This window comes from Portunus trituberculatus, chromosome 30 (assembly GCF_017591435.1).
Source record: "Portunus trituberculatus isolate SZX2019 chromosome 30, ASM1759143v1, whole genome shotgun sequence".
Classification (NCBI taxonomy): Eukaryota; Metazoa; Arthropoda; class Malacostraca; order Decapoda; family Portunidae; genus Portunus; species Portunus trituberculatus.
Window position 1 is genome coordinate 559,980 of NC_059284.1, and position 128,488 is coordinate 688,467.

General features: G+C 39.9%; 2 protein-coding genes across 3 annotated transcripts in view; both read left to right on the plus strand.

Moving 5' to 3' along the window:
* The first annotated feature begins 29,749 nt into the window (after positions 1-29,749).
* On the plus strand, positions 29,750-118,102 carry LOC123510707 (cap-specific mRNA (nucleoside-2'-O-)-methyltransferase 1-like). Its single transcript, XM_045266040.1, has 15 exons — positions 29,750-29,922; positions 37,952-38,181; positions 41,239-41,466; positions 51,944-52,123; positions 53,333-53,540; positions 53,731-53,946; positions 61,501-61,633; positions 61,923-62,102; positions 65,094-65,290; positions 65,449-65,580; positions 86,121-86,343; positions 101,741-101,863; positions 102,273-102,400; positions 115,368-115,476; positions 115,709-118,102. Exons 1-15 carry the CDS (start codon positions 29,883-29,885, stop codon positions 115,833-115,835), a joined length of 2,454 nt encoding a protein of 817 aa, XP_045121975.1. The 5' UTR covers positions 29,750-29,882; the 3' UTR covers positions 115,836-118,102.
* Positions 118,103-124,432: 6,330 nt separating this feature from the next.
* The window catches only part of LOC123510752 (moesin/ezrin/radixin homolog 1-like), a 23,153-nt gene continuing 19,097 nt past the window's right edge, over positions 124,433-128,488 (plus strand). The window contains exon 1 of one of the 2 annotated variants that reach the window (XM_045266103.1): positions 124,433-124,742. The gene's annotated coding sequence lies outside the window, so the exon portion shown is untranslated. The remainder of the gene's footprint in view (positions 124,743-128,488) is intronic. The other variant, XM_045266105.1, reaches the window with a different exon arrangement.

Below are 128,488 nucleotides of genomic sequence, written 5' to 3' on the forward strand. Positions count from 1 at the left end.
ACCCGAGTCTAGTCAAGAGCAAGGTGATATGTGCGTTGCTTACCTGCCTCACCTCACCTCACCTATGCTCAATGAAGAAGAATATTTCTTAGGACCATATTCTGTAGCATTTCTGGCCGCACCTCCACTTCTTTCAAAAAGGTTGCATATAGATGAAGTTACACGGGTTTTCAAACATGTTTTTACAGTCCTTGTGACAGATTAATAAGACTTCTACTTTTATTGACAGAAGAAACATTATTGAAAACCCACCTAATCATCTAAATGGCCTTTGAAGACAGTCGTGAGAGAGAGAGAGAGAGAGAGAGAGAGAGAGAGAGAGAGAGAGAGAGAGAGAGAGAGAGAGAGAGAGAGAGAATGCAGGCCTTATAGTCACTCATTACTTTTCTTTGTAGTTTTGCTTTTCCATTCCCGTCACTTAACACTCCCTAATCCCAAGCCAGTCCCGCTGTTCTAGTTAATTCTCACACACTCTCATCGCAGCGTATGTTTCGTAATGTTTGGCGTACTACGTCTGAGTTCGCTGAGGTTGCCTCTCTTTGACTGTTGGTGGCGGAGTGTGAGTGAAGGCTGTGAGAGGCGAGAAGCGAGGCCCGCGGAGGCGCGCATGCTTACTAACACGCTTGACTCCCTAATACTTCTGTTACGTCCCCCTTGGTCTCTGTGCTGAAGGAATCTAGTGGTTAGGACACTGATAACGTGTAGATAGATTGAACGAAACACTTCTCCACGATCAGTTTAAATCAACCTAAGCTGTTTTATGGAAATAAGTAACCTACACTGCACGATATAATGAAATTATGAATATCTACAATGAGAAGGATACTTATATATACGTGGTTATAATAAACATAAAACTTCTGTAGGCAGGCTAGTTTTTCTACGACCGATCTACCCTAATTTGCTTAAGAAAAGGAAGATTTATTGAAACTGCGTGTGTCTGCAGCGGAGAGAAAACTCATACACTGATCAATCATCAACCTAATATAAGCGACGTGGATTTTTTACCGAGACATTGTCAGCGTACAGTTTACCATTCAAAAGAAAGCCTACTCCTATATGATTATAACTGTATGAACGTTATCACCACCACCATAAGTAGGACACCAAATAACATTCTTTATCAGTCTATTCTTATGGTTATTACTGTATGAACAATAACATCCTCTTATTTCACTGCCCACCACCACTACCACCACCATCACAGTAGGTCACCACATAGCATCCTTCACCACAGAGCAAAGCGGTACAAATGGAGTCCTGCAGGGTGCTACCAATATGCTTACACCTTATATCTTCCTTCTCATCCTCCTTTTCCTCCCTTCCTTAGATAACATTGCATTATGGTTATATCTCAACAAGTACAAATGTTCATTATACTTTCACTGCGTTAGCCTCGCCCACGACCCCTGCCACGCCCGCTCGCCCGCACCCAAAGGCCAATGCCACCCACGTCCACCAGCGTCACGCCCCCGCCCCTCACAGCCGCCGCCACGTCCCTTCCCATTACTTACTGGTGTGTACATGAGCATATATTATTTTTCTAATGTTGACACTTTTTCAGCATTTTTACACATTTCGTTAAGTCATCGTACTATACTATGGCCACTGCACTGTATAACTATCACATAAAACAAGTCTTTTGGAACATACATAATTCTAGAGAGTAGCTACGTAACTATGAAACTACCACGTACATACATACATACGTACATCTTCCTTTTTAATCTTTTATTTTCTTTTTTATGGTATCATATCTTTCTAATAGAACTAATGATATTATCAATAACGATGATATTATAAATAATACTACAAACATTAATATTTACAATGATACTATGTGGTAATCTCAACTTCGGGAGGGTTCTAGTTAAGTGCAATCAGTCTTCTCATCACGTCAATTAATGAAGCAGCAATAAACACGGGCACCTGTGATCGCTGAGATTAGGACACTCACTCACGCTGAAAACTTATTCGCATTAGTTCGTTTCTTTTCTAAGACGAGGATGAAACAGACAACAAAACTTTCTTTCCTGATCTTTTCCACTGGACGAGATTGAGATAAACAAAACTATTCTTCCTATCCTTTTTTTTTTACATGTATTCCCCTTCTCCTTGACCTAGAATGAGATAGATAGCAAAACTTCCTTTTCCACCTCTTTTCCACGCATATTCCTTTTTTTTTATTATTATCTTTTTTTTTTTATCTGGAGTCGAATGATATAGGTAACAAAAATATTTACTTTCCTTCTCAACCTTTCCCCATTACCGAAAATCCGACACATGCTCACACTGTAATTTAACTAATTTGAACCCATATCCCTCCTACTTTTTAACAGACAAAATAGACATACAGAACCTTCTCGTCCATTCCTTTCTCCCATTACTCTTCATTTTCCTCCTTCACCTCTGGTCTACAACACTGTAGGAATTCGTTTATTCTCCAACCAGGAAATACAATAAATCAATCCAAGCAACAAGTGTTCAACAATATAGACACAAAAATGTACCTCTTTATTACCTATTCTTTTACTCCCTGTATTGTAATGACGTGTGAGTGAAATACATAAAAGTATGCCCGACATTTATGACACCATTGTAAATTCACAAAATAAATAAATTATATATATATATATATATATATATATATATATATATATATATATATATATATATATATATATATATATATATATATATATATATATATATATATATATATATATATATATATATATATATATATATATATATATATATATATATATATATATATATATATATATATATATATATATATATATATATATATATATATATATATATATATATATATATATATATATATATATATATATATATATATATATATATATATATATATATATATATATATATATATATATATATATATATATATATATATATATATATATATATATATATATATATATATATATATATATATATATATATATATATATATATATATATATATATATATATATATATATATATATATATATATATATATATATATATATATATATATATATATATATATATATATATATATATATATATATATATATATATATATATATATATATATATATGGTTTAAATAATAACTTCAATAAAACTAATAACTGCATCATGCTTAAAAAAAAGCAACGTTAATTATTATTTACTTTTTTCGCGTATGCATATGTCTGAGTATGAGAGCGTGCGTATCAGATATCGTTTCGCTATATACACATTCCTCATTTTCCACACACGGCACATCCAGTCTGAAATTGTCAGTCTACGCTCGAGTAAGGAAGCAGGAACACTCACCCAACACTAGCCTGGCGTTTAACCTATTGAGAAATAAGAAAGAGTGAGTATTAGGTGAATGTTTATGTTCTATCCTTTGCTGAGCGTTGAGTTTAGATTGGCATCAAGACCGCAATACTGAAGACTGAGTGCTGTAGTGTGCGTGCTGTGCTGTGTGTCTCTGAGCGCAGCGGGAGCAATAGGGAATAGTCAGTTTGTCATGTTCCTTCAATAAACTGGAATTAAAAAAGTGATCGTATATTTTTTTCCTTCCGTTATCTCATCTGTGTTTGTCAAAGTATAGCAGTAAAGTAAAGAAGTAAAGACAAGTACCTGGTTAAAAGTGTAGGAGAAAACCAATTAAGGGAGGATGATCGATGGAAACGTTGGAAAGACTGACAGTGAAATGGAGGGATAAGTATTGGAAATGACAGATTGACGCTGGCTGAGAAGGGAAGCGTTCTGTAAGTGACCGAAGGTGACAAAGACAGGACGGAAACATTCCCACTTTACCACGCAAATCACTCGTTACTTCCCCATATAGTTGTCAAAAATTAGTTGTCAAAAGTGTAAACAAGAGAAAAACCAAAGCTCTTTAGTCAGCTTCTACCTTTCCTTCTTGCTGGAATTTTGCCTACATTTAGCCTGTTCCTAAAAAGGGTGACCGTTCTAAGCACTCAAACTAGCGCCCTACAGCTTTAATCTCTTGCTTATCTAAAGTTTTTTTTCGTAATCTATCCTCAATAGGAACATTTTTTAACATCTATCACTTGACAATCTCCTATTTGATCACCAGTATGGCTTCCGCCAAGGCCGCTCTACTGGTGATTTTCTGGCTTTCCTTACTGAGTCTTGGTCATCCTCTTTTAGAGATTTTGATGAAACTTTTGCTCTTGCTTTAAGCATCAAAAGCTTTGACCTCAAAACTACCTTCCTACCGTTTCTATCCTTCCTTCTACAACTTCATCTCGAGTTTCCTCTCCGACCGTTCTATTGCTGCTGTGGTAGACGGCCACTGTTCTTCTAAATCTATTAACATGTAGTGGTGTCCCTCAGGGTTCTGTCCTGTCATCTACTCTCTTCATATGTTATTCATCAATGATCTTCTATTTGCAGGGTTTTCAACCTTTTCCCCGTTAAGTATCCCCTTAGTTATAAGACCATCTTCCCAAACCCCCAATAATCTGACGTTGAACAGAATGGTAATTTGCTGACTAACTCATTATAGTACAATAGTTCTGCAAAGGATATTATAAAACTATTCAAATTTAGGAACCAGCGTAGAACAGAGAGATTGAAGAAACACACACTGCTAGCACTAAATATCATAATCCACAACTACTACTAATCAAAATACTTTTTTTCGTCAGCCATCTAAGTACCCCAAGAAATCTTGTTGTGAACCCCTAGAGGTTCGCGAACACCAGGTTGAGAACCCCTGTTCTAAACCAAACTACTTGCCTTATCTACTCCTACGCTGATGATACCACCTTACACTTTTCCACGTCTTTTCAGAGACGGCCAACCCTTCAGGAAGTTAACAGATCCCACAAGGACGCCACAGAATGCCTGACTTCCGATCTCTCTAAGTTTTCTCATTAGGACAGAAAAAAACTTTGTAGTGTTCAATGCCTCAAAAACTCCTCCATCCTCCAAAAAAATCCCTCCATCTATCAAATCGACACAAGTTTCCCGACAACTATGCCCTCTTCTTCAATGACACTCAACCGTCCACCTCTTTTACATTGAACATCTTCGGTCTTTCTTTTACTTATAATCTAAACCAAGGTTTCTCAACCGGGGTTCCCCGGAACTCTAGGGTTACACAAAAGGTCCCTAAGGTTTCCACAAGAATAAGTGAGATAAGCTAATGCACTTTTTGACTTTTTATTTAATTTGATATACGTAACATAACTAAGCACGCACAATAAATTATTGAATATTGTAATATTATAATATATTATTTTCCTTAAACCAGTTATTCAAAAATTTATATTGTGATATTTGTCATGATGAAAACAAAATGAGAAATATATGGTATATAATTTTTGTATTTTTTGCTCAGGGGTCCCTTGAGACATGCAATTTATTTTAAGGGTTACGCAAGGGTAAAAAAGTTGAGAAACGCTGATCTAAATTGAAAGCTCTACATCTCATCTCTTGCTAAGATCCTTTGCACAAAGACTTTATCCAGCCATGTATGGAGTAGCTACCCTTCGCATGTGTGTCGGGATTTCACTAACAGTTTCATTAGATAGGGCAGAATCAAAAGCTTCCTCTTCTCTAACTGACTATCTTTAGCCTCTTTCTCTCCGCTTCGATGTTGTATCTCTAGCTATATTGTACCGCCTTTTTTATGCCAACTGCTCTTCTTGTTAACTGCATGCCTCCCCTCCCTGAACTCGACTTTCTTCTTCCTCTCATCCCTATTCTGTCAACCTCTTTAATGCAAAAGTTAGCCAGTACTGTCAACCATTCATATCTTTCTCTGGTAAACTTGAACTCTCTACCTGCTTCTATATTTCCACTTTCCTATGACTTAACCTCATTTATGGGGAAGGTTTCAAAACATTTATCTCTTTCCTTTGCCTAACTCTCTTGGATCTGCACGGAGACACGCATTCTAGGTGGGCCTTTTTTTTTCATATGCTCTTTTTGTTGCCCTTGCCCAGATTTCCCCGCTTGCATAAAAACAACAATCCAACCAAACAAGGAAGCAAGAACACTCAACACAGTATCTTGCCGAAACGAATAGCATAAGGGCCGGCGGCTATCGACAGGACGATGTGGAGGAAGAAAACATCTTTCTACGTTCATTGGCATTTCAGGTGAATAGTGCTGGCCTTGCCACAACGACTCAACGAGTAGATTGACAAGCTGAAGACATATGGTTGGGGTCTAACTGGAGGCAACAGACACAAGTAATCCTCTCGTGCAGCTGTCATCAATAAGCTGAGGTCGGCATTGAACGGGCAAGTCTGAGAGTAGTTTGCCGCCACATTCGCGTTAGTACTTAGTAGTCGATATAGCGCTCAGTGCGAACCCTCGTAGCTTCAGCTTGAACCCTTGATCTTTAAAAGGAAGAAGAAAGCAGGAATGGACGCGGTGTCACTGTGGTGAAACGTGGTGGATCAAACACTCCTCACATAGATAGAGAATACTGAGGCGCGCTTAAAAAAGACTGATTCCTGATTATAAGAACAGATGAATAAACTCCTCAAAATAACTTGATAAGCAAGAGATGAGAACATTGAAAACATTTAGCAGGCAGAATCAATAATATCTACCTATGTGATCAGCGCCAACATTGCATTTACCTGCAAATTCAGCAACCTTAAACCTTAAAGACAAAGCGCCCAACTGAGGAGTCAGTTGTTACCTCCTTGAAGTGTGTCAAGTACACTAGAGACTTACTCTCTGCCTCTAGAACAAACTCTTTACCACGTAGATAATAATCTAAGTGTTTGATCCCCAAAACAACAAGTAAGCACTCCTTTTTAATAGTTGAATACATGCGTTCCCCGTCTAGGAGCGTCCTGCCACTGCAAGTTACAAGATGAGGACAATCCTTGATGTAATGGAGTTATAGTTCCAAAACCTTGATTTGAAGCATTAGTCCGAAGCACGAAGGAGACTTGATCGGTAATCTCAGTTATGAATGAGAGTGCAGAGCAGTCTTCAAATGTTCGAAGTAGTTTTATACAAATGGTTCGGGGATGCCTTACAACAGGGGTTCTCAACCTTTTTAATCTTACTTAGGGGAAGGTGGGGGTAAGACGGACACATGGGGTAAGACGGAAGCGCCCTTCTAAATCAAAGCATAAAGGGCGAGTTTCAAAATGTTACTCTTAGATGTCCTTTACGTCTCCCAACAGTGACATCATCATTACCAGTAGGCACGATAAGTTTCCCTTGCGCTTCACAGGGAAATATTTGTCATTTTATGTAGTGCTGATGTTATACGCACAAGGTAAGACACTGCCTTTTTATATTGAAATAATTATCATAATGATTTAGTACTTATGTTATACATGTCTATGAGTGTATGCATGATATAAAGATGCCATAAATTGGCATAATAAACATAGATACTTTTGTGAACATTTCGACATTTGAATATTTACTAATGGGGTAAGATGGACCCCATGAGAGAGGGAAAGGAGGGTTTGTTGTGCTAATTGCAAAAGCTGGGGTCATGAGCAATGTGCAGGGATAGATGGTGATGATGATGCTGAGGAAGAGGTTTTTGTGTGTAATTTGTCATTAAGTTGTGTAGGGATAGATGATAATTAGGGAAAATTTTTTATTTATTTATTTATAATTTTTTTGTTAGTTTGTTCGTTTGATTTGTAGCAATAAATTTGGCTCATAAGCAATGTGAAGGGTTATGATGATGACGAGGAAGAGTTTTTTTTATTTGTGCTTTATGCCAATAAGGATTTGTTTCTTCATGTTCAGTTTGCGGGGTAATATCCGTCTTACCTCATCATTTTATTTTTGGCCCAAGAAAAAAATATTATTTTGTAAATTCTTGTGCTTCATTGTTTTCCTTCAAAAACCGTGACCCGGGTGAGGACTTCTAAGGTAACATCCCAAAGCACCACCACAAACCCACAAACTCCCAATAATCATATAAATGCGGTTTCTAGACTCAATACTTTGTTAAGTGGTTCGTCTTACCCCACCTTCCCCTACCCCTTGAAGTCTTTCCGTATTGGTCACGTACCCCTTACCCACACTGCACCGTGAGGAAGGATGAAAATAAATGCATGGTTTATTGATTTAGTTTATTATATTTAAATTATTTATATATGTGGAGCAGATAAAATTTTCAATTGATAAGAGTATGTCACTATGAGGTAGTGTCGATTGGAATTAGTACTTCACAGGGAAACATTGTGACTAGCATGCAATATATTTACAAAAATGAAATTATATCAGACAATTTTCGATCATTGTGGCAATGAAGTAGGTACTGCTGCTGCAGCTAGTTGCAACTTGTAACTAGTAACAGTGATACGGAAGTCACTGTGTGTATGAATAGCATATAAAATAATAAATCGGAACTAAATATTACAGGTTTGCAAGTTTGTGTGGCAACTGCGATCCAAGAGAGCTTTCTCTCAAGTGACGTAACTCCAAGAGTTTCCTTGTTAACGTTGTTAGCGTGCCCTGGTTCTAGTGGAGAACACATCTAGCCTAGCACATGTAGGCTACATTGAATACTACAAACAGGTTTGCAGTTATTCAAAACTGAAGCATTTTGAGAAACCTGCCACATACCTCCCAAATTCTTCTCTCGTACACCAGGTTGAGAACCCCTGCCTTACGCAGAATGTAAGACAGATTGCTGGTGTATGATGCACTATCTGGTATGAAAATCCTATAAGATTATATCAGACATAGAAAGGAGCGTAATAATTTCTTAATAGAGGGAGGAGGTACTGATGATATTGACAATACTTTGTGTTCTTGAGAACTCAATGTTTCCATCTATGATGAATCCTAAGTACTAGATGGACCCGAATCCAAACGGACAATAAGTCCATGCTGTCTGAGACGAGTAAAAGCAGCGTGGAGAGCATCAAAATGTTCTTTCAAAATAAAATAAAAACAGATAGGTTGTCACAGTAGAAGGTAACGCCCTCCAAACCACAAAAGACGAGTCGCATCAGTCTGATGTACGATGGACAAGCTGTAACAAGTTCGAACGGGAGGCGACAGGACTCACATCATTAATAACACTCGGCGACACTCGGCCTGAACAACTAAATACTTTTTTCCATGTACACTCTGGCAGTCTGAAGAAAGGCAAACCCTGTACAGTAGTCCATCAGAGACTTCGTAGCATATGGTGGATTCAATACAGATTACTTCTGGTTCATCTTTAGAGGCTTTGTTTCACAGAGACAAGGGAAGGGCATGCCTTCTATATAAATCAGAGAAATCTTTAGGCGTTACCCAGACTCGGCCTAGACATCGTGCTCATAACACGTGTCCTGCGCTCTGTCCTGCAGCCACCTCTGTGTGGAGTTTTTGTACGCCCATCAGGCTTAGGCATTAGCTAATAAAGTTAGGATTCCCACTGCCCCGTGTTTTTAGATTTGCCTCTTCACTGTCCTCTCCTTAGCGGCAACAGAAGGTGTCTGTTGCCAGATTGTCAGATTGTCTTTCCTCTCTCACCTACGGAGGATCCTCCTCAGTGAGCGTGCTTTTGGGGTGAAGTAACACCGTCCGGCCCACCTAGAGTGGTTTGGCAGGACATTCTGACATTAGGTAACTCCTCCCTGACTTCCTCCCACTTGTGTCCCGCTCCCCTCCTGTAGGAGGGGGGTGTACCCCCCTCCATGTCTGACGGACCTTCCAGCCCTCCCCCCGTAAGGGGAAGGGAGGACACTGATAGACGACCCCTGACTGCCAGACTGTCTATTGACCCCGCTAAAGCGACAGATGTGACTCTCCACTCAAAGACGAACACCCGCCTATCTACTGTTAATTCTTTTATCATAAAGAAAGTAATTGACTGTAATATTGGAAATGTTGCTAATGTGAAAAAACTCGCCAGTGGTGATTTACTTGTTCAGACAGTTAACGTAAGTCAAGTCAAATAATTGTTGAAGCTCCGGTTCATTCATGACATCGAGATCGAGGCTTCGATTCCAGTGTCCATAAACTCGTGTCGGGGAGTCGCTTCCCACTGCGATTTTGTGGATATGGAACCGACCGAGATCGTCGATTGCATGACTGATGTTACGGCCCGCCCGTAACATACTCCACTACCATCCCCTCCTCCGCTTGTTACCTCGTTCGCCACCTCTCCACGTCACCGTCTCGTGAACCTTCCACGCCACCGTCTCATGAACCCTCCACGTCACAGTTTCATGAAGCCCCGCTACTGTCCCGAAGTTGGATTCACGCGGCCCCATTCGACTCCAGCGGAAGTGTTAAAGCAAGCTCGGCTTTCTGGAAAGTCAAGTCGAGGTCCAGGCCTCAACCAGTGAACACAACGCCTCTTGGGTCTACCGTGGGATCAACCATCACCCAGCACTTCACCACTGCGACACCTCATAAGTATCACTTCCCCTCGTCCGTGTTTTCCACATTGCCTCCATATAGGATTAGGATTATTGTTAGGTATTAAGTTGGGATTTATTGTTGTATTTATTTCTGTGTTATATGTATATGTGTATGTCATTTTCCTGTGTTTCATGTTATATATGTGTTTCATGTTTCATGTTATATCTGTGTGTCAGTTTCATTATGGGTTATTAAAATAGCTTTTTAAAGTGCCCTCTTAGCATTTCCTCATCAGTTGAACCTGCAGTGGTTTTTTTTTATTGTTATTGTTCACCGGCTCCCCGATGCCAATCTTACCCGTTTAACCGGTGAACGTAACAATTGGCGACCGTGACAGGACAATTATAACCCATGTTCAGTGTTCCATTTTTCCAGTGACTTTTTTTCTGTGATTACATTATTTTTCTTGTGTTTCTGTGGTGTTGTGACTTTGATGTGGTTTTTTTCTGTGACTTACTCTGCGTGTGGTTTAAATTTACCTTTGTGCGATCAAGTGGCTCCTTTTGGGTTAAAAGTGCTTCGTGACTTTCATTGGTATCGCATAGCAGTGGTAGAGCAGGAAACCAGGTAGAAAGGCGTGTTCACCGATAGCACTTATCTCTATTTTTTGCACATAGGCAGGTGTGTAATAAGTGTTATCCAAGTGTTGGGATCATCATATGTTCATGCGAACCCTCAATCCCCTCACTTCGCGGATCATTTTTCTCGCTAGTTAGAATCGGCCATTTTAACTAGTCTCTCAGACTAATCCGCCTCCTTATCAATAACAAGTCTCAGTACAATTCGCTCCTCACTCTCAAGTCTCGTAACTAGAGTAATCCGGATCCTTCTTATTGCCGTAATTCTCTAGTTTACCCCCCTCATTAGTGATTGTACTCATAAGTGTTTACTTAAGTATAATCTAGGTAATTTCCAAGGTTGCCTTTATTATCACTCTGCCAAGTTCCTCACTTAAGTAATTCGCTTTTTTTTTTTTTTTTTAACATCTATTTAATATGGCTTCCGCTCAGTTTAACGTTGAAGATTTTTGTGCTGACCCTTCTCTGGAACAACTTAAAGATGCTAATATAAAGAAGGTCCAATGGAAGCCATCGCTAAACATTTTGATGTTCCCATCACGTCTCAGATGACTAAAGAGGTCATTAAGAATGTAGTTGTTGAACATCTAGTGCAAGAAGGTCAGTTGCTAGGAAATGCCATAGAAGAGTTAACTCCCATGTCAGCCTCTACGAGGACTATAATACACAGTCCCCAGGAAGAACAGGATAAGAGTAGGATAAGTCAGTGGGAAATTGAGAAGCTTAGACTAGAATACCGGATGCATGAAAAACAAATGCAACTACAGGCAGAAAAAGAAGCGAAAGAAATGCAATTACAGGCAGAAAAAGAAGCGAAAGAAATGCAACTACAGGCAGAAAGAGAAGCGAGAGAACTACAGGAAAAGAAAGAAGAGAGAGAATTTCAGTTACAACTTAAAAGGCAGGAGAAAGAGTTAGAAATTCAGGAGTTAGCCCTACGAAATGACGCTAAGTTTAGAGGGGAAGAAATAGATATAAAGAAAAAGTTAGCAAGCTTTAATCCTGCTACAGCTGCTCCGCTAGTTCCCCCTTTTGATGAATCTGATGTTGACGGGTCATTTCGCGCTTTTGAGAGCATTGCTAATAGGAATAAATGGCCCAAGGATCAGTGGGTGTCTCTCCTTGTCCCTAAGCTAGTAGGAAAAGCTTATAGGGTATACAACGGCCTTAGTGATGAGGTAGAATATGAAGAGATCAAAGGTAACATTCTAGACGCCTACTCTATCACTTCTGATGGATACAGACAACAGTTCCGAAAGTATGTAAAACCAGAGTCTCACACCTATGTTGAATTTGCTAGTGAGAAACTAAGACAATTTAAGAAATGGTTAGCCGCCCTTAACATTACCACCTTTTCGGAGTTGCTCAATCTAATGGTCCTGGAAGAATGGAAGAACAAGTTACCCTTTAATATTCTGAGGCATGTGGAAGAACGGGAGAGAGTGATCTTATGTCTGCCGCTAAAGTGGCTGATGCATTTGCTTTGTTGATGGGATCCCTGGGTAGTAGAGGTCGTGGTTCACTATCTAATGTTAGGTCCTCCTTTGGGGAAGGTTTTGGGGCGCGGGTGGTAAGCCGACCGGATTCTCGCCAAATGCATATAATTCCCCCTGGTGTACATACTGTAAGAAGCCAGGTCACACGATCCAGAAATGTAGACACCCAAATTGCAAGGCCTCTCAACGTCAATTTTCTTTTGTGGCCCCTAAACCTAACACATTTGAGAACAAGAAACCAGTGGCCCTAGCTAACCCTGTCAACTCTCCTCTAGAACTTTATGACTCGTACATGTATCAAGGTAAAGTGTCCCTGACTGATGGTAAAGACAAGGCAATAAATGTCAAGGTTCTGCGTGATACAGGTGCTGCCCAATCCATCTTAAGGGAAGATGTCATCCCTAACATCAAACAGGCTTTCACTGGGAGAAGGTGATCCTTACAGGTCTCGAATCACAGCTCTCCTATCCCTTGGCTAACATTAGCTTACAGTGCCCTTTCATTTCAGGAGAGGTTGTGGTAGCCATTAAACCTGGTGAACTGCCAGTACCGGGGGTACATCTTGTACTGGGTAATGATCTTGCGGGTAACTTGGCTGTTCCAAACTTAATTGTTCTTGATTCTCCCTTAACAGAAAGTCCCACTAAGACCCTGGACGAAACATCCCCTCACTTCTTCCCAGTGTGTGCAGTCACCAGGTCTCAGTCCAAGTCCCCTGCCCTTTCACCACCTCCTCCACCAATGATTGCCTCTACTGACAACTTGTACAATAACATCATTTCAAAGGAGAATTTGATTAATGCTCAGGAACAGGATCTCACTTTGGCTAAGATCAGACATGTTGCCAGTGAGACAAAGGATATGTCTAAATTGCCTTGTTTTTATTATCAGGAAGGAGTCCTGATGCGTGCCTACAGACCTGAACTGAAACAACTAGACACCTGGTCAGAAACACATCAAGTTGTCATCCCCTTGTCTGTAAGACCAGCCATTATAGAACTAGCTCATGATGGATTGTCAGGTCATCTAGGCATCCAAAAAACCTACAAGAAGGCTCTTCAACATTTTTTTGGCCAGGAATGAAAAGGATGTGTCACACTATGTAAAACATGTCACATATGTCAAATTGTGGGTAAGCCTAACGAACGCCTTGTGCCAGCTCCTCTGACGCCTATTCCAGTTCAGACGGAGCCCTTCGAAAAGATCGTTCTAGACTGCGTAGGGCCCTTACCCAAAACCAAACGAGGGAATCAGTATTTGTTAACCCTCATGGATCCCACTACCAGGTACCCTGAAGCATTCCCTCTTAAGAACATCACATCAAAGACCATTGTAAAACATCTAATACATTTTTTCACCTCGGTAGGAATTCCAAAACAAATTCAGTCTGACAAGGGTAGCAATTTCACTAGCAATTTTTCCAACAGATAGTGAATGAGCTAAACATCGACCATGTAACCTCCTCGGCTTACCACCCCAATCCCAAGGCTGTCTGGAGCGGTTTCACCAAACATTAAAATCCATGATGAAGAAGTATTGCTTGGAGCATCAAGGAGACTGGGATGAAAGTATCTCTTTCCTTCTCTTCGCTTTAAGAGAATCTCCTCAAGATTCTTTAGGTTACTCCCTTTGAATTACTCTATGGTAGACAGATCAGGGGCCTCTCAAAATATTAAAGGATCAATGGTTTACTCAAAATACTCCTTCAAGCCCCAGTGTGTCTGACTACATCAGTAACCTTAAGAATAAAATCAGTGAAGTCAGATCTTTTGCTAAATCAAACTTCCTCAAATCTCAAACTAAAATGCAACAGAATTCTCTTCCCAAATCTGTCATGAGAAGTTTCAAACCAGGAGACAAGGTTTTACTTTTCTCCCCACTCCAGGCAATGCTCTTCACAGTAAGTTCATGGGACCTTATGTTGTGGCTCAAAAACTAAGTCCATTAAATTATGTGGTCCACACTCCTGACCGTCGTAAGGATTCCCAACTAGTTCATATTAATCTAATGAAACCTTACCACTCCAGAGAACCAGAGGACGACTTGTCTCGCACTGTACCTGTATGTCTGGTAGGGAAGGAGTCTGGTCCTGTGCCCCCCGAGGAAGAGTCCGACATCGAATTCCTCTTCTCGTCACCTAAAGGACGCCCCTCAAACAGCCAAATCATGTCCAACCTTGATGAGGTGTTTCTTTCCTTAACATCTTCACAACAGTCTGATCTTAAAAAGTTATTGCTAGACTTTTCAGAAATCACAGGTGACCTTCCAGGACTTTGTACGACTATCCAACATGATATAACTTTAATATCTAATGACATCAAGCCTATAAGACAACCAGCCTATCGCATTTCACCCATTAAAAGAGACTTGATGAAAAAAGAGGTAGACTATCTGCTCTGTCATCACCTTGCAGAACCTAGTATATCCCCTGGGCTTCTCCTGCCTGTTAACATCTAAGCCAGATGGTAGTAGTCGATTTTGCACCGACTACAGGAAATTAAATAAAGTGACGGTGCCAGACTCCTACCCATTGCCCTTGATAGAGGACCTTATAGATAGCATAGGAGTAGCCAAATTTGTAACCACCATAGACTTACTTAAGGGTTACTACCAGATTCCCCTCTCGGACGAGGCCCAAATAATATCTGCCTTCATCACCCCCTTCGGACTATACCAATACACAGTGATGCCCTTCGGCTTGTCTAATGCTCTCGCCACCTTCCAGAGGGCTATAAATTACATCACCCAGGACTTGGAGGGAACATCCGCCTATCTGGACGACCTGGTGGTTGCTTCGGACGACTGGGTGACACATCTGACCCGTCTTCAGAGGCTGATGGGTCGGTTGCAGGAAGCCGGGCTTACAATCAACCTGGCTAAGTCCACCTTCGGGAAGTCTACTGTGGTCTACCTGGGACATGTGGTGGGGAACGGCAAGGTGCGCCCAAGAGAGCCAACGTGGAGGCCATCCTTGGCTTCCCTGTCCCTACCACCAGGAAAGCTCTCATGAGGTTCTTGGGGATGGCTGGTTTCTACAAACGCTTTTGTAGGAACTTCTCCACCCTGGCCGCCCCCCTGACGGACCTTATCAGCACTTCCGTCCCCTTCCACTGGACCCTGACCTGTGACCAAGCCTTCCAACATCTCAAGGCGTTCCTCTCCTCGGAGCCAGTGGTCTGGACGCCAGATCACTCCCGCCCCTTCCATCTACAAGTGGACGCGAGTGGAGTTGGAGTGGGTGCTGTCCTACTACAAACGGACCCCATAAGTGGCATCCTCCATCCCATCGCCTATCACTCCGCCAAGCTGAAGAAACCTCAACTCAACTACTCCACCATCGAGAAGGAGGCTCTGGCACTCGTCCTGGCGCTCCAACGTTTTGAGTGCTACCTTCATCCTGGTCCTCAAACTATGAAGGTCTTCACCGATCACAATCCTCTGGCCTTCCTTCACGCCATGAAGAACCGAAACCAACGCATTCTTAGGTGGGCCTTGTTAACTCAACCCTTCAACTTGGAAGTCCACCATATCAAGGGGGTGGACAACATCATCGCCGACGCCTTATCAAGATCTCCCGTCTCACCTCCTTCATGAGCCCATTACGGAGGTCTTAGGGGGGAGGAAATGTTACGGCCCGCCCGTAACATACTCCACTACCATCCCCTCCTCCGCTTGTTACCTCGTTCGCCACCTCTCCGCCTCCCCTTCCACGTCACCGTCTCGTGAACCTTCCACGCCACCGTCTCATGAACCCTCCACGTCACCGTTTCATGAAGCCCCGCTACTGTCCCGAAGTTGGATTCACGCGGCCCAATTCGACTCCAGCGGAAGTGTTAAAGCAAGCTCGGCTTTCTGGAAAGTCAAGTCGAGGTCCAGGCCTCAATCAGTGAACCCAACGCCTCTTGGGTCTACCGTGGGATCAACCATCACCCAGCACTTCACCACTGTGACACCTCATAACTATCACTTCCCCTCGTCCCGTGTTTTCCACATTGCCTCCATATAGGATTAGGATTATTGTTAGGTATTAAGTTGGGATTTATTGTTGTATTTATTTCTGTGTTATATGTATATGTGTATGTCATTTTCCTGTGTTTCATGTTATATATGTGTTTCATGTTTTATTTTATATCTATGTGTGTCAGTTTCATTATGGGTTATTAAAATAGCTTTTTAAAGTGCCCCCTTTGCATTTCCTCACCAGTTGAACCTGCAGTGTTTTTTTTTATTGTTATTGTTCACCGGCTCCCTGATGCCAATCTTATCCGTTTAACCGGTGAACGTAACACTGATCAGGATGTCATTGAGGCTAGAAAAATTACTAAAATGGTTGACGGTACCAGAAGGAGCACAGCATCAGTCATTCTCATCTTCAGTGCTGCTAAGTTGCCAGAGAGGATTCATGTAGGGTACGAGTCGGTTCCCGTTCGTCCCTACATTTCGAATCCTCTCCCTTGTTTCAAGTGCCAGCTTTATGGTCACCATGGCAACGCTTGTCGGTCTTCTCATACTTACTGCGGTAGATGCGCAGGAGAGGGCCACTCTGTGGACCAGTGCACATCCTTGGTAGAGAAGTGCCGTAATTGTAAAGGTGCTCACTCCACTTTTTCACGCGATTGTCCCGCATGGAAAGTGGAGAAAAAGGTCTGCACTGTTAAGGCTACTGAAGGGATCTCGTACTATGAAGCAAGGATGCGAGTGAAGCAGACGCAGGCCGCGCCTGTTTCAAACGTCTCCTACGCTTCAACAGTAAGGGCTCCACCTAAGATGTGTACTGTTGCTATACAGACTGACCCAAGCGACCTGCTACCTGAGGACGCATCTGCCACCACAGCTTCCATTTCCACCACTTCCTCATCATCTGCCAAAACTACTACTACTACTACTACTAAGACCTCTACTCCTATAACTTCCTCTGCTCCATACTTGTCTGCTATTTCTCGTACTCCCAGTAAGGGTGAGAAGACAGACAAGTCTAACAAATTAAATTTAACAAAACTTGAACGTCAACGCCCTTCTCATGTGGTCGCCGCTCCCGCGCCGTCGAGAAGGGGTTCTCACGCTCGCTCCCTCTCGACGAGCTCCGGGGAGTTAACAACTGATGAATCGATGGATGTCACCTCTAGAAAGGGCCGGGAGAGGTCCCCCGGCAGCGCCTCTGAGCGCAAAAGGACTAAGAAAAACGGCCGTCACCACAACTCTTAAGCCATAATGTTCAAGGTGTTACAGTGGAATTGCAGAAGTATTCGGAATAAAGATCCATACTTGTCACTTTTAGTGAATATACACAGGCCGTCCGTTATTTGTCTACAGGAGACGAGACTGCAGGATCAGCCTGATCCTGGAGTGCTAAAACACTACCACCCGTATAGAAGATATGAGGGACACGGCGTTGCCATATACATACACAAAACACTGACACAAACAGAAGTGACGTTGAATACACCTCTGGAAGCGGTCGCGTGCCGGGTGAGATTCAACGACACTAATCTGGCTATCTGTTCCCTTTACTTGCCTCCCAATACCTCCATTGTTGATATTACATCTCTTATTAGCCAGCTTCCGGGCAACAGGCTAGTTGTTGGCGACTTTAACGCCCATCATCAACAATGGGGAAGTGAGAGGTCAAGTGTACGTGGAGAGTAGATAGTAAACATTGACATTGACATTGACACGATGGTCAGCAACGCAACACAATCCATATTACACGCCGCTGAGGCTTGTATTCCGAAGACTTCTGCAGTTTACACTAAGCATGGAGTCTCATGGTGGACAACGGATTGCCGACAAGCACTTCGTGAGCGCAATAGACGATACAGGTATTTTAGCCAGCAGCCCAGTCAAGCAAATTTCATAGCCTATAAAAAGGCAAGGGCTCAGGCAAGGAAAGTCATCCGTAATGCAAAGAAAGATTCATTCCAACAATTTATTATACCAGTGAACCGTACAACCCCCCTCACACAAGTGTGGAAAACAATAAACGTATTAAATAACAAAAAAAACATATATGCCTTAAAATAAACAATATTGTAATAGATAATAAGATAGATATAGCAAACGCATTAGCCAATCAATTCCATCAGGCCAGCAGCACAACTTATTATGACCCTGCCTTCCTTCCAAGGAAGGAGGCTGCAGAATACACTGTCCCAAACTTTGCCACAGGAGGCGTAAACTCGGACTACAACACAGAGTTTACGTTGGATGAACTCCTCTTTGCCCTGAAATCCTGTAAAGACTCCAGTCCCGGTCCAGACAACATTTCATATACTATGTTACATCTTGAACACTATTCCCTTTCAAAATTACTAACACTTTATAATACAATCTGGACCTCTCACACCTTCCACCAGTCTTGGCGTTTCGCTCACACCATTCCAATTTCTAAAAAGACTGGACGCCTTACGGACCCCAGTGCGTTTCGTCCAATTGCGCTCACGAGCTGTCTATGTAAGGTCATGGAACGTATGGTAAAGCGAAGGCTACTTTTTGTTTTAGAAGCGAAGGGTCTGTTAGGTGATCAGCAGTCGGGTTTTCGGAAGTACCGAGGCACGATGGATCATCTAACACACCTGGAGCATTGCATTTCAGAGGCTTTTGCCAAAAAAGAATTCATGATAGGGGTGTTTTTAGACATCCACAAAGCCTTCGACATGACATGGCGACACGGTATCCTCATGAAACTCTACGCTCATGGCTTCAGAGGTAACTTGCTCATTTTTGTTCATAATTTTCTTCAGGACAGAATATTCTCCGTCAAGCTTCCTGGTAACGTAATCTCGGACGTTTTCGTCCAAGAGAACGGGATGCCGCAAGGAAGTGTTCTTAGTCCTATTTTATTTTGTATAATGATTAATGATATTCTGTCAACAACTCCCGTCCCCAGGAATCTTAAATACTCATTGTACGCCGACGATTGTGCGTTATGGCACTCCTCGCCTAACGCACAATTTTCGGCGGGGCGGATTCAGGATGCTCTTGATTCCGTCCAGCATTGGGCCTCGCTATGGGGATTTAAGTTTTCAGTTGCTAAGTGTATCGGTGTTGTTTTCGCTAGACGTAACGTACCTGATTTGCAATTAACTCTTCAAGGCCAACCGATACCGTTTCAAAATTCAGTCAAGTTCTTGGGTCTGCATTTTGATAGCAGACTCAATTGGAAGACTCATGTTAAATAATTGCTCATTCGTTGCCGTAAAAAAATCAATGTCCTCATATACCTTTCTGGTACTTCATGGGGAGCAGACAGAAAATCTTTATTAATGATGTACAAGTCCTTAATTCGTTCTCATTTAGCCTATGGCTCACCGGTGTAAGGGTCTGCGTCGGAACCAACACTGAGGAGGCTGGATGTGTTTCAGAATGAATGTGTGCGAATGTGTCTTGGAGCCCTGCGCTGCACTCGTGTGGCGCGGATGGAGGTTGAGGCCAACACACCACCACTGCAAATCCGTCGCGACGCCCTTCTTTTATCCTATGGGATAAAAACTGCCCGGAAGGCTCCCCTCGGTAACACAGTAAGCAAGATCGTCTGGCAGCACCACCACCTACACAACGCGGTCCGCCGTCCAGTCTCAGTCAGACTACATACGCTCTGCCAGCAAACGGGCGTGAGACTGGACGATGCGGACCTACTCGTGCTGCCCACCCTTCCCCCATGGAAAGATCGCCCCACCACCTTTAAAACAAACTGGCTACAGGGGAAGAAGGCTGTGGTTACCGAGGTGGAGCTTCAACACCACTTCCGGGCCCTCGTCGCTGGCCTCCCTCCATCCCTACATCTCTACACAGACGGCTCAAAGACAGGTGAATGTGTGGGTGCAAGTGTCTACTCGAATGAATGTGGCCACAGGTTCCGACTGCCTACTCATACATCGGTGTTCTCTGCTGAAATTTTTGCTATTGACAAAGCCATAGATTATGCTTTAAATTAACTTCATAATTCAATTGTCATTTTTCGAACTCTATGTCAGCCCTTCAGGCAATAGAGTCCGGCCGCACGGATACAAGTGAAATCCAGGGCAACATCATTAATAAGCTGAATTCATGTCATAAATCCTTCTTGCTGGTTTGGGTGCCTGGACATTCCAGTATACGCGGTAATGAACAGGCTGACATGCTAGCTCGGTCTGCTGCAGAGCTCGAGGGAGCGTGGAACCTCCGTCGGGATCTGCAGTCATGTCTCTCAGTTGTTAAATCATCAGCAAAACTCCTGTGGCAGAGTCACTGGGACAACCTCCACCTCCACACCACCAAACCCATCCTGGGCGAGTGGGCCTCTTCCAATCGCCCCACAAGGCGGGAGGAGGTGGTCCTCGCACGCCTCAGGATGGGCTGCACTCTCCCCACCCACATGCTTCCATACATAGCCCACGCCTTCCCACCACAGTGTTCCACCTGTAATGTTACCCTCTCTGTCGAGCACATCCTGCTTCACTGTGTGCGTTATCGTGAGGAGAGGCGGCCCTTGGCGGCGTATTGTCAGAGTCGCGGCCTCCCGCTAACGCAGACCATCCTCCTGGGTGACGAACACCCGGATGTGGTCGATAGACTGATGATTTACCTGACTGAGGCCAATTTAATCAGAGTTGTGATTTATGTGTATATATTATGTTATTTATTCTATGTATTTATTCTATATATTTATGTAAATAAAAGTATGAAAGTGTGTATGTTTCCAATTTTGCGTGATCTAATATGAATGTTTTCCCTTCATGTATATATGCAATACGTAGTGATATTACGTAGCCCCCTGTGTAATTGTGATTTATCTCCCCTCCCCCATGCCCTGACAAAGGACAATAGTTTTGAGGTAGGTATAGGATCCCTGTGTGAATGAAGCGTGCATGAGAATGTGCGAAGATACTTAATATTAAGATATTAAAACAAAACAAAAAAAATTATATAAATAGAAATAAATATATAAATAAAACCAATAAAGAACTGTATATATGTTAAAACAAAATAAAAGGCTTTATTTTAAAAGAAATGTAAAAGTTTAAAAAAAGTAAGAAAAAAATAAATGGCCTAATACCCAAGACAGGGTGATGGCAAAAAAAAAAAAAAAAATCATAATAAATAGATAAATAAATAAATAAAATAGGCGTTACAGACAAACGTTCCAACTGTGGAAGTGCAGGGGTGAATTTTCCGAACTGCTGTAGCACGGGTCTGGATGGCTTGCAGATCAACAGGACCAGAGCAGATGAAGGTGAATTCGTGCACGCCATGATGATAGCCAGGTCGCCTAGTGATCGCACTCCATCAACATTACCTACTAACATGCTGCAAAAATTAGAGCGGGACGCGAACAACGTCGACCCAACCCTCGAAGTATGGACAGCGAAATAAGCATCTCCAAACAGGGAAGACATCAGCTCTTCTATGATACACGATGTAACAAAATTCTGACATTTTTTGTCTTTGGTCAATTAATGTTATTTTTTATTTCCCTTCATCTAAAAAACGAAGAATATAATGCTTATTCTCTTTAAACTTTGATTTTTATAAACTGGCCAGCGATGTTTTGAAATCCAGACAGATTCTACACTAATTTGGTGAAAAAAAATAAAGAACTTTCTAGATGACTCCAGAACCTTCATAACTATTCTTTCCAAACGTTTCACGAACTTCTAGAACATTCTTGCAACGTATATGGCAGTATAAGGCCAGGCGCACATTGAGACAGGGAGGAGCAGAGCAGGTTAGAAACAGGGTAGGGCAGGGCAGGACAGCACAGGGCAGCATTGGTGTGGTGCGCACATTGAGAAGCAGTCTGTCGTCCTGTGCGGTAGTGTTCATCATGGCAACAGAAAACCTAATTTCCAAGTCGTATTTGCAGTTTTCATACAACAATAGCCTATCAACAGAAAACCTAATCTCCAAGTCGTATTTGCAATTTTCACACAGCAATATCCCATACTCACCATCTTTTAATTGTAGACTTAATGCAATGTGAGCCCATAACTCGTCCTTATAAGTTCCTCTCATATAATCAGGATGACTAGTGTCATACAGCACTCTTTGATGGCGAGCAGCCTCTATGAGTTGCTCCGTGGAGGACATTGTTGAGTACTAAAGAATGAGTTGCTATCAAGCTGCGCCGCACGTGGCACAGGAAACTGCGTTCTATTCGAACGACTGCCTCGCGCAGGCCGACACAGTTATCTATACTCGTTGGACACAGGTCTGTACCTGTGCTGTGCTGTCCTGCGTGTCAATATGCGTGCTTAGGTTTAAACCAGTGAGATGCAGTTTTCTGCCCTGCTCTGTGCTGTGTCGCCTGTGTTGCCTGCGTCTCAATGTGCGACAGTGCGCCCGGCCTAACTGCAGCAGGGAACTTATGCTCAACAGGTCAGTTAATGTGTAAACAAGTCGATCGTCATCAGTCATTACTATCTGCATTCATCAATCATGGCATCCAGAGGTAATAAGCATCTGGCAGACGCATTTTGCTACGTCTGTGGCGAGTTTATTAAAACTAGAGCTAAAAAGTACTCTCTGGAAAGATCACTGAAAATGCGCGAGGCCTACAATGCATATTTCGGCATGCCTGTCGGGGATCAGTACAAACCTTGGGCACCTCATTTCCCCTGCGAACTCTGCAAAAGAACTCTGGAAGGTAAGAAAAACACTAATATATATATATATATATATATATATATATATATATATATATATATATATATATATATATATATATATATATATATACACACACACACACACACACACACACACACACACACACACACACACACACACACACATATATATATATATATATATATATATATATATATATATATATATATATATATATATATATATATATATATATATATATATATATATATATATATATATATATATATATATATATATATATATATATATATATATATATATATATATATATATATATATATATATATATATATATATATATATATACACACACACACACACACACACACACACACACACACACACACACACACACACATATATATATATATATATATATATATATATATATATATATATATATATATATATATATATATATATATATATATATATATATATATATATATATATATATATATATATATATATATATATATATATATATATATATATATATATATATATATATATATATATATATATATATATATATATATATATATATATATATATATATATATATATATATATATATATATATATATACTTTTTATTTTAACATTTCCTATTACACTGAGTTGAATGTATCTGTATTTTTATACTTATGTTTTCATTGTGTTTTTTACAGGTTGGTACAGAGGGAAAACAGAGCTATGAGATTTGCAATCCCCCGAATTTGGAGGGAACCAACTAATCACTCAAGCAATTGCTTTTCTGCATGGTAATCCCTTCCAAAAGTCGAGCAGGCAAAAATGCGCCTGCTACCATATATCCTGACCTTCTGTCATCCATTGCGCCAGTGACACACTGTTCTGAGCTCCCCGTACCCACTCCTCCTAAGAGAGAGCAGCAGTGTTTACAAAAGGAAAGTAGTTCAGAAGAACATGAAGACACTGATCCAGAGTTCAGAGACGCAATTGATGAGAGAAATCCATACTACCCCATCCAAGAAGACATCAATGACCTGATCAGAGATCTTGCCCTCACGAAGTCAAATGGTGAGCTTTTAACGTCGAGACTCAAGCAGTGGAATTTGCTAGATGAGAGTGTGCACATACCAGGTCAGAGAAAGCGTCACCAGCATTTTTCAAGCTTTTTCACTCGTCAAGATGAGCTTTGCTTTTGCCACAATGTGACCGATCTGTTTGAGGCAATTGGAATTACCCTTAACCCCAAAGAGTGGCTGCTCTTTATCGACAGCTCGTGCAGAAGCCTCAAAGCAGTGCTGCTTCATAACGGAAACATGTACCCATCTCTCCCCCTCGCCCACTGTCCAGCTCAAAGAGGAATACAAGAGTGTCAAGATGTTGTTAGATGCCTTGAAATATGAAGAATACCGTTGGGAGGTTATAGGAGACTTCAAAATGGTGGCTTTCCTGATGGGTCTCCAAAGCGGCTTTACCAAGTATCCTTGTTATCTTTGCCTTTGGGACAGAACTACTCATTTCTAATGTGTCTATTGTCTCACTGGTGTAATTCTAGAACAAATAAATGCTATTATTGCATTATATGTCGTTTTGTATCTACTTTGTTCAAGTCAAACTTCTAATTTTCCACTTTGTCCCTAAGAGAATGGGTAAATTTAAAAAATGTCATTATCCTGGACACAAAAGTAAAATTAAAAATTACTATAAGTATTTTTTCATGTTTTCTAGACATAAGCAAATAAAAAATAACAGTTTCAACTCAAGGACAAAAGCTTTGTTACACGGTGAATCATAGCAATGAATTCTGCGACAATGAGAAGCATCCACATCTGCATGATAAAGTATCCTCTGCTACCAAATTACTTGAACCAACATCCTGTATCCCGACAATGGTTGTCACTCTGAGGTACTGATGAGCAGAAACTTTGGAAAGGCAGGAAGCAATTTGATTATTTCCCCTCGAAGATTTTTTAAATAATACTATTCTGTGGACAGTTTGGTCTAATATGGCGTGGTTTTTCACAATTATGGCACTTAATCAACTGGAAGTGCTGACTTCCTTAATGAAGAAGATCAATTACTGTGAGTGCTTCAGCAGGAAGTGGCCGTTGGCTGTGGTCAGTCACCGAATGATATTTGGGGTAAGAGCGGAATGGCTAAGTCCCATAGCTGGGTGCATTACTGGATATCAGGTAGTCCGGTACCGCTCATCCGGACCTCGAAACGCAGATAGTCAGTACCTGTACTTGAGCGCCTTTTCCCTCCTCCGTACCTGCGGACCACCAAATGAGGTGCCGAGGTCCGAAGTGCTGGAAAGTTTTCAAAAGTGCGGAAATAACAGATACGGAAAGGAGAATCTTTAAGTCCGTACTTCCGCACCAGAGATTTTCAAAGATATAAAGAAAATAAAAAAGTAAATAGATAAAATAAAGACGACAAACAGTCCGTACTCCGTAGCATTACTTTTGACCGTTTTTGGCGGTCTGTGCTACCAGGCATATATATATATATATATATATATATATATATATATATATATATATATATATATATATATATATATATATATATATATATATATGGTATATATATATATGGTAGCACAGACCACCAAAAACGGTCAAAAGTAATGCTACGGAGTGGGGACTGTTTGTCGTCTTTATTTATTTATTTATTTTTTTCTTTATGCGTGAAAATCTCAGGTGAGGAAGTACGGACTTGAAATTTCGCCTTTCCGTACCTGTTACTTCAGCGCTTTTGAAAATTTTCTCGCACTTCGGACCTCCGTACCTCGTTTGGTGGTCCGCAGGTACAGAGGAACGGAGGTGCCCAGCTCTGCTAAGTCCGTCAATATAATTAGATTTATCATTAATTCCAGTAGGGATAATATAGTGAATAAGACTAGAGTCCCAAACCATCAGAAAGGCAATTATGGTAGGTTACGTCAGTTATTAGGAGAGGTAAACTGGGAAGATAGTTTTGGAAATAAAACTGCACAGGAGATGTGGGATATTTTTAAGGTTGTAGTAAAGGGTATAGTGATGCAGTGTATCCCTTACAAAGATATAAGGCAGAGAAACAGGAAGCCATTATGGTGAACTCACGAGATAGGTAAACAGATCAGAGAGAAGAAGAGGGCATATAGAGAGTTGCAGAAAAGTGGGGAAGATGTAGATTTGATTAGGTACAGACAGGGCAGGGATGATTTGAGTAAGGTTATAAAAAAAAGTAAAAGGCAGGCAGAGATAAAACTAGCTAGAGTTGGGAGTAAAGATCCCAAAAAATTATAAAGTTATTACAAGGTCAGTGATAAAAGAAATAAGGATAGGATTGGACCACTCAGAAAAGATGGTGTAGTAGTGGATCAAAATGAAGACATAGTAGAATTATTGAATGAACAATTTTCTTCAGTATTTACTAGGGAAAGAATAGGAAATCCTGTTACAAACAGTGCGGCGAGTAGTTTAAGAGCTTTAGAAAATATTGATATAAAACCGGGAATTATTAGGAAATTTATTCTTGAAAGCTAGTGGTCCTGATGAGCTACATGCCAGAGTACTTAGGGAGGGTGTAGACAGTATTTCTGAAGCACTTAAGTTAATATTTGAAAGATCACTTAGGTTTGCTGAGATACTTCAGGACTGGAAGTTAGCTAATGTTACACCAATATTTAAAAAAGGTAGGAAGGATGATGCGAATAATTATAGACCGATCAGTTTAACTAGTATAGTATGTAAGATACTAGAGAAAATCATTAAGGGTAGTATTTGGGAACATTTAAATGAGAATAGATTAATTAGAGATACCCAACATGGCTTTAGATCAGGGAGGTCCTGTCTTACAAATTTGCTCGATATCTTAGAATATATTACCAAGGAGTTAGATGATGGAAATAGCATAGATGTTATATATCTAGATTTTAGCAAGGCGTTTGATAAGGGACCGCATAGGAGGCTAGTGTACAAATTGAGACTACATGGGATAGGGGGTAGGTTACTTGATTGGATTAGTGAATGGCTTTCTGATAGGAAACAGAGAGTAGTATTAAATGGGGCAATGTCTGAGTGGAAGGAAGTGGTTAGTGGGGTACCCCAAGGATCAGTGCTAAGACCTCTTCTTTTCTTGGTGTATATTAACGATTTAGATATAGGAATTAGTATCAAAGTATCAAAGTTTGCAGATGATACTAAGATAGCATGTGCAGTGCAGGGTGAAAAGGACAATTACAGAATACAATGAAACCTGGACAGACGGATAGCATGGGCAGACAGGTGGCAGATGGAGTTTAATTCTAAAAAGTGTCAGGTTATGCATTTAGGTAAAGACAACACAAACTTTGGCTATGAGATGGAGGGATGTTGGCTAGAGGCAGTAGAGGTGGGAAAGGATTTAGGAGTAGTGATAGACAGGACTATGAAATTTTCAAAGCAATGTTTAGAAGCAAGAAATAGGGCAAATAGGATCCTGGGTTTTATAAATAGAAATGTTAGTTATAAAAGTAAGGAAGTGGTGTGTAGCTTATATAATTCCTATGTTAGGTCCCATTTAGAGTATTGCATACAGGCCTGGTCACCCCATTATAGGCAGGATATCAACATGTTAGAAGCAGTTCAGAGAAGAGGAACTAGGATGATACCAGCATTAAAGCGCCTGGAGTATAGAGATAGATTAAAGGAATTAAACATGTTTTCATTTGAGAGGAGATGTATAAGAGGGGATATGATAGAGTTATTTAAAATATTCTCAGATACAAACTACGTAGATGTGAGATCTTTCTTTACCTTAGAGGAGGGAAGTAGGACTAGAAATCATGGCAGGAAGATTAGAAAGCAAGGCTGCAGGTTAGATATAAGAAAACATTTCTTTAGTCATAGGGTGGTAGACTTCTGGAATGCATAGCCAGAGAGGGTTGTAAATAGCACTAGTTTGACAATGTTTAAAAACAGATTAGATAAGCACTTAAATTTATTAGATGTATAATTATGTATAGCGCTGCATGATAGTTTTTATAAGAAATTTACTATAGTTAAACAAGACATGATTCCCATGTATGGGGATCACAGATTGTAGAGGATTTCGCTGTAGGACTTAGCCCTGTTAATGGGCCAAATATTTAGAATTAGTATATAATGAATTGTGTACTTGTAAGTGTATCTTTAAGTATTGATGACGAGATCGCTGTGCGACTGCTACAGCCTACAGGATAACCTAGATGGGCCCTGGTGGCCCTTTGTTATCCTATTATTTATGTTATGTTATGTTACTTAACTGCTTCGTCTAAAGTCCGAATGTTGTTTTTCTCAAGAATCATAACCCTAATTCTGTAGAGACAGAGGCCATAAATTGATCAAGGATCATGAAAAACCTGAGAGTAGCTGTGATTTATCTCGCTGGAATCAAGCAAGTAGTATGCAGAATTGACAGTGGGTGGAGAATTGCCGGATGGTTTTCCCGGTACCGAGCTTGGTTAGACGGAAGGCACCGCGATAGTGGTCACTTGCCCTGTGAAAGCATAGCAAGATGGCTGCTTTAAGCTGGCTGTACTCTTCTTGTAATCCGTATAGAGAAAAAAAGGTGTAAAATTCAACCAGTATATTTGTAGACGGCGTTCTCACTACGGTCAAGTTTTAGGAGGGAAGTAACTCGTTTGAAACAAGTAAAGTACAGAGCCATTTTTTCTTTTTTGCCTAGCGAAACTCTGGCAACTTGGAACGAGGCACATAATGAACACCAAGATGGACCGCTCTCTTGTTGCCTGTTTGCTGTTCGAAAGTCGTTCAACAGCAAGAACATTTCTCTCTCTCTCTCTCTCTTGAGTGTTATATTTACCTAACTTTCTATATTTACTCTCTCTCTCTCTCTCTCTCTCTCTCTCTCTCTCTCTCTCTCTCTTTTACGCAAGAGGGAGATCTGCCAAGGGCAACAAAATATCAGAAAAAAGGCCCACTAGAATTGCAGGTTCCCCAAAAGATTTGAAAGAATTAGCCAAAAGCCAGGAACAAATGTCTTGAAACCTCCCTCGTTTAAAGAAGTCAAGTCGTAGGAAGAAGGAAATACAAACGCAGGTAGGGAGTTCCAGTTTACTAGTGAAAGGTATGAATGATAATGAAAACTGGTTAACTCTTGTATTAGAGGGATGGACAGAATAGAGATGAAAGGAGGATGTAGGATGAGGGGAGGCAAGCAGTTAGCAATATCATTAGAGCATTTAGCATGAAAATAGCGATAAAAGATAGAAAGACGTGCAACATTTCGGCCGTGAGAAAGAATTTAAGCTGAAGAGTCAGTCAGAGGAGGGGAGTTAATGAGACGAAAAGCTTTTTATTCCACCTATCTAATAAAGCTGTATGAGTGGAACCCCCCCTTTGAAACATGCGAAGAGTATTCCATACAAGGATGGAAAAAGCTCTTGTATAGAATTAGCAGTTGGAGGGGCGAGAAAAACTGGCGGAGACGCCGCAGAACGCCTATAGTAGGTAAACTGGAGTGAGGGCATGCGGAGAAGGATGTTGATTTCAATACCAATACTATTTTCATGATAGCTAAATGAATATTTTATAATTTTCTAAGATAAATTTAAGAAAGAACAGCCATCCGTATACTGTAAATAAGAAGTTATATATCCATCCTGCAGTCAAGATTATTTGTTTTGGTTTGTTTGTGTGAGCCTCAGCTGATCGGAGCAAGGCTTGGAACACGTATACTCCGTGTTCGTCGCAGGCTAGTTGGGACATGGTGCACCTAAAATAGTTCACTTTCCCATATTCTGTCAACATAACAGTGATTATTTAGCCCACCAACATGGCAGATAAAGGCCAGAAACGTTCCTTGAGTGATTCTGGTAAGCTAACTTGTCCATTAACGTAAAAAATGCTTATTCTTATCACGCCTAACATTTTTAGATAAACTCGAGTTGTTGTTAGAGATGGAAGTTGAGAACATTTGTTTATGTAATTTAAAAGTGATATTGCATGAAATGTTCTTTATTGTGTGAAGTATACTTTTAAATTGAAAGTACAGGTACTCTTGGAGAATGACTTAAATGTGGCTTCCTCTGTGTGTTGCTGCAGTACTAGTCAAGACTGGGATGATTGTTCAAGAAATGCTTATCTTAATCATGAACACTTGGGCTTTCTCAGTAATCTTATTAAGCATCTCATGAAGAACTTAGCTGCAATCCAGCTCAGCATGTCTGATTTTTTGTAAATTTATACAGCTACACCAACAGCTCATTTCTGGATGAAACTATCTTTTCTGGTGGATTTTGAGGTACTTTCTTAATATACACGTTCCGACCGCTCTCTTCCATTCCTGGCTTCCCCTTCACAGCTCCTCCACCCAGATGATTTGACGTCACACATATGGGCACTGCCCCCAAGAAACCGTCCTGCGTGCTCGCCTCAATTCCTGGCTCCCACTTCGCAGCTCCTCCACGCAGCTGATTTGACATCACATGTATGAAGCCACGCTATTGGTCAGAGAGAGAGAGAGAGAATGTGAAAACGAATAAGGAGAGAGAGAGAGAGAAAATTTGATAACGAATAAGGAGAGAGAGAGAGAATATGAAAATGAATAAGGAAGGAGAGTGAGTGTATGGTAACGAATAAGGCAGCGTTTCTCAACCTTTTTACCCTAGCGTAACCCTTCAAATACATCACGTCTCAAGGAACCCCTATGCTAAAACTAAATTATACATCACATATTTCTCATTTAATGTGACGTCAAATCCGCTGGGTGGAGGAGCTGCAAAGAGGGAACCGGGAATCGAGGCGAGTGTGCGGGACGGTTTCTCAGGGACAGTGCCCACATATGAAGCCACCCTATTGCTCAACAAGGAAGCGAGAGAGAAAAGATAATATGTGGAGGAAATGGGATTAAAACAGGAGATAGAAATGAAATGGATAATGAATAGAGTGGAAATAAAACAGGATGGAAAGAAAATGGGTAGTGAATGAAGGAAATGGGAATTAAACAAGAGATAGAAAGAAAAATGGATAACGAATGGAAGAATAAGAGGGTATTAGGACATTGCCATATAGCTGTGTGTGTGTGTATTTACCTAGTTGTATTGTACAGGGTTCGAGCGGGGCTCATAGTGCCATGTCTCCATATCTCCACTTATCTAATTTTTCTTTAAAGTTATGCACACTATGTGCTGCAACAATTCCATTATCCAATGTATTCTAATTTTCCGCCGTTCTGTGTGGAAAACTGTATTTTCCAACATCCTTCACACACTGCCTCATCCTGATCTTCTTTTCATGTCCTTTTGTCCTTCCATCCTCTTCTGCCAACAGCAACGGGTCTTCTTTGTCTATCTTTTCAATATCATTTACTATCTTATACATTGTTATTAGGTCCTCATGTTCTCTTCTATCTTGTAAGGTTGGCAGTCCCATTTCCTTCAGTCGTTCTTCATATGTGAGGTCCTTTAATTCTGGCACCATCTTTGTAGCAATCTTCTGTATCCTTTCCAGTTTTCATATATCTTTTTTAGAACTTGGAGACCATACCACTGCTGCTGCATATTCCAGCCTTGGACATATCATGCTTGTGATGATTTTTTTCATCATATCTTTATCCATGTAATGAAATGCCACTCTTATATTAGTCAACATCCTATATGATAGTCCAAATATCGTATTTATGTGTTTATCAGGGCTCAGATTTTCTTGTATGATCACTCCAAGATCTTTTTCCTCTTTAGTCTTCATTATTTGCTCCTCTCCCATCAGATAGTTCCATACTTGTCTTCTCTTACTCTTTCCTAGTTCCATTATGTGACATTTCTTGGCATTAAACTCCAATTTCCACTTCTTGCTCCATTCATAGATCCTATTTAAATCTTCTTGTAGCAGTATACAGTCCTCTCTGGTTTTGATAACTCTTAGCAACTTTGCATGTGTGTGTGTGTGTGTGTGTGTGTGTGTGTGTGTGTGTGTGTGTGTGTGTGTGTGTGTGTGTGTGTGTGTGTATTTACCTAATTGTATTTACCTAATTGTAACATACGGGAAAAGAGCTATGCTCGTGTTGTCCCGTCTCCATATCTATTAATGTCCAGCTTTTTCTTAAAATCATGAATATTCCTTGCGTTGACCACTTCCACGTCTAAACTATTCCATGCTTCCACCCTTCTATGAGGGAAGCTATATTTTTCACATCTCTCCTATAAGTGGCCATTTTAGTTTTTCCCATGCCCTCTCGACATTCTTTCATTCCACATACACACATCTTCCCTATCCATTTTTCCATGCCAATCATCACTCTGTATATTGCTATCAGGTCTCCCCTTTCTCTTCTGTTTTCCAGGGTCGGAAGTTGCATTCTTTTCAGTCTGTCTTCATAAGTCAAATCTCTTAAGTCAGGCACCATTTTTGTTGCAGCCCTCTGTACTTTCTCTAGTTTCCTTATGTGTTTCTTTAAGTTCGAGCCCACTGTATTGTTGCATATTCAAGCCTCGGTCTTATCATTGCAGTAATTATTTTCTTCATCATTTCTTCATCTAAATATACGAACGCCACTCTTATGTTCCTCAATAAGTTCAATACTTCTCCAATTATTTTGTTTATATGTCTCTCTGGCGATAGGTCATTGGTAATTGTCACCCCAAGGTCTTTTTCTTCATGACTGGTTTTATGTCTTCATTTCCTATCTTGTACATACTCCTGATTCTTCTTTCACTCTTGCCAAACTCTATTTTCTTGCATTTTGTCGTGTTGAACTCCATTTGCCATGTACAGCTCCATTTCCATATTCTGTCCAAGTCTTCCTGGAGTAGTTCGCAATCTTTGTCACATCTCACTTTTCTTAACAATTTTGCATCGTCTGCAAATAGGCTCACATAACTGGACACCCCATCCACCATGTCATTTATGTAGACCGCAAACATTACTGGTGCCAACACTGATCCCTGTGGAACTCCACTCTCCACCAAGCCCCATTCTGATGGTCTGTCCTTAATTATTGTTCTCATTTCTCTTCCTACCAAAAGTCTTCCATCCATTTTAGTAAACTGCCATGCACTCCTCCTACCATTTCAAGTTTCCAGATCAGTCTCCGGTGTGGTACCTTATCAAAGGCCTTTTTTAAATCCAGATATATTCCATCAGCCCAACCATCTCTTTCCTGTATTACATCTATCACCCTCGAATAGTAACATATCAGGTTTGTCGTGCATGAACGCCCTTTTCTAAAACCAAATTGACACTCACAAAGTATGTCATTTTCTCCAAGAAGTCTGTCCATCTATTCTTCACCACCCTCTCACACATCTTAGCTACCACACTTGTAAGTGACACTGGTCTATAGTTCAATGGGTCTCTCTTGTTACCTGATTTATAGATTGGGACAATGTTAGCTCTTTTCCAGTCTTGGGGCACTACACCTTCCCTTAATGAGGCATCAATTACTTCACAAACTTTTTCTGCCAGTTGCTCCCTGCATTCTCTTAAAATCCATCCTGATACCCCATCAGGTCCCACAGCTTTTCTCACTTCTAAACTCCCCATCATGTTCTTGATCTCCTCCACAGTTACTTGAAACTCCTTCATAATCCCTTTCTGTTCCATTACCAGTGGTTTGTCAAAAGCAGTCTCCTTTGTGAATACCTTCCGAAAGCATCCATTCATAGCCTCTGCCATTTCCTGGGATCTTCACTGCATACTCCATTTACTTCTAAACTTTCAATACTTTCTCTATTTTTGATGTTGTTGTTCACATGTCTGTAAAAAGCCTTGGTTGGTCTTTACATTTATCAATTATATCCTTTTCTTGTTTCTTTCTTTCTTCTCTTCTAATCAACACATATTCATTTCTTGCTCTTTTGTAACTTTCCCACTGCTTAATCCGTCTTTTCCTTCTCCACCTCTTCCATGCATCCTCTTTTCTTGTTCTAGCCTTTTCACATCTATCGTTAAACCAGTCCTGCTTTCCAACTTCTCTATGTTGTCTTATTGGTACAAATTTTTCTCACCTTCTTTGTATATTTTTATAAATTCCTTCCACTTTTCATTTGCTCCTTAGCACTCTTGAATTTCATCCAATTTGTCTCTTGAAAGAATTTCTTTAGGTTTCCAAAATCTGTCTTGGCATAATTCCATCTTCCCACTTTATATTCTTCATTTCTTCTAGATTTCTCTTCATCTATCACCTTGAACTCCAAAACTGCATGATCACTCTTTGCTAAAGGGCACTCCACCCTCATCTCCTCAATGACCATTGGCTCTGTACTAAAGACCAAGTCCAGTCTTGACGATGCTCCCTCTCCTCCAAACCTAGTATCTTCTTTGACCCACTGAGTTAACACATTTTCCATTGCCAGTGTCAATAGTGTATTTCCCCATGTTGTCTCTGATCCTTCCATTGACCAGTCCTCCCAACACACCTCTTTACAATTAAAATCTCCCATCATTATAGTTCGTTCACAGCCACCCAACATTTCTTCCAGACATGTTCCTGTATCACTTATCATTTCTTCATATTCCTGTACTGACCATGCATTTGTCTTAGGTGGTACGTACACCACTATGTAGTGCCTCTTTTTCCTTCATTAGTTTCTGCTCTGATCTTTAGCACTTCTGCCTTTCCCATACCTTCTTTCACTTGATCCACCTTTATATCTTTTTAACCAGCAACATCACTCCTCCTCCCATCTTACCTACTCTATTTCTTTTCCAAACATTATATTTCCTTCTCCAACCATCATCAGGTCTTCTCCCTCTCTCAGTTTTGTTTCAGTAAGACCCACAATATCTGGGTTCTTGTCCCTCAAGTAATCGTTGAGTTCTAAAATCCCGATATCACTCCATTTATGTTGGAATACATTACATTCCGCTCATACGTAAGTTTCTTTAGTCCTTTCTTACTGTACTTTTCTGGGTTATGAACCACTTCCTCAGTCTCATATCCAAGATTCTCCAGAAAAACTCTTTCTTCTCCTCTTCTGTCCTCTCTTCATTTTTTTCAAAGCCTCCTTTCTCAACTCATTTAACATTTCTCTTTCCTTTTCACCGAGATCTCTTCTCAACCAAATCTTCCTTGTTGTTTCCTGTTGGGCTAGCCTCCATGACTTCTCCACCAATTCATCTACATCCTTTTGTGACTTAAGTTTGATTCTTATTGGCCTCATACCTTCTCTTGTGAACTTTCCAATTCTATGGAAGTCCTCTATTTCTTGTACTAGGTCTTTTCCTCCTCCTGCACCACATTAATGATATTATTTATCACCTTTTTTATGTTTTTCTCTCTCTCCATTTTACTCGGTGTCTTATCCTCCTCCACACCAAATATCACCACACATCTCTTTTTGTCTACAGTTTCCCTCACCAATGTCTCATTTGATTTAATAACCTTCACCACTTTCTCAGCAATCTTCTCTTGTGTGTGTGTGTGTGTGTATTTACCTATTTGTATTTACCTATTTGTGTATTACAGGGCCCGAGCTAAGCTCTCTGTGTCCTGTCTCCTTGTCCATTCCTGTCATATCTCTCTTTCATCTGATTGGCACACACCGCGTCAACGACATTACTGCTCAGTTTATTCCACTTATCGATGCTACAATGCGGGAAACTGTATTTTCTCATGTCATTTAGACAGATGTCCTTTATTAGCTTTTTTCCATGTCCTCGGAGATGATTACTTTTTTTTTTTTTTTTTTTTTTTTTTTATTATACCATGTGGGCTTTTCACGGGAATTTATGGGCTAAAGGGGATACTTTTTAGGGTACCTCCTATCTTAAAGCCCACCTGCTAGGAAACTATTGCCCCGAGTGAGGAAGCTCAACCTACACTCAGACCGTGGACAGGATTCAAACCCGTGCGCTTGGAGACCTCTAGGATCCCAAAGCACGCATGGTTCCACTGTACCACGGCGGCCCCTTTATCAACTCTCTATCCAGTATGTCAATCTTGTTCACCAATTTATACATAGTTATCATGCCTCCTCTTGTTCTTCTCTCTTCTAATGTGGTCAGCCCCAGCTTCCTCAGTCTTTCCTCATAGTCTAACTCCCTGAGTCCTGGTACCATCCTTGTTGCCAGCCTTTGTACCCTTTCTACCTTCTTCACATTTTTCTTCATATGCGGTGACCAGACACATGCTGCATATTCTAGCTGGGGTCTTATTAAGGTACATAATATCTTCTTCATCATTCTTTCATCTAGGTAGGGGAATGCAAGGCCAATATTTTGAAGAATGTTGTATGTTTTCCAAAAAATCTTGTTAATGTGTTTCTCCGGTGACAAAGTGTTTTGCACGGTTACTCCTAAGTCTTTCTTTGTGTGTGTGTGTGTGTGTGTGTGTGTGTGTGTGTGTGTGTGTGTGTGTGTGTGTGTGTGTGTGTCTGAATGTTTGTTGTGCTGGTGTTGAGCCAGTGTCTGTCATGAGTGCCAGGATAGAATCAAGCCACTAACTCTTGCTTAGCCTCACAAAAGACACGACCTCAAGTATCCCTCCAGTACAGTCTGTTATCAAATCAATCTGTCTTCAATAGAAATCACAATCTTCTACCTGATTGCCAGTATGATAGTCTACTGGTGATCTTCTGGCTTTCCTGACTGAGTCTTGGTCACCATCTTTTAGAAATTTGATGAAATATTTGCTGTTGCCTTAGACATATCAAAAGCTTTTGATGGAGTCTGGCACAAAGCTTTGATCTCCAAACTACCCCTAATGTGGCTTTTATATATCATTCTCTGTGCAACTTCATCTGAAGTTTGCCCTCTGGCCATTTTTTTGCTGCCATGGTAGACAGCTATTGTTCTTCTAAATCTGTTAACAGCGATGTTCCTCAGGATTCCTTCCTATCGCTCACTCTACTCCTATTAGTCATCAATTATTTTCTAAACCAAACTTCTTGCACTATCCATTCCTACACTAATGATATCACCCTACATTTTTCCATATCTTTTCAGAGACTACCAACCCTTCAGGGAGTCAAAATATCATGCTGGGACACCTCAGAACACCTGATTTCTAATCTCCCAAAAATTTCTAATTGGGGCAAAGACAACTTAGTTGCGTTCAATGCCTCAAAAACTCAATTTCTCCATCTATCAACTCTACACAACCTTCCCAGCAAATATCGCCTTTTCTTTAATGACACTCAACTGTCACCTTCTTTTACACTGAATATCCTTGGTGTTTCCTTTACTTATGATCTAAACTAGAAACTTCACATCTCATCTCTTGCTAGAATAACTTCTATGAAGTTAGGCATTTTGAGTCATCTCTGCCAATTTTTTTCACCCCTCCCAACTGCTAACTCTGTTTCCGTCTATGAAGTACTGTGCATTAGTATGGAAGGGGTTCCACTCATACTGTTTTATTAGATAGGGTGGAATAAAAAAAACTTTTCATCTCATCAACTCCTCTCCTCTGACTGACTGTCTTCAGCCTCTTTCTCAACATTGCAATATTGCATTCCTTGTTATTTTCTACTGCTATTTTTATGCCAACTGCTTTTCTGATCTTGCTAACTTCATGTCTCACCTTCTTCCTCTTCCTCACTGCACAAAACTTTTTATTCATCATCTCACCCATGTTCTGTCTACCTCTCTAATGCAAGAGTTAACCAGTATTCTCAATCATTCATCCATTTCTCCAATAAACTCTAAATCTCTGTACCTGCTTATGTATTTCTTATGACTTAAAATCTTTAGGTGGGAGGTTTCAAGACACCAATCACATTCTTTTGGTTAATTCTCTCAGACCTGCTCGGGAACTGGCATCTGAGTGATCCTTTATATTTAATCATTTTTGTTGCCCTTGGCTAGTTTTTTTCCTATTAACTTAAAAAAAAATCAGGTTTTCAGCAAGTGTCAGTCATCATTGTCAACACAGAGTCAAATCACTAACCTTCGCCCTTCCCATAGACACATCCTCTGATGAAGACCTGCCACCGTCATTCTCTATGGGGGGCCCTGGCAAGAGGTCTCGCTTGAGCATTGATGATGAGGCCAAGAGTGACTCAGGAGGGGAGAATGGACAAAGTAGCAGCCCTGCCAGCATTACCAGTCCTACCAGCCCCTCAGATGACCATAGCAATGGCATGGGAGACTTTGGCAGTAGTGGCACGTACAGCAGTGCAGCACAGCGGATGATGGTAAGGGATCTAGGATAACGCTGCGGGAAACTAGCCACAGGAAAACTGGCCAAGGACAACAAGCTGCAACCCAACTAGCTGCGGGAAACTGGCTGCCATATAGACTGGGAGGAAACTGCAAATGCAGAATTTATGTTCTGAAGGCTGCTCCTTACACCACCACCAGTAAATTATTGATTCGCGAACCAATGAAATGTTATTCAATATTTAAATTCGGCATGAAAAAAAAAGTAAAGCTATGTACAAAGAAACAAAATTAGTGAAGCTTAGATTATACAACTTGAAAGAATCTTTAAATATTTATTAAATTACTGTTGCATCTTGATAACTCGGACCCCAATAATTCAGATTTCGTGATAAGTTGGACTCTGACTGACCCAGGGACTAAAGTACAAGTTGAACTGCACGCCCAGTTTATTTATTTATTTATTTATTTTATTTATTTTCACCTTCCTGTATTTCATTTTCTATTGACATTATCAAAAATCTAATTCCACCTAAAAATTGCATTTTAGTTGCAGTTTAAAATGATATCAAACAAAAGTCAATCAGAGTTTATACCAATTTTGTGAAAATTTTGAAGTGTAAAAACACATTTTTCGAGATATTCGCTCTTAAAGATTTTTCTTAATTTCATCCTTGTTTTGCTATTTACATCTTTCTGATTAACATGAAATTTTTAGACATGACTGTGTATACAATGGTGACTTCCTGGAGCATGATAGGATGATAATGCATCAGATCCCTACTTCTCTAGAAAATATTATTCACTTGTATGTGACAGTTGGGAAGATGCCATCAGCCATGTCACAGCAATCTGCAATCTGCTATTGAACTGGACACTCTCTGAGTCGTTATTAGTGTGTTAAAGTGAGATAATGATACAGTGAAGTATTTATTTCTCGTCTGGTCCAGCTTTATACCTCTGTCTCAACATAATCTTTTGTGATAGTGTTATTGTGAGAGTTATGTGATGTATAGTTGTGATGATGAAGGTAGTGAGGAAAAACAGTGAGGTGAGGATTTTGGAGGGGGAGATAACATGCATGATGGAGGGGAGAGGAGAGACAAGGATTCAAGGTCCAGCTGTCTCCCAGTGATACGTTTGTTTGTTTGTTTCTTGGTGTCTTCTCTTGAAGTTTTTTATTCTAATCCTCGTCAATTTATGCCTGTAAGGATGTTATTTCTGACACCTGGCCATGTACTATGTAGGGCGCGAGTCAGGCTATGACACAACTGCATGAGACATTTAAAAATGGCTTCCTGGTGGGAAGGGTATCTAATTATAAAGAAAATAAACTACACCATTTAGTAATTTAGGGTCTTAAGATTTTAAAGACACAAATGTAATCCCAAAATTTGAAATCCCCTAAAATTAAATAAATAAATCCTGCACTAAGCCTGATTTTTTTTTTTTTTTTTTTTTTTCTCCCCCACATATTATAGCGTGTTTGGAAGGGGAGGGGAATTCGAATAAGTCGGACATTCTTGTTTGTTGGACCAACCTTTTCCCCTATTAGTCCGAGGTAGTGAGGGTCAACAGTACCAAAGAATTCAATATTAAACAAAAGTAGAATCACTATAGCTATCAATCATCATGTCTTCAAGCTTAATATAGGATTATCAGGATATGCTCTGACCTCATTTCTTTTCCTTCGCACAAGTTTGCATAGAGCTGTCTCTATCTTTCTTTCTCTCCTTCTCTTTCTATATGAATTGGTGCATTTCCAAAACATTTTTAACTTTTTTTGTACGTCACCGTTTTCTGTATAAAAGTCTTCCCCCATCGTAAACGTGGCTAATGAGTGGGGGAGTGTGACCTTACTGGTATATCCACCTGATCTGACATCTTCCAGATGCCTCACTTATGCATACTACAGCTTTCAATGTACATATAGCTCACGATTGGTTCCTTCATTAGTAATTTGATAAATCTTTGAGGATTCTTTCAAGTTCTATAAACTTAGTTTCTCTTATCTTATTTCTTAGTACATAGATTTACTTTTTGTTTAATGCTGAATTTTTAGTAATTTAACCTCTTTACTCTGGGCAATAGAAAACAGCTCCCGGTGTCATGTCGAGGCTGGGTGGGGGTGGGGAGATACCTGACTCAGAGGAAGCAAATTTTGGAGAAAAAAAAATTATAGTTTGCCTTCTCTTGGCCATTTCCTGAAGATGGCAAATGAGAGAAAACATCAATTTTTATGGTAGATTAATCTATTGGTACCATAAAAAATCATTAAATAAAACTGAATTATTTCTAGCAGGGTGCATTGGTACTTATCATGGTATAAGTGAATCATGCACCTTTGTAGTAATGATGAAAGAAAAAAAACACACCATCTTAGCAGAAAGCACCCATGATGCAATATGCTTGTCATTGTATGTGTCATGAGCGATCCGATGATGCAAAATGTGTCATCGTGTTGAAAGGGTTAATAAATCTATGAGAATTCATTCAAGTTCTATAATCTAAGCTTCTTTTATTTTGTTTCTTAGTACATGGTTGTACATTTTTTAATTCTGAATTTAGATTTGAATAATTTTTCATTGGTTCAAGAACCACTTATTTATTCACTGGTAGAGGTGTTAGGAGCTGTCTTGAGTGCAGAAATGAGCTGCCTTCAGTATATGAATTATGCATTTACAGTTTCCTCCCAGCCTATATAGTGGCCAGTTTCCTGCAGCAACTTGTCCGTGGCGAGTTGTCCTGCAGCCAGTTTCCTGTGGCTAGTTGTTCCATCCCCAATGGAAAGTGATGGTGTAGAAATGAGGTGTGGTAGTAATTGAAGTTCAAAGGAGGGAAAGTATTATGATGAAAGAGACAGAATGAAGTGAGTGTTACAGAGAAATTAGCACCTAATAATGTGCCTAGAGGTACCTGGTCTATCTATTTCTACCAGGAAGGCAATCTCACACAGGGTGGCCCAAACAAAGCACCACACACACTCACCATACTCTTATTTCCTACAACACTTGATGGAAAGAGAAAGTCATGTGGATCATCCTGCTGCACCCCAACAGTGAAGCTTTACTAATGAAGGACATATATTGCAGAAAAACATGGGCTATAAGGCAGGAAAAGGTTTGGGTAAGTATGGGCAAGGCTTGGTGAACCCAGTGGAGGCCAGCAAGCAGCGGGGCCGAAGAGGTCTGGGTTTGCGTCTGGAGGGATTGGAAGCATCAAGCAACCTCAAGTGGGACAGCAGCCAGGAGGTGAGGCATGGGAGAAAAAACAGCACCAACAATGCATTGTATCTGCAAAAAAATAATAAAATTCTTCATTGTTATTTTTTTTTTTTTACGTAGGGAAGAGGGCCAGCCAAGGGCAAAAAAGAAAGTTAGAAAAAGCCCACTTGAGCGCTGGCTCTCCAAAGAGTACAAAAGTGCCAAAACCGTCAGCCAGAATTAGGGGAGCAAATGCCTCGATACCTCCTCTTAAAAGAAGACAAGTTGTAGGAATTTGGAAATACAGATGCAGGGAGGGAGTTCCAGAGTTTACCAGTGAAAGGGATGAATGATTGAGCGTACTGGTTAACTCTTGCATTAGAGAGTTGGACAGAATAGGGATGAGAGGAAGAAGAAAGCCTTGTGCAGCGTGGCCGCAGGAGGAGGGGAGGCATGCAGTTAGCAAGATCAGTAGAACAGTTACCATGAAAATAGCGATAAAATATAGAAAGGGATGCAACATTTCGGCGGTGAGAAAGAGACTGAAGACAGTTAGTCAGAGGAGGGAGTTGATGAGACGAAGAGCTGATTCCACCCTATCAAGCAAAGCTGTGTGACTGGAACCCCCAAACATGCGAAGAGTACTCCATACAGGGACGGATAAGGCCCTTATACAGAGTAAGCAGTTGGAGGGCGAGAAAACTGGCGGAGACGCCTCAGAACACCTAATTTCATAGAAGCTGTTTTAGCAAGAGATGAGATGTGAAGTTTCCAGTTAAGATTATGAGCAAAGGACAGACCGAGGATATTCATTGTGGAAGAGGGAGACAGTTGAGTGTCATTGAAGAAGAGGGGATAGTTGTCTGGAAGGTTGTGTCGAGTTGATAGATGGAGGAATTGAGTTTTTGAGGCATTGAAAACTACTAGATTTTCTCTGCCCCAATCGGAAATTTTAGAAAGATCGGAAGTCAGGCGTTCCGTGGCGTCCCCGCGTGATCTGTTAATTTCCTGAAGGGTTGGACGTCTCTGAAAGAACGTGGAAAGATGTAGGGTGGTATCATCAGCGTAGGAGTGGATAGGGCAAGAAGTTTGGTTAAGAAGGTCATTAATGAATAATAGAAAGAGAGTGGGTGACAGGACAGAACCCTGAGGAACACCACTATTAATAGGTTTAGGAGAAGAACAGTAGCCGTCTACCACAGCAGCAATAGAGCGGTCGGAAAGGAAACATGAGATAAAGTTGCAGAGAGAAGGATAGAAGCCGTAAGAGGGCAGTTTTGAAATCAAAGCTTTATGCCAGACTCTATCAAAAGCTTTTGATATGTCTAACGCAACAGCAAAAGTTTCACCGAAATCTCTAAAAGAGGATGACCAAGACTCAGTAAGGAAAGCCAGAAGATCACCAGTAGAGCGACCTTGACGGAAGCCATACTGGCGATCAGACAGAAGATTGTGAAGTGACAGATGTTTGAGAATCTTCCTATTCAGGATAGATTCAAAAACTTTAGACAAGCAAGAGATTAAAGCTATAGGACGGTAGTTTGAGGGGTTAGAACGGTCACCCTTTTAGGAACAGGCTGAATGTAGGCGAACTTCCAGCAGGAAGGAAAGGTAGAAGTCGATAGACAAAGTTGGAAGAGTTTGGCCAGGCAAGGTGCAAGCACAGAAGCACAGTTTTTGAGAACAATAGGAGGGACCCCATCAGGTCCATAAGCCTTCCGAGGGTTTAGGCCAGCAAGGGCATGGAAAACATCATTACGAAGAATTTTGATTGTAGACATGAAATAGTCAGAGGGAGGAGGAGAGGAGGACAAGCCCAGAATCGTCCAAGGTGGAGTTGTGAGCAAAGGTTTGAGAAAAGAGTTCAGCTTTAGAGACAGAAGAGATGGCAGTGGTGCCATCAGGATGAAATAAAGGAGGAAAGATGAAGAAGTGAAGTTATTTGAGATGTTTTTGGCTAGATGCCAGAAGTCACGAGGAGAGTTTGAGTTTGAAAGATTTTGACATTTCCTATTTATGAAAGAGTGTTTGGCAAGTTGAAGAACAGACTTGGCATGATTCCGGCAGAGATATAAAGTGCATGAGATTCAGGAGATGGAAGGCTCAAGTACCTTTTGTGGGCAACCTCTATCATGTATAGCACGAGAACAGGCTGAGTTAAACCAAGGTTTAGAAGGTTTAGGTTGAGAAAAGAATGAGGAATGTACGCCCATGCCAGATACTAACACCTCTGTTATGCGTTCAGCACAAAGAGATGGGTCTCTGACACGGAAGCAATAATCATTCCAGGAAAATCAGCATAATACCTCCTCAGGTCCCCCCAACTGGCAGAGGCAAAATGCCAGAGGCACCTTCGCTTTTGGGGGATCCTGCGGAGGGATTGGAAAAATAGGACAAGATACAGAAATGAGATTGTGATCGGAGGAGCCCAACGGAGATGAAAGGGTGACAGCATAAGCAGAAGGGTTAGAGGTGAGGAAGAGATCAAGAATGTTGGGCGTGTCTCCAAGACGGTCAGGAATACGAGTAGGGTGTTGCACCAGTTGCTCTAGGTCATGGAGGATAGCAAAGTTGAAGGCTAGTTCACCAGGGTGGTCAGTGAAGGGAGAGGAAAGCCAAAGCTGGTGGTGAACATTGAAATCTCCAAGAATGGAAATCTCAGCAAAAGGGTAGAGGGACAGAATGTGCTCCACTTTAGAAGTTAAGTAGTCGAAGAAATTACTATAGTCAGAAGAGTTAGGGAGAGATAAACAGCACAGATGAATTTAGTTTGAGAGTGACTGTTAAGTCGTAGCCAGATGGTGGAAAATTCGGAAGACTCAAGAGCGTGGGCACGAGAGCAAGTTAAGTCGTTGCATACATAGACGCAACATCCAGCTTTGGAATGAAAATGAGAATAGAGAAAGTAGGAGGGAACAGAGAAGGGGCTACTGTCAGTTGCCTCAGACAGCTGTGTTTCGGTGAGGAAAAGAAGATGAGGTTTAGTAGAAGAGAGGTGGTGTTCCACAGATTGAAAATTAGATCTAAGACCGCGAATGTTGCAGAAGTTATTGTAGAAAAAGTTGAGGGAGGTGTCAAGGCATTTGTGGTCTTCAACAGGAGAGGTTTCCAATCTGGGGACATTTTTGGTCCCCTCCCCAGAGGGGGACTCCGAGGCGTTGTTTATTTTGGGTCCCATTTTTCTTTTAAATTTTGATTTGGAGTGAAGGGTGTATGTGTGGTAAGTGCATGTAGTTTTGTGTGAAGAAGGAGAGCTGTCTTTAGAGAGTAGGCTGTGACTACCCCCTTGAGTTGTGAGACACAAAAGGAAACATTCAACAAGATCACAACTAGCTTTAATGGAAGGTTCACAGCACCTCCTGAACTAGTGCTATTAGATTAGTATTAAATGGGGCAATGTCTGAGTGGAAGGAAGTGGTTAGTGGGGTACCCCAAGGATCAGTGCTAGGACCTCTTCTTTTCTTGGTGTACATTAACGATTTAGATATAGGAATTAGTAGCAAAGTATCAAAGTTTGCAGATGATACTAAGATAGCATGTGCAGTACAGGGTAAAAAAGACAATTACAGAATACAACGAGACCTGGACAGGCTGATAGCATGGGCAGACAGGTGGCAGATTGAGTTTAATTCTAAAAAGTGTCAGGTTATGCATTTAGGTAAAGACAACACAAACTTTAGCTATGAGATGGAGGGATGTTGGCTAGAGGCAGTAGAGGAAGGAAAGGATTTAGGAGTAGTGATAGACAGGACTATGAAATTTTCAAAGCAATGTTTAGAAGCAAGAAATAGGGCAAATAGGATCCTGGGTTTTATAAATAGAAATGTTAGTTATAAAAGTAAGGAAGTGGTGCGTAGCTTATATAATTCCTATGTTAGGCCCCATTTAGAGTATTGCATACAGGCCTGGTCACTCCATTATAGGCAGGATATCAACATGTTAGAAGCAGTTCAGAGAAGAGCAACTAGGATGATACCAGCATTAAAGCGCCTGGAGTATAGAGATAGATTAAAGGAATTAAACATGTTTTCATTTGAGAGGAGATGTATAAAAGGGGATATGATAGAGTTATTTAAAATGTTCTCAGATACAAACTACATAGATGTGAGATCTTTCTTTACCTTAGAGGAGGGAAATAGGACTAGAAATCATGGCAGGAAGATTAGAAAGCAAGGCTGCAGGTTAGATATAAGAAAATATTTCTTTAGTCATAGGGTGGTAGACTTCTGGAATGCATTGCCAGAGAGGGTTGTAAATAGCACTAGTTTGACAATGTTTAAAAAACAGATTAGATAAGCACTTAAATTTCTTAGATTTATAATTATGTATAGCGCTGCATGATAGTTTTTATAAGAAATTTACTATAGTTAAACAAGACATGATCCACATGTATGGGGATCACAGATTGTAGAGGATTTCGCTGTAGGACTTAGCCCTGTTAATGGGCCAAATATTTAGAATTAGTATATAGTGTATTGTATACTTTAAGTGTATCTTTAAGTACTGATGACGAGGTCGCTGTGCGACTGAAACAGGATAACCTAGATGGGCCCTGGTGGCTCTTTGTTATCCTATTATTTATGTTATGTTATATGTTATGTTATCTCACTGGGAGTAAGTTATTGTTTCGGTAGGTGTCTATTACCTCCTCCTCCTATTTACAGTGGTGAGATTTAAAGACAAGAATGTTGATAGTATATTTGTCAAATCTTGCTCCTACAGGTTAATTGTTTTTTAATGCCCATTTTTTTTACAGAGGGGATTGAAAATATTTGAAAATAAGGGAAGCAGCAGTAAGCCATCAGGCAACAAAAATTGTGATAGAAAATGTCCACTGAGGTGTTGGTCCCTGAACAGGGTCAAAAGAGTTAGCTAAAAGAATTGGATGAATGTCATGAAACCTTCCTTTTAAATGTGTTCAGTTCATAGGTAGGTGGAAATACAGAAGCAGGCAGAGAGTTCCATAGTTTACCAAAGAAAGGAGTGAATGATTAAGATTACCATTTACTCATGCATTAGAGAAGTGGATAGAACAGCAGTGATAGTGTGAGGCCATGGAAGGAGAGGAGGCATGCAGTTAGCAAGATGGGAAAAACAGTTGGCAAAAAATAGCAACAGAGGATTGCAAGAGATGCAACATTGCTGCGATGAGAGAGACTGAAGACAGTCTGTAGGAGGAGCTTTTCATTCCACACTATATAAAAAAAAACAGTAATAGTTGGGCCCCTTATATGTGTAAAGTACTTCATACATGGACAGAAAAGGCCTCTTTATAGATTTTTCAGTTACAGAAAGTGAGAAGAACTGACAGAGATGACTTAGAACACCTAACTTTATAGAAACTGTTTTGGCTAAAGAAACGATGTTCAGAGTAAAAGAGGGACAAAGTTGAGTGTCATCATCGAAGTAAAGGGGATAGTTGTCTGAAAGATTGTGTCGAGTTGACAGATGGAGAAATTGAGTTTTTAAGGCATTGAACAATGCTAAGTTTGCTCTGCCTCAATCAGAAATTTTAATTTGTTTTAGATCCTTGATGATAATAAAAAGAGAATGAATGACAAGACAGAAATCTGAGGAACACCACTATTAATAGATTTAAGAGAAGAATAGTGACTTCTATCACAGCAAAAAGGAAACTTGAAAAGAAGTTGCAGGAAGAGGCATAGAAACTGTAGGAGGGTAGTTTGGAAATCAAAACTTTGTGCCTGACTCTACCAAAATCTTTTGATATGTCTAAGGCTATATAAAAAGTTTCACCAAAATCACTAGAAAAGGATGACCAAGACTTTAAGTGTGTGTGTGTGTATTTACCTAATTGTATTTACCTAATTGTAACATACGGAAAAGAGCTATGCTCGTGTTGTCCCGCTCCATATCTATTAATGTCCAGCTTTTTCTTAAAATCATGAATATTCCTTGCGCTGACCACTTCCACGCCTAAACTATTCCATGCTTCCACCCTTCTATGAGGGAAGCTATATTTTTTCACATCTCTCCTATAAGTGGCCATTTTTAGTTTTTTCCCATGCCCTCTCGACATTCTTCCATTCCACATACACAGATCTTCCCTATCCATTTTTTCCATGCCAATCATCACTCTGTATATTGCTATCAGGTCTCCCTTTCTTCTGTTTTCCAGGGTTGGAAGTTGCATTCTTTTCAGTCTGTCTTCATAAGTCAAATCTCTTAAGTCAGGCACCATTTTCGTTGCAGCCCTCTGTACTTTCTCTAGTTTCCTTATGTGTTTCTTTAAGTTCGAGCCCACTGTATTGTTGCATATTCAAGCCTCGGTCTTATCATTGCAGTAATTATTTTCTTCATCATTTCTTCATCTAGATATACGAACGCCACTCTTATGTTCCTCAATAAGTTCAATACTTCTCCAATTATTTTGTTTATATGTCTCTCTGGCGATAGGTCATTGGTAATTGTCACCCCAAGGTCTTTTTCTTCATGACTGGTTTTATGTCTTCATTTCCTATCTTGTACATACTCCTGATTCTTCTTTCACTCTTGCCAAACTCTATTTTCTTGCATTTTGTCGTGTTGAACTCCATTTGCCATGTACAGCTCCATTTCCATATTCTGTCCAAGTCTTCCTGGAGTAGTTCGCAATCTTTGTCACATCTCACTTTTCGTAACAATTTTGCATCGCCTGCAAATAGGCTCACATAACTGGACACCCCATCCACCATGTCATTTATGTAGACTGCGAACATTACTGGTGCCAACACTGATCCCTGTGGAACTCCACTCTCCACCAATCCCCATTCTGATGGTCTGTCCTTAATTATTGTTCTCATTTCTCTTCCTACCAAAAAGTCTTCCATCCATTTTAGTAAACTGCCATGCACTCCTCCTACCATTTCAAGTTTCCAGATCAGTCTCTGGTGTGGTACCTTATCAAAGGCCTTTTTTAAATCCAGATATATTCCATCAGCCCAACCATCTCTTTCCTGTATTACATCTATCACCCTCGAATAGTAACATATCAGGTTTGTCGTGCATGAACGCCTTTTCCTAAAACCAAATTGACACTCACAAAGTATGTCATTTTTCTCCAAGAAGTCTGTCCATCTAGTCTTCACCACCCTCTCACACATCTTAGCTACCACACTTGTAAGTGACACTGGTCTATAGTTCAATGGGTCTCTTGTTACCTGATTTATAGATTGGGACAATGTTAGCTCTTTTCCAGTCTTGGGGCACTACGCCTTCCCTTAATGAGGCATCAATTACTTCACAAACTTTTTCTGCCAATTGCTCCCTGCATTCTCTTAAAATCCATCCTGATACCCCATCAGGTCCCACAGCTTTTCTCACTTCTAAACTCCCCATCATGTTCTTGATCTCCTCCACCGTTACTTGAAACTCCTTCATAATCCCTTTCTGTTCCATTACCAGTGGTTTGTCAAAAGCAGTCTCCTTTGTGAATACCTTCCGAAAGCATCCATTCATAGCCTCTGCCATTTCCTGGGATCTTCACTGTATACTCCATTTACTTCTAAACTTTCAATACTTTCTCTATTTTTGATGTTGTTGTTGTGTGTGTGTGTGTGTGTGTGTGTGTGTGTGTGTGTGTGTGTGTGTGTGTGTGTGTGTGTGTGTGTGTGTGTGTGTGTGTTTCACATGTCTGTATTTCACATTTTTTTTCTTTTTATGCAAGAGGGAGAGCTGCCAAGGGCAATGAAATATTACATAAAAAAGGCCCACTGGAACTGCAGTCTCCCTAAAAGATTAGAAAGAATTAACCAAAAGCCTGGAACAAATGTCTTGACACCTGTCTTAGAACAAGTCAAGTTGTAGGAAGATAGAAATACAGAAGCAAGTAGAGAGTTCCAGAGTTTACCAGTGAAAGATATGAATGATTGAAAATACTGGGTATTAGAGGGTTGGACAGAATAGGGATGAGAGGAAGGAGAAAGCCTCATGCAGTGAGGCCGCAGGAGGAGGGGAGGCATGCAGTTAGCAAGACCAATAGAGCAGTTAGCATGAAAATAGTGATAAAATATTGAAAGGGATGCAGCATTTAGACAGTGAGAAACAGACTGAAGACAGTCAGTCAGAAGAGGGGAGTTGATGAGATGAAAAGCTTTTGATTCCACCTTATCTAATAAAGCTGTATGAGTGGAAGGACAGGCCGAGGATATTCAGTGTGGAAGAGGGAGACAGTTGAGTGGTTGTGTTGAGTTGATAGATGGGGGAATTGAGTTTTTGAGATATTGAAAAGTTTTCTCTGCCCTAATCAGAAATCTTAGAGAGATCAGAAGTCAGATGTTCTGTGGTGTCCATGCAAGATCTGTTGACTTCCTGAAGGGTTGGTTGTCTCTGAAGGGACATAGAAAGATGTAGGATGGTATCATCAGTGTAGGAGTGGATAGGGCAAGAAGTTTGGTTAAGAAGGTCATTAATGAATAATAGAGCATGAGTGATAGGACAGAAACCTGAGGAACACCATTGTTAATAGATTTAGGGGAAGAACAGTGGCCGTCTACCATGTAGAGTGGAGATTCAATACTCAAACTTCTAAATACTCAAACTTTTCAATACTTACGCAAAAGTTCAATTTAATACTCGAAAAAATACCTGATAGTCGAACATCCACCCATGTGGTTGTAAAGAAAGGCTCCCTGGTGTCCCCCTTCCCCTTCTGCCAGTTGTGACTTGTGCTGTTGCGGTCATCATAATAACATTCTCCTTCATTCTATATGTAGTTTTTCATTTATAAACTTCATAACGCCAAAAGCTTGTTAGTGGTGAATATATCTGGTAATCAAATGGCTGCACATTTGGTCATATACAAAGCTCTGTCATCTTCCTTTTCACAGCTGCCACTGTACTGTTCTGTTACCATGTTACTGGTAATACTGGTAATACCAGTATTACTGTAATACCGGTATACCGGATGCCAATGCTCATCCCTAGTCCTGCTGCAGTCTTGAGAAAAATAACATTCTTCTGTGTTCTGTCGGTAGTTTTTTATTTAGAAACTTGTGATGGCACCAAAAAGGCTTATTAGTGATGAAAATAAGGAAATTAGTGAGAGTGCAAGTGTTAGTGAGCCACAGCACTCCTCTAATGGATTCACTAATGAAATCATACCAGGAGAAAAGTTATAAGGATATTTTTATGGATGGTGACTCATCCTCCGGTGACCTCCCTCCATCTCCCCACCCTTCTTTCCTCCTCTTCTAAGTTACCCATCACCAGCCTTCATTTATGGTATGTACAAATAAAAAAAAAATAAAAACATTGAAATTTTTAATACTCGAACAGCCATTTTGAACGAATTAAGTTCGAGTATTGAGTCTCCACTGTAATTGTTTTGTACTTATTCATTTTAGAGAATGTTGATAGCGAGTGGTACAGTTCTTTCTCCTTGACATGATAGATTAACAATAAAAGAAAGTAGAAAATGCTAAAATTTTCAATATTGCATAGCACATCCACCACTGACAAAGCGTAAGCGGTGACAAGCCTTGAGAGACAATGTTAGCAAGTGTTTAGGTATTTGAGATGCCAAATAATGATTTATTTTATGAGTTTTGTTACTTGTAAGGAATCATCTATATATAAACCATGCTACAACCTAGTGCAGTAAAAATGGAACAAATAGACGATCTGACAAAAAGTCCCAATTTCAAAATGTCTTTGTATAGATCCTCCACTGCAAAGGGGTTAACACATAAGCAGAAGGATTAGAGGTTAGGAAAGGATGAAGAATTTTAGGCATATTTTTAGGACAGGAATATGAATTGGAAAGAGAGGCAATGTGCTCCACTTTGAAAATTTAGTGGTGAAAGAATTTTTTAAAGTCAGATGCATTAGGTGAGATGGAGCCAAATAGTGAAAAAACTTGGGAGCTTCAAGAGTCCGGGCACAAGACAAGTTTTAAGTCATTGTGCACAGACATAACATCCAGCTTTCAAATAAAAATGAGGATAGAGAAAGTAGGAGAGAACAGAAAAGGGGCTATTATCAGTTACCTCAGGAAAAGATGAGGTTTAGTTAAGGAGAGGTAATGCTCTATAGATTGAAAATTAGATCTAAGACTTACAGAAGTTAATGAAAAAATTGAGGGGAATGTCGAGACTTATTCTGATACCAGTAGAGCATTCTGACCTGGGGACATTTATGGTCCCAGTTCCAGAAAGGGACTTCAAGACTGATGGAAGAGCCACATTTGATTTAAAATTTTAAATGGAGGATGTTTGTATAATAACATAGATATAGTTTTGTATGAAGGAAGAGATTTGTCTTTAGAGAGCAGACTGTGATTGTCCCCTTGTGTTGTGAAAGGGAAATGTTTAGTGAGGTTACATTTGAATCATTGAGAGTAATTATTGTTTTGGAGCAGAGATCTACTTTTTCCTCCATCAACCAATCATTCTCACTTAGAAATTTGTCTAACTATGTAAAGGTCCTTAATGACACCAACAACCAGATTTAAGAGTCCATTCCATTCATCTACCAGTATTGGAGTACCAATTGCTTCATATCTATATACCAGGCTAGTAGTCCCTCATGTGCTGACCACGACTAAGTATTATCTCATGGACCACCATACTACACCCCAGGAGCTTATTTATTGTAATATGTCTTGCAGAACGTGTTTGACCAGTTGGACCAGCGGGAGCTTCAGAGAAGTAGATCAAGAAGCAACCCTTTTGAAACCCTAGGCAAGTTATTCTTTCAAAATCGGGCAGCTCTCAAGATGGCCAATATTGATGCTGTGTTTGACTTCATGTTCACTCGGCCAAAGAATGAGGCAGGGGTGTGTATATTATGGATATTGATGTCATAGCATTAGTAGCATTGCCATCACCTTAGTTTTCATGTCAGAATAGGTATTTAATGAAGTTAAGGCAGATTTTTAGAATAATCACTATAATTATATCAGCTTTGCCCACTTTAGAGATAGTTGGACATGACATAAAGAAAGTAAAAGAAACTATAAGATCCCATTAGGTTTTCATGTGGCAGTCCATACTTGAAATATATACATATCAACATATTTACAACTTTCATCCACATCCATAGATTCATCTAATGTTCTTTTAAAGCTTCTTAATGATTTGGCACTAATAGGGGCCTTAACATTCATCTACACTATTTTAGAAATAATTACATTATCCTTTTTAAACTCTTTCTTGACAATAGAAAACTGCTCCTGTCACTGTATATGGGCTGGAAGGTGGTGGGGGATACCTGACTCAGAGGCAGTTCTCTCTCTCTCTCTCTCTCTCTCTCTCTCTCTCTCTCTCTCTCTCTCTCTCTCTCTCTCTCTCTCTCTCTCTCTCTCTGAAAATACAAATGAGTGATTTTTCATATTAGGTACATACATTATGAAACAAATCCATGCAAATTTTAGAGAAAAAAACTTTTTCTGCTCTTGGCAATTTTCTGAATATGAGAAATGACAGAAAGCATTGAATTTTATGGTAAACTAATCTATTGGTTCCATAAAAAAATAGAATCAAGTTCAATTGTTACTGACAGGGTGCACTGGTACTTATCCTGGTGTAAGCAAATCATACACCTATGTAATAATGATGAAAGTCAAGTAAGCCATTGTATCATATACTACAACCTAAATTCTGAAAGATCTCATACGGCATCTGGGAAGAAAATCACATCATCTTAGCAGAACACGGCCATCATGCAATATACACATCCTCAGATGTGTCACAAGCACTCCAAGGATGCAGAATACATGTCTTCATGTTTTAGGGATTAAATATGACTTTTTGTCTTGCCTCAGCTCATTATTATTATTTTTTTTTTTATCTAATTTGATTACTGAATGAGAATTTTTGAAATATTACTTTTCTACTTTTCTATATCTCTTCTTCATTGGAAACCAAGTGGCCAAGAGAATGGTATGAATGTGTTTGAATGTGGTAATTGTGTGCCTTGTCTTTGCTTTCAGCTTTTTATATGAAGGAAATTCTTGGTATATGTATGTATGCATGAAACATTTCAGGAGCTGCTGGTGGGACCCGATGACCTGCTTTACTTTGCTGATGTATGTGCTGCTCCAGGCGGGTTCTCTGAGTATGTCTTGTGGCGCCGCAAGACTGACTCCAAAGGCTTTTGTGATGCCAAGGGTTTTGGCTTCACCTTGCGGGAGAATGACTTCAAACTCCATGATTTCTTTGCTGCACCAGCTGAGTTTTTTGAACCTCACTACGGTAAGTTGGTTAGACATGTATTCCCAAATTTTGGATGACCTTTTTTGTGGGGGCTGGCACCTCAGTGGATCTTTTTATGCAAGTGGTCATCTTGTTAATACACAAGTTTGAAGTGTGAGGAATAAAATGAGTTTCTAGCTTTATTAAAATTTGTGTTGAACATAACTCATTGTATGAATTCATCCTGCAGGTAAGAATGGCCTGGATGGAGATGGAGATGTTTATAAGCCAGAAAACATCACAAACTTTGTTGAATTTGTTCGGAAGACTGCAGGAGGCTATGGCGTACACTTCATGATGGCTGACGGAGGATTCAGTGTTGAGGGCCAGGAAAACATTCAAGAGATTCTGTCAAAGCAGCTCTACCTTTGTCAGTTCTTGGTAGCATTAGGAATAATCAGAGTCGGTAAGCTGCCTGAATGTGATGTTTTAATGTAATATGCTTAGTAGAATGGTCCTTCATTGGGGGTAAATTTTTAAATTTATTTTTTAAGCTCTATTTCCCAGAATTCATTGGGGTAGTTGAGAAAACTCTCCTGGGCTATTTTTTCAAATTCTAAAAATATTTACCCTTTCCTCATCGGCCTTGAAGTTTAGCCTCGAGCAGCTGTTATTATAATGACTATATAATATATAGTCATTATAATAACAGCTGTGTTGAACTTTTAAATGGTCTTGTAATGTCCAATTTTATGTTTTGATGTGATACGTCGATCTGTGTGTTTGTGTAATATGTATGGTAAATCCTTGTTATACGGTACATATGTGTTCCTGAAAACCTTACCGCAAATCGAAATTACCATATACCGAACCCATTATAACATGTAATAATAGGGAATGCGTTCCAGCACGTCAAAAGTCACCCCTGCAGAAATGAAAATACACGAAAAAAAAAAAGTAAAGTACTGCACAAAAGAAACAGAAAATGTTTATATTTACCTTTCACTCGCCATGTATTCTATCAGATGATGTCCCTCCCAAGGCTAAAGAACAGTATGGATTTCAGCCCTTACTCATCTTCCGCTGTGTGGACAGATGAGGATAAGATGTCGTCTGCACTGTCGAAAGCAGATGTGGAAGGGCCAACTGTAGCAGGGTCGGCACATTTCACTGGTTTGAAGAAAGAGGATATGGAGGAAGGGCCAGCTGTAGAACCGTTGGCAGCAGATGTGGAAGGACCAGCTGTAGCAGGGTCGGCAGGTGTGACAGGGATGGCATGTCTGACTGGCTTGAAGAACGAGTAGATGGAGGACTGTTTGGGTTTTCTTGTTTTTTCATCATAGATTTCTTGATAAATCTTGACACTTTTCTCTACGTCATGAGCCACTTTGCTACTCCTGGCAAGATTTGGTTTGGGTCACGTTCCTTCAGGGTTTCCAGAGCTTTTCAATACCACCAAGACATTTTCTAAGAGTTTTGATGTCCAGGCCATGCACAGGTTCTTCTTCCTCATCTCCCTCTTTTTCTGCCTCCTGTGATGCCTTATCTAGCTCTGTAAGTTTATCATTCGAGAGAGGTTCAGCATGGCTTTCCAAAAGATCTTGAACATCATCATTATCATCAACTTCATGGAAGCCAGCCCTATGCACAGATTTACTATGTCGTCTTCAGTGAAGCCTTGGAAGTCATGCGCACATTCTGGCCATATTTTATTCCACGCCAAGTTCATGGTAGACGTCTTCACATTGTCCCAAGATGACTTGATGTTATCTAAGGCGTGCTTGATGTTATATGACTTCCACCATTCTCTGATAGTGGGCTTGCCAGGCCCATATATCAGTTGCTGCATGGTTTGCCGCTGGAAGTAGGCTTTAAATGTTTACCATAATTATTATGAATATATTTGTGCTTACAATAGACCCTTTGATTTTCCATTTATTCATCTAATTAGTAATGCATGTAAGTAATATGTAATGCAGTTAAACAAAAGGGGGGAGGGGAAGAGATAAGAGAGGCTCCAAGGGTGGTCAAGTTAAAGTCAGTACTATGAGTGGCAGGAGGTGTGGCGTGGATGAAGTCATCACCATTGCTCCCCCGCGCTGGGCCCTCTCGGATGACGAGCGGATACCGTATCTGTGAATTTTTCTTACCGTATATTGAATCGAGGGTAGTAATTTCCAAATACTGTAACTGAATTTACTAGATAAAGAAGTACCGTACAACGAGGACTTACTATATTACTCTTTCTTCTCACTCTCCCTCCCCTTTGACTGAGATGGAAAATTAATGCAAGATCTTATGGCCAAGAAGAACGTCGATCAACTTCCCATTCTGGTCTCAGGCAATGGAACGGTGCTGCTCCTTAACATTCCCAAGCTGCCGAACGTAATGAGCTCTGAGATCACCAAAGCAATTGTAAGGGCAATCAAAGACTGGAACTTCACTGAGTGCATTGGTGGGATGTCATTTGACACAACATCTTCCAACACAGGCCTGAACAACGAGGCTTGTGCTGGTTGAGCAGTGGCTCAAGAAAGATCTCTTGTGTTTCGTGTGCTACCATCATGTCCTTGAGTTGCTCCTTGCTGCAGCTTTCATGACAGTCTTCAGCCCCACGTCAGGTCCAACAGTGATCATGTTCAAGCACTTTCAAGATCACTGGACTTTCATCGACCTGAGTTAATTCGAGTCCTGTGATTCCCACCCTCAACTGTGTCCCATGCTAGATCCTGTGGACAAGGATTGGTTCTAGAGCACTCTCATCAACTACAAGGGCCTCTGGAATGACTACCATTAGCTGCTGGAATTGACTGTGGTCTTCCTCAGCCTAGTATCCCCATGAGGAGTAAGGTTCTTAGCCCCCAAAACCATGCACCACACAAGGTGATGTCCAGCGCCATATATGCACTGAAGATGTGGATGTTTTGGAGCCAATTCAAGCTCACAGTAAGGGGCGGGAGAAGAACCTGCGGGAAATTGCCATCATCATCAGTCACCTGTACATGAAAACCTGGATACTGGCTTCAGAGGTTGTACTTGCTCTTCAACACAACCTACAACTGTTGAAGGATTTGATGACCTTCGTAGATGTCAGTCTGGACTTGAGAAAGGCATCTCTGACCAAGCTCCAAGGCACCTATGGTACCTCTCAGAGGAACTTGTTACTCTGGCACTCTTTAATCTCTTGGTCATGGTTGAAGAGAAGAGGCAAATTCTCACCTCACTTCACACCACGGTGATAGGTGAATCTCCAGCGAAGTGCCCAAAGGTGTCTAGTCAAGACGTCTCAGGAATCCAACTGCAAGGCATGGCATCAACCAGCATGTGACAGTTCTTCCAGAAGCTGTGCCTGGAAGAAAGACTTCTGGACAGCAGAGGCCTTTGTGAATGGGATGACGATTATCGATGATCATGCAGAGGGAGGATTTGCTGTCATCCAGGAATACAACCGAAGGCTCATGATGATGAGCAACTACAGTTTCTCCTCCAAGTTGTCTTTTGTCATCATGCAGAGCTCCCAGACTCCAGAAAGAAGACCATGGCTCACCAAAATGATACTTCCATGTTGTGTTAAAATATAGTGGTTACATTTGATTTTCGTTGGGCTACAACCTCAACCAAATACAGGTAACTCTTGATTTACGCGATAGATGTATTCCAAGAGGCATTGTTTATATCAAAATTTGCTTAAAACAAACGTGTAATTCTCTTAAGAAACAATAGATAATAGGGGGTCCAAAAAAAATCGTACAAAATGCTCTATTTGGCTAAATTAACATGTTTTTATTATTTACCATTATAAATACTAGAAGTGTATTTAAAGTAAAGGGAAAAGCAAGAAATAATAAGAGAAAGCAAAAAATAATAAGAGAAAACAAAAAAACAAAGAATACGTAAACACAACACTCACTGCGTCACTACCTTCACCACTCACACCACAGTCAGTCACCATCTTCCTCTGAGCTTTACCACTTTATAAAATATCCACTTATCAAAAATAACCCCACATGCAGAAAAAGATGAAGGATGTTTTGGGGCCATCTTGGTGAATTATAGGCAGATTGAAGAGATTCCGTCTGTATTCAGTGCTGGCAGACTGCAAATGAGGCACGAGAAGAGCGGAGCTCCCACCTATCGGTCAGCTGCAGAACTCTGGTGCGCAGTTTGAAATTATGTCTGGTGCTCAGTTTGAAAATGTGGTTGGGCCAAATTGCTTTAAGGGGAAGCAATGGCAAAATAATGTGATTTTTTTACCCAAACCTCAAAATTGAGGTATTAGTACTGCTGTTAAAAATGTCTACAGTTTTCTGTGAAAACAGTAAGTTCCTATCGTAATTCCTTATATGTTTAAATCGCCTTTATTTATGCACTTTAAAGGTCTCTTCAACCCCTTCCTGGTGGCAGGGCAGATGAGCAAACTACCAAATAGAAATTCGTCTATATATAGATATAGACGCTACCGACTTCTATCCATACGTCTATATATAGTTTCCTAGCAAATGGTTACTCCTGATTGACATCAATATGTAGACTCTCCCGCAAAACAGAACAAACAATTGAATCTATATATAGACTTTGCAGCAAAACTGAACAAGTGACATCTATATATAGACTCTGCCGCAATACTGAACAAACAATTGAATCTATATGTAAGTGTTGTTTGTGTTTCATTGGTGGTAATATATGAGGCATATAGAATACAAGGGGCTCAAGCGCCACATTTGAGAAATGCACTTTTGTACAGCATTGTCTTCCTCAATCCAGGGGAAGAATGTGTGAGCCCGGTAGCTGCTCGCAAAGTGGTCGAAAATCCCCGTATCAGCCCTCAGGCTGAAGGGTACACACGAGAGACCAGAGAGAGGGCTAAAGCGCCACTTCCTCTCACACCCACCTCAGCAACCAATGGGCAGGGCGCTGTCAGTCACGGGACTGTGACGTAGCTGTCCGCCAGTCAGTGAGCGCACGGCATTGGCGTGACGTCACGGCATGTTGGCCAGTCTTCCTCACACCCTTGCCTCGTGGAATATTAATTTATGTTCCCTGCTACTTTTTTTTTTGCAATACTTGAATGTGTACAACATACACACATACATACACATCATACACATACAAATGCACACTTATTCACACATACACATTCATACACACACATAGACACACAAACACATTAATACACATACATACATACACATACATACACATACACATACACACTCACACATTAATATTTTATGAATTTAAGAATGTTTCAAAGTGAATTGGGACATGTTTGAGTATTAAGAACACGAATATGTACAAAAGAAAAGGAGAAAAACACAGTTAATGTGGCAACATTCAGAATGTGTAGTTGTAATGTTTATTTTTTTACATGAAATTAAAAGTCAAATGATAGACCTTTCAAATTAAACGAACTAGAGCTTTCTATCTCATGTAAAAAAAAAAGTCACGACATTCTGAATATTGCCAAACTTTAACTGCGTTTTTCTCCACTTTTTTATTTTGTCACTTGAGCCCCTTGTATTCTACACGCCTCATATGTCAATATGCTTTTTTGAGTCCTAGTTACTCACATCCAGGACTTGTGACCTGGATGTACGTAATTTACTTCCACTTTTCTTCTTATTTTTTCACATATGTACTTGTTTTGTACTATTCATTTGTAGGCAACATTGCTGGTGTGTGGTACAGTTCTTTCTTTCTCTTAGACATGATAGGCTGATGATAAAAAAAAATGTAAATAATGCAAAAATTTCCAGTATTAGCTTATATGTGTAGCACATCTACCATCAAGAAAGCACAAGTGGTGACCGGCCTTGATAGGTAATTTTGACCAGTATTTGGGTAGTTAAGATGCTAAATAATTATTTATTTTATGAATTTTATTATTTGTAAGGAATCGTCTATAGTATATAAACGACGCGACAACTTAGTGCAGTAAAATAAGAACAAGCATCTATATATAGATGATCCGACAAAAAGTCCCGTTTTCGAAACGTCTATATATAGATCCTCCACCGGGAAAGGGATTAAATGTCCTACCACGTGGTAGGCAACATGACTTGTCGTTGCTTATGATTTTGTAGCATTTTTAAGTTTTTTCTTACTATTTTCTAGTGTATTTATATTATAAACCTTCATATGGTAACATCAGGACAGAGCGGGAGGGAGGCTACGTGCCTTGTAGTAGGCTGTGAGGTCAGCAGTCACAGGCAGTGTCTTGCCGGACGTCTTGGAATGTAGATATGTAGCGCTCTGCAGCTAATCGTCTTTTGATTTTCCACACTTTCCCTGCACTTTAGAACATTGAAAGTCATGGGTCGTCAATCAAAGATAAAGACCAACCAAAGAGAAAGGATGAAGAAGCTGATTGAGAGGAGAAGGGAGGAGGAGGGCAAAGATCTCAGTCGCTCGTTGCAGTGACACCCACTCATGACCTGACCCTGGTCACACACGTGTCTTCTCCACCACCACCACCTCAGCTTATTCCCTCAACCTCACAGCTGTCATCTTCACCATCACAAGCAACAACCGAGTCACAAGAAACAACAAGGATGGATACACCTTTTCATCTTTGAAAAGGAAGATTCCTCCTTGTAAAGATGAAAAATTCATTATTTTTCATTCACAGCTTGAAAGTCTGGTATCAGGAACATGTACCAAATGCTGGGTACCAAGATAATGGAGGCAACAAATAACAGCTTTGACACCTACATCAATGTCACGTGTTCCACATGTGGTGACAGTGACACGCCAGTAATACCATGTCACTTGGTAGATGATGCTGGGAAGGAAAGAAACCTCACTGAGCTGAACTGCAAGCTTGTATATGAACTACAAGCTTGTATATGAGGTAATAAATTACCTTGGCTGTGCAGGATTGAACAGAATTGCCCAGGGACTAAGCATGTAGCCAACAAACATTGTGACTTGCACCGCTCAACAGAAAACGGCTCATATCTCAAAACTAAAGTTATTGATATTTCGAGCACAATATCACCGTTAATTTTTAAGTAATTTCAGATATAAAGGTATCAATGGAAAGAGGAAACAGGAAATTTTTTTCATCGTGAAACATTTCGAAAAACTATTATGTATGTCTCTAAAAAAAATTAAAAAGGAAAAAAGGTAGTTTTTGTCTCTGATATTTAAAAAAAATTTTTCATATATGAATTACGATAATCAAAATGTTTTACGATGGAAAAAAAGCTACATACATCTACAGCATGTACACTTATTTTCAAAGTAGTAAGTTGAAAAACATTCGAGAAATAACAAAGAAAGCCGATGCTATTTTTAACCGTTTTCAGCGTGTATTATATTTTTTTTCTCTAAAACTAAGGATCGTATTTCAATAATACTTGGGATTCTTGTAATTGAGGCACTAATACATAAACACACCAAATTTCATGAGAATCTGACTAAAGAAAAAATACACCTCTTAAGTAAAAAGCGTCGCCTCCCCTTAAGCAAACCGATCGCGCAAATTAAGTTAATTATGATATTTTTTCAGTCACGTTTTAACAAAAATGCTTAAATCAAACATGCGTAAATCAAGAGTTACCTGTATGTATTTAAGGTAGAAAGACACTTTGCTTAAGATCTTCAGATTTAACTGTGTAATAAGGTAACCATATAAAAAACACTGTATAAGCTAACATTTTGGGAATAAATAATACAAAAATGTGTTTTCAAGTATCATTGTTTGTATTTATTTTCCTCACACGTATTCATTTCCAGATAAAAAGTGTCTCTCAGGAATCCTAAGAGTGAAATTTCAAGGTCGATGAGGGAGAAGTGAATGTCAGAATTAAGAAATATTTCACCAGGAGAGTTTTCTAGACTATTCCAATGAAATCTGGTGGTCAGACTTTCTGACTTTCAATTCAAGATATCTTTTTCAACCAACTATGTCTGCTAGTTCTTGGTAGTGCCAGGAATATTGATAATTTGTACTTGCACTGTAAGATTACTATCAGATGGAAGCTTTTCTTTCTGTCAGAATGTTACTCTTTGTTTCCAGATGGCCATTTTGTTTGCAAGCTATTTGATGTGTTCACACCGTTCAGCGTTGGTTTGATTTATCTCATGTACCGCTCATTCAAGTACGTTTCAATTCACAAACCCAACACAAGCAGACCTGCCAACTCAGAAAGGTAAGATATTTGAATCTGATGACACTAAATACTTTACATCATTCTGTATAAGTATCTAAACATTTGGGTGTGCCTTATAGCAGCCATGTCAGGCTTGCATGTTGCACAGTCTTGTTTCATCCTTGTGTTTCATTTCTTCTTGATTCTTGGATTACAACAACCACACTCTCTGGTATATAACTTTTAAAATGGAAAAAGGAACAGCAGCTGTGTACTAGTAATGATAGAAATTTTTATTAATATCTACAGTTTTAGGAAAATTTTTGGCTAACAGTATGTACACTTTCAGATATATAATTTGCAAATGGAAGAAGGAGGGAACAGAGGACGTGTACAAGTACTTGTTTGAGATGAATGAGAGAATCATTGGCCTGTCCAGCACCTCAATGGACATTGTGGAGCTAGTGCCTGTGGAGGACCTGCAAGCAGACCAAGAGTTCTTTGATTACATGTACAGTTCCAATAATGAGTAAGTTATACATGAAGTTTTGATAATATCTATGATTTAATATCTCTCTATTGACAGTAAATTCAGCTTATAGTTTTAAGAATATTAAATGTTCCAATAATGACCAAGTTATAATTGTGATTGTAAAAATATAAAATCATGACAACCTGTCTATTTATCAGATCAGATTAGCAATCCCACACACATACACACATTCACACACTTTTTTTTTATGCCATGTGGGCTTTTCACGGGAATTTATGGGCTAAAGTGGATACTTTTTGGGGTACCTCCTATCTCAAAGCCCACCCGCTAGGAAACTGTTGTCCCAAGTAAGGAAACCTACCTTACGCTCAGACCATGGACATGATTCAAACTTGTGCGCTTGGTTTGGAGACTCCTTGGACCCCAAAGCATGCATGGTTCCACTGTACCATGGCAGCCCCATGGTACAGTGGTAACCTTATCAGCCCATGGTGGAAAGGGAAAGTCTCATGGACCACCCTATTATATTCCAGGTGTTTGGGCTTGGTACACATATACTTCTGCAACAAGACTTTTTTTTTTTTTTATGTAAGAAGGAGAACTGCCAAAGGCAAAAAAAAACTATATTAGAAAAAAAAAATGCCCACTGGAATTGCAGTCTGCCTAAAAATATGAGAGAATTAGTCAAAAGAGTGGGACAAATGTCTTGACACCTCTCTCTTAAAAGAAGTTAAGTCGTAGGAAGATGGAAATACAGAAGCCGGTAGGAAGTTCCAGAGTTTAGCAGTGAAAGGTATGAATGATTGAGAGTACTCTTATATTAGAGGGTTGGACATAATAGGGATGAGAAAAAGAAAGCCTTGTGCAGCGAGGCCACAGGAGGAGGAAGGCATGCAGTTAGCAAGATCAGTAGAATAGTTAATATGAAAATAGTGATAAAAGACAGAAAGAGATGCAACCTTTTGGCAGTGAGAAAGAGGCTGAAGACAGTCAGTCAGAGGAGGGGAGTTGATGAGATGAAAAGCTGACAGCATTCAATTGTTTTCTTCTTTCCATTCTTAATGAGACCTTTTTCCTTACTCTTCACCTACTGAAATACAGAGACTGCAGCAGACTGAAGGCTCAAGAGCATGCTTTGGTTTACTTCTATGCCCTCGTAATGACTATTCCTTACTTCAGTCTTAAGACCAAAGCAGATGCAGGGTCATTCCACCATGGCAGTTGTTATGTTCAGATGTATCATATGGGTGTACTCTTACCTATATCTCTAGGAGTTATGCAGGTAGTGAGATATAATTCTTACCAAGATAGTGCTAATGGCTAAAGAAGAAAATGAGACTATCTAGAACATTCTGTATTTATTGGTGTTTTTTATATTCATTGTTAAATAGGTTGTGGTGGTTGTTACAGAAAATTCAACCAGGAGTTCAGCTTACTGTTATACATGTGAAAAACTCTTAAAAAATTAAAGGAACTTTCAAAATGTTTTATATGGAGGTTATAAAGGAAGCATTAAGCTTTGCATTTCATTTGCACCATTAAACGACTGTAACGAAAAAAACATAATGATCGCAATGTAATTACAGTAAAATATATAGCCAGAGAAAAAAGGCAAATTGTGCATAGGTACCCCACAACTAAATCAACATTGGATATGAAGTTATATTAAGCTGCTCCAAAAAATCATTGCCCTATACAAACAAACGTCAATTTTTTGTCGCAGTCGTTACATTAACCCCTTCGCGCCGGTAGTTAAAAAAGCCCGCCTGTATGATATACGGGTGGTAGTGCCGCCCGAGCTGGAAACTCGTGCAAGCTTGTCATACTTGTTGTCTTTGTGTATTATGCTGCTATTTTTTAGTTACTATATCGCCTTCGAAGAGGAAAGTGGACGCTTCTCTCTTCGGAGAAAGAGAGAGAGAGAGAGAGTGACATTTGCTAATATTTTAGACACAAGCAGGACGCATGTAGCTTATCTTCGAGAGGAAGAGGGAAGGAGGAAGGAGAGGGAAACGAGAGAGAGAGAGAGAGAGAGAGAGAGAGAGAGAGAGAGAGAGAGAATAGAAAATTTGTTGTTTTGTATTTGTGTGTGTGTGTGTGTGTGTGTGTGTGTGTGTGTGTGTGTGTGTGTGTGTGTGTGTGTTTCACGAATGTTACAAGGTGGGACGCATGTAACTTATCTTCGAGAGGAGAGGGGAGGAGGGAAGGGAGATGGGGAGGGAGGAAAGGGAGATGGGGAGGGAGGAAAGGGAGATGGGGAGTGAAGGAATGGAGAGAGAGAGAGAGAGAGAGAGAGAGATGGGAACAGTCTATGCCATTGGGTAATTTTAGACACAAGGCGGGACGCATGTAGCTTATCTTTAGTGATTGGTGGAGACAAGGATGGTGGGAGGAGCACTAGGATTTCAAGGACAGCATACGGCGTGTGTAGTTGGTATCCAACACACTATATGGGACAACTGAACTGAAGAAAGCTCAGAAAAGAAATATGACGTCTACGTAGGCGTCACCGTATTTGCTACTGGGGCTTCATGACACCCACATAGGCGTCACCGTATTGAAGGGGTTAAAAATTGTTTTATATGATCAATTATTACTGAATACTAAACTGCTTAGAATTGCCAACAACATCCTAACCTAATGCAGTGATGACCATACTTCTAATATACATCAAAGTCAGAATCAACAACCTTCCATGTGATGAAAAAATGGGAAACTAAAATTAGGGTTTTTTTTTTTTTTTTGTAAAGAAATTTTTCACAATTTTCTTCAACGTCAAAAGCCTTATAAAAAAATTTGACTTAATATTTTTCAGTTTTCTCTTCAAATTTGGAAACTTCAGGTTTTTAACTTTAATTTGATATATTACAAAGCTAGTTTAGACCATTTTTCAATTTTGGCCCTTGGGTTGACGTGTGTGGAATGACCCTGGAGGTACTTCAAAAAATCATTTAGGTAACCAATAGAAGTACATGAATGGCACTACATACTGTCATTGATGTTAACCCTCCCAACTCATTCCCCAAGGATAGGATTCCAGCAAATGATAAGCCTCAAGAAGATCCAACAGTTCTGTCAAGACACACAACTCATTGAGCCACGACAGTCTGACCTTCGCCACCAGTGCCTGGAACATTGGCATCTGCCAGACCGTTCCAGGACAGCACCACAGCGCTCTGAGGCAAAGATCAAGTTTATCGAGCTCACCAAGGGAGAAAATTATGGTAAGTTGAGGGATGGTGGGCTGTGTTTACGTTTTTTTGTTCAGTATTATTAATTCATTTTGTATTTTTTGAAAATTTATTTTCCACATGTGATAAAGCCTTTGTGCTGCTTTTCCTCAGTATATGTGGTACTAGTAATGGCCATGTGTTTGTTACAGAATACATGTCAAGAGTGCCGGAGGATCTGACAGTGGGAAACCTGCAAGAAAAGCTGCGTAGCCCCTATGACTACCGCTGCTGTCTCTTGGCTGCCACTCGTGATGGCCGCAAGGACCGGGCCTTCTATCTTGGTGAGATGTTCTCCATACTGACCTGTATAACCAATTCTCACATCACAGGATGGAAGAGAACAAGAATAATGATACATAACTGAATAGGGTGAATAAAATGAGAATATTGTTATTGTGTGACATCTATCTTTTGCTGTCTTAGCAGAGCTGTGTATCATATCCAGATTTGAGTCCACTAGAGGTAGACAGAATTAAGAGCATGAATAATAATAATAATAATAATAATAATGATAATAATATACGGTTTATTAGTTTGGCAATGTAAAAAATTACACTGAAAATGTACAGGGGGGGGAGACACTATGACAATGAACTGAAATGCTTAACCTAACTATGGATATAACTTAACCTAGAATTCACTTATTAATTTACTTATTTATTTAAGGCTCGCACAATAGTGGGCACCGCGCTAAGTCGGTACCGATCAGTGCGCGGTGCTCTTAAGGGCGCCACGCGATTCTGGTGTTGGGTGGCGCGAGCAGGGGGAGGCACATCGGGGGGTAGCAGGTGGCGGAGACGTGGATGACGCAGCAGTCCTTCCCAAAATTTTTCCAAGGCTTCCTGGTGTCTTGTGGCCAGCCTCGCAGACTCAGGCAGGTCAGGGCGTCCTTGTAGGACCTGTAGGCAGGCCCAAGGATGACCCTGAACGCCCTCCTCTGAACCCTCTCCAGCTGTTGTCGTTGTGTGAGGTTCAGGGAGGAGGACCACGCTGGGGTGGCGTACATGAGCTTAGGGAGTATAAAGGTGAGGTACACTCCCTTCAGCTCATCTGCCGGTGCTCCCAGGGACCTGAGTCGGCGCAGTAAATAGATTTTGTATGAGGCTGACCTGATGATGTTGGAAACATGCTGCTTCCATGACAATTGATCATCCACCAAGACACCTAGAAGCTTGGTGCTGCGGACCACCTGGAGGGAGTGAGGGCCCACAGATAGCTGGGGAGGGGGGACTGCTGCTGTGGAGGTACAAATGTGCATCACCACGGTCTTGGTGTGGTTGATGGTCATTTTGTTGTCCTCCGTCCACGTCTGTAGTTGGTTTAGAGTGGACTGCAGTGCTGAGAAGTCTGGGTTGGTGTTGTTGACGGTACGCCCACGGTGCAGTCGTCCACATACTTCCAGCGGTGGGGGTGTGGACGAGCATCGTTGATGAGGATGAGGAAGCACAGTGGACCCATCTTGGTCCCCTGAGGGACCCGCATGTGAGCTGTTGGAAAGAGGAGACAGAGCCTTGATAACGAACGGCCTGACGCCTTCCCGAGGAAGTCTGCCAGCCACGCTATCAGGTAGGAGAGACCCAGAGTGATGGCTTTATTTATCACAACAGTGTGATCAACAAGATCAAAGGCCTTTCTGAAGTCCACAAAAGCAATAGCTAGAGAAGTGTTTCGTTTGTCCAGGTGGCTGTGAACGAATTCCAGGAAGCTGACAAGGAAGTGAGATGTGGAGGTGGATTTAATATTGCCAAATTGTTGTGTGTCAATAGAGTTACAAATTTTGTTATAGGCCCAGTCGAACACAAAATCTTCACAGATAAGGCTGGGTATAGGGGTGATGGCGACTGGTCTTAGATCATTCAGTGACTGTGGATTAGAAATTTTGGGGAGGGGGGTGACGTAAGATGTCTTCCAGTCATCGGGCAAGAATGTTGAGAAAGGAGGCGTTGATGATAGAGCAAAGGGTGTGGCAAGTTCTGGGGCAAATTCTCTGTAAATTTTGATGGGAGGTCAGTGGGAGTGGTGGATCTGTTTAGTTTAAATTTAAGAAGCTTCCTGTAAACATCAACCTCCTGGACAGGGGGTGGAGGGGAGGAGGCAGGGAGGTAGGCTGGGAGAGTAGTAGAGTGAAGGGGAGGGAGTGTCTGACAGATCGCAGCGAAGTGACCGTTAATCTCTTCGGCCGCGTTGTCAGGTGAAAGGTGTGAAAGCATAGGAAGAGAAGAGGCTTGTTTTTGTAAACCACACAAAGACTTAATCTTGTTGTACCACTGTCTGTTGTTAGTAAGCTTGAGATGGTGAATTTTGTCTGGGTAGTAGCTTGCCTTGGCTTTTTATTTCCTGATAACTCTGTTCCTTAAACTCCTGTACTGGTCAGGGCTAGAGTGGAAAGCCCTGTCACGCTGACGAAGGAGTCGTTTGATGCAGGGCATCATCCAAGGGGCATCAGATGGGTCCACTGTGATGTCCTTGGTGGGGAAGTAGTGGTGGAAGGCTTCCGTTGTGGTGGTGAAGTAGTTCTGCCATTTTGTGTGGACGTCTTCCTCCTCCAGTACCTCGGTCCACGGGTGATGTGTCAGCCACTGCCCAAATTCCCTCATGGCGGAGTCAGGCATGGGCCTGTGGGATCTGGTGACAGTTGACCTGGGAACCGAGGTGGTGAGGGTGGGTGTCCACAGGATGGAGAGGTGGGTGCTGCATCCCATGGGGGGGAGTGTGTGTGTGTGTATTTACCAAGTTGTAGTTTTACAGGGCCTGGGTTTTATGCTCGTGTGGTCCCGTCTCCATATCTACACTTATCTAATTTTTCTTTAAAACTATGTACACTCTTTGCTGACACCACTTCCTCACTCAAACTGTTCCAAGTCTCAACACATCTTTGCGGGAAACTAAATTTTTTAACATCTCTTAGACATCGTCCCTTCCTTAGTTTCTTACTATGCGATCTTGTGCTTCTAAAGTCATATTCTTCTCTCAGGATCAGTTTCTCATTATCCACTTCATCCATTTTGTTAATCAATTTATAAACTTGTATCAGATCCCCTCTCTCTCTTCTCTGCTCCAAGGTTGGTAGATCCATAGCCTTTAGTCTCTCCTCATATGTCATCCCTTTAAATTCTGGAACCATTCTTGTAGCCATTTTTTGTAGTCTCTCTAATTTTCTTATGTGTTTCTTTTTATGGGAGTCCACACAACTCCTGCATATTCCAATCTAGGTCTTATTTTAGTACTTATCAATTTCTTCATCATTTCCTTGTCCATATAGTGAAATGCTACTCCAATATTCCTTAGCAAATTATACGTCTCTGAAAATTCTATCAATATGGCTTACCGGTTGATTATTTTCTTCCATTGTCACTCCCAAGTCCTTTTCCTTTTTACTTTTTCTAGTTCTACTCCATCTCCCATCTTATAGATTCCCACTGGTCGTCTTTCACTTTTCCCATTTCCATGACATGGCTTTTGTCCACATTGAATTCCATCTCCCATTTTTGCTCCATTTCCAGATCTTGTTTAAGTCTTCCTGTAGTATTTCACAATCCTCTTTTGTTTAATGACTCTGCACAGTTTCGCATCGTCCGCAAACAGATTTATGTAGCTGTTCACTCCTCTGGCATGTCATTTATATATACGAGAAAAAGTATTGGTGCCAATACTGACCCTGTGGCACTCCGCTGTCTACTGTTCTCCACTTGGACTTCATATCTTTAACTATCGTCCTTATTTCTCTCCCCCTTAAGTAATTCTTCATCCATCTCAATGTGCTTCCTTTTAAGCCACCCTTCTCCTCTAACTTCCATAGTAATCTTTCATGTGGCACTTTATCAAAAGCCTTTTTTAGATCTAAATAAATACAGTCAACCCATCTCTCTCTCTTGTACTTTATCAACTATTCTAGAGTAGAAACTCAATAAATTTGTTACACATGACCGACCTTTTCTAAAACCAAATTGGCTATTTGATAATATTTTGTTGTCTTCAAGAAACTCAATCCATTGCTTCTTTATTACTTTTTCACACATCTTGCATATTACACTAGTTAGTGATACCGGTCTGTAATTTAAAGGTTCTTCCTTCCTTCCGCTCTTATATATGGGAACCACCTCAGCTCTTTTCCACTCCACTGGCACTGTTCCATTTTCTATTGAGCATTTTATGATGTTGTATATTGGACTTGCTAGTTCTTCCCTACATTCTGTATTCTGCCTGAGACTTCATCCGGTCCCATTGCCTTTTCCTCATCCAATTCCGTCATCAACTTTTTATTTCAAGCTTGGTTACTTTAATCTCTTTCATATAGACAGTCTCTCTATTACCCTGTGGTCTTTCAAATTTGGATTCCTTAGTAAAGACCTCATGAAATTTACTATTTAACAGTTCTGCCATACTTTTGGGTCTTCCACCATTCCGTTTTCTCCTTTTAACCTTTCTATTGTTTCTTTTTGTCTTATTTTTCCATTTATGAATCTGTAGAACAATTTTGGTTGTTCCTTACATTTTTCGACAATGTCCTTTTCATAGTTCTTTTCTTCTTCCTTTCTCACCTTAGCATATTCATTTCTTGCTGTTTTGAAGTTTTCCTTATTTTCTGGATTTCTGTTTCTTCTCCACCTTTTCCATGCTCCATCTCGTTTCTCCTTTGCCCTAGCACATCTTGCATTAAACCAATCTTTCTTTCCTTCTTCTTTAGGTCTATATTTCGGAACATATTCCTGACCCCAGTTTTGTATATTTCCAAAAATAAGTTATATTTCTCTTGAACCGTTAATGAGTTTTCCATCTCCTCCCAGTTTACGTTTTAAAATAGTTCTTGAGATTCTCAATATCAGCCTTTCTGTAATTTAATCGGTCTCCTTTGTATGATTCATCTCTATCTTCCTTTCCTTCTTCTATATCCATTTCTAATATTACATGGTCACTCTTTCCCAATGGGCACTTGTATCTTATATCATCGTTAATTGGTATATCCCTTGTAAAAACTAGGTCTAATCTTGCCGGCTCATCGTTTCCTCTGAATCTTGTGTTTTCCTTTACTCTTTGGACCATCAAATTATCTATCATTAGGTTCAGGAATCTATCTCCCAGGCATCTTCCCCATACCACTTTCATAATTTTCCCAGTCTACCTCCTTACAGTTGAAATCTCCTACCAATATCACTTTTCTCCTTTCCTTAATGATTCTTGTAAGACTCCTTATTGTGTCATCTATCATGTCTCTATATTCTTGGTTAGTCCATGAGTTTGTTTTGGTGGCACATATGTTCCAATGATTGTTAACTCCTTTTTATTAATATGCATCTTAACATACAGTATTTCTGATTTTCCTTCCCAAACTCCACTTGATTTACCACTATCTCCTTCCTTAACATCATCATGACTCCTCCTCCTCCTTTACCCACTCTGTCTCTCCTCCATATATTATACCTTTTATCTATGTCTATTTTTATTGCCTCATTTAACTTTGTTTCCACCAGGCATACAATATCTGGTTCTTCTTTCTTTATGTAATCTCTTAATTCTAATTTACTAGATAAAATCCCATCTATGTTTGTATACATCATTTTAATCTCTTGTTCTTATCATTTTTAGTTAAACTTGCTCCATTCTTTTCTCTTCTTTCTCTTTTATATACCATTTCCTTATCCTGTCTCCTATAATTCTCCAAAAAAATGCCTTCTTCTCCTCCTCTGACCTTTCATTATTTTTTCTCTTGCTTCTGCCACCAGTTCATTGTGTCTCTTCCTTTCCTCCTCGTTTCTATTTTTCTTTATATATATATCTTTGCAACCTTCTGTTTCTCTGAGTTTTGTTTTTCTATATAGTACTTCTTCTGCTGCTGCTTGTGATTTTAGTAATATCTTAATTGGTCTCACTGTTCCTTCTTGATATGGTCCCATTCTATGGATTTCTTCTACTTCCTCTTCTAAGTTCTGTCTATCCTCGTCATTCAGATGTTTTAGTAGGTCTTTTACTGATTTCATTTCGTCTTTTCCTTCTTGGTCTATATTTAACATTTTTTCTTTCAGTCCAAAAATAATTACACTCTTCTTTTTTTCCGCAATTTCTCTTACTAAATTTTCCTTTTTCTTGAGGACTCCTATCATTTTGCTTGCCATATTTTCATCTCTTTCTTTTAACTGTTCTTGAAATACTTCTTGAAATGATTCCTTGTCTTTCTTATCTTGGATTCTCCATGCCTGTACTTCTTTTTTAATCATGTCTTGTACTCTTTCTTCTTCTTTGTTAACTAGATCTTTTAGCTTCTCTTTTTCTCTCTCGGCTTTACCGAGTCCTTCTTCCATCAATTTCTTGTAGTTTGCTATTTGGACTTTTAATTCTTCATTTTCGGTTCTTAGCCTAGTTTCGTTTTCTTCCACTCTTTTTATCCTTTCTTTCAATTTCTGGAGCTCTTTATCCTGTTCTTCATTCTCTTTCATTCCCATACTCTCCTTTATCAATTTATCTAATTTACGTTCGATAGTCAAGACTCTATCAAATAGTGAAGTTTGCGCCGTATCAAAGCCTTCAAATTCTCCTCTCCCTCACCAACATTGTCATCATCAGCTTTCATTCTTTCCTTGTCACATACCTGCATTTAGATGGAATATCTTTCTCACTCATTATTATTTAACACTGTATTCATGAAAAAAAATGAGTCCACACTTTTCGCCCAGGCCACTGCAAACCCAAACAAAGGTAGTGAAGATCAGCTGATTCTCGGGAACGACGGTATTGCATGCTTCCTCTACCGCGTCTCGTCTGTGTGTGTGTGTATTTACCTAATTGTATTTACCTAATTGTAACATACGGGAAAAGAGTTATGCTCGTGTTGTCCCGTCTCCATATCTATTAATGTCCAGCTTTTTCTTAAAATCATGGATATTCCTTGCGTTGACCACTTCCACGTCTAAACTATTCCATGCTTCCACCCTTCTATGAGGGAAGCTATATTTTTCATATCTCTCCTATAAGTGGCCATTTTAGTTTTTCCCATGCCCTCTCGACATTCTTTCATTCCACATACACAGATCTTCCCTATCCATTTTTCCATGCCAATCATCACTCTGTATATTGCTATCAGGTCTCCCTTTCTCTTCTGTTTTCCAGGGTCGGAAGTTGCATTCTTTTCAGTCTGTCTTCATAAGTCAAATCTCTTAAGTCAGGCACCATTTTTGTTGCAGCCCTCTGTACTTTCTCTAGTTTCCTTATGTGTTTCTTTAAATTGAGCCCACTGTATTGTTGCATATTCAAGCCTCGGTCTTATCATTGCAGTAATTATTTTCTTCATCATTTCTTCATCTAAATATCTGACGCCACTCTTATGTTCCTCAATAAGTTCAATACTTCTCCAATTATTTTGTTTATATGTCTCTCTGGCGATAGGTCATTGGTAATTGTCACCCCAAGGTCTTTTCTTCATGACTGGTTTTATGTCTTCATTTCCTATCTTGTACATACTCCTGATTCTTCTTTCACTCTTGCCAAACTCTATTTTCTTGCATTTTGTCGTGTTGAACTCCATTTGCCATGTACAGCTCCATTTCCATATTCTGTCCAAGTCTTCCTGGAGTAGTTCGCAATCTTTGTCACATCTCACTTTTCTTAACAATTTTGCATCGTCTGCAAATAGGCTCACATAACTGGACACCCCATCCACCATGTCATTTATGTAGACCGCGAACATTACTGGTGCCAACACTGATCCCTGTGGAACTCCATTCTCCACCAAGCCCCATTCTGATGGTCTGTCCTTAATTATTGTTCTCATTTCTCTTCCTACCAAAAGTCTTCCATCCATTTTAGTAAACTGCCATGCACTCCTCCTACCATTTCAAGTTTCCAGATCAGTCTCCGATGTGGTACCTTATCAAAGGCCTTTTTTAAATCCAGATATATTCCATCAGCCCAACCATCTCTTTCCTGTATTACATCTATCACCCTCGAATAGTAACATATCAGGTTTGTCGTGCATGAACGCCTTTTCTAAAACCAAATTGACACTCACAAAGTATGTCATTTTTCTCCAAGAAGTCTGTCCATCTATTCTTCACCACCCTCTCACACATCTTAGCTACCACACTTGTAAGTGACACTGGTCTATAGTTCAATGGGTCTCTCTTGTTACCTGATTTATAGATTGGGACAATGTTAGCTCTTTTCCAGTCTTGGGGCACTACACCTTCCCTTAATGAGGCATCAATTACTTCACAAACTTTTTCTGCCAGTTGCTCCTGCATTCTCTTAAAATCCATCCTGATACCCCATCAGGTCCCACAGCTTTTCTCACTTCTAAACTCCCCATCATATTCTTGATCTCCTCCACAGTTACTTGAAACTCCTTCATAATCCCTTTCTGTTCCATTACCAGTGGTTTGTCAAAAGCAGTCTCCTTTGTGAATACCTTCCAAAGCATCCATTCATAGCCTCTGCCATTTCCCTGGGATCCTCACTGCATACTCCATTTACTTCTAAACTTTCAATACTTTCTCTATTTTTGATGTTGTTCACATGTCTGTAAAAAAGCCTTGGTTGGTCTTTACATTTATCAATTATATCCTTTTCTTGTTTCTTTCTTTCTTCTCTTCTAATCAACACATATTCATTTCTTGCTCTTTTGTAACTTTCCCACTGCTTAATCCGTCTTTTCCTTCTCCACCTCTTCCATGCATCCTCTTTTCTTGTTCTAGCCTTTTCACATCTATCGTTAAACCAGTCCTGCTTTCCAACTTCTCTATGTTGTCTTATTGGTACAAATTTTTCTCACCTTCTTTGTATATTTTTATAAATTCCTTCCACTTTTCATTTGCTCCTTAGCACTCTTGAATTTCATCCAATTTGTCTCTTGAAAGAATTTCTTTAGGTTTCCAAAATCTGTCTTGGCATAATTCCATCTTCCCACTTTATATTCTTCATTTCTTCTAGATTTCTCTTCATCTATCACCTTGAACTCCAAAACTGCATGATCACTCTTTGCTAAAGGGCACTCCACCCTCATCTCCTCAATGACCATTGGCTCTGTACTAAAGACCAAGTCCAGTCTTGACGATGCTCCCTCTCCTCCAAACCTAGTATCTTCTTTGACCCACTGAGTTAACACATTTTCCATTGCCAGTGTCAATAGTGTATTTCCCCATGTTGTCTCTGATCCTTCCATTGACCAGTTCTCCCAACACACCTCTTTACAATTAAAATCTCCCATCATTATAGTTCGTTCACAGCCACCCAACATTTCTTCCAGACATGTTCCTGTATCACTTATCATTTCTTCATATTCCTGTACTGACCATGCATTTGTCTTAGGTGGTACGTACACCACTATGTAGTGCCTCTTTTTCCTTCATTAGTTTCTGCTCTGATCTTTAGCACTTCTGCCTTTCCCATACCTTCTTTCACTTGATCCACCTTTATATCTTTTTTAACCAGCAACATCACTCCTCCTCCCATCTTACCTACTCTATTTCTTTTCCAAACATTATATTTCCCTTCTCCAACCATCATCAGGTCTTCTCCCTCTCTCAGTTTTGTTTCAGTAAGACCCACAATATCTGGGTTCTTGTCCTCAAGTAATCGTTGAGTTCTAAAATCCCGATATCACTCCATTTATGTTGGAATACATTACATTCCGCTCATACGTAAGTTTCTTTAGTCCTTTCTTGCTGTACTTTTCTGGGTTATGAACCACTTCCTCAGTCTCATATCCAAGATTCTCCAGAAAAACTCTTTCTTCTCCTCTTCTGTCCTCTCTTAATTTTTTTCAAAGCCTCCTTTCTCAACTCATTTAACATTTCTCTTTCCTTTTCACCGAGATCTCTTCTCAACCAAATCTTCCTTGTTGTTTCCTGCTGGGCTAGCCTCCATGACTTCTCCACCAATTCATCTACATCCTTTTGTGACTTAAGTTTGATTCTTATTGGCCTCATACCTTCTCCTGTGAACTTTCCAATTCTATGGAAGTCCTCTATTTCTTGTACTAGGTCTTTTCCTCCTCCTGCACCACATTAATGATATTATTTATCACCTTTTTATGTTTTCTCTCTCTCTATTTTACTCGGTGTCTTATCCTCCTCCACACCAAATATCACCACACATCTCTTTTTGTCTACAGTTTCCCTCACCAATGTCTCATTTGACTTAATAACCTTCACCACTTTCTCAGCAATCTTCTCTTCTATGATCTGTTGATCTATAATTTCAGCAAGGCCCAAAGTTTTCTCCCCAGACTCTTTGATTTCCTTTTCCAGACTTGCAACTTTGTAATTTACCTCCTTTCTTTCCACTTCCTGACTTTTTCCATTCAGCCTGCTTCTCCATCACTTTTCCTAGAGATTCTCCACATTTTTCGCAATTCACTTTAATTAGCTTAACTTCCTCTTTCAGTACTTCATTTTCCTTCTTCATATCGGCACACTCTTTCATTACATTGTCATAACTCGTTTCCAGGCCCCATACTTTTCAAACAGTTTTCAATTTTACCTTCCAACTCCAGAATTTTCTTCACATAAACGCTCTTCTCCATTATTCCTTGAAATCCTGTGAAGTCTGATTCATCTTTCGAGTTCACGGCCGCCATGTTGCGCAGATGTAAACAAACCAGCTGATGGCTCAAACGCAGGCTACAGTTTATATTCACCTTCCCTGGACATTATTTTGCTAATCAACATGTGTGTGTGTGTGTTTGTTTGTTTGTTTGTGTTGGTCACCGGGTGTGATACTGCTGGCCTGGTATATAGAAGGTGTTACCGCCCATCAGATGATTGTAGGACAGCGAGACCCTCACGTTGACGTGATAATATATATATTTTGGTCAAAACCTGTTGACAAGAAACACCACAATAAAAACAACACAATAAGCACATTTTCCTTTGGCAAGGATGCAGGTGAAATAATTAGGATTCCTTCAATGGGTCGAATCCTTATATTACACCCACATTCCCACCACATGAGAACAACTGTGATATAGGTACGAATATGTTACATTCTGCGAGACTAAATACATTATGCGACACTAAATACGACAAATAGCATGCGGGGTAAATACGTATATGTCTAAAGGATGTTGAACTTACGTGTTCGGGTCTATGGCACGTTACAGAGGAGATGATGATGTTAATGTGTACTCTGTGATAGCTTGCTATAGATTGTGCAATGATGAGGGCACGGCATGTGGCAGTACTCACCCGCTGACCTCACCGCTGACTCAGGAGTTCCCTATCTATGGGACAGGACTCAGCACTTCTACCTTGTAAATAACGTACAATCTCTCCCTTCATCTCTCTCTCTCTCCCTTCATCTCTCTCTCTCTCTCTCTCTCTCTCTCTCTCTCTCTCTCTCTCTCTCTCTCTCTCTCTCTCTCTCTCTCTCTCTCTCTCTCTCTCTCTCTCTCTCTCTCTCTCTCTCTCTCAGGCAGGCAATAACAGAAAGATAGATGTGTGTGTGTGTGTGTGTGTGTGTGTGTGTGTGTGTGTGTGTGTGTGTGTGTGTGTGTGTATTTACCTAGTTGTAGTTTTACAGGGCCTGGGCTTTATGCTCGTGTGGCCCCATCTCCATATCTACACTTATCCAATCTTACTTTAAAAGTGTGCACACTCGTTGCAGACACTACTTCTTCATCTAAACTGTTCCACGTCTCAATACATCTCTGCAGGAAACTATATTTTTTAATATCTCTCAGACATCTTCCCTTTCTCAGCTTTTTACTATGCGATCTTGTGCTTCGAATGTCATATTCTTCTCTCAGGATCAGTTTCTCATTATCCACTTGGTCCATTCCGTTGATCAATTTATAGACTTGTATCAGGTCTCCTCTCTCCCTTCTTTGTTCCAAGGTTGGTAGATCCATAGCCTTTAGTCTCTCCTCATATGTCATCCCTTCAAGTTCTGGGACCATTCTTGTAGCCATTTTTGTAGCCTCTCCAATTTCCTTATGTGTTTCTTTTTATGAGGGGTCCACCCTACTCCTGCATATTCCAATCTGGGTCTTATTATGGTACTTATCAATTTCTTCATCATTTCTTTGTCCATGTAGTGAAATGCTACTCCAATATTCCTCAGCAAATTATATGTTTCTCTAAAAATTCTATCAATATGGCTTACTGATTGATTGTTTTCTTCCATCGTCACTCCTAAGTTCTTTTCCTTTTTGACTTTCTCCAGTTCTACTCCATATCCCATCTTATAGATTCCCACAGGTCGTCTTTCACTCTTTCCCATTTCCATGACATGGCTTTTGTTCACGTTGAATTCCATTTCCCACTTCTTACTCCATTCCCAGATCTTATTTAGGTCTTCTTGCAGTATTTCACAATCCTCCTTTTTCTTAATAACTCTGCACAGTTTCGTATCATCCACAAACAAATTTATGTAGCTGTTCACTCCTGGCTTGTCGTTAATATAAATGAGGAAAAGTATTGGTGCCAATACTGACCCCTGTGGCACTCCGCTTTCTACTGCTCTCCACTAGGACTTCATATCTTTAACTACCGTCCTTATTTCTCTCCCCCTCAAATAATTTTCTATCCATCTCAATGTGCTTCCTTTTAAGCCACCCTTCTCCTCTAACTTCCACAGTAATCTTGCGTGTGGCACTTTGTCAAACGCCTTTTTTAAATCCAAATAGATGCAGTCAACCCATCCCTCTCTCTCTTGTACTCTATCAACTATTCTAGAATAGAAACTCAATAAATTAGTTACACAAGACCGTCCTTTTCTAAATCCAAATTGGCTATTTGATATTAATTTGTTGTCTTCAAGGAACTCGATCCATTGTTTCTTTATGATTCTTTCACACATCTTGCATATTACACTAGTTAGTGATACCGGTCTGTAATTTAAAGGTTCTTGTTTCCTTCCGCTCTTATATATGGGAACCACCTCAGCTCTTTTCCATTCTACTGGCACTGTTCCATTTTCTATTGAGCATTTTATGATGTTGTATATAGGACTTGCTAGTTCTTCCCTACATTCTTTCAGTATTCTGCCTGAGACTTCATCCGGTCCCACTGCCTTCTCTTCATCCAGTTTCTTCATGAACTCTTTTATTTCAAGCTTGGTTACTTTAATCTCTTTCATATAGATTGTCTCTCTATTACCCTGTGGCCTCTCAAATTTGGATTCTTTAGAAAAGACCTCCTGGAATTTTTTATTTAATAGTTCTGCCATACTTTTTGGGTCTTCCACCATCCCGTTCTCTCCTTTTAACCTTTTTATTGTTTCTTTTTGCCTAATTTTTCCATTTATGAATCTATAGAACAATTTTGGTTGTTCCTTACATTTTTCGACAATATCTTTTTCAAAGTTCTTTTCCTCTTCCTTCCTCACCTTAACATATTCATTTCTCGCTGCCTTGAAGTTTTCCTTATTTGTTGGATTCCTATTTCTCCTCCACCTTTTCCATGCTCCATCTCTTTTCTCCTTTGCCCTAGCACACCTTGCATTAAACCAATCTTTCTTTCCTTCTTCTTTAGGTCTATATTTTGGGACATATTCCCTGACTCCTGTTTTGTATATTTCCAAAAATGAGTTATATTTTTCTTGCATTGTGTTTTCCATCTCCTCCCAGTATACGTTTTTAAAATAGTTCTTGAGATTCTCAATATCAGCCTTTCTGTAATTTAATCGGTCTCCTTTGTATGAATCGTCTCTATCTTCCTTTCCTTCTTCTATATATATTTCTAATATTGCATGGTCACTCTTTCCCAATGGGCACTTATATCTTATATCGTCATTCATTTGTATACCCTTGTAAAACTAGGTCCAATCTGCGCTCATCGTTTCCTCTGAATCTTGTGCATTCCTTTACTCTCTGGTCCATCATATTGTCTATCATTAGGTTCAAGAATCTTTCTCCCCAGGCTTCTTCCCCCATACCACTTTCATAATTTTCCCAGTCCACTTCTTTACAGTTGAAATCTCCTACTAATATAACTTTTCTCCTTTCTTTAACGATTCTCATTAGACTCCTTATTGTGTCATCTATCATGTCTTTATATTCTTGATTGGTCCATGAATTTGTTTTTGGTGGCACATATGTTACAATGATTGTTATCTCTTTTTTATTAATAAGCATCTTAATATACAATACTTCTACTTTTCCTTCCCCACATTCCATTTCATTTATCACTATCTCTTTCCTTAACATAATCATCACTCCTCCTCCTTTACCCACTCTGTCTCTTCTCCATACATTATACCTATTATCCAAATTTATTTTCATTGCCTCATTTAGTTTTGTTTCAGCATGGCATAAAATATCTTGATTTTCTTTCCTTATGTAATCTCTTAATTCTAGTTTACTTGATAAAACCCCGTCTATGTTCGTTTACATCATTTTTAGTCTTTTGCCTTTATCACTTTTAGTTAAACTTCTTCCACTTTTTTTTATTCCTTCTCATTTATATACCATTTCCTTATCCTGTCTCCTAGAATTCTGTGTGTGTATTTACCTAGTTGCATTTACCTAGTTGTAGTTTTACAGGGCCTGGGCTTTATGCTCGTGTGGCCCTGTCTCCATATCTACACTTACCCAATTTTTCTTTAAAACTATGCACACTCGTTACTGACACCACTTCCTCACTCAAAATGTTCCAAGTCTCAACACATCTTTGTGGGAAACTATGTTTTTTAACATCTCTCAGACATCTTCCCTTTCTCAGTTTCTTACTATGCGATCTTGTGCTTCTAGTGTCATATTCTCCTTTCAGGATTAGTTTCTCATTATGAACTTGATCCATTCTGTTAATCAATTTATAAACTTGTATCAGATCCCCTCTCTCTCTTCTCTGTTCCAGGGTTGGTAGATCCATAGCTTTTAGTCTCTCATCATATGTCATCCCTTTAAATTCTGGAACCATTCTTGTAGCCATTTTTTGTAGTCTCTCCAATTTCTTTATGTGTTTCTTTTTATGAGGGGTCCACACAACTCCTACATATTCCAATCTAGGTCTTATTTTAGTACTTATCAATTTCTTCATCATTTTTTTGTCCATGTAGTGAAATACTATTCCAATATTCTGTAGCAAATTGTATGTCTCTCTGAAAATTCTATCAATATGGTTTGTCGGTTGATTATTTTCTTCCATCGTCACTCCCAAATCCTTTTCCTTTTTTACTTTCTCCAGTTGTACTCCATCTCCCATCTTATAGTTTCCCACTGGTCGTCTTTTTCTCTTTCCCTTTTCCATGACATGGCTTTTGTCCACATTGTGTGTGTGTGTGTTTATTTACCTAGTTGTATTTACCTAGTTGTAGTTTTATAGGGCCTGGGCTTTATGCTCGTGTGGCCCCGTCTCCATATCTACACTTATCCAATCTTACTTTAAAAGTATGCACACTCGTTGCAGACACTACTTCTTCATTTAAATTGTTCCATGTCTCAATAGATCTTGCGGGAAACTATATTTTTTAACATCTCTCAGACATCTTCCCTTTCTCAGCTTTTTACTATGCGATCTTGTGCTTCGATTTTCATATTCTTCTCTGAGGATCAGTTTCTCATTATCTACTTGGTCCATTCTGTTGATCAATTTGTAAACTTGTATCAGATCCCCTTTCTCCCTTCTTTGTTCCAGGGTTGGTAGATCTATAGCCTTTAGTCTCTCCTCATATGTCATCTCTTCAAATTCTGGAATCATTCTTGTAGCCATTTTTTGTAGTCTCTAACTTCCTTATGTGTTTCATTTTATGAGGGGTCCACACTGCTCCTGCATATTTCAATCTGGGTCTTATTATAGTACTTATCAATTTCTTCATCATTTTTTTGTCCATGTAATGAAATGCTACTCCAATATTCCTTAGCAAATTATATGTCTCTTTAAAAATTCTATCAATATGGCTTACTGGTTGATTGTTTTCTTCCATCCTCACTCCTAAGTCCTTTTCCTTTTTTACTTTCTTCAGTTCTACTCCATCTCCCATCTTATAGATTCCCATGGGTTGTTTTTCACTTTTTCCCATTTCCATGACATGGCTTTTGTTCACATTGAATTCCATTTCCCACTTTTTACTCCATTTCCAGATCTTATTTAGGTCTTCTTGCAGTATTTCACAATCCTCTTTTTGCTTTATAACTGCACAGTTTCATATCATCTGCAAACAGATTTATGTAGCTCTTCACTCCTTCTGGCATGTCGTTAATATAAATGAGGAAAAGTATTGGTGCCAATCCTGATCCCTGCGGCATTCCGCTTTCTACTGCTCTCCACTTGGACTTCATATCTTTAACTACCATCCTAATTTCTCTCCCCCCTCAAATAATTTTCTATCCATCTCAATGTGCTTCCTTTTAAGCCACACTTCTCCTCTAACTTCCATAGTAATCTTTCATGTGGCATTCTGTCAAATGCCTTTTTTAAATCCAAATAAATACAGTCAACCCATCCCTCTCTCTCTTGTACTCTATCAACTATTCTAGAATAGAAACTCAATAGATTAGTTACACACGACCGTCTTTTTCTAAAACCAAATTGGCTTTTTGATATTAATTTGTTGTCTTCAAGGATCTCAATCCATTGTTTCTTTATTATTATTTTTCACACATCTTGCATATTACACTATTTAGTGATACCGGTCTGTAATTTAAAGGTTCTTCCTTCCTTCCACTCTTATATATGGGAACTACCTCAGCCCTTTTCCATTCTACTGGTACTATTCCATTTTCTATTGAGCATTTTATGATGTTGTATATAGGACTTGCTAGTTCTTCCCTACATTCTTTCAGTATTCTGCCTGAGACTTCATCCGGTCCCATTGCCTTCTCTTCATCCAGTTCCTTCATTAACTTTTTTATATCAAGCTTGGTTACTTTAACCTCTTTCATATAGACTGTCTCTCTATTACCCTGTGGCCTTTCAAATTTGGATTCCTTAGTAAAGACCTCCTGGAATTTATTATTTGATAGTTCTGCCATACTTTTTGGGTCTTCCACCATCCTGTTCTCTCCTTTTAACCTTTCTATTATTTCTTTTTGCCTAATTTTTCCATTTATGAATCTAGAACAATTTCGGTTGCTCCTTACATTTTTCGACAATGTCCTTTTCAAAGTTCTTTTCCTCTTCCTTCCTCACCTTAACATATTCATTTCTTGCTGTCTTGAAGTTTTCCTTATTTACTGGATTTCTATTTCTCCACCTTTTCCATGCCCCACCTCTTTTCTCCTTTGCCCTAGCACACCTTGCATTAAACTAATCTTTCTTTCCTTCTTCTTTAGGTCTCTATTTCGGGACATATTCCCTGACTCCTGTTTTGTATATTTCCAAAAATAAGTTATACTTCTCTTGCATCGTCTCTGAGTTTTCCATCTCCCAGTTTACGTTTTTAAATTAGTTCTTGAGATTCTCAATATCAGCCTTTGTGTAATTTAATCAGTCTCCTTTGTATGAATCATCTCTATCTTCCTTTCCCTCTTCTATATCCATTTCTAATATTACATGGTCACTCTTTCCCAATGGGCACTTATATCTTATATCATTGTTCATTTGTATACCCATTGTAAAAACTAGGTCCAATCTCGCCGGCTCGTCGTTTCCTCTGAATCTTATGCATTCCTTTACTCTCTGGTCCATCATATTGTTTATCATTAGATTCAGGAATCTTTCTCCCCAGGCTTTTTCCCCCATACCACTTTCATAATTTTCCCAGTCCACTTCTTTACAGTTGAAATCTCCTACTAATATAACTTTTCTCCTTGCTTTAACGATTCTCGTTAGACTCCTTATTGTGTCATCTATCATGCCTTTATATTCTGGATTGGTCCATGAATTTGTGTTTGGTGGCACATATGTTCCAATGATTGTTAACTCTGTTTTATTAATATGCATCTTTACATATAGTACTTCTGCTTTTCCTTCCCCACATTCCACTTGGTTTTTCACCATCTCCTTCCTTGACATTATCATGACTCTCCCTCCTCCTTTATCCCCTCTGTCTTTTCTCCATACATTATACCTATTATCCAAGTCTATTTTGATTGTCTCATTTAGTTTTGTTTCAGCCAGGCATACAATATCCGGATTGTCTTTCTTTATGTAATCTCTTAATTCTAATTTACTTGATAAAACCCCATCTATGTTCGTATACATCATCTTTAGTTTCTTGCCTTTATCACTTTTAGTTAAACTTGCTCCATTTTTTTCTCTTCCTTCTCTTTTATATACCATTTCCTGATCCTGTCTCTGAGAATTCTCCAAAAAAATGCCTTATTTTCCTCTTCTGACCTTTCATTACTTTTTTCCCTTACTGCTGCCGCCAGTTCGTTGTATCTCTTCCTTTCTTCCTCATATCTATTTTTCTTTATATATATATCCTTGCAGCCTTCTGTTTCTCTGATTTTAGTTGTTCTATATAGTATTTCTTCTGTTGCTGCCTGTGATTTTAGTAGTACCTTAATTGGTCTCTTTGTTCCTTCTTGATATGGTCTCATTCTATTTATTTCTTCTACTTCCTCTTCTAAGTTCTGCTTATCTTCGTCGTTTAGATTCTTCAGTAGGTCTTTGACTGATTTCACTTTTTCTTTTTCTCTTCTTGGTCTATATTTTGTATTTTTTTCCTTTAGTCCAAATATGATTACACTCTTCTTTTTCTCTGTAATTTCTTTAACTAGATTTTCTTTTTTGTTGAGGACTCTTATAAATTTGTTTGTCATATTTTCTTCTTTTTCTTTTAGTTGTTCTTGAATCACCTGAAAATCATCTTTATCTTTCTTATCGTGGACTCTCCAAGCTTGTACTTCTTTTTTAATCACGTTCTTTACTCTTTTCTCTTCTTCGTTTACTAGATCTTTCAGCTTCTCTTTTTCTTTCTCGGCTTTACCGAGTCCTTCTTCCATCTGCTTCTTGTAGTTAGCTTCTTCCTTTTTTCAGTTCTTCGTTTTCCACTCCTAGCCTAGCTTCGTTTTCTTCCACTTTTATTATCCTTTCTCTCAGGTTTTTAAACTTTTTCCTGTTCTTCATTCTCTTTCATTCCCATACTCTCCTTTATCCATTTATCTAATTTACGTTCAATAGTCAACACTCTCTTAAGTAGTGAAATATTCGCCGTATTGAAACCTTGAAATGCGCTCTCTCCCTCTTCGACATAGTGATCATCTTCTTTCATTCTTTACCTAGTCTCATACCTGCATTTTGATGGAATCTCTTCTTTACTCATGATTCTTTAACAGTTAATTTCATGAAAAAAAACAAGTCCACACTACTTGCTCTGGCCACTGTAAATACTATACAATAGGTACGTAGTAAAGATCAGCTGATTCTCGGAGCGACGCCACTGCATCCTTCCTCAACTGCGTCAGGTGTGTTTTGTGTGTAATTCACCTCGGTCGTGTGCTGGTCACCCAGCCAGTCTTCCCCATTATGGAGTGAGCTCAGAGCTCATAGACCGATTTTTGGGTAGGACTGGGACCACATCAACACACAACACACACCGGGAAAGCGAGGCCACAACCCCTCGAGTTACATCCCGTACCTATTTACTGCTAGGTGAACAGGGGCAACACATTAAGAGGCTTGCCCATTTGCCTCGCCGCTTACCGGGACTCGAACCCGGCCCTCTTGATTGTGAGTCGAGCGTGCTAACCACTACACTACGCGGTGTGTGTGTGTGTGTGTGTGTGTGTGTGTGTGTGTGTGTGTGTAATTCACCTCAGTTGCCTGCTGGTCACCCAGCCAGTCTTCCCCATTACGGAGCGAGCTCAGAGCTCATAGACCGATCTTCGGGTAGGACTGAGACCACATCAGCACACAACACACACCGGGAAAGCGAGGTCACAACCCCTTGAGTTACATCCCGTACCTACTATTTACTGCTAGGTGAACAGGGGCCACACATTAAGAGGCTTGCCCATTTGCCTCGCCGCTTACCGGGACTCGAACCCAGCCCTCTCGATTGTGAGTCGAGCGTGCTAACCACTACACTACGTGTGTGTGTGTGTGTGTGTGTGTGTGTGTGTGTATGTATTTACCTAGTTGTAGTTTTACAGGGCCTGGGCTTTATGCTCGTGTGGTCCCGTCTCCATATCTACACTTATCCAATTTTTCTTTAAAACTATGTACACTCTTTGCTGACACCACTTCCTCACTCAAACTGTTCCAAGTCTCAACACATCTTTGCGGGAAACTAAATTTTTTAACATCTCTCAGACATCATCTTTTCCTTAGTTTCTTACTATGTGATCTTGTGCTTCTAAAGTCATATTCTTCTCTCAGGATCAGTTTCTCATTATCCACTTCATCCATTCCGTTAATCAATTTATAAACTTGTATCAGATCCCCTCTCTCTCTTCTGTGCTCCAAGGTTGATAGATCCATAGCCTTTAGTCTCTCCTCATATGTCATCCCTTTAAATTCTGGAACCATTCTTGTAGCCATTTTTTGTAGTCTCTCTAATTTTCTTATGTGTTTCTTTTTATGGGGAGTCCACACAACTCCTGCATATTCCAATCTAGGTCTTATTTTAGTACTTATCAATTTCTTCATCATTTCCTTGTGTGTGTGTGTGTTTCATATAATTTTTGTATTGTAAAGTGTTCAAATGGTTGTGTGAACACTAAATAGTAGTTTGATGGTAACTGACATGGTGCCAACTATGGAGCTTTGGGACTCCAAGACCAAGATGAGGTGTGGCTGAGAGGTGGGCAGGCATGTAGATCAAGCAGAGCAGGGCAACCACCACCACACCCAGTCCCTGTCTTATCCAGCATTGTATCTTCCTGACATTGTCACCACCAGCTGCAAGGCCACAGTTTTGTGTTATTCACCTCTACTGGTTTAAGTAAAAGGAAAACTTTGGACTTTGTGTCATTACAGCCATAATAACAAGTGTGCATTTCCCACAGGTCTTGGTGGCTGCAATGTGTTCCGGTGGGAAGGGCGAGGACATGCCACATGGATGAGAGTGGACACCAGGCTGGAGCTCCCACCAGATACTCTTGTGTATGCTGAACTGGTCACTGAGCATCGTGGTGAACACAAGGCACAGCGGAAACTGACCACACTTCATCTTATTGATGGATTGATACTGAATGGAAAAGACATCAGAACTTTGCACATTGTGGAGAGGTCAGTGAGCCCCCTCTTAAGTTTTGGTCTTACTTTTTTTTCTTTTTATGCAGGAGGGGCAACTGACCAAGGGTAACAAAAAAATGGGAAAAAAAGGTCCACTGGGTTGCCATTTCCCTTAAAGATAAAGTATGTTATCCAAAATTCAGGGACAAATGTCTTGAAACCTCCCTCTTAAAAGAAGTCAAGTCATAGGAAGATGGAAATACAGAGACAGGCAGGGAGTTCCAGAGTTTATCAGTGAAAGGTATGAATGATTGAGAATACTGGTTAACTCTTGTATTAGAGAGTTGGACAGAATAGGGGTGAGAGAAAAAAGAAAGCCATGTGCAGTGAGGCTGTAGGAGGAGGGAAGGCATGCAGTTATCAGTGTCATTGAAAAGGAGGGGATAGTTGTCTGGAAGCTTGTGTTGAGTTGATAGATGGAAGAATTGAAACCTTTCTTCTCTGTTCCACACCCTTGTGGTCTCTTGTCCACCTCGTTTGCCTCGGTTACCTGCCTGGGACCTTTCTCTGGTCCTTCGATCCTTGTTACGTCCTCCTTAAAGCGGCGTCACACTAGCACTTTTCCATCTTCTTTTTCCGTCAATTTTGTGACGACTGTCAACTTTTGCAGACGGTGGCCGTCACACACAAGTTTGCTTCCGCCTTTGCCGCACTTGTCAATTGTAAACAAACATGGGTCCTCATTCACCCCAGCAAGCTGCGGCTTCTTTGCACCTTATAATGTAATCAATCAGCTGTTCTGTGATCCCAAAGGCAACGGTGACCTCTAATACTCTCTATGAGAAATTCGTCAGTGTGTTTTGTCCACTGCTCATCTTGGCCAGCTACTTGGAAGTTGCCTTGGAAATATTCAAAAGCATCGCACATTCACACTCCCCTGGAAATGTACACAAACAACTGAGGAACTTTTCATTGCTAGGCTAGAAGAAAAAAAAATATGTATACAAACATATATATTCACCAACTCATTTTAATTTCATGCCATGATAATAGCATTCTTCCGTTTAACAAAAAAATATTTTTTTAATAAAAGTGTTGATTAGAAACCATAGTTCTTATTTTGACTAAAAATTGGCACTAGACGAAAACGATGCGTTCCGTCTGACTCAAGACGACGGAAAGAGTTGACGGAAGAGTAAAAAGACGACGTAAATTGCCTGAGACGACGGAAAAAGTGCTAGTGTGACGCCGCCTTTATGAGCCCTTGCGGTCAGCCTCACTGAGGGATGTCTCGTTTAAGACCGTGTTTCTTCTGGCGCTCGCATCAGCTCATTGGGTTAGTGAGCTTCATGGCCTGTTGGCTGAGGTGTGTCACTCCAAGGGATGGACGTCCATGACCTTTTCCTTTGTCCCTGATTTCCTAGCTAAGACTAGCTAAGTTTAGGGCTAGCATTCATTTGATGAATTCACAATTCCTTCTCCATGATCTTGTTGGGGAGGATGAGGTAGACCTCCTTCTTTGTCCGGTTCGGGCGGTCCGTGAGTAGGTATCTTCACAGGACTAGGAATTGTCGGCTGTCCTGCTCTAGGTTGTTGGTCACAGTTTCGGATTCCAGATGAGCTGTCCACCCTCATACCTTGTCTAAGTGGATTTGTCAGGTGATTCGGAGGGCCTATGTGAGTGTCTTGGAGGAGGAGTCGCACCTTCTGAAAGTGAACGCACATGAGGTTCGGGCTGTTGTGACCAGTGTTCTCTTTAGCAAAGTTAAGAGTCTGGACTTGGTCCTCAAGGCTGGCACGTGGAAGAGTATGACCATCTTTGCCTCCTTTTACCTAAGAGTTGTTACTTATAGGTATTTAGATACTTTTTCCCTTGGGCCGATAGTTTCAGTGCTGAGGGTTGTTCACTGATGCTGGTTTAGTTTCATTCAAGTTTTTCCTTGTTGTCAGCAACAAAATTTACAGATAAATTATTTTCCTTGTTTTTGGGTATTTTGGAGATCGTGTCTGCTATCTTCGGGATTCTGTTACACCCTCCCACCTATACTTGGGAATCTGGCATACGTAATTACATATGGGTAATTAGTATATGTAACAACAAAATAGTTTTTTTAAAGTAAAAACTTTTTTTTGTGAATATACTTACCCATATGTAATTACATAGTAAGAGGTTCCCTTCCTCCCTCCCCTCTGTGTTTCTGTCAATTTTGGCAGAAAGGATCTGAGATATGGTTGGCCAGCTGGGCTGGTGGTTCCCGGTGCACATGCGCACGGAGGTGATGTGGAACTTCTATAGGCATGATCTCTATATATAGAGGTGCAGTTTGTTTTTCTGTGCTGAGTGTGGGAATAATGGCATATAGGCATGTGTAATTACATATAGGTAAGTATATTCACAAAAAAAAGTTTTTACTTTAAAAAACTATTTTCTAGGAACAGACTGATTATAGAGAAACTTCCAGCATGAAGGAAAGGTAGAAGTTGATAGGCATAATTAAAAGAGTTTGGCTAGGCAAGGTGTAAGCACAGAAGCACAGTTTTTGAGAAAAATAGGAAGGACCCCATCAGGTCCATGAACCTTCTGAGGGTTTAGGCCAGCGAGGGCAAGAAAAACATCATTATGAAGAACTTTAATTGAAGGTATTAAATAGTCAGGGGAAGGGACAAGCCCAGAATCATCCAAGGTGGAGCTGTTAGCAAAGGTTTGAGAGAAGAGTTCAATTTTAGAGACAGATGAGATGGCAGTGGTGCCATCAGGATGAAATAAAGAAGGGAAAATAATGAAGTAAAGTTATTGGGGATATTTTTGGCCAGATGCCAGAAGTCTCAAGGGAAGATTGGAGTTTGAAAGATTTTGACATTATCATTTTATGAAGAAGTGTTTGGCAAATTGACTTGGCATGATTCTGGGTAGAAATGTACATTGTATGAGATCCAGGTGATGAAAGGCTCAAGTACCTCTTGTGGGCAAGCTATCTATCATGTATAGCATGAGAACAAGCTGTGTTAAACCAAGGTTTAAAAAGTTTAGGTTGAGAAAAAGAGTACACCTCCATGCTAGACACTATCACCTCTGTTATGCGTTCAGCACACCGAGATGGGTGTCTGACATGAAAAAACAATAATTGTTACAGGGAAGATGAGCATAATAGCTCCTCAGATCTCCCCAACTGGCAGAGGCAAAATGCTAGAGGCACTTCTGTTCTGGGGGATCATGAGGAGGGATTGGAGAAATAGGGCAAGATACAGAATTGAGATAGTGATAGGAGGAGTCTAACGAAGAAGAGAAGGTAACAGCATAAGCAGAAAGATTAGAGATAAGGAAGAGATCAAGAATGTTGGTCATATCTTCAAGTTGGTCAGAAATATGGATAGGGTGTTGGCACCAGTTGCTCTAGGTCATGGAGGAGAGCAATATTGAAGGCTAGTTTACCAGGAGAGGAAAGCCAAAGCTGATGGTGAACATTGAAATCTCCGAGGATGGAGATCTCCATGAAAGAATAGAGGGATAGAATGTGCTCCACTTTGGAAGTTAAATAGTCAAAAAATTTACTATAGTCAGAGGAGTTAGAGGAGAGATAGACGGTACAGATAAATTTAGTTAGAGACTGACTATTGAGGTAAAGGTAGATGGTGGAGAACTCCAAAGATTGAAGAGTGTGGGCACGAGAGCAAGTTAAGTTGTTGCGCACATAGACGCAACATCCAGCTTTGGAATGCAAATGTGCTCCACTTTGGAAGTTAAATAGTCAAAGAATTTACTATAGTCAGAGGAGTTAGAGGAGAGATAGACGGTACAGATAAATTTAGTTAGAGACTGACTATTGAGGTAAAGGTAGATGGTGGAGAACTCCAAAGATTGAAGAGTGTGGGCACGAGAGCAAGTTAAGTTGTTGTGCACATAGACGCAACATCCAGCTTTGGAATGCAAATGAGGATAAAGAAAGTAGTAGGGAAGAGAAAAGTTGCCTCAGACAGCTGTGTTTCAGTGAGGAAAAGAAGATGAGGTTTAGTAGAGTAGAGGTGGTGTTCTACAGATTGAAAATTAGATCTAAAACAGTGGTTCTTAACCTGGGGTACCTGTACCCCCAAGGGGTACGAAACCTTAAACCTAGGGGTACGAGACATGGTAGCCAGTGCAATGGTACCGTATATTTACCATGACAAAGCAAAACATATTTTCCTAATTTTCCTCTTACTATAAGTCTCAATTTTTTAAGTTAGTATTAATGTGTTGGTGTATTATGTAGTATTACTCATAATTACTGTTATAACATGCATTCATTGAATCCTACTAATTGACACTTCATTTGAAATTTTAAAAAAAGTGCCTTTGTTCAGTAATTAAGAAATCTAATAATTTCTCAGCAAGGTTTTTATCACTAATCCTTTTCATATGTTTATGTAGTGTTTATATTGGAGGGGGTACGAGAAATTTTTCTGAGATATCAAGGGGTACGGGCACTGATAAAGGTTAAGAACCACTGATCTAAAACCATGAATATTGCTGAAGTGAATGAAAAAGTTGAGGGAGGGGTCAAGACATTTTTCGTTGCTACCAGGAGAGCAGTCCGACATGGAAACATTTATAATAATAATAATGATAATAATTATAATATAGTTGTGATGATAAAGATAGTCAGAAAAAAAATGTATTTTAAGATCATAGCAGTATGTTGATAGAGATAGAGTGTGGATAAATGCATAGATACAAACATTGAGTGATACATAATTTTCTAAGTACATGAGTCAGGCTATGATACAACAGCATAAGACATTTTCAAAATAGGTTCTAAGGGGAAGGGGATTTAATAGAAAAGAAAATAAACTTACAGAACAATAATTTATGGTCTTAAGCACTAGATGAGTGAAAAAAATTCAGAAGTTAAATTACTCAAATATTCATCAACCTACCAGAAGTTCTTATGGAAGGGGACTGCCCTTCCAAACAATAAGTTTTACCCTCCCTTGCCCTCCCACACCATCATCTATATATGGCATGAATTATTATTATGAATTATTATTATTATTATTATTATTATTGTTATTATTGTTATTATTGTTATTATTATTATTATTATTAACATCATCATCATCATCATCATCATCATCACTATCATTATTATTTACATATGTGAAACTTCATGTCTTTCCCTCATTTTCTTAACTTTTAAAAGTTTGTGTAGTAGGTCAACATACCCAAAATTTATGTTTCAATTTATTTAACACTCGCAAATCCAGCAGCGTGTTGTTAGGTAGACAATGAGTCTTGATCCAGCATCCCACATCCTCAAGGCTTCTTCACTACCATAGCAAGTGTTACTGTTCACTCATATTTATGTTTCACTAATCTTTCATGGTATTGAAGCAGGTTGTCTGGTAAAGAGAGGCACATGGCCTTCTGCTGAAGGTAAAATTGTTAAAATAATTCACTGGCTGTAAGGAAGAGTATATAAGCCTGGTATAATGGCAGATGTATAAAAGCTAAGAGGGAAAATGATAAGGCTTGGAAGAAATTAAAAAAGCAGAGAAATGAAAGCAACAAACAGCAGTATAATGATGCGAGAAGTGAATGTATTAGAGTAAGGAGAGATGAAGAAAGAAACTTTGAGATAGATGTGGTGCAGAAAAGTGAAGATGAACCCAAGCTTTTTTACAAGTATATAAATGGTAAAATGAAGAATAAGGAAACAATAGAAAAAATTGTTATAGGAAGGAAGAAATACTAAACAGCAGAGGAAATGAGTGAAATAATGAAAGAGAGTTTTAAGACTGTTTTCACTGAAGAAGAGGATTTTATAGAACCAAATAGAACATTGCATTGTTAAGGCTTACAAGAAATCATAGTGCACAAAGAAGAAATTGGAAGACTACTAGAAAATTTGGAGGTTAGAAAAGCGATGGGATTGGATAGTGTGTCAGGCTGGGCACTAAAGGAATGTAAAGATCAGTTGTTAGAACCAGTTTGGGAAATGGTTACAAGCTCATTAAAGAAGGGAGAGTACCTTTGGAATGGAAGAGAGCTACTATAATCCCAATATTCAAAGGAGGAAAGTCAACTGAGCCATTAAATTACTGACTGGTGTCACTTACAAGTGTTGTGGGGAAGATGTGTGAAATTGTTATCCAAGAAAAATGGTTTAAATATCTGGAAGAAAAACAAAGTTGTATTGAACAGACAGTTTAGGTTCTGGACAGGTAGGTCATTTGTGTCAAATTTATCAAGTTTCTACTCAAGAGTAGTAAAAGGACTGGAGAGCAGAGAAAGATGGATGGACACTGTGTACCTGGACATTAAAACTCATTTGATAAAACCCCTCATAACAGATTACTTTGGAAATTGGAGAACATAGGAAGACTGAGAGGAATAATATTAGATTGAAAAAGGATATAAGAAAATTAGAACGGATCCAGAGGATAGATACAAAGATGGTGCCGGAATTAAAGGACCTAACATATGAAGAAAGGCTGAAGGAAATGTGACTTCCAATTTTACAAAATAGAAGAGAAAGAGAGAAGCTAATAACACTGTATAAAATAGTTAATGGCATTGAAAAGATAGACATGCAAGACCTGGTACTGGTGACAGATGGAGCTGGAAGGACAAGAGGACTTGCAAAGAAGATCAGGAAGAGGCAGTGTGTGAAGGATATTGGAAAATAGTGTTCCACATAGAACAGTGTAAAAGTGGAATGCTTTGAATGATGAAGTTGTTGCATCACATGATGTGCATAGCTTTAAGGAAAAAATCAGATAAATGGAGATGTGGAGACAGGACACTGTGAGCCCTGCTCAAACCCTGTACAATACAAGTAGGTAAATAGAGACACACACTCTTTGACAGAGAGCAGATGTGGAACAGCTGATCTCCTGTAAACAAACCAGCAATCACCAAATTTACCTAGAAACGTATTATAAGGAAATAAGGCTATGTATTAGTGCAAGGTCCTTTCTCCATACAGTAAAAAAAGGATTCTAAAGAGGTGAACATCCATGAAAATTACAGTCATGGCTTTTGCTTTAAATGACAGAGAGATGTGGGGATCACCTTTTCAGGGATTTAGTGAAGATAAGAACAAGGAACTGCAAGTAGAAATGCAGATTAGAAAAATTAACCTTATGGAGAGTAGAGTAAGTGACTTGATGGAAAGAGTGATCAACTTGCAAAAGAGGCAACATGATATGGAAGAAGAGAACAAAGTGCTGAAAACTCAGTGTGCTGAGCTAAAAGATACACAAACGTATAGAGTTAGTAAAGAAAAAGGAAAATGAAGTGATAGAAATGAAAGGTTGAACATCTTGAATGGAAAAGGAAAGAGAGGTGGAAAAATTTAGTTTTAAAAGAAGTCATGGAAGCACAAATGAAAGAAAGGATAAACCTAACCCAAGAGATAGTGAAGGTAATCAAACAAAAGGAATGAATGGTAAGGGATACAGTGGACAATATGAAAAGTATAGTTATCTTTGGCTTGAATGAAGAAAAGGAACCTGTAAAATCAAGGAGGGAGAAAGAATAAGAAAAGGTAGTTAAGGATGTTGTAAGAAGTGTTCAGGGAGAAGGTGAGGATTGGGTGATTGAAATTGAGGAAGTACATAGACTAGGGAAATATACAGATGGAGGGAGAAGACCACTGAAAGTCAAATTTAGAGCACAAGCAACAGCATCAGAGATGATACCACATGCATGGAGACTGGACAAGACAGAACAATACAAGAAAACTAGGATAAAATGGAACATGAATGAGAAGGAGAGAAAAAGATTAACAAACTTATAAGAGAGGCAAATGAAAAAATGAGAACAAATTGGAGGAAGAGAAGAAAAAGTTTTACTGTAAGGTCAATGATGAGATGAGGAAATGGTATCTGACAAGGAAAGAATAAGAAGAGTCAGTAATGTAAGTTAAATGTTCAGTTGTATGCACAAACATAAATGGAATGATATCAATGCTGCATGAAACTAATAATTATATTAAGATAAAGCAGCCAGACATCACAGGTATTACAGAAACTGAACTAAATGATCCAGCAGAAAATATAAATATTGGAGATGGAAATTATAATGTGTGGTTAAGATCTAGGAATAGTAAGAAAGAAGTTGGAGTGATGCTACTGAACAAGAGGAATGTAGCAGTGGAAAGTCTAGAGACAGGAGAAAGTATGGCAGAAGTAATTAAAATAAAGATAAAAAGGAAAGGGAAAAGGAAAAAGATATTTTACCGTAGCATATGTACCACCAAAAACTAATGCATGGAATCAAGATATGTATAAAGAAATGTTGAGAGATATGGGAAATTGTTTTTGAAAGAAAATTGCATGAAAGTAGGAATGTAACACTTATGGGTGACTTCAGTTGCAAGGTGGTATGCTGGGAAAACTGGAGTACACAAGGAGAAGAAGAGTCTTGGGGATATACACTATGAAACCTAATAATTATTATTACTATGACACAGTAGATTGGGGAAACTACAAGAGTTGGGAGGAAATGAGGAGGCATCGAGGCTTGAGCTATTGTTTACAAAAGAGATTGAAATCATTGAAGAAATAAATTATCAGTAAAAGCAACCATTTATTAATTGAGTTTTGCCTGGACAGTGGCTCAACAGTAAACAGGAACAAACTTCACAAAAATGGAAGATATAATTGCAGAAAGAAAGACTTCACAAAGTTTGGGAAATACTTCGCAGAAGTTGATCGAAACCAACTGTACACAGCAAATAATGTACAGGGAAAGTGGGAAATATTTGTGAACATTTGTAATGAAGGGGGTAACAGATATGTTCCCAAAATCAGATCCATTGAAGGGGAGAGAAAAGATGAATGGTGTAACACAAGACGTAAATTAGCAAAAGTGAAAAAGGAAACAGCATGGAATAAATAGATGGAGAAAAAGAGGACATAATAATTAGGAAGAATTTAAAGTAGTAAGAAATTAATGTATGGGTGGTGTAAAGAAACTCAGGGAGAGCAGGAGCACTTTATTTCTCTTACGTTTTGCCCATAGGGCCTCTTCAGAGAGAATGACATAGGCAGGTGTTGATGATTGCTGGTATAAAATACCCACACTGGCTATGGTGGCCCGTTCTGTTCTTGTCTCTCTCCTTAGCGGCGCTGGTGCCACTTTTTCTTGGCATTCTGACTGTGGTCATTGTCGGAAGAGTCGCTGGTCTTGGTGGAGCTCTTCAACATGTCGGCAATGAGTTTTTCGCAGCTTGGGAAGTAGTTCTTCGTGGGAGGTGCTTCATCGTGGCTGAGCGAGGTGTCTCACTGCCACAGGCTCATGCCCTTGGTGGTTGTGGCAGTGTCAGTGGTGGTCTTTTTCATATTCTTTGCTTGCCGGCCTTTTTTAAGTGCAGGGGAAGCAGTGGTGTGGTGTGGCTATGTAGGCTTCTGTTGGTGCCTACCACATCCACGACTTCGTTCTCTTCCTCTTCCTCCTCGGTGCCCGTTCCCTCCTCCATACGGTCTTCATGGCGAGGTTCTTCTTTGGGCGGCTGGCGTCTTCTCTGCGTCTTCTGAGCGCGATGGCATGTGGTGGTGAAAGCTTCCTCAGGGATGCTAATGGCAGGCAGCCCGTAATGCTTCAGCAGAAGCGGTATCAAGGTCTGCAGGCAGCGGGTGTCGTTGCCTGCGAGCACTTGTGCCGTGCAGTTGCAGGCTTTCATCTTGAACTCCGCTTCTGCTGCTTTCCTGGCCCTGGGAGACGATTAAGGGCGGGGAGGAGGGCATTCCTGGTTGCCTTCCCTGGTGACCTCTCTGGCCTCTGGTCCCTTCTTCCCCTTGAAGGTGGTGAAGGTGGCGTTGTCTTCTTCTCGGGGTAGCACTTTCCTGAAGGATCTCTTCAGGCCAGAGTAGTGAACAAAAAAGTCTTTGTTGGCTACGGAATCACGAATGAAGCCGTAGCCAGACTTCCTGTTGTACCACTTGAAGGTACCCTGGTGTTGTTGAGCTGCCATCGCGGAGGTGTTCACTCTCTCGCTTGCCTGAGAGGAATGACACAGGCAGGCAGGTAGAGCAGTATATATATATACATGTCAGGAGAATCACGCCGCTGTGTGCTGGAGAATGGAGCGCGCAGATTGGTTGATTTCGGGAGGCCTCCCAGTCGCCCTGATGGTGAGCTGCGCCGCTGCACGGGAAAGGCAAACAAATCCTTCCCTGTGGTTTGTTGTTCTCTCCGTCGTGATGTATGTGGCCTCGACTTTTTCTTTCCTTCTTCCTTAATCCTTTTCGCAGAGTTGTCACCTCCGTCTAGTTAGGAAGGTGCCCTGCGTCCCTGGCATGCACCACTAGTGAGTTAGATGTTCTGTGGCGGCGCATGTCGTTTTTGTGTTCGTAGATCTCCTCTTTATCCCCCGTTCTGTTTCACCAATGTATGAGGAAGGGCACCCACTGCACGGGATCCTGTAAATGATGCTGTTCTCATTTGTCTTCCGCTGTTGGTTGTTGGTAACGATGTCTTTTGCCCTCTTTCCTGCACAGTGGACTACTCGTAAACTGGCCCTGGCGAGGAGACGGGATATCGGTGCCGTTTTCTTGGAGTACGGCACGACCAGGAAATTGTTTTCCCTTTTCATTGGGTTTTCATTTCTTTTCCAGATCTCTTCCACTTTTCGTTTTAGTTTAAGAAGCAAGTCTGCTGGGTACATTAATCTTTTAAAGGCTTCCATGATGTATGTACACTCGTCGTTTAGAAACTCCTCACTGCACACTCTAAGGGCACGCAAGAAGAACCCAATCACTATGCCCGATTTTGTTTTTATATCGTGTTGTGAAAGGAAATGAACGAAATCGTCCTTGTTGGTGGGTTTTCTGTAGACGGAGAACCTTGCTTTTCCATTTTTTCTGTGAATCAATGTATCTAGAAATGGTAACACTTCATTTGTTTCCTCCTCCACTGTAAATTGTATGTGTTCATTCACCTCGTTGAGATTCATTCCCCATCACATGTACCAAATATTCACTTTCAAGCATTTCCATGTATAGGGAAGTCATAACAGCACCAATGGGGGAACCCATGGCTAAACCTCTATGCTGAACATATTCCTGGTCACCGAACGCAAAGCACCCGAACTTCACACACAGAGACACTAATATTATGTAATCCGCCTTGTTCACTGGTAAAGACACTTTCACTAACACCTTCGATCACTTTTTGCACTGCCTTCATGGCTCCAGCTACTGGAGCTCACTACCCCCCACACCTCAACAAAAAACTTAGAGAGGAAGAACGACTACAGAAGGAGAGGTGCTTTGCGTTCGGTGACCAGGAATATGTTCAGCATAGAGATTTAGCCATGGGTTCCCCCCTTGGTGCTGTTATGGCTTCCCTATACATGGAAATGCTTGAAAGTGAATATTTGGTATGTGTGATGGGGAATGAATCACTATGGTTTTGTTACGTTGATGACATACTAGTGATAATGCCATCAGATACCAACGTCAGCGACAAAATCAGCAAGCTCAACGAGGTGAATGAACACATACAATTTACAGTGGAGGAGGAAACAAATGAAGTGTTACCATTTCTAGATACATTGATTCACAGAAAAAATGGAAGAGCAAGGTTCTCCGTCTACAGAAAACCCACCAACAAGGACGATTTCGTTCATTTCCTTTCACAACACGATATAAAAACAAAATCGGGCATAGTGATTGGGTTCTTCTTGCGTGCCCTTAGAGTGTGCAGTGAGGAGTTTCTAAACGACGAGTGTACATACATCATGGAAGCCTTTAAAAGATTAATGTACCCAGCAGACTTGCTTCTTAAACTAAAATGAAAAGTGGAAGAGATCTAGAAAAGAAATGAAAACCCAATGAAAAGGGAAAACAATTTCCTGGTTGTGACGTACTCCAAGAAAACGGCACCGATATCCCGTCTCCTCGCCAGGGCCAGTTTACAAGTAGTCCACTGTGCAGGAAAGAGGGCAGAAGACATCGTTACCAACAACCAACAGCGGAAGACAAATGAGAACAGCATCATTTACAGGATCCCGTGCAGTGGGTGCCCTTCCTCATACATTGGTGAAACAGAACGGGGGATAAAGAGGAGATCTACGAACACAAAAACGACATGCGCCGCCACAGAACATCTAACTCACTAGTGGTGCATGCCAGGGACTCAGGGCACCTTCCTAACTAGACAGAGGTGACAACTCTGCGAAAAGGATTAAGGAAGAAGGAAAGAAAAACAGTCGAAGCCACATACATCATGACGGAGAGAACAACGAACCACAGGGAAGGATTTGTTTGCCTTTCCCGTGCAGCGGCACAGCTCACCATCGGGGCGACTGGGAGGCCTCCCGAAATCAACTAATCTGCGCGCTCCATTCTCCAGCACACAGCGGCGTGATTCTCCTGACATGTATATACAGGCAACCCCCGTTTAACGAAGGGATTACGTTCCTAAAAAACACTTTGTTAAGCGGAACTTCGTTAAGCAAACCGATTATATCAAGTATAACCCCTGATTTGAACTTCCATTGAGAGTAAGCAAAGCGAGAGTGCATCATAGTACAATAAAAGGTTTAATGAAAGTAAAAATTATGAAGTTAAACATTTAGGTAGTTTAATTTAAGTCATTATAATGTACACTAATGTATGTATGTACGTAACTTTATAATGTTGATGATCTTAACTTTATGAAGGGAGGGAAAGTGAAACGGGAAATACACTAACCGGCAACCTGTGGAATGTAAACAAAGTGCGCATCATGGTACTGCATACAAAACTTATGTACCACATTTCCACAAGGCTTTCCATTTTATCCATTGTAGAGTCACAGGTTCTGGTGGTTCTTTTAGCTTGCAAGGAAGATGAGGTCTCACTAGCCTTCTTAATAGAGTATCTTGACTTGAAAATAGTAGACAGTAGATGGAGTCAAGCCATAGTGGGAAGCAATGTTATTAGTTTTCTGGCCTTTCTCTTGTCTGTGAATAATACCCAGCTTCACTTCGAGAGTAAGACACTTCCTGGTCTTCTTAGGAACGTTAGGCCACATTGCAGGGTGTTTTGGTGGTAAGTTGAACTAAGGAAGATGAGCTGCTGGTGACGCTGTTATGTTTTGACTGGGTAGTGAGTGGTGTGTGTGATCTTGATCTTGATCTTGATGCTACAGGTGACACAGAATTTCTTCTGAGTCAGGCCTTTGTATCGGCAGAGCCTGTGTTGTCCACGAGAGGCTTGATCTTGATCTTTGTTCTATAGGTGTCTCAGGATTTCTCCTGAGGCAGGCCTTAGTACCAGCAGCTCCTGATGTATTCAAAAGCCTGTCAGCTTGCATGATACAGTGGGGCTTTCAAATTTGGAAAAAATTTACCTGGATAAAACTTCGTTAAAGCGAGTTTGATGTTCGTTAAACGAGCAGATGGTATTAAAATGAAACCTTCGTTATAGCGAAATTTCGTTGTGTGAACCTTCGTTAAACAGGGGTTGCCTGTATATACTGCTCTACCTGCCTGCCTGTGTCGCATTCCTCTCAGGCAAGCGAGAGAGTGAACACCTCCGCGATGGCAGCTCAACAACACCAAGGTACCTTCAAGTGGTACAACAGGAAGTCTGGCTACGGCTTCATCCGTGACTCCGTAGCCAACAAAGACTTCTTTGTCCACTACTCTGGCCTGAAGAGCTCTTTCAGGAAAGAGCTACCCCGAGAAGGAGACAATGTCACATTCACCACCTTCAAGGGGAAGAAGGGACCAGAGGCCAGAGAGGTCACCAGGGAAGGCAACCAGGAACGCCCTCCTCCCCACCCTAAATTGTCTCCCAGGGCCGGGAAAGCAGCAGAAGCGGATCTCAAGATCAAAGCCTGCATCTGTACGGCGCAAGTGCTCGCAGGCAATAACACCCACCGCCTGCAGACCTTGATACCGCTTCTGCTGAAGTACAATGGGCTTCCTGCCATAAGCATCCCAGAAGAAGCCTTCACCACCACACGCCACCGCACCCAGAAGACGCAGAAAAAACGCCAGCCGCCCAAGGAAACACCTAAAGAAGATCTGCACCACGAAGACCGTATGGAGGAGGGAACAGTCAACGAGGAGGAAGAGGAAGAGAACGAGGTCGTGGACGTAGTAGGCACAGACACAAGCTCAACACAGCCACACCACAGACCTGCCTGTCCACACCACTGCTTCCCCCTCACCTAAAGAAGAAGGCTGGCAAACAAATGGAATAAAAAAAGCAACCCCAGATGCTGCCACAACCACCAAGGACATGAGCCAGTGGCAGTGGGATACCTTGTTCAGCCAGGATGAAGCACCGCCCACCAAGAATTACTTCCCAAGCTGCGAAGAGCTCATTGTCGACATGATGAAGAATTGTTTCAAGACCGGCAATTCTTCTGACAATCAACACAGCCAGAACACCATGAAGAAGCGGCACCAGCGCCGCTAAGAAGATAGAATCAGGACCAGAATGGGCCACCATAGCCCGTGTGGGTCTTTTATGCCCACAATCATTAACAGCAGCAGCCTGCCTGTGTCATTCTCTCTGAAGAAACCCTATGGGCGAAACGTAAGAGAAATAAAGTGCTCCTGCTCTCCCTGAGTTTCTTTACACTACCCACCCACCAATCTGTTCTACAATATTACAAATGAATGTGTCCAAACACTAAGAGAGGAATAAAGGAACTATGAGAAAGATGTAGTTAACAAATGCAAAAATGAGCCAAAACTCTTATTGATATGTTAATAAGAAAATTAATAAAAGCAAACAATAGATATATTAAAAGTTGATAATGTCACATATGAGGATGCAAGATCACAGGTGAAAATGATGAATAAGTGCTTCTAATTGGCATTCATCAGATAAATTAAGTTTGAAGGAGCAAGAACAGGATACAAGGACAAGGAAATGAGGGAGATCCATGTGGAAATCAAAGAAATCAAGATAATGATTTGTGAATAAGGCTCAGCGACCAGATGGGGTGTCAAATTGGATACTGAGGGAATGTAATGAGCAACTGGCAGAGATATTACATAAAGTCATAGTATGTTCTTTTAAGGAAGGAAAAGTTCTTTTAGATTGGAAAAAGGGGCAATATTGTACCAGTTTCCAAGGGAGGTAATAAAAGAAGAACCACTGAACTACAGACCAGTGTCCCTAATAAAGGAAAATGGATGGAGTCACAGAGTCACATAGATTAACAACAATTTGGTTTCAGAAGTGGAAGAACTTGTGTCACAAACTTACTGAGTTTTTACAGTAGAGCAATAGATGTAATTTGGGAGAGGGACAGATAGGCAGATGGTTTTTACTTGAATCTAAAAGAAAAGGTTATTTTGATCACATAGAAAATTGTTACTCTTCCAGTAAAACAAAATTATGAACAAACATTTTTGCATTTTCATCCATCAGCTACAGTTTTCTCATATAGGAACTTTTTGCTGGATGGATAATGTATAGGAATTTTCTTTGTAGAGTTTTTGTTCCATTTATAATTTTGTTTCCATAGGCACAAGTACTTGAAAAAGTTTGCTACAGCTGTGAGCAAGACAAGCCGGCCAGACCTTGCCCCAATCAGATGCAAGGAACTGTACAAGTCTGAGGCTGTCCATGAGATTCTTCAGCCTCCAAGGTAACATTGTAGCTGTAACCTTCTCACTTTCAGATTTGCTTTGTTAAGTCATATATTCTCTATTTATACATCAGGCCAACAATCTCACATAGGCTGACCCAGAGAAGGCACCACATACACCCCACTGTAATCCCCTGGTGTATAGGAATGGTTCATGAATCACCCTACTACACCCCAGGAGCTTAGACTTAGCATAGCTACCCACATACAATCACAGATAAGCTTGACTCCATACACTGTTCTATTCCTGTGCCTCTTCATAACGAGATTGTTTCCTACCTCACACCTATTCCATTCCTGAGACAAGAGCAAATGCAAGACCCAACACTGCTTACTTGTTTATCCCTGCCCTTTCATAATAAGACCATTTCCTTAGATTCTAACTATCTATGATTTCTTTGCCTGCCAGACTGAGCCACCGGATGATGAAGGGTGGCCCTGTTCCTCGGCGAGTGTTTGTCCAAGTGGAGGCAAACTCAGATCGGGAGGCTCATTACATAGTGCCCACAGGGATCCTCTTCCTCAAGGCTACCAAGGGTGAGGTGCTTCACACAATGCTATCTCAATGCTATCTCTTTCATGTATGCCTAAGTATGCAGCACCATTTACATGAAGAAACTTTTCTTATTCACTTTTCTTTACACCAACAACCTCAGGATTGTCAATAGTCACAATGCTATCTTAACATCTTCAATATGATGACATATCTCATGCATCAAGGTTCATCTGTACAGCCATTAGATAATGTACCTTTCATGTCACTCTCATATATATCTTCCTGTGATGGCTGTGTATCTTGCTTGGCATTCTAGGCAGAGCATTTAATTTCTTACATGCCTTACTTGGAACTAAGCTCCACCTACTTCTGCTGTCAACCAAGCATTAAATAATAAATAACTAAATGCTGCCCATATTTTAACACTCCCAATTCACTCCATTCCACCACTTCTGTCACTCACTGTGTCTCTGTCCTTGGTAACAAGTCACCTGTATTGCATATATTTCTTTCCTTTTTGATCATGGATAACCTTTCTGATGACAGTAATGGGGATGAATATACCCAAGACATGGAGGACAGTGCTGATGACAATGACTCCTTGGGTGATGTTGAACTTGACATTTCTGAGGTAGAATTGAGAGGTTGAGGGTGGTTGGAGATTGAGAGCAGATGTGTTTTCTGACAGGCATCCTGAAGCTCTTCCCCCTTTTACTTTCTCAGTTTTGTGGTCTGATTCCTGCACTGGGGGATTTGTTTGTTATGTCTTTTTCAGATGTTTTCAAGCTTTTCTCTGATGATGAGTTGGTAGAAAGGTTATGTACATAGGGAATGAGAGGGCTGTGAAATACTTCACTGCACACCCTGAAAAAACAAGGTCATGTGAACAGTATTATTTGGCATCCAGAAGCACTGGATATGTACACATTCCTAGCTCTTATCATGGTAATGGCTATTCATAGAATGATGTATAACTGGAGCACTGACATGCAGCTTTCTGGCTTGGCTGTGTTTTGTAAAGAAGTAATGTCAAGAAACCATTTCTTTAGTATTATAAAATTTCTCAGATAATCTGCAGCAGGCCTTTTCAGAAAGAATTGTCTAGCAAGACGAATTGAGCCGTACCTAGACTTGTTATGTGAATGTTGCTGGAGTGTAGTTTTGGATGAGGCTTTGATCTTGTGGAAGGGAAGACTTAGCATTTCACCAGTACATGAAAAAGGCCAAGCTTTGGTGTGAAGGTGTTTGTCGCCTCTCCATGTAATAAACAGTGGAGGAGGTATTCATGGAATTTCATGCTATACTAAGGAAATGATACATTTGCTCTTGATGACCCAAATGCTTCCCATCTTATTATATCAGAGATGATTATTGTAAGAATTCTTGGTGACCTACTTGATGAAGGCAGACACATAACTGATAACTAGTACACCAGCCTGAAATTATCTGACTATTTGGAAACTTGAGCAATATTGCTGATGGGTGTAATCACACAACAGAGAGACCTGGCCAAGATAGTGCAACAAGAACAACTTGAAAAAATCAGGCTTTGTTTGCAAGAAAGGAAATACTTTGTTTGTGAAATGGCAAGACAAGAGAGAAATCTATATCTCTTGTCTACCAATTATGAAGCAAATATTGTGGAGAAAACAGAAACATACTTTAGTGGGAAAACATTATTTTCAGTAAGCCACTGCAGCTAGACAAGAACAATAAGGAAATGGGAAGTGTTGAAGAGGAGGTTGGCAAACTTTTCAGTTCTAGGGCCAAATTAAAGAAATATTACGCTCTTATAATGCCACATACTATATTAACCCAAAATGATAAATATTCCATTTACAAAATAAAATGCTTTTAAAGAAAAAGCTACTCTCCCTTGCATATGCACATCTGTTGGAAGAAAATAAAATGCTCTTAATATTATTTGGGAGTGTTTATTAAATTTCTCTTAAATTTACTAACATTTGTCAGACTGCATGAATTCCTTTGACAGACTGCATGTAGCCCATGGGCCATAGTTTATCCACTCCTGGTGTAGACTATGCAGATCAAATGCTGGAGCCTTTTGAAAGCCATAGGAAGAGTTTAGCAAGGTTCAAGAAGTTAGGCATTCATTTCATGTTCAGGATGTTGCTAAATTTACTCATTGTCTATAAGACTGCACACAGCAACACCAGTGTAGAGTTTTTCACATATATTAGGGACTTGTGAAGAGCTGCTGCTCCAACACAATCTTGGTGCTCCAGCACTTGCTAATATAAACACACTAAATGTTCATAAGGAGAGAGTTGTGAGCAACACTCATCAGCTTGTACTTTTTGAGGGAAGAAAAGAAAGAGGTGTAAGGTGTGCTATCCAACACATAAAGACACTAGGCATCATTGTCTTTGATATGATGGTCACCATGGCTTGTGTTCAGTGGAGCAGTACAGGGCTTGGCATGAAAATAGCAGGCTACACTCTACAATAGACTATTACACCTATTAAAAACACCCTGGCCCAGTTACAAAAACCTGTTCATCAATTTAGTTTATTAATTGATTTATGGTATTGTATTGAAGTATTGTAGGAAAGAAGTTTTGGCTACTTTTAGTGAGATGGTTGAGATGAAGAGATTCATCTTTTTTTTCCCCTTTATATAAATAAATAAATATATATATATATATATATATATATATATATATATATATATATATATATATATATATATATATATATATATATATATATATATATATAGGTGTCTGTGATACAGAACAAGACACTTTAAATTTTTTCTCTTGATTATTTTATCCAAATACCTCACAGACAATGGTACATTGTTTTAGTTGATGTATTATATATATATATATATATATATATATATAGTAAGGTCCCGGGTTATGTCGGTCTCGAGTTACGTCAAACTCGTACTTACGTCAGTCCACTATAAGGCAATTTAAGATTTAAAAAAATGAAAATTTATAAATCGTAAAGCGTGGGGTGTATTGTTATTGTTGGCCGCCAAGCGTCACTAGTGGTTATCCACCACACCGCCCACCTCATGCTGGAATACAATAACACTACGTACCTCAGTTCCACCACACCGTCGCCCCTGGCAAGAGTGTTCCTACATTTGCATTTGCTGACTATCTTAGTATCTTGCTCAATGGCACCAAAAAAAAAAACTCCTGAGTGATAGCAGTGATGCTAAGAAAAGGAAAACCATTACGCTACAAGAAAAAGTGGACATAATTAAAAGACATGAGAAGAGAGGCAGTAGCTGTGTGTAAGGGAGTGAAAAAGAAAATGGGAAGCCCGTTACCATGACAACGGGGAGGTTGACGACCTTGAGGGCTCACGCACCTATCACAACAATAACAACTCCGGAGCCTTCGCCTAGGCCACACGACACTCGCAGCTCACTTGCACCGTCTGCGCTTGTCTGCTGATCCCTATTGCCCTTTCCTATTGCATTTCCTGCCCTGCTGCCCACGGTTCTACTCCCACCGCACTGCACTATGCTCCCAGCTATCCGGCATCCGCCCTGGGCGTCACAACATTCGACTTGCCCACCCTCCGGGCGGCCTCAGGCGTCCACCCCTCTGGCAATATGCAGTCCTTTGCGTTCGCGGCCCTAATCAACAACAAAAACAAGCTTGTGTTTCATATTCCTACATACTTGTAAATAATATAACAATATAACCTTTTACTTATATAAAGCTTCTACTCCTACCGCACTCCACAAAGCTCCCAGCTGTCCGCCCTGAGCGTCACAACATTCGACCTGCCCATCCTCCTGGCGGCCTCAGACCGCCCCTCTCGGCAACTTGCAGTCCTTCGCGGCCCTAATCAATATATTCCTACATAGTTGTAAATAATATACCAATATAACAATATAACCTTTTACTTACCTGAATAACCATAAAAAATTATTGGTTGAAAACTCGAAAATATGCTTTGAAAGTACAAAAACTCGAGTTACGTACAAAATCGACTTCCATCATGTTTCAGGAACGTAACTCTGACGTAACTCGGGACCTTACTGTATATATATATATATATATATATATATATATATATATATATATATATATATATGTGTGTGTGTGTGTGTGTGTGTGTATTTACCTAGTTGTATTTACCTAGTTGTAGTTTTACAGGGCCTGGGCTTTATGCTCATGTGGCCCCGTCTCCATATCTACACTTATCCAATCATACTTTAAAAGTGTGCACACTCGTTGCAGACACTACTTCTTCATCTAAACTGTTCCACGTCTCAATACATCTCTGCGGAAACTATATTTTTAATATCTCTCAGACATCTTCCCTTTCTCAGCTTTTTACTATGCGATCTTGTGCTTGGTGTCATATTCTTCTCTTAGGATCAGTTTCTCATTATCCACTTGGTCCATTCCGTTGATCAATTTATAGACTTGTATCAGGTCTCCTCTCTCCTTCTTTGTTCCAAGGTTGGTAGATCCATAGCCTTTAGTCTCTCCTCATATGTCATCCCTTCAAGTTCTGGAACCATTCTTGTAGCCATTTTTTGTAGCCTCTCCAATTTCCTTATGTGTTTCTTTTTATGAGGGGTCCACACTACTCCTGCATATTCCAATCTGGGTCTTATTATAGTATTTATCAATTTCTTCATCATTTCTTTGTCCATGTAGTGAAATGCTACTCCAATATTCCTCAGCAAATTATATGTTTCTCTAAAAATTCTATCAATATGGCTTACTGGTTGATTGTTTTCTTCCATCGTCACTCCTAAGTCCTTTTCCTTTTGACTTTCTCCAGTTCTACTCCATCTCCCATCTTATAGATTCCCACAGGTCGTCTTTCACTCTTTCCCATTTCCATGACATGGCTTTTGTTCACATTGAATTCCATTTCCCACTTCTTACTCCATTCCCAGATCTTATTTAGGTCTTCTTGCAGTATTTCACAATCCTCCTTTTGCTTTATAACTCTGCACAGTTTCGTATCATCCATAAACAAATTTATGTAGCTGTTCACTCCTTCTGGCATGTCGTTAATATAAATGAGGAAAAGTACTGGTGCCAATACTGACCCCTGTGGCACTCCGCTTTCTACTGCTCTCCACTTGGACTTCATATCTTTAACTACTGTCCTTATTTCTCTCCCCCTCAAATAATTTTCTATCCATCTCAATGTGCTTCCTTTTAAGCCACCCTTCTCCTCTAACTTCCACAGTAATCTTGCGTGTGGCACTTTGTCAAACGCCTTTTTTAAATCCAAATAGATGCAGTCAACCCATCCTCTCTCTCTTGTACTCTATCAACTATTCTAGAATAGAAACTCAATAAATTAGTTACACAAGACCGTCTTTTCTAAAACCAAATTGGCTATTTGATATTAATTTGTTGTCTTCAAGGAACTCGATCCATTGTTTCTTTATTATTCTTTCACACATCTTGCATATTACACTAGTTAGTGATACCGGTCTGTAATTTAAAGGTTCTTCTTTCCTTCCGCTCTTATATATGGGAACCACCTCAGCTCTTTTCCATTCTACTGGCACTGTTCCATTTTCTATTGAGCATTTTATGATGTTGTATATAGGACTTGCTAGTTCTTCCCTACATTCTTTCAGTATTCTGCCTGAGACTTCATCCAGTCCCATTGCCTTCTCTTCATCCAGTTCCTTCATTAACTCTTTTATTTCAAGCTTGGTTACTTTAATCTCTTTCATATAGATTGTCTCTCCATTACCCTGTGGCCTCTCAAATTTGGATTCTTTAGTAAAGACCTCCTGGAATTTTTTATTTAATAGTTCTGCCATACTTTTTGGGTCTTCCACCATCCCATTCTCTCCTTTTAACCTTTCTATTGTTTCATTTTGCCTAATTTTTCCATTTATGAATCTATAGAACAATTTTGGTTGCTCCTTACATTTTTCGACAATATCTTTTCCGAAGTTCTTTTCCTCTTCCTTCCTCACCTTAACATATTCATTTCTCACTGCCTTGAAGTTTTCCTTGTTTGTTGGATTCTATTTCTCCTCCACCTTTTCCATGCTCCATCTCTTTTCTCCTTTGCCCTAGCACACCTTGCATTAAACCAATCTTTCTTTCCTTCTTCTTTTGGTCTATATTTTGGGACATATTCCTGACTCCTGTTTTGTATATTTCCAAAAATAAGTTATATTTGTCTTGCATTGTCTCTGAGTTTTCCATCTCCTCCCAGTCTACGTTTTAAAATAGTTCTTGAGATTCTCAATATCAGCCTTTCTGTAATTTAATCGGTCTCCTTTGTATGAATCGTCTCTATCTTCCTTTCCCTCTTCTATATCTATTTCTAATATTACATGGTCACTCTTTCCCAATGGGCACTTATATCTTATATTGTCATTAATTTGTATACCCTAGTAAAAACTAGGTCCAATCTCGCCGGCTCGTCGTTTCCTCTGAATCTTGTGCATTCCTTTACTCTCTGGTCCATCATATTGTCTATCATTAGGTTCAAGAATCTTTCTCCCAGGCTTCTTCCCCCATACCACTTTCATAATTTTCCCAGTCCACTTCTTTACAGTTGAAATCTCCTACTAATATCACTTTTCTCCTTTCTTTAACGCTTCTCATTAGACTCCTTATTGTGTCATCTATCATGTCTTTATATTCTTGATTGGTCCATGAATTTGTTTTGGTGGCACATATGTTACAATGATTGTTAACTCTTTTTATTAATATGCATCTTAATATACAATACTTCTGCTTTTCCTTCCCACATTCCACTTGGTTGATCACTATCTCCTTCCTTAACATTATCATGACTCCTCCTCCTCCTTTACCCACTCTGTCTCTTCTCCATACATTATACCTATTATCCAAATCTATTATGATTGCCTCATTTAGTTTTGTTTCAGCCAGGCATACAATATCTGGATTTTCTTTCCTTATGTAATCTCTTAATTCTAATTTACTTGATAAAACCCCGTCTGTTTTCGTATACATCATTTTTAGTCTTTTGCCTTTATCATTTTTAGTTAAACTTGTTCCACTTTTTTCTCTTCCTTCTCGTTTATATACCATTTCTTTATCCTGTCTCCTAGAATTCTCCAAAAAAATGCCTTCTTCTCCTCTTCTGACCTTTCATTATTCTTTTCCCTTACTGCTGCTGCCAGTTCATTGTATCTCTTTCTTTCTTCCTCATTTTAATTTTTTTTATATAGATATCCTTACAGCCTTCTGTTTCTCTAAGTTTTGTTGTTTTATATAATATTTCTTCTGTTGCTGCTTGTGATTTTAGTAGTATTTTAATTGGTCTCGTTTTTCCTTCTTGATATGGTCCCATTCTGTTTATTTCTTCTACTTCCTCTTCCAAGTTCTGCCTATCTTCATCATTAAGATTCTTCAGTAGGTCTTTGACTGATTTCATTTCTTCTTTTCTCTTCTTGGTCTATATTTTATATTTTTTCTTTTATTCCAAATACGACTACACTCTTCTTTTTTCTGCAATTTCTCTAACTAGATTTTCTTTTGTCTTGAGGACTCCTATCATTTTGTTTGTCATATTTTCTTCTTTTTCTTTAAGTTGTTCTTGAATCACCTCCTGAAAATCGGCCTTATCTTTCTTATCTTGGACTCTCCATGCTTGTACTTCTTTTTTAATCACGTTCTGTACTCTTTCCTCTTCCTTGTTTACTAGATCTTTCAGCTTCTCCTTTTCTTTCTCGGCTTTACCGAGTCCTTCTTCCATCTGCTTCTTGTAGTTAGCTACTTCCTTTTTTAGTTCTTCGTTTTCCGCTCTTAGCCTAGCTTCATTTTCTTCCACTTTTCTTATCCTTTCTCTCAGTCTTATAAACTCCATTTCCTGTTCTTTATTCTCTTTCATTTCCATCTTCTCCTTTATCAGTTTATCTACTTTACATTCAATATTTGACACTCTCTTAAGTAGTGAAGTTGTCGTCGTATCGAACCCTTCGAATACGCGTTCTCCCTCACCAACATAGTCATCATCAGCCTCTTCTCTATTCTCATGTCTGCATTTGGATGGGATATCTTTTTCACTCATTATTCCATACTAATTGATTTCATGGAGAAAAAAAAAAAAAATGAGTCCACACTACCTGCCCAGGCCACTGTAAATACTATACAACAGGTGTAGTGAAGATCAGCTGATCGTCGGAACTGCGCCAGTGCGTCCGCCTTCAATCGTGTCTCTCGAATGTGTGTGTGTGTGTGTATGTGTATGTGTATTTACCTAGTTGTATTTACCTAGTTGTAGTTTTACAGGGCCTGGGCTTTATGCTCGTGTGGCCCCGTCTCCATATCTACACTTATCCAATCTTACTTTAAAAGTATGCACACTCATTGCAGACACTACTTTTTCATTTAAACTGTTCCATGTCTCAATACATCTTTGCGGGAAACTATATTTTTTAACATCTCTCAGACATCTTTCTTTTCTCAGCTTTTTACTATGCGATCTTGTGCTTCGAATGTCATATTCTTCTCTCAGGATCCGTTTCTCATTATCCACTTGGTCCTTTCCATTGATCAATTTATAAATTTGTATCAGATCTCTCTCCCTTCATTGTTGGTAGATCCATAGCCTTTAGTCTCCTCATATGTCATCCCTTCAAATTCTGGAACCATTCTTGTAGCCATTTTTTGTAGTCCCTCCAATTTCCTTATGTTTCTTTTTATGAGAGGTCCACACTACTCCTGCATATTTCAATCTGGGTCTTATTATAGTACTTATCAATTTCTTCATCATTTCTTTGTCCTTAGCAAATTATATGTTTCTCTAAAAATTCTATCAATATGGCTTACCGGTTGATTGTTTTCTTCCATCGTCACTCCTAAGTCCTTTTCCTTTTTTACTTTCTCCAGTTCTACTCCATCTCCCATCTTATAGATTCCCATGGGTCGTCTTTCACTCTTTCCCATTTCCATGACATGGCTTTTGTTCACATTGAATTCCATTTCCACTTTTACTCCATTCCCAGATCTTATTTAGGTCTTCTTGCAGTATTTCACAATCCTCCTTTTGCTTTATAACTCTGCACAGTTTCGTATCATCCGCAAACAAATTTATGTAGTTGTTCACTCCTTCTGGCATGTCGTTAATATAAATGAGAAAAAGTATTGGTGCCAATACTGACCCCTGTGGCACTCCGCTTTCTACTGCTCTCCACTTGGACTTCATATCTTTAACTACCGTCCTTATTTCTCCCTCCCTCAAATAATTTTCTATCCATCTCAATGTGCTTCCTTTTAAGCCACCCTTCTCCTCTAAGTTCCATAGTAATCTTGCATGTCGCACTTTGTCAAACGCCTTTTTTAAATCCAAATAAATGCAGTCAACCCATCCCTCTCTCTTGTACTCAATCAACTATTCTAGAATAGAAACTCAATGTGTGTGTGTGTGTGTGTGTGTGTGTGTGTGTGTGTGTGTGTGTGTGTGTGTGTGTGTGTTACCTAGTTGTAGTTTTACAGGGACTGGGCTTTTACGCTCGTGTGGCCCTGTCTCCATATCTACACTTCTCCAATTTTTTTTTTCAAACTATGCACACTTGTTGCTGTCATCACTTCTTTGCTCAGACTGTTCCACATCTCAACACATATTTCCAAGAAACTATATTTTTTTATATCTCTTAGACATCTTCCCTTCCTCAGCTTTTTACTGTGCAATCTTGTGCTTCAACTGGCATATTCTTCTCTCAGGATCAGTTTCTCATTATCCACTTGGTCCATTCCATTGATCAGTTTATAAACTTGTATCAGATCCCCTCTCTCCCTTCTCTGTTCCAGAGTTGGTAGATCCATAGCCTTTAGTCTCTCCTCATATGTCATCCCTTCAAATTCTGGAACCATTCTTGTAACCATTTTTTGTAGTCTCTCCAATTTCCTTATATGTTTCTTTTTATGGGGGGTCCACACTACCCCTGCATACTCCAATCTGGGTCTTATTATAGTACTTATCAATTTCTTCATCATTTCTTTGTCCATGTAGTGAAATGCTAATCCAATATTCCTTAGCACATTATATGTCTCTCTGAAGATTTTATCTATATGGCTTACTGGTTAATTGTTTTCTTTCATCGTCACCCCCAAATCCTTTTCCTTTTTTACTTTCTCTAGTTCTACTCTATCTCCCATCTTATAGATTCCCACAGGTTGTCTTTCACTCTTTCCCATTTCCATGACATGGCTTTTGTCCACATTGAATTCCATCTCCCACTTTTTACTCCATTCCCAGATCTTATTTAGGTCTTCCTGCAGTATTTGACAATCCTCTTTTTGCTTTATAACTCTGCACAGTTTTGCATCATCTGCAAACAGATCTATGTAGCTGTTCACTCCCTCTGGCATGTCGTTTATATATATTATTATGAGGAAAAGTATTGGCACCAGTACTGGCCCCTGTGGCACTCCACTTTCTACTGCTCTCCACTCAGACTTCATATCTTTGACTACTGTCCTTATTTATCTCCCCTTCAAATAGTTTTCCATCCATTTCAATGTGCTTCCTTTTAAGCCACCTTTCTTCTCTAACTTCCAGAGTAACCTTGCATGTGGCACTTTATCAAATGCCTTTTTTAAATCCAAATAAATACAATCAACCCATCTCTCTCTCTCTCTCTCTTGTACTCTGTCAACTATTCTAGACTAGAAACCCTTTTCTAAAACCAAATTGGCTATTTGATAGTAATTTGTTGTCTTCAAGGAACTCAATCCATTGTTTCTTTATTACTCTTTCACACATCTTACATATTACACTAGTTAGTGATACCGGTGTGTAATTTAAAGCAGGGGTATTCAATTAAAAGTCACTGAGGTCCAGTTCTTAAAATTTCCCCCAAGTAAAAGGTCCGAACGGAAGTCCAGCTTGTGTCTTATAGCCGTTCCCTATGTCGACATTTTCATATGGATTCAACAGTATTTATTGTCTATTTTCAATGCAGGAAATGTTTAACAGAGTGCACAGCTAGCTCTTTTGCCCTAAATAAAAGTAGTCCCAGGCAAATACCACCCGCCACACCCTCCCTCCCCGCTGTCACCCGGCCGCAGATTGGTCACGGGTCCGGACAGAACCATCGCTCGGTCCGGATCCGGACCGGGGTCCGCCATTTGGTGATGCCTGATTTAAAGGTTCTTCCTTCATTCTGCTCTTATATATATGGGAACCACCTCAGCTCTTTTCCATTTTACTGGTGCTGTTCCATTTTCTATTGAGCATTTTATGATGTTGTATATAGGACTTGCTAGTTCTTCCCTACATTCTTTTAGTATTCTGCCTGAGATGTCATCCAGTCCCATTGCCTTTTCTTCATCCAGTTCCTTCATTAACTTTTTTATTTCAGGCTTGGTTACTTTAATCTCTTTCATATACATGTAGATGTTTTCTCTATTACCCTGTGGCATTTTAAATTTGTTCTCCTTAGTAAAGACCTCTTTAAATTTACAATTTAACAGTTTTGCTATACTTTTTTTTTTGTGTGTTTCATTGTTTGATCTGCAGTCTCTGACGAGACAGCCAGACGTTACCCTACGGAACGAGCTCAGAGCTCATTATTTCCGATCTTCGGATAGGCCTGAGACCAGGCACACACCACACACTGGGACAACAAGGTCACAACTCCTCGATTTACATCCCGTACCTACTCACTGCTAGGTGAACAGGGGCTACGTGAAGGAGACACACCCAAATATCTCCACCCGGCCGGGGAATCGAACCCCGGTCCTCTGGCTTGTGAAGCCAGCACTCTAACCACTGAGCTACTGGGTGTGTGTGTGTGTGTGTGTGTGTGTATGTATGTTTCTCACTGTTTGACCTGCTGCAGTTTCTGACGAGACGGCCAGACATTACCCTACGGAACGAGCTCAGAGCTCATTATTTCCGATCTTCGGATAGGCTTGAGACCAGGCAGACACCACACACCGGGACAACAAGGTCACAACTCCTCAATTTACATCCCGTACCTACTCACTGCTAGGTGAACAGGGCTACGTGAAAGGAGACACACCCAATTATCTCCACCCGGCCGGGGAATCGAACCCCGGTCCTCTGGCTTGTGAAGCTTGTGAAGTGTGTGTGTGTATTTACCTAATTGTATTTACCTAATTGTAACATACGGGAAAGGAGCTATGCTCGTACTGTCCCGTCTCCATATCTACTAATGTCCAGCTTTTTCTTAAAATCATGAATATTCCTTGCGTTGACCACTTCCACGTCTAAACTATTCCATGCTTCCACCCTTCTATGAGGGAAGCTATATTTTTTCACATCTCTCCTATAAGTGGCCATTTTAGTTTTTCCCATGCCCTCTCGACACTCTTTCATTCCACATACACAGATCTTCCCTATCCATTTTTTCCATGCCAATCATCACTCTGTATATTGCTATCAGGTCTCCCCTTTCTCTTCTGTTTTCCAGGGTCGGAAGTTGCATTCTGTTCAGTCTGTCTTCATAAGTCAAATCTCTTAAGTCAGGCACCATTTTTGTTGCAGCCCTCTGTACTTTCTCTAGTTTCCTTATGTGTTTCTTTAAGTTCGGAGCCCACTGTATTGTTGCATGTGTGTGTGTGTGTGTGTGTGTGTGTGTGTGTGTGTGTGTGTGTGTGTGTGTGTGTATTCACATAAGTAGTAAAAATAATATAATATAAAAAGCATGAACAATGAAACAAGAAAGGATAACAAAATCTGAGGACGTGCATTCTATATGAATGAAAAATTTGCTAATTGCAACTGCGACACCACATGGCAGACTTTTGCATGTGCCAATGAAGCCGTTTCCTGTGCCTCATAGTGAAGAGGTTAATACTGCCAGTTGTGTGTATGTCTAAGTATGCAGTGTCAGTTATACAAAATAATTTCCTGCTCAAATTTCCTGTTTACCAGCAGCTCAAAGACAGTAGTTTGGCTTGAAATGAAGCCTTTCTGAGATGAACAAAGATCAAGGCATTGCAATATCTTACTACTAATAACCCAATGATATCCTGTTCAGATAATGAAAACTTTTATTTTGTAGCATGTTCTGATGTAAAATCCTTATTTTAGACCCATGGATGATGGCATTCAGCAGGAGTCAGAACAGAAAGTACTGGTACCACACCATCACTCGGAAGTCGACCTTTGAGTACCACCCAGATGTGGTGGCAGCCTTTAGGTAACACACACATGTATTTCTGTATTATATTATCATCTAAACTTCTAGGATTTCTGTGGTCTTTTAGCACCACAAACAAGTAAAGGCAACTAGAGCTTTTCACTAACTTTTATTTCCACATACAGTACTCTAGAATACAACCTTTTACTCAGTGATTTCAATTTAGCCTGTAGCATTCATAATGTTAGCCATCTTTTTAGCTTCCCCTGAATGTTTTCTGTTGTTCCCTCAGTTCATCATACAGTGGAGGAGCTGTGTGGTGGTGGGATGCTGGTGTGCAAATCCTGGAGACAGAGGAGGCTGCCAAGGGGAAGCTACACTTTAGAGACGTCATGAAGCACCTCGCTCCTCCACGCTGAAGTTACTCAGACACATCACTCATCTTAGAAGTCATCTTTCATATTGAACACTTCATCTTAGTCACCCTTTACTGTTCACTCATCATCCAGCACTCAGATACACCTCCATGCTTACTATTGGGAAAATTCTAACCTGATTAAAACAATGCATTCAAAATTGGTTAACTATTTGGACAGCATAGAAACATGTTAATCTTCATGTAAGAAAAATGACACATGAACACAGTTTTGCATCACTCAGGATTACAATGGGTTAGAGTTTACCAAGTAGTACCTGCAAAACACACCATTCACCATCAGCCACACTTTATACACTACAGATGACTGATGCTTTAAGTAGGGAAGCATCTCACATCATATTACACTTCACACATCACATTATTCCATTCCATGCTGTTGTGTACATGGGAAATCAAAGCAGTACAACTACCAACTGTTAGTTTTTATCTGATTCACAAAATTGTGATATGGCAGTGTGGGCTGTCAGAATTTTATGGAAAGGTGTAGTATACTGAATATAGATTTTTTTGAAGTGAGGTTATAAACTGGTAAGAAATAGACAGTAGCATTTGAAAAGTTGAGAATTTTGAAAGTTTCTGATTCTGGATTTAAGAATCCTACACTATACTGTAACTGCATGTCAGTAGTGAGTCTGGACCAGGCATAATTAGATGAGAGGATGGAACTAGTAGAAATGCAAATGAATGGGAGTCACTGAGACTGCAAAGAACAGAAACCGTGGGAAAAGGCTCATATATGGTGTCAACTCCTGACTCCATGGAAAAGGTGAAAGAAATCTGGACTGGACATATTATTTGTTACAAGTATTGCATCACTGCTGACAGGTTGTGTTGGTGTCCGACTGGCTAGTTGGCTGCAGGCTAGACGGTAGAAAAGACTAGCTATGCCACCTTCTGGTGATTTTATGTTTAGATTTGTATGTTAAGTTGTTATTTTTTTATTTTTTTATTTTTTATTTTTTCAATATTCGTATGCACTGTTTCCTGATTTTATTCTTCATTGTATTACATTTCTATATTCTCTCAAAATTTCTAAAAGTATTTTATTAATTTCTCCAGTTATGTTCTTATGTGAACTTGTATGTTTGTTTCCCAAGTGTGAATCTTACCTGGAATGTTTATGAAAAAATATTGGTGATGAGAGAGAGAGAGATGACTGTACAAAATGCACAATTCATTAAAGTTAAGATTTTGAAGATGCCTTGCTTATGAACCTTGCATGTAAAGTGAAGTAAGAAGCAGAAACATTTTGGTGACTTGATTGTGGTAGTAAAAACAAGTATATTGGATAACTAGAAGCCATTCATATCTAAAAGAAGTAATGTTCTGGACCAAGTGTGAATTACATAACTGATATGCTGAATAGAACATCCATTATTTGAAAGCATTGCATATCTCTTGTTTTATCAGTGAGAAATGTGTTCACATTGACTCAATGTTGAAAATGACTGACTCCTACAATGTTTGGAAAGAGTTGCCTTATAGGTTTTACATAAAGAGTACACTGTATTCTCCCTGCAACATGTGAATGATTCATGTAGGTTGGCTAATTGTACATATTCATTCATATTGAGTTTTTAGCAATGCAGAAAGTGACTAGGTCAGTAATAATTTTTCTTCAATTGGTCTGAGATTCACAAATTAACCTATGCAATCATTCTACAAATTCTACAAGTTTGAATTGTCTGACTACCTGTGTGTAAGAATAGACAACAGAGATTAAAGTAGTCAGTTCTTGCATTTTCCTTATTTAACAAAATCTTAAATAGCTTTCTCATTGGTTTCACTTTCCACTCATCTAGCCCATCCTGTGTGTTGAGCTCTAAGTGCAACACCGCTGGCTGCAGTAAGATAATGTTGCATCAGCATTTGTGAAAAGTTACATCAATTTTTCTATCAATGTTTAAATTTGTAAAAGGTACCTCAGCCTAGCAAATCATTGAATGCAGATGGGATTTTCCGGGTTATATTTATCCTTTGCCTTTTTAAGCCATGAATTAAGAAATTCTCGAGTATTCAGTTCCAGCTCCAAGGAAAGTGCCTTTATCAGTCCTATCAATCAATAAACAACTCTTCATTTCAAACCTGGCACTGAGATGAACTTAAATAGCTATTCATTTAAAAAGAAAAGGTAGGAGCAATGGTTGTAAGAGTAAAATGAATATATGACATTAAAATTGTATGAAGTTAATTTTACTTTAGTCAGTTGAAAAAAGAAAAAAAAAAAAAAACTAGAAGCAAGGATTATCAGTAAAATGAATAGATGACATTGAAATTGTATCAAGTTAATTCTTCCCTTACATTCCTTTAACCTTGACCATGAAATCTTATAAACAGCAAAATCACCCCATCTATTGACAGTAATCTTTATCTTGTATTCAAAACTTTTAACAGAATGTAATATAAATTACATGGCTTTTAAGGTACTTAATAATTGCAGCGATAGTTTAACATCCACTAATGTAGTAAATCACCTATGAAAATAATCATGAGCAAAACTTTTTAACACGTTCCCTGCGATTGCCAGTGCGGCGAACTCTCCCGCACTGCAATACAAATAAATTGTTGTTATGTTTGCTGGTCAAGCCAACAAAGTAAGAAGAACAGAGTGTTGTCTGGGAGAACACCCAAATGCAGGGATGGATTTAGGAATTTGGGGGCCTTAGGCAAAGGTAGGCATGGGGGCCCCTGCACCATTTATTCTAGGAGGGCACTGATTGTGAAATTCTAGGCCAATACTGATGTTTAAAGGAAGGGCCCTGTTTTCTTTGTGCAACCATAAGGGGCCCCAGAGACACACTTAATAGGATAATCACTCTGCTGGCATTTTAGCAAATGGATTTTAATAAAAAATATAAATAATGTGTGCTAATAATAAAACCTCTATTAACCATAAGTCTATGAGGAGTTTCATAGGGCCCAAAAAAACCGAGACTCTAGGCAACCGCCTAGTGTTGCCTAATGATAAGTATGCCATTGCCCAAATGAATTGGCAACCTTAAAGTATTTGCCCACCAGTAGGTCACATCGCATACCATGAAAAATCTGACTTCTCTGTGATATGACCTACTAGTGGACATACTTTATTTGTTGATATTTGTATATTTTTCCTTTTCTAAATATGTTTATATATTTTTGTCTGTGTTTTGCATATTTTAGAAAATAAATGCGACACAGTTTTATGGTCAACTTAGTTAAACAGAAGAGAGAGAGAAGATAAAATAAGATAATAAAGATTATAGGAAAGTTATGAAATTATGAAAAAAATCAATGAAGAAAATGATTAAAGCTTATCAGTAAAGTCCAATCGTGATATCTCAAGTTTGAATAATTTGTTGCAGGAAAGTTTTATGTTCTGAAGGAAAAATGAAAGATAATGTAATTTTACATGTATTAGAAAAAGAAAAAGTATTTTTCAGCTAAATTTCAGCAGCAGATATTTTTTTTATTTACTATGTTTTGTTTCTTTACTTATGTTTATACATGCAATTAAAAAGGGTCACCAATGGCAGATTTTTTTTTTTTTACAATTTGTACAAATAATATCAGGAAAATATAAAAATTCAATAAAAAGAAAAAAACATTGAAGCTTGTCAAGGAAAGTCGAATTGTGATATCTGTTTCAATGATTTGTTATGAAAAAGTGTTATATTCTTCTGAAGGAAAAATGCCAGATAATATAGTTTTTTTCTACATGTATTAGAAAGAAAATATGGAAACAAGAAAACTATTTTTCATATAATTTTCATAACACTAAAAACTAAATAAGCTTCATATTACACTGGTCTGCATTTCAGAACTTTTATGAAAAGGTCATTGGTTTTCCAACTGATTTATTACCATTTTTGCATGCTGAATTAAAAAATACAGTTTATTTTCCCGGGTCAGGTCTGGTTTTTAAGATACAGTCAACTTCTTTTCCAGCATATTTTTTCTAAAATATCGCAATCCAAGCGTTTATGGGCTTTGCTTTTGCAAAACCAGGTAGTGGGTAACCTTTAATGAATATTTTCATTTCCGTTTTCAGCTGTATAAAAATGGATCGAAAGTGTAAAAACCATCCTAATAGGTTTTGTTACATCTGCGGACATGTTATTCTTCTAGACCATCAAGCAAAAATCACTGATTTTGTGAAGAAGGCATATCACGCTTACTTTGGAGTCAAAATATCTATTGCAAAACATGTGTAGAGAACTTACAGGATTGGAGGAACAAGAAAAGGAAGAGTGTGCCATTTGGTGTCCCAATGGTGAGGAGGGAAGGGAAAGATCATGTTACCGACTGCTACTTTTGCATGACAAATCTTAAAGGCATCAATCGCAAGAACAAGCACCATGTTCAATACCTTGATGTTCCTTCTGCCATAAAGCCAGTCCCCCATGGCCCCGATCTTCCTGTTTCTGTGCCAAATGTCACCATGGAATCTAGTTCTGATTCCGAATCTAGTGACATGATTGATACAGCTAAGTGTGATTAATACAGGCCAGAAGAAGACGACCAACCGGTGCGTTTGACCCAAGCCGAACTCAATGACCTGACATGAGACCTGAACCTTTCGAAGGAGTCTGCCCAGCTACTGGGTTCTCGTTTTCGAGAGAAACGTCTACTGGCGCCAGGAACAACATTCTATTGATGTCAGGACCGCGAGAGAATTTAGAAATTTTTTCATGTTTGAAGAAGTATCTTCACTGGTCTACTGTAGCAATGTTGCTGACCTGATTGAATTACTTGGTCTGAAGTATGATGCTATGGAATGGAGACTTTTCATTGATTCATCTAACATAAGTCTCAAAGCAGTTCTTCTGAATATCGCAAACAAGTTTTCATCGATCCCTGTTGGGCACTCAGTTGAAATTAAAGAATCCCACAAAAGCATGGAACGTCTGTTGTCTGCTCTGAACTACCAGAAACATAAATCGTTGATCTGTGGAGATCCTAAAGTTGTTGGACTCATCCTAGGACTTCAAGGTGGTTACACAAAGTATCCATGCTTTCTGTGCTTATGGGATAGCCGTGTTGATGACCAGCATTATGTCAGACAAGAGTGGCCATCAAGACAAGGATTAAAACCTGGGTCACACAACGTTTTGTCCCACCCTCTGGTTGAACCGAGCAAGATATTGCTTCCACCCCTCCACATCAAACTCGGTCTAATGAACAACTTTGTAAAGGCATTGGACAGGGAAGGTGGAGGATTTGCTTTCTTACATCAGAAATTTCAACGAAAAAGCATGGAGAAAATTAAGGCAGGAATATTTGATGGTCCTCAAATAAGGGAACTCATCAAGGATACTAGTTTTGATGATGCACTGAATCCTGCTGAACTCTCTGCCTGGTTGTCCCTTAAGTCAGTCATTGCAAACTTCCTTGGCAACCACAGAAGTTCCCAGTATCAGAAGGTGGTTGATGAGTTAATGGAGAATTTCCGCTAACTTGGTGCGCATGTCAGTGAAAATGCACTTCCTCCGGTCTCATCTGGACTATTTTCCAGAAAATTGTGGAGACTTCAGTGAAGAATAGGGTAAGTGCTTTCACCAATATATCAGAGTTATGGAGGAACGCTAACAAGGCCGATTGGATGTCAACTTTCTGGCCGACTACTGCTGGTGCCTAAAGAGGGATGCGCAGTCTGCTCAGCACAAACGAAAGCCCCTGAAGAGACCATTCATCCATGAATAGCTTCCTTAGTTCATTATACTCTTCTTGCTATCTATTCAAAATACTTTGTAAGCCTTCTGTGAATAAATCAGTCTAATATTTTCAATATTGCCTTTTATTCACCTAGAAATAGATCGGAATTTAGGATATTTTCAATGTGCTAATATTTCATTAACCACATCTGATTGAGTAGAATGAACATGATTCTTGTATTCATTGCAAAAAGCTGGCCTAAAATCAGGTATTATATGTTAGACCTTGAAAACATCGCAGACCAGTGTCATTTATCAATCATTATTTATTATGCTCTTCTATACATACTGTTTATTGCAATTTTACTATATAATCCGATTTCTACTAATGGTAAGATTAAAATGTGACGTATGTGAAAACTGTTGTATGACACACCGGTGCATGGGTCGCATCGCAACAGTGGATAGACTCCAACTGCTAACTCTGAACGTACAAGGGCCTTATCCGCCCCTGTATGGAGAATTCTCCGCATATTTGGGGAGTTCCACTCACACAGTTTTAGTAGATAGGATGGAATCAAGGGCTTTTCGTCTCATCAACTCCCCTCCTCTGACTGTCTTCAGCCTCTAGCTCACCGCCGAAATGTTGCATCTCTTTCTATCTTTTATCGCTATTTTTATACGAATTATTCTACTGATCTTGCTAACTGCATGCCTCCCCTCTTCCTGCGGCCTTGCTGCATAAGGCTTTCTTCTTCCTCTCATCCCTATTCAGTCCACTTTTCTAACGCAATAGTTAACCAGTACTCTCAATCATTTATACCTTTCTCAGGTAAACTCTGGAACTCCCTGCCTGTTTCTGTATTTCCATTTTCCTACGACTTGATTTCTTTTAAGAGGGAGGTATCAAGATATTTGGCCCCAATTTTGGCTAACCCTCTACTTATCTTCTAGAAAACCAGCATTCAAGTGGGCCTTTTATTTTTTTTTTTATGTTGTTGTTGTCCTTGGGTGGCCCTCTCTCCTACCTAAAAAAAAAAAAAAAAAAAAAAAAAGAAAAAGACTGATGATCCATCGGTGGATCGTATCCAGGGCCGCCCTTGCACACAGAACACGCGCTGTGTGTACAGGACCCAGCGATCCATAGGGCCCATTTTGCGCAAGGAAACGCATTTTACGCTCATTCGCAAAGGATGTGCAAATGTGCTGCTGTGAAGCGTAATACTTATCTTTGTTATTACTAATAGAGGTTGTTTATATTGAATGGCATTTCGGTATACTGTTATTCTGTACATAGTCTACATTGGGATTGGGTAGGGTTGGGGGAGGGAATATTTTTATTTATTTATTTTTTTCGCTTAAGGCCCCATTTTGGTCAGGGACATCCCTGGTCGTATAGCAAGAACGTGTTATCATGCAAGCGAATCGAATCGATTCTATAATTTTATTATGCGTTTTACACCAAGCGAATCGAAACGAATCAATTTATGAAGAATCATTTGAATCGAATGATTTTGAATCTGCATAGTTCCAACCGACTGTGAGTCACAACACATTTGATTCACATCATTCAGATGACCGACTGTGAGTCTCAACACATTTGATTCACATCATTCAGATGATTCAGTACCAAGGCAGGCTTTTGGAAGTATGGACGTATGAGCTTTTGCAGAAGTAGCAGTGTTACATGGAGTGGCTGAGGATGCGCTGGCGTACGCAACGAATATGGGTGCATGCAATTAAATCTAGAAGACCTCAATTTGGGAGCTTTGGACATTTGTTCCCAGATTTGGTCAATAGTCAGAAGTTTTATTTATTTATTTTTTTTTATAACCACATAATAATTTAAGCTGTTGGTGGAGCCTGTCACCAACAAGAAGTACTAGGCCTACAGCAGAAGCTATGTCAGTGTGTGACACTGTCTCACCAGGTGGAGCTGTCGAGTGGCAGGACAGAATGATCCACTGATACATATATTCACCGCGGAAGAAATGGGCACACCAGTCTATACCATATTATGACATCTACTCTTTGTTTAGGCTTAACGGTGTACGGATATTAAGAGGATATTAAAACAATTACAGCTATGTTAATTTTAGCATTTTGTCATATTAACTTTTACTTTGTGACGTGACATACCGTAGTATTTACTGAACAAATCACAGACACAGGGGTTAGTAGTAAGAAGTTTACACCCCTCTCCCACTCTGTCTGGTGTCTGGCTAACTGATGGTTACGTTATGTCACACACTTCATAAGTAGACGAAACACCCTACAACTACCACATGAAAATATGTAAGCATATCCATAACGCTTTCTGTCATTTGTTTTCAAAATGTACAGAATGCTATTGTCTAGTAATTCGTAGGTTACAGCAATTCCTTCTATGGTTCAGTACAATACATGTAACATGATCTTGTTGCACAGGATCACTAGTATCATATATAGCACGTCATTCTCGTACTAATTTAATTAGGACGTCCACTAGCATGGTGCTTATTCCTCGGCTGAATCATACTGAATGATGAAAAAATGGGTCCAAAGACTCCAAACCAATCATTGATTCTGAATCGCTATGAATCGGCATGGTCTGAATTGACTCGATTCGTCTGGTGTAAACGGTTACATTGAAACTAATGCGGTGAGTCAACACAATTCATGAATCGTGTTGATTCTCCATGAATTGAATTGATTTGATTCGCTTGGTGTGCGTTTACCCTTAGTAAGGATACAGCTCTAGGGTGAAATCCATGTGAAAGAAAGGGAATGGCATAGCTTCCCCTACTGATATCATTATCTTATCATGTCACCACCACCAGTCTATCTATTTGATGTTACCACTTGAGAAACTACATTTTTTTTATAGTTACACCTACGTTGCTAATCATTATAATCACACCTTTGAGTAATACAGCTGTCAGACCATCCGTTTGTGGCACAGCTAGCCTGTTATACTGTCTATATGCGTGTAGGTGTGTCTGTGTCCGTGCGAGTGATCTCGTTATCAGCTTGGCAGTGACGCAAGATATTCACTGCACCACTTCATCGTCGTGTCACCGTGCTCCCGAGCTCCCACCCGCTCATCACTACGCGGCATAGCTGGCTGGGTATGGCACGCATTTTCGCCGCCCTCTCGTAGACACAACTTTGGGATATAATTCAGTGGAAAAAAAAACGAGGGGATTTTTAACGTGCTGTGTGTGTATGTGTGTGTGTGTGTGTGAATTTCCGCCATCCAGTGTGCCCCAAACATCAAGGTGAGTTGGTGACGTGAATGAACATATTGATTATAGGATGAGTTTAATTGAGTGAAGTGAGTGAATAAGAATTTACCTAATTCACTTTTAGTGGTACTAGTGTATGATCCCATACTATTAATAGGGTGAAATTTTATGTATTTCTTATTAAGAGGGAAGACTTAATTAATGGAAAAAATAGGGCAAAGTAAAGTGCCATTATATCTTTTGAAACAATGGTGCAGGTATCTGTGATTGTGTTTTCGTCCCTACACCACAAATTTGGCTGGGAATTATTATTTCTGTTTTCTCCGATATGATTGAATTCCTATAGGTAATAGAAACATCTGTCATTATTCTGTTATCTTCATAACTGGTCATTCCGAAAGATAATTTCAGAAAAATAAAATTTTATTGAATCAATAACGACTTTATTTGTAATTCTTCATCATCTTACCTTCTGTTATGCCATTCACAGTAATGACAAAAGTAGATATAGGGATCGCTGGGCGAAGTACCTATATTTTCCACTCAGAATCCAACATGGTCATGTATAAGAGCTTCTATAAAAGTGACTGCATTAAAGAGACTGAAAACTTAGGCTTTTCAATTGCGTTTGAGAGCTTAAAAGTTTGAGATTAACTACATATATCATTACCTCCAATACATTAGACTTCCACTATTACTGCAGCAATTGCATCTTACGAGACGAGAGCTAGTTATCGTTACTTACGCCTTAATTAAATCTTGCCTTCTGAGAGTTGATATATCGACGTAAGAAACGAACAAAAAGATTCAACGAGACAAAATCTAACCATTTTGTTCTTAATTAAAATAAGCTCTTTTGTAAAATGATGAGTCAGTCAAAACAAGATAGTGGAATATTTACTGTTCCTCTTTCCCACATTCTTTATCAAATCGACAAGATGGTATGATTCACTGTACCAGTTTATATAAAAGGTCTGAGTAATTGTATAAAAAAAGAAACTTTTTAAGTACATACGATTACCAGTTCACTGTTACGCATATAGTAACAAAGAAAAGAAATAAATAAGCAAAGGAGAGAAAGAGAGAGAGAGAGAGAGAGAGAGAGAGAGAGAGAGAGAGAGAGAGAGAGAGAGAGAGATTGATTGACGACTTTATTGTTGTAAATGTAGACAACAAAGGAGGTCGAAGCATGCCGGCCACCCCCTTAGCATGAAACAAACATAGGTCAGGCAGGTACTGGCGGAAAATGACATTATCCTTATGAGCTAAGATATATATATATATATATATATATATATATATATATATATATATATATATATATATATATATATATATATATATATATATATATATATATATATATATATATATATATATATATATATATATATATATATATATATATATATATACATATAAACATAGATTCTATTGCACTTAAAGAAAAAGTGCGGGTACATTACTTCAGAGCAAGGATTAGATCAATAATTGGTGTACATATATACAGATACACATACATTTATGCATATTGTCATATACATATGCATGCATGTACAGACAAGCAAGCACAAATACATGCAAATACACACACACACACACACACACACACACACACACACACACACACACACACACACCGCGTAATGTAGTGGTTAGCACGCTGGACTCACAATCGAGAGGCTCGGGTTCGAGTCCCGGCGCGGCGAGGCAAATGGGCAAGCCTCTTAATGTGTGGCCCCTGTTCACCTAGCAGTAAATAGGTACGGGATGTAACTCGAGGGGTTGTGGCCTCGCTGTCCCGGTGTGTGGAGTGTGTTGTGGTCTCAGTCCTACCCGAAGATCGGTCTATGAGCTCTGAGCTCGCTCCGTAATGGGGAAGACTGGCTGGGTGACCAGCAGACGACCGAGGTGAATTACACACACACACACACACACACACACACACACACACACCCGGTAGCTCAGTGGTTAGAGCGCTGGCTTCACAAGCCAGAGGACCGGGGTTCGATTCCCCGGCCGGGTGGAGATATTTGGGTGTCTCCTTTCACGTGTAGCCCCTGTTCACCTAGCAGTGAGTAAGTACGGGATGTAAATCGAGGAGTTGTGACCTTGTTGTCCCGGTGTGTGGTGTGTGCCTGGTCTCAGGCCTATCCGAAGATCGGAAATAATGAGCTCTGAGCTCGTTCCGTAGGGTAACGTCTGGCTGTCTCGTCAGAGACTGCAGCAGATCAAACAGTGAAACACACAGTACCATTTGGGGGCAAACTTTGGGTATTTCAGAAGGATAGCCTTGAGAATGTTGACTGAGGAGCCAGCAAATAAGCTGCTGCAAGTCAAAATGCCCTGAGGGTCTGAACTCAGCAATGCAAGGAAGTCCAGAATATAGTGATGCAATGTGTGTCCTCCAGGAGCTGCACACAGTGTAGCTTAACGCAGGGGAGTGGCTCACCCCCAGTAATACTTATATCCTATCCTGAGCCTCATGGCCACAACATCCTGAGAGGTGCCGTGCCTCCCATAAGTGTAATCACTGTCCTGGGAGACACGCACATGATGAAGGCAGCTAGAACTGCCATCAGCACAGCCTTTCATGAGATCATCAGTAATGCTACTATTTAGAAAGTCCTTAATACTACGCTTAATATAGTGAGGAGTGTATTCAATGCCATGCAGGGTCCACTGTCTCATCCTGAAGGGCAAGCTGGGCCAGGTTATCGGTCTTTTCATTGAAGGGAATGCTTACCTGTGAGGGCACCCATGTGAAGTGGATCCTGGCACCGCTCTTCTCAGTACTGCCAATGACAGAAAGACACTTGTTGACAATGTCACAGTCTGTGGGAGTGTGGGTTCCAGGTGAGAGATGGCTGCGTAAGGCAGCCTGACTGTCCACAAACAGGAGGACATCTTTAAGAGAGGTTGTAGCAATATGTAGGACCTCAAGGATGCTGTACAGCTCTGCCCTGGTGGAGGACAGGTGACCAGGGAGCCTTTTGCACACCTGGGTGTCAGTGTATTGGGTGGGGAACACATAGTCAAGAATGAACAGCCCACAATCTGACTTACTGCCATCGACGGATCCACCACAAAAAAAAATATGAACGGACTGGACTAGACGGTACTCAGGCAATTTGGACATGAGGGAGATACTAATGTTTTGACAAAGACAGTTTGGTGATATCCACACTGACACGTTTAGGGCTCCAGGTGGGACAGAGCGGTGCATGAGGTAAATCCATGACAGCATCTACGTATAACACCAACACTAGTCAAAGCAGCCACTAGTTTCTTCAGGTACCTAACAGAGCTCCTGGGGTTATCCGACAATGAAGCTAGTGATTGCTTAATAGACGGAGCACAAGTACAAAACATACGGCCAACAGTACGGCATGTAAATTCCTGAACTCGACTCACAAAATTAGGAAAATGCAACTCAGCCCAGAGGACCTCTATCTTGGCTGCCCTTAGGCATCCCAGAATTATCCGCATTGCCTCATTCTGCAGTCTCAAGTGGACGGAGTTGGGCGGCACTGAACAGAATCAATACAGGGGCAGCATAGCCGACCAGAGACCGTATCACAGAGACATAAAACATCCAGACCTCTGTTGGCCAAGACTTTGAGAAGCGCAAGTCGTGCCATACACATATCCCTGACATATGTGACAGTTTGAGGAGATTTTTTGTAACTGAAAGGCACACCTAAGTGCATGTGGGTAGGCACTCTAGAGAGAGAGAGAGAGAGAGAGAGAGAGAGAGAGAGAGAGAGAGAGAGAGAGAG

Excerpts from the sequence above, each read along its gene's own strand:
- LOC123510707 (XM_045266040.1), top strand. The coding sequence starts at position 29,883 with ATGGCAGATAAAGGCCAGAAACGTTCCTTGAGTGATTCTG. Across the intron at positions 53,541-53,730 it reads GTTTTTTGAACCTCACTACG|GTAAGAATGGCCTGGATGGA; the intron begins GTAAGTTGGTTA and ends TTCATCCTGCAG. Across the intron at positions 61,634-61,922 it reads AGACCTGCCAACTCAGAAAG|ATATATAATTTGCAAATGGA; the intron begins GTAAGATATTTG and ends GTACACTTTCAG.